A 101,950-nucleotide genomic window follows, 5' to 3' on the forward strand; every position below is an offset into this window, starting at 1 on the left:
CTGACATCTCCCCCCAACCTCTTTCAACAGAAATTTGACCAAGGTCTCCCTCATCTGCTGAGTCTTCCATGTCCATGGACAGTTCGTCCTCCATTTCTTCATGTTCTCCTGCACCTTCCTCAACATTTAGCCTGCTACCATGCGCCCTTGTCGATCCCTGTCCCCCATGGTCCCATGCCTGCCGCGTTGGTGATGATGAACGTCTGGACCTTGGTGATGTTGTTGTGTCTTGCGCATATGAATCCTCCTGTAGCTCCTCCCCTTCCTGTTGCCCCACCCCCTGACTCCGAATAGTGTTTAGCGTGTGCTCCAGCATGTAAATGACTGGAATTGTCATGCTGATAATGGCATTGTCAGCGCTAAACATATTCGTCGCCATGTCGAAACTGTGCAGAAGGGTGCATAGGTCCTTGATCTGAGACCACTCCATCAGGGTGATCTGCCCCACCTCTGCATCTCGTTGGCCCAGGCTATATGTCATGACGTATTGCACCAGGGCTCGGCGGTGATGCCACAATCGCTGTAACATGTGGAGAGTTGAATTCCAGCGTGTCGCCACATCGCATTTTAGGCGATGAACCGGCAGGCCGAAAGACTTCTGGAGCGATGCAAGTCGCTCAGCTACGGCGCTTGAACGGCGGAAGTGAACAGACAGTTTTCGTGCCCTGTTCAGAAGGCCATCTAGGCCGGGATAGTGTGTTAAAAATTGCTGGACGACAAGGTTCAACACGTGAGCCATACAAGGTACGTGTGTCACCTTGCCCAGGCGAAGGGCCGCACCCAGGTTTGCAGCATTGTCGCACACGGCCTTACCAGGCTGCAGGTTGAGTGGAGACAACCATTTATTAAACTCGGACCGCAGAGCTGACCACAACTCCTCAGCTGTGTGACTCTTATTCCCAAGACATGTCAAGCTAAAGACCGCCTGATGCCGTTGCGCTCTGCTGCCAGCATAGTAATGAGGGGTGTGTGATTCCTTCTGCGCAGTGAGAACGCTGGTGGCCTGACCAGGCAGGCTTGGGGCAGAGGTGGAGGACCCAGATGAAGTGGAGGAGGCAGAAGCAGTGGCGGAACTTGGACAGACAGAGGATTGACACACAAGTCGTGGGGATGGCAAGACTTGTGCAGCAGACCCTTCACCATCTATCACCATAGTTACCCAGTGCCCAGTCAGCGACATGTAACGTCCCTGTCCATGCTTACTGGTCCAAGTATCGGTGGTGAAATGCACCCGTTCACACATAGAGTTTCTCAAGGAAGCGGTGATGTTGTGTGCGACATGCTGGTGTAGCGCGGGCACACCTTTCTTAGAGAAGTATGGGTGACTAGGCATCTGGTACTGGGGCACAGCGACAGACATAAGGTCTCTAGAATCCTGTGTGTCCACTAGGCGGAAAGGCAGCATTTCGGTAGCCAAGAGCTTACAGAGGGATAGAGTCAACCTCTTAGCTTTGTCATGGGTCGCAGGAAGTGGCCTTTTATTTGACCACATCTGAGGGACAGAGATCTGGCTGCTGTGTGTAGACGGTGTTGAGTAGGGTGTCCCTGGAAAAATGCAGGTTTGTGAGGAAAGTGCAGGCGGAGACATGATGTTGCCTTCATCCAACGTTGGTGCTATCGATGTCTGAGAGAGCTGTACACACTCACTTGTTTCCCCTTCCAAACCAACTGACGACCTACCAAGCAAACTGCCTGTTGCGGTTACAGTGGTGGAAGTTGTGCGTGGAAAAACAGGTGTGACAGCTGTCCCCACAGTCCTAGAAGATGAAGAGCGCGCGGATGCACTGGAAGGGGCAGGCGGTGGATGGTTCGCTCTGCTAGGCCGCATTGCAGCACGGTGAGCGTCCCACCGGGACATATGATATTTATTCATGTGACGATTCATAGAAGAAGTTGTCAAACTGCTGAGGTTTTGACCTCTACTAATAGAACCATGACAAATTTTACAGATCACATAATTTGGGCGATCTTTTGCTATGTCAAAAAAGGACCAGGCTAGCCAAGGCTTAGAGGGCATGCGACCTGTTGATCCACCCCGACTAGTGCTCAGAGCCAGAGTGGTGGCTGAGGTTGCAGTTGTAGACGTGCTACCAGTACTCCGACTCTGTCCAGGAAGGCGCAAGGTAACTTCGTCATCAGTTGCATCCTCCTCCACCACCTCTGTTGACCTCCTCGAGTGCCTGACTGTGGGTTGACAGTAGGTGGGATCTAGAACTTCATCATCAATTGTTGTGTTTGCACTCCCCTCCCCCTCAGATCGAGCCTCTTCTTGCCCTGACCGAATATTTAAGTTGTCATCCCAATCGGGTATCTGGGTCTCATCTTCATCAGTATGTTCCTCATTGTCTATAACCACAGGTGTTACAGTTTGTGACAAAGGGTCAACATTATGCTCAGAAACTTGGTCCTCACGGCCTGAATCAAAGTCACAAAGGTTCTGGGCATCACTGCAGACCATTTCCTGTTCTGTACTCACTGTAGCTTGGGAGCAGACCTCTGATTCCCAGGCTATAGTGTGACTGAACAGCTCTGCAGACTCAGCCATCTCAGTTCCACCATACTGTGCAAGGCTGATGGAGACTTCAGAGCTGGGAGAAAGCAAGTTTGATTGGGATGACAACTCAGAGGACTGGTGTTTTTTGGATGTGGTACTTGAAGTGGCTGAGAGGGCACTTGTTGGACCACTTGAGATCCATTCAAGCATTTTCCTTTTTTGGCCATCATCTACCTTTGTTCCTGTTGTTCGTGTCCGTAAAAAAGGGAGCACATCGGATTGTCTACGGTAAGTAGTAGATATCTTACTTTTGCTGGTAGATGGTCTATCTTCAGCAGATGATAATGGAGCTTTGCCACCTTCCCCACGGACAAACCCTTTTTTTCCTTTTCCACCACGCCTCTTCCCCTTTCCACCAGCATCTGTCATTTTGCCACTCATGTTGATTGCGACAAGATTGTGCACTGAAAATGTGGTAGTAAAAATTGAGAGGTGGTGTAGATTGCAGCGGTGGTATAGCTTTATTAACAGCAGAATAATAAAGAATAAATATCCCTGACAATGCAACTACGGCCCTTAAACTGGCAGCATAAATTGCTAGTATAATGGATTAGTAACTATGAGTTGGAGTGTGCAAGGCAGGCAGACGTGCTGCAAATATGTGTGCACTACTGGGACTAAACAGAAGTCCAACAGCCACGTTTAGGATGCCACTAGGTACACTCAGTGTTTGCTAGTATAATGGCTTAGTTATAATGAGTTTGAGTGTGCAATGCAGGCAGACGTGCTGCAAATATCTTTGCACTAGTGGGACTATACAGAAGTCCAACAGCCACGTTTAGGATGCCACTAGGTACACTCAGTGTTTGCTAGTATAATGGCTTAGTAAATATCAGTTTGAGTGTGCAATGCAGGCAGAGGTGCTGCAAATATCTGTGCACTACTGGGACTATACAGAAGTCCAATAGCCACGTTTAGGATGCCACTAGGTTCAATCAGTGTTTGCTAGTATAATGGCTTAGTTACAATGAGTTTGAGTGTGCAATGCAGGCAGACGTGCTGCAAATATCTTTGCACTAGTGGGACTATACAAAAGTCCAATAGCCACGTTTTGCATGCCACTAGGTACACTGAGTGTTTGCTAGTATAATGGCTTAGTTATAATGAGTTGGAGTGTGCAGAGGACAGGAGGGTACAGTGCCAGGATTGTGGGGCTCTGGGTAGAGGAATGGAAGCCTGCCTTTCTATTCCCTCCTAATGGGGAAATGCAGCGAGGAAATCCCTGACCTTAGCTACACAGACGCTGTCTCTGTTTTCAGGACCTGTCACCTATGGCTCTGACCCTGCCGGTACGAGCCCTTAAAAGGACTGATAGAAAGTGCTATCCCTAAGCTGTCCAGCGCTGTGTATGGAGCGCATACAGCTGTATCGGCGATAGGACTCAGGACGGAGCTGCGCCAGTGATGTCTGACACCAAGGACGCAGAAGGCAGATAATGGCGTGCTGGAGGAAAATGTCCGTTTTTTTAATGCAGGGACATGTGACATGGACATCCTATCACACATGCTGTTGCTTCTCTGGCTAAAAGTCCACTTAGCTGTGTGTGTGTCTGGGATTGGCTGACATGCTGGCCCGCCCCACAAGACGCGCGCGCTTACACTATTACAGCGGAAAGCCAGCTAGGAATCAGCTGTTTTTTGCTGCTAGAACCGTTCTCGAACGTTTCTAGAACTATCGAGCTTTTGCAAAAAGCTCGAGTTCTAGTTCGATCTAGAACAGGCCCCAAAATCACTCGAGCCTAGAACTGGAGAACCTCGAACCGCGAACCGCGCTCAACTCTAATAAGGATAAGGCTGCACATCAAACTTAGATAATGGTATAATGCCTCAAGCATATGGAAAAATACTTTTTCATTGTATATTCCAATATTTTTCCATATGCTTGAGGCATTATACCATTATCTAAGTTTGATGTGCAGCCTTATCCTTATATATAGTATGTATTTTTTGGCTTGCACTCATAATATATATATATATTAGTGCTCACTTCAGTTATCCTATTTAGTTATATGTAGTTTTTTTCTGAATGTGAACACAGCTCCGCCCCTTTCGGCCATGTTTTTTCCATCTCCTATATAAGAAAGTCCTTAGTTACCCCTCTCCACCCACAGCAGTTTTTAATTGCAATGAGATGACACACAGTTAGGGTCACAGAGCTAGGGACCCCAATATAGAGATATGCCTTGACGAGGTCTTGGGGCTCAGTTACATTGATCAATGCGATTGCTAAATATCTCCTTTTTCCTTATATTCATGGCAGGTATGCAATTCATTATTCACATGTTCAAATTAGCAAGTAGCATTTTTCATTGTATATTCCAATATTTTTCCATATGCTTGAGGCATTATACCATTATCTAAGTTTGATGTGCAGCCTTATCCTTATATATTGTAAGTATGATGATCCTGGGAAGGGGGATCTGCATTTTTTGGGGGTTAAACTTACCCCCAACCATGTCTCCCTGAGAATAAACTCTCCCCTGAAAATAAGGAAAATAAGACCTAGTGCTTTTTTTGGGGCTAAAAAATGTATAGGACAGTGTCTAATTTTCGGGGATACAGGGTATGAGTTGGACCTCATATAGTTACATTGCAGAATGAATGCAAGTGTGTATCAGAACCTTCTTCAACAACACATCGTTCCTTACTTGCGTTCATCACTCACTCAGCCAGCAATTTTCATGCAGGACAATACCCCCTGTCACACAGCAAAACGGGTAAAGCAGTTGCTTGAAACAGAAAACATTGGAACGATGAAATGGCCACAGCCCAGAATTCTGGTCTAAACCCAACAGAAAACCTCTGGAAAAGACTTGGTGACAAAGTTATGGCCAAGAAAACCACAACAGTCAAAGAACTGTGGAAAGACCAGAAGAGTGGACCAAAATCCCACCAAAGCAGTGTCCGAGACTAGTGATGTCCTGTGGCTGCAGATGCGCTGTAGTCATTCACTGCAATGGCCGGTACACGTCCTACTGATTGGTGACTCTTGTTACCTGCAGAACATTTACTTATACTCTCTCTCTCTGTGCTACAGTCAATGTTGTTCTCTAATTATCATCATCATCACGTTTTGGGCAAAATAAAGGTTTTATAGTGATAAAGTTTGGATCTTTTGTAAAACACTGTTCTAGTGGTATGGTGCACCCCTTACAAAAAACCTTCAAATGTTGATCAATGTAGATTACATTAATTCGGAAAAAAGCAAGTGATCATACATTGTTCTCTAATTTTGATATCCAGTGTACATAACGCCATTAATTCCACAGCGGTTTACAGACATCATCATCACTGTCCCAAATGGGGCTCACAATCTACATTACCTATCAATATGTCTTTTGAGTATCATAGATCAATTACATATATGAAACATCTAATATATAAAGCTGAGTGTATGTATGTGTGTATGTCAACTAAAGGAATCTGTACCGTCTCATTCACAATCCCGAAATTTTGCACAGAGACCTCATTTCACTCAGAGAACGTCATAGACTATGTTTTGAGGGGAAAATTTAACCCCGCGCTTTACAGTTATTCACAGAAAAACCTGCTTACATTAAAGTCAATGGAGCTGAGAGCTACAGGTCATTAATAGGAGCTGTGATTGGTTGTTATAGGTAACAAAGGACATTCTCAGTATAAGAACCTTATGTGTGAGGTAACATGGTTTCGGTAGAGACACTCAAAGGCAGAGACACAGGCACACAGAGACCAAGACAGAGACACACACAGAAAGACACACAGAGACAGAGACACAGAGACAGACACACAGAGACAGACACAGAGACAGACAGACATAGAGACAGACAGAGACACACAGAGACAGAGACACAGGTACACAGACAGAGACAGACACACAAAGTCAAAAACAGAGACACACAAAGACACACAAAGACAGAGACACACAGAGATACAGACACACAGAAACAGAGACACACAGATACAGATGTGTCACCCAGGGTTATGGGGTGCTCGGTCCCGGGCGGTGTATAACTGGGGAATGTCACTTGGTGGCCGTTGCCCGGTTCTGTGCCCTGGTGCTTTTTAAAAGGGGTATATTTACAGGGGAATTAAATGAAAGTTTATCACGTGACACCACTTGCGGTTTGCGGCTATGTAGATGGAGCCGCCGCACAGTTCTCACTACTGGGGCTGGTGTTAGTGGCGGCCTGGATGTTAGGCCCTCCGCAAGCAGGGATGGGGCCCCAGAGGACAGGTGATGCAGATGGGTGTTGAAAGAAGGTCGGCCACACAAGGGGTTGCAGTGTAACTGATTTCTTTACTCACAGTAAGCTGGAAACTGGTCACCCGAGGCCCGCTGGTCTCAACCACAGGTCCTCTTAGTCCCAGTGCCGGTATAGTGACCAGGTGGCTTTTTTCCTCTGCACCTGTCTTTGGTTGGTGGGTACCCATGGCTTGGAGCGGCTGGGGGTCCCCTCCTGGTAGTCTTTTAACGGTAGTCCGTATGACAGTAGCATGAACCATGTGGGGTCAGAGTCTCTGGTCCTGGTCCCCGGTTCTCCCGTTGCTACTGCGTCTCGAACTTCAAGGTCAGTGAGGTCCCTGAAGGTCCCCTCACTGTGCAGATTTTATCAGGTCTGACTGGAGCGTTTGCTTGACCTAGGATTCTGTACCCCGTTGGTGCGTGGTTCGGGAGCACTCCACCGTACTCCACCTGGGCCCTCAGGTCACTGTCACTCTCAGCAGTCCTTCCTCTCTCACTGTCACCGACTCAATACCTGACTGTCCACTGTCTGCCCCTGCCACCTGGTTGTCTAGTGGACTGGATTGGCTCCACCTCTAGGTGGACATCCATTGGTCCAACCCTAGCCTGGTACCAGTCTATGGGGGCATTGGGGAAAAACAGGGATTAACTGGAGTGTTGGGTTGTTACCGGCACTGGTCTTCTGGGTCCCTAGGGGTAGGCCCTGCATCCTGGTGGGGATGGAGTACCTTGTAGCCCCCTGATGGCTTCAGGGGCGCTACATAGACATAGAGACAGAGACACACAGAGAAACACACACAGGCTTCCCCAGAAGAAGGCACAGCGCCGAAACGCGCGTAGGGAATATCTGTGGTTCCACGTGGATACAGGTAACACATGGGTGGGATACCCTCGGTTACACCATGCTATAATGTTTTTGCATTAATTCATGTCTCTTGATGCTTTGCACTAGCACTTTCATGGCTGTGGATTATAATGTTGATGACATGATCCAGTTTAATGTATTGTGAGGTTTGCAATTGGTGTATATTTACTCCTGTCTACTTTTTATATAATTGATAAATAAATTTGTCTTCACAAGGAGGTTTTTCTTCCTGTTGTGATTAAATTATTAAATTCATAATACAACTTTGATTCGGTTATTTATAAGTACAGATTTATGAATTAATTTATGGATAATTTTTTGGATTTCGGTGTTTTTATACCTTTTTACGAGTAATTTATATATATATTTCTGGATTTGATAATCAGTCAATTTATGTAATTTATTCATGGTTATCCTTGGGCAGGGTGCATAATAATTTTGCATTCAATTTTTTGCTACTAGTTAACATCTTATAATTTTATATTTATATAATTTATTATTGTTATTGGGCAAATTGAGTGAAAACTATTTAAACAGTACATCATATTAAATTTTGTATCCATTAGTATTGAGCCATTATGTGTTTTTTTGCGATTATTATTATTATATTGATATTGTACATTTTAAAAAATTCAAAAACTATTTTAAATAATTTTTAATAAAATATGTTTTATTATTATTTATGGTCTTGAGTGCACTTTTTTCTTTTTATGGTTATCCTGGTGGGGAAGAAGTACCTTATAACCCCCTGATGGCTTCAGGGGCGCTACACAGACATTGAGACAGAGACACACAGAGACACACACACACAGATAGTCACACAGAAACAGACACAAAGAGAAAGACACACAGAGACACACATACAGACACACAGACACATAGAGAGAGATGGAGACAGACAGAGAGGGAGAGGGAGAGATAGTTACTATCCTAGGCACCACAGGGTACTACAGCTAGTCTAATATATAAAGCTGAGTGTGTGTGTGTGTGTGTGTGTGTGTGTGTGTGTCCACTAAAGGAATCCGCACCGTCGCATTTACAATCACGAAATTTTGCACAGACGCCTCATGTGACTCAGGAAATGTCATAGACTACGTTTTGACAGGAAAACTTAACCCAGCGCTTTACAGTTACTCTCCAAAAATCATGCCTGCATTAGAGTCAATGGAGCTGGAAGCCACAGGTTATTATTAGCAGCTCTGATTGGTTGCTATAGGAACGAAAGACATTCATAGTATAACAAGCTTATGTGTGAGGTAATATGATGTCAGTGGGGAGACGGATAGAGAGAGACAGACAGACAGAGAGAGAGTCAGACAGTCAAAGAGACAGAGGCAGGCAGACACAGACAGGGTCTAGAGACAGGCACAGACAGACAGGGAAAGAGAGAGAGAGAGAGACAGACAGACAGACGGGGAAAGAGACAAACGGGAGAATGAGACACACCTGGAAAAGAGACAGACCTGGAAAAGAGACACACTAGAAATATAAAAAAACTGACCCGCCCATCCAACAAATGTGAACAGGTGCTAACTAAAAAAAACATAGTAACTATAAATCCAAACAGTTGCACACTGAAAAAGCCAAAAATATACAAGGGAAAATATGGCACTGCATTACTGCAAAAGAGAGATATTTAGTTTATGTATTGGCCAATGCATGTAAGCCCGGAAACCAACGGCAAGGTAATCTCTGTAATCCGGGAACCTAACTTAAATGCCACTATCTAGGTTAAAAACATCCGTATCTGGGCAAAATGCCACTATTTGGACTACAAACCTCCATGTATGGGCAGCTAGGCTCCTGCTATAATGGTTATGAACAGCCAGGTCTTAGGGCGGAGTGCCCAGTCAGAAAAAGACTCACTAGAAATATCAAAAAACTGACCCGCACATCCAACAAATGTGAACAGGTGCTAACTGAAAAAAACAAAGAGAAAAGAGACAGACCTGGAAAAGAGACAGACCTGGGAAAGAGACAGACCTGGAAAAGAGACAGACCTGGGAAAGAGACAGACCTGGGAAAGAGACAGACCTGGGAAAGAGACAGACCGGGGAAAGAGACAGACGGGCAAAGAGACAGATGGGGAAAAAGACAGATGGGGAAAAAGACAGGGAAAGAGACAGACAGACAGGCAGACAGGGAAAGAGACAGACAGCAAAAGAGACAGGCAGAGAGACAGACAAAGACAGACGGGGAAAGAGACATACCTGTCAAAGACACAACCTGGAAAAGATACACAACCTGGAAAAGAGACAGACCTGGAAAAGAGACAGACCAAGAAAAGAGACAAACCTGGGAAAGAGACAGACCTGGGAAAGAGACAGACCGGGGAAAGAGACAGACGGGCAAAGAGACAGATGGGGAAAAAGACAGATGAGGAAAGAGACAGACAGACAGGCAGACAGGGAAAGAGACAGCAAAAGAGACAGGCAGAGAGACAGACAAAGACAGACGGGCAAAGAGACATACCTGTCAAAGACACAACCTGGAAAAGATACACAACCTGGAAAAGAGACAGACCTGGAAAAGAGACAGACCTGGGAAAGAGACAGACCTGGGAAAGAGACAGACCTGGGAAAGAGACAGACCTGGAAAAGAGACAGACCTGGAAAAGAGACAGACCTGGAAAAAAGACAGACCTGGGAAAGAGACAGACCTGGAAAAGAGACAGACCTGGAAAAGAGACAGACCTGGAAAGAGACAGACCTGGAAAGAGACAGACCTGGAAAGAGACAGATGGGCAAAGAGACAGAGAGGGAAAGAGAAAGACAGGGAAAGAGACAGACGGGGAAAGAGACAGACAGGTAGATAGAATCCCTCACCAATTTCAAGTCCACACTCACTGCTGCAAAACAAACCTACTTCTCATCCCTCATATCTTCTTTCTCTCACAACCCTAAACAGCTATTCAACACTTTCAATTCTCTCCTCCGTCCTCCGGCACCACCTCCCTCTCCTCTCCTCTCAGCTGAAGACTTTGCCTCTTTCTTCAAGCAGAAGATTGACAATATCAGAGCAAGCTTTGGCCCACAATCCCCACAGCCCCTCATCATAGCTACTCATCCCTCTTCCTCCAAATCCAGCTTCTCCACCATGACAGAAAACAATCTCTCCACTCTACTCTCAAGATCACATCTAACCACCTGTGCACTGGACCCGCTCCCATCGCACCTCATCCCCAACATCACCGCAGTCCTCATCCCAGCACTAACCCATCTCTTCAACCTATCACTAGCAAGTGAGAAGAGTTCTGCCCAGCGCAAGAAGGAGAGATATGCCAGTAAATTTCCAGATGCTTTATTCTGCTTGGTTTCCAGTAAAAACGATCATATAAACATATGAACAGTTAAGACAATGTCCTCCATGGATAGTGACACAACAGCGACGCGTTTCGGCTACAGGAGTGTAGCCTTTGTCAAGTGGCTTTACTATGTGAACTGAGTCCTCTTTATACCCATACATGAAAAAGTCCTCCAAACAAACAGGTGTAGATTCTTGCTGAGATCCTCAGAATTAACTCTTGATCCACTGGCTTCGAATATATCACAGCACATTGCAGGTACATGGATTAAAATACAATGCGAAGAAAACAAACGATATGCACATTATATGACATTACTTCCATATCAAAACACATTGCTTGTAAATTACATGATAATATTCATACAATAAAAATTACATGAAAAGTACATGAATGTATGACAAACATAGTGATATGAATCTTTGCCCAGAGGAGTGCATCACCGTACAGATGCATTGTTATAATTGCCCTATTTCTTAGGAGTGATGCAATAGCTTATGTAGCAATTACCCAACGATCAGTGCACAAATACAATTTAATCCAGAGAAAGAGGAGAAAAAAAAAAAAAAAAAAAAAAGGTTTTGGTGGGTTTATATACCTTATCTGTATCACCAGAGCAGGAACTATAATTGCATAAAATTTATTTCGTATCAACAAACACTACTTGAGTGCTACATTATAATGCTCCCATGATGGAAGTGACCTAGAAAATACATATGCAAATGCATAACAATCAGAGTGATGTGAACTGTTACCAAAGGGAGTATGCCACAATAAGCATAAGTTGTATTTAATTGCCCTGTCAACAGATATGATTGGATGACATATATAGTAAATATCTCACACCCAACAGTCAATGCAAAAAAAAAAAAAAAAAAAAAAAAAAAGAGAAGAGAGGTTCTGGTGGGTATATATACCTTTTCTGTATCTCCAAAGCAAGAACTGCAATTGCATAACAAATCTCTCGTATCAAAAAACACTACTTGAATGCTATATCATAAAGCTCCCATAATGGAAGTGACCTAAAAAATATATGCAAATGCATAACAATCAGAGTGATGTGAACTGTTACCAAAGGGAGTGTGCCACAATAAGCATACGTTGTGTTAATTGCCCTGTCAACAGATATGATTGGATGACATATATAGTAAATATCTCATACCCCACATTCAATGCACTAGTGAGGAAAAAAAAAAAAAAAAGGGGGGGGGTAGGAGGTTCTGGTGGGTATATATACCTTTTCTGTATCTCCAAAGCAAGAACTACAATTGCATAACAATTCTCTCGTATCAAAAAACACTACTTGAATGCTATATCATAAAGCTCCCATAATGGAAGTGACCTAAAAAATATATGCAAATGCATAACAATCAGAGTAATGTGAACTATTATCAAAGAGAGTGTATCACAAAATGCATACGTTATGTTGATTGCCCTGTTAACAGATATGACATGATAACATATATAGTGAATATCTCAAACCCAACAGTCAATGCAGGGAAAAAAAAAAAAAAAAAAAAAAATTCTAGATGTCAATCAGTTGTATTGCAAAATCAGATCTTTGCGTATATTCAAACCATTTGGCTGCCTAGTTCCTAATTTAAAAATCCAAAAAGACTCACGATTTAAGATTTTACGTCTATAGCATCCCCCTCTGATAGGTTTCTGAACCCTTTCTATGCCACAAAAGCTAAAACTACTGTTATCACCTCCGTGTACTTCAGAAAAGTGTTTTGATACCATTGACGTACCAATTTTATTCGTTCCCGAGGCATCAGATAAGTGTCTCCTTATTCGTTTCTTGAGGGGACCAATGGTGCACCCAACATATTGAATTCGACATAGGGTGCATGTTATTAAATAAATTACTCCAGTGGTATTACAGTTGATGAATCTATTAATGTCATAAGTATGACCATTAGCTATAGATGTAAATGTATTCGTCCTATCAGCATGGGAACAAGAAATACAAATATTGTGATGACATTTAAAAAAACCCTTAAGGTCCAACCACGTAGAGCCCTTTTGCGGGGGAGATTTTAAAAAACTAGGGGATACTATATTACCAATTGTGGGAGCTCTTTTTGGAATGAATCTAATATCACATTTGGTCAGTATTTCTCTGGTTGTCAAATCACTATTCAGAATGGGAATATATTTTCTCACAATTCTAACAATGTCATTAAAATCCTCACTATAAGTAGTGACAAAGTTTATAACATTGCTATCATTACTACTTGATGTTTTTACCCTATCTATTAGCAGTGACTCACGTTTCATCTGAGAGACCTCCTCATATGTCCTAGCTAACAGGTTTTTGGGGTAGCCCCTATCTCTTAGATCCTTACACTTGTCTCTTAACGCTTCTTCCACATATCTACTATCTGAGCAATTACGTTTAATTCGGATTAACTCCCCTTTAGGAATGTTAGAAGTCACATGTCTAGGATGACATGAGCCATATCTCAAGATGGTATTCTCGCTTGTAAATTTTTTTTTTCCTCTTTCTCTGGATTAAATTGTATTTGTGCACTGATCGTTGGGTAATTGCTACATAAGCTATTGCATCACTCCTAAGAAATAGGGCAATTATAACAATGCATCTGTACGGTGATACACTCCTCTGGGCAAAGATTCATATCACTATGTTTGTCATACATTCATGTACTTTTCATGTAATTTTTATTGTATGAATATTATCATGTAATTTACAAGCAATGTGTTTTGATATGGAAGTAATGTCATATAATGTGCATATCGTTTGTTTTCTTCGCATTGTATTTTAATCCATGTACCTGCAATGTGCTGTGATATATTCGAAGCCAGTGGATCAAGAGTTAATTCTGAGGATCTCAGCAAGAATCTACACCTGTTTGTTTGGAGGACTTTTTCATGTATGGGTATAAAGAGGACTCAGTTCACATAGTAAAGCCACTTGACAAAGGCTACACTCCTGTAGCCGAAACGCATCGCTGTTGTGTCACTATCCATGGAGGACATTGTCTTAACTGTTCATATGTTTATATGATCGTTTTTACTGGAAACCAAGCAGAATAAAGCATCTGGAAATTTACTGGCATATCTCTCCTTCTTGCGCTGGGCAGAACTCTTCTCTCTTCATTACACACAGGTAGCAGCACCTGCAGCCCGAGCAGCAGAAGGAAATTCGAGCACATGGGTGAGCTGAAAGTTTTTCTCTTTGTCTTTATCACTAGCAAGTGGTGTATTCCCTTCATGCTTTAAACATGCCTCTATTACACCCATCCTCAAAAAGCCCTCCCTTGACCCATCCTCTGTGTCAAGCTATCGCCCCATATCCCTTCTCCCCTATGCCTCAAAACTACTGGAACAGCTTGTCCATCTTGAATTGTCCTCATACCTCTCCTCCTGCTCCCTCTTTGACCAGCTTCAATCTGGCTTCCGACCACATCATTCTACCGAAACTGCCCTAACCAAAGTCACCAATGATCTACTAACCGCCAAAGCCAAGCGACACTACTCTATCCTCCTCCTCCTGGACCTGTCCTCTGCCTTCGACACAGTAGACTATTCCCTCCTAGTACAGATTCTCTCATCTCTCGGCATCACAGACTTGGCCCTATCTTGGATCTCCTCATACCTAACCGACCGAACTTTCAGCGTCTCCCATTCTCACACCACTTCCTCATCTCACCCCCTATCTGTCGGTGTCCCTCAAGGCTCAGTTCTTGGACCCCTGCTGTTCTCCATCTACACCTTCGGCCTGGGACAGCTCATAGAGTCCCACGGCTTCCAGTATCATCTCTATGCCGATGACACACAGATCTACCTCTCTGGACCTGACATTACCTCTCTACTAACCAAAATACCACAATGTCTCTCTGCTATTTCATCCTTCTTCTCTGCACGATTCCTAAAACTTAACATGGACAAAACAGAGTTTATTGTCTTTCCTCCTCCTCACTCACCTCCTCCAACAAGCCTTTCCATCAAACTCGATGGTTGCTCACTCACCCCAGTCTCACAAGCTCGTTGCCTTGGAGTGACCCTCGACTCTGCTCTATCCTTCAAGCCACACATCCAAGCCCTCTTCAACTCATGCCGATTACAACTCAAAAATATCTCCCGGATCCGTGCTTTCCTTAACCAAGAATCTGCAAAAACATTAGTGCATGCCCTCATCATCTCCCGCCTCGACTACTGCAACCTCCTGCTCTCTGGCCTACCTTCCAACACTCTTGCACCCCTCCAATCTATCCTAAACTCTGCAGCCCGCTTAATCCACCTCTCCCCTCGCTACTCCCCAGCCTTGCCACTCTGCCAATCCCTTCACTGGCTTCCCATCGCCCAACGACTCCAGTTCAAAACATTAACCATGACATACAAAGCCATGCACAACCTGTCTCCTCCCTACATCTGTGACCTAGTCTCCCGGTACCTACCTGCACGCAACCTTAGATCCTCACAAGATCTCCTTCTCTGCTCCTCTCTTATCTCCTCTTCCCACAATCGTGTACAAGATTTCTCCCGCGCATCCCCCATACTCTGGAACGCTCTACCTCAGCACATCAGACTCTCCACTACCATGGAAAGCTTCAAGAGGAACCTCAAGACCCACCTCTTCCAACAAGCCTACAACCTACAATAGCCCTCAGTCCAGTAGACCACTGCACCACCAGCTCTGTCCTCACCTATTGTACCATCACCCATTCCCTGTAGACTGTGAGCCCTCGCGGGCAGGGTCCTCTCTCCTCCTATACCAGTCTGTCTTGTACTGTTAATGATTGTTGTACGTATACCCTCTTTCACTTGTAAAGCGCCATGGAATAAATGGCGCTATAATAATAAATAATAATAATAATAGGGAAAGAGACAGACGGGGAAAGAGATAGAGACAAACAGACAATAGAGACAGACACGCGCACACACACACACACACACACACACACACACACACACACACACACACACACACACACACACACACACACACACACACACACACACACAGATAGAGAGAGACAGAGAGACTGATATAGAGACAGACAGAGTGATAGGCACAGACAGATACACAGAGACAGACAGGGAAAGAGACAGAGAGAGACACAGAGAGACACACAGACAGAGACTGGGAGATAGACAGAGACAGTTACTATCCCGGGCACCACAGAATACTACAGCTAGTATAAAATATTGTTAATATTTTTATAACCCAAATTAATAAGGTTATTCAATGTGCAATGAAAATTGTATAAAAAATGCAAAAAAAATATGTATATATTTTTTATTTTATTCTTTTCCTATATTTGTGCTGGCGAAATAAAAAAAAATGTTATTTACAGGGTTAAGCATTTAAGCAACCATCCTGTGAATAATAACAAGACACCGTTACTTATATATTAGGTCCGGGTGCTCAAGGCAACCAATGAGGTGTCAGCTCTCATCTTTCAAAGGCTAGTTGGAAAATAAGAGCAGTAGCCTGATTGGTTGCTGTAGACAACTCCTCCCTAGTCCCCTGGTGTTACTATGTGACTGATCACACGTCCCGGCGCACTGTACAGTCAGGCCCCCCTGTATCACGTGACCCGATCGTTGTTGCTAGGGAGAGGTTGTCCTCCGCCAGCTTCCGTAGTAACAAGGTGCGGGCGGAGCGGGCAGTATCGGTGGGCGGGACAGAGAGCGCTGTTTACTTCCGGGGGTCTCTCAGGAGAGGGGGGGATTTGAGTTCCGGGGCAGTATCCGGCCCGGTCCCTGCGCTGGGGTTGGTGGTTTACACGGAGGGATCGCCCCCTCCGTCTGAGAGGGGAGCGGGCACCGGGAGGCCCGGCGGCGGCGGGGGGGAAAGATATGGATAAACTGACCATCATTTCAGGATGTCTGTTTCTGGCTGCGGATATCTTTGCCATCGCCAGCATCGCCAACCCGGACTGGATAAACACCGGGGAGTCCGCGGGTGAGTGTGCGGAGCACGGGCGATGGAAGGCGCTGCAGTCAGTGTGTACAGCGGAGGAGCGGCGGTACCCTGCCGGATAGAGAGAGAGCTGGGGGAAGAGACAGCCTGGGGGACCCTGCCAGAGAGAGGCGAGGGGAGAGAGAGCCTGGGGGAAGAGAGAGCCTGGGGGACCCTGCCAGAGAGAGGCGAGGGGAGAGAGAGCCTGGGGGAAGAGAGCCTGGGGGACCCTGCCAGAGAGAGGCCAGGGGAGAGAGAGCTGGGGGACCCTGCCAGAGAGAGGCGAGGGGAGAGAGAGCCTGGGGGAAGAGAGAGCCTGGGGGACCCTGCCAGAGAGAGGCGAGGGGAGAGAGCCTGGGGGACCCTGCCAGAGAGAGGCCAGGGGAGAGAGAGCTGGGGGACCCTGCCAGAGAGAGGCGAGGGGAGAGAGAGCCTGGGGGACCCTGCCAGAGAGAGGCCAGGGGAGAGAGAGCTGGGGGACCCTGCCAGAGAGAGGCCAGGGGAGAGAGAGCTGGGGGACCCTGCCAGAGAGAGGCCAGGGGAGAGAGAGCTGGGGGACCCTGCCAGAGAGAGGCCAGGGGAGAGAGAGCCTAGGGGACCCTGCCAGAGAGAGGCCAGGGGAGAGAGAGCCTAGGGGACACTGCCAGAGAGAGAGGCCAGGGGAGAGAGAGCCTGGGGGACCCTGCCAGAGAGAGAGGCCAGGGGAGAGAGAGCCTGGGGGACCCTGCCAGAGAGAGAGGCCAGGGGAGAGAGAGCCTGGGGGACCCTGCCAGAGAGAGAGGCCAGGGGAGAGAGAGCCTGGGGGACCCTACCAGAGAGAGAGGGGAGAGAGAGCCTGGGGGACCCTGCCAGAGAGAGAGGGGAGAGAGAGCCTGGGGGACCCTGCCAGAGAGAGAGGGGAGAGAGAGCCTGGGGGACCCTGCCAGAGAGAGGGGAGAGAGAGCATGGGGGACCCTGCCAGAGAGAGGGGAGAGAGAGCATGGGGGACCCTGCCAGAGAGAGGGGAGAGAGAGCATGGGGGACCCTGCCAGAGAGAGGGGAGAGAGAGCATGGGGGACCCTGCCAGAGAGAGGGGAGAGAGAGCATGGGGGACCCTGCCAGAGAGAGGGGAGAGAGAGCATGGGGGACCCTGCCAGAGAGAGGCGAGGGGAGAGAGAGCTGGGGGACCCTGCCAGAGAGAGGCGAGGGGAGAGAGAGCTGGGGGACCCTGCCAGAGAGAGGCCAGGGGAGAGAGAGCCTAGGGGACCCTGCCAGAGAGAGGCCAGGGGAGAGAGAGCCTAGGGGACCCTGCCAGAGAGAGGCCAGGGGAGAGAGAGCCTAGGGGACCCTGCCAGAGAGAGGCCAGGGGAGAGAGAGCCTAGGGGACCCTGCCAGAGAGAGGCCAGGGGAGAGAGAGCCTAGGGGACCCTGCCAGAGAGAGGCCAGGGGAGAGAGAGCCTAGGGGACACTGCCAGAGAGAGAGGCCAGGGGAGAGAGAGCCTAGGGGACACTGCCAGAGAGAGAGGCCAGGGGAGAGAGAGCCTAGGGGACACTGCCAGAGAGAGAGGCCAGGGGAGAGAGAGCCTGGGGGACCCTGCCAGAGAGAGAGGCCAGGGGAGAGAGAGCCTGGGGGACCCTGCCAGAGAGAGAGGCCAGGGGAGAGAGAGCCTGGGGGACCCTGCCAGAGAGAGAGGCCAGGGGAGAGAGAGCCTGGGGGACCCTGCCAGAGAGAGAGGCCAGGGGAGAGAGAGCCTGGGGGACCCTGCCAGAGAGAGAGGCCAGGGGAGAGAGAGCCTGGGGGACCCTGCCAGAGAGAGAGGCCAGGGGAGAGAGAGCCTGGGGGACCCTGCCAGAGAGAGAGGCCAGGGGAGAGAGAGCCTGGGGGACCCTGCCAGAGAGAGAGGCCAGGGGAGAGAGAGCCTGGGGGACCCTGCCAGAGAGAGAGGGGAGAGAGAGCCTGGGGGACCCTGCCAGAGAGAGAGGGGAGAGAGAGCCTGGGGGACCCTGCCAGAGAGAGAGGGGAGAGAGAGCCTGGGGGACCCTGCCAGAGAGAGAGGGGAGAGAGAGCCTGGGGGACCCTGCCAGAGAGAGAGGGGAGAGAGAGCCTGGGGGACCCTGCCAGAGAGAGAGGGGAGAGAGAGCCTGGGGGACCCTGCCAGAGAGAGAGGGGAGAGAGAGCCTGGGGGACCCTGCCAGAGAGAGAGGGGAGAGAGAGCCTGGGGGACCCTGCCAGAGAGAGAGGGGAGAGAGAGCCTGGGGGACCCTGCCAGAGAGAGAGGGGAGAGAGAGCCTGGGGGACCCTGCCAGAGAGAGAGGGGAGAGAGAGCCTGGGGGACCCTGCCAGAGAGAGAGGGGAGAGAGAGCCTGGGGGACCCTGCCAGAGAGAGAGGGGAGAGAGAGCCTGGGGGACCCTGCCAGAGAGAGAGGGGAGAGAGAGCCTGGGGGACCCTGCCAGAGAGAGAGGGGAGAGAGAGCCTGGGGGACCCTGCCAGAGAGAGAGGGGAGAGAGAGCCTGGGGGACCCTGCCAGAGAGAGAGGGGAGAGAGAGCCTGGGGGACCCTGCCAGAGAGAGAGGGGAGAGAGAGCCTGGGGGACCCTGCCAGAGAGAGAGGGGAGAGAGAGCCTGGGGGACCCTGCCAGAGAGAGAGGGGAGAGAGAGCCTGGGGGACCCTGCCAGAGAGAGAGGGGAGAGAGAGCCTGGGGGACCCTGCCAGAGAGAGAGGGGAGAGAGAGCCTGGGGGACCCTGCCAGAGAGAGGGGAGAGAGAGCATGGGGGACCCTGCCAGAGAGAGGGGAGAGAGAGCATGGGGGACCCTGCCAGAGAGGCGAGGGGAGAGAGAGCCTGGGGGACCCTGCCAGAGAGAGGCGAGGGGAGAGAGAGCCTGGGGGACCCTGCCAGAGAGAGGCGAGGGGAGAGAGAGCCTGGGGGACCCTGCCAAAGAGAGGCGAGGGGAGAGAGAGCCTGGGGGACCCTGCCAGAGAGAGGCCAGGGGAGAGAGAGCCTGGGGGACCCTGCCAGAGAGAGAGGCCAGGGGAGAGAGAGCCTGGGGGACCCTGCCAGAGAGAGAGGCGAGGGGAGAGAGAGCCTGGGGGACCCTGCCAGAGAGAGGCGAGGGGAGAGAGAGCCTGGGGGACCCTGCCAGAGAGAGGCGAGGGGAGAGAGAGCCTGGGGGACCCTGCCAGAGAGGCGAGGGGAGAGAGAGCCTGGGGGACCCTGCCAGAGAGAGGCGAGGGGAGAGAGAGCCTGGGGGACCCTGCCAGAGAGAGGCGAGGGGAGAAAGAGCTTGTTGGGCCCTGCCAGAGAGAGGCGAGGGGAGAAAGAGCTTGGGGGACCCTGCCAGAGAGAGGCGAGGGGAGAGAGCCGGGGGGGTGGAGGACCCTGCCAGAGAGAGGTGAGGGGAGAGAGAGCCGGGGGGGTGGGGGACCCTGCCGAAGGAAAAGAGAGCTGGTGCAGGGGATCATGCTGGAGGGAGAGAGAGTCGAGGAGGAGGGGACCCTGCCAGGGGGAGAGAGAACCTGAGGGACTCTGCCAGAGAAAGAGAGCTGGGGGGACCCTGCCAGAGGGAGAGAGCTGCGGAAGAGAGAGCCTGGGGTACCCTGCTGCTGGAGTAAGCCAGAGGAAGGGACAGGGGGGACCATGAATGGGGAAGAAATAGAGAGCTCGGGGGGGGGACCCTGCTGGAGGAAGAGCGAGTGCTGGGGGTGGATCGGGGACTCTGCTGAAGGAAGAGAGAGCTTGGGGGAGGGGACCCTGTAGGAGGGAGAGGAAAACTGGGGGGGGACCCTGCCGCCGGAGGAAGGGAGAGCCAGGGAGGGAGAGAGCTGGGGGACCCCTGCTGGGGAGAGAGAGAGAGAGCACGAGAGAGCTGGGTGCAGAGGGGGGTGGACCCGGGACCTTGCTGGAGGAAGAGAGAGCTGGGGGGAACGGTCCCTGCCAGAGGAAGAGAGAGCTGGGGGAATGGGACCCTGCTGGAGGGAGAGAGTCGGGGGGGGGGGGGGGGTACCCTGGAGAGAGCCGGGGGAGGGGACTCTCCCGGAGGGAGAGGAAAGCTGTGGGGGATCCTGCTGCTGGTGGAAGAGAGAGCCAAGGAGGGAGAGAGCTGGGGGGAGACAGCTTGGATGACCCTGCCTGGGGGGAGAGAGAGTCGGGGGGACCCTGCCGAGGGAGAGAGCCAGAAGGACCCTGTCAAGGTGAAGGAGAGAGAGTCGGAAGGGGGGTGGGGCAACATGCCGGAGGAAGAGAGGTGTGGGAAGGGGGGGACCCTGCCAGGGGGAGCTGAAGTTACAGGGGTCAGCAGCTGTGGATGTCTCACTCCTCCATCCTTGCTGTGGATAATGGGGTCCCTCGCAGCAGGGGACTCTGGGTGAAGCCACTAATATCTGGAGAAAATGGAGAAGGTAGAAAACTTCTTGTAATTGGGCCTAATTCTTAAATATGATTTGACTTCAGCAAGGATCAAAAATCTGAGCAGGTCACATCTGGCAGGATCCTACTGAGGAGACTGTAGGGGGCGACACGGTGGGATAGTAGGGGATGGTGGTAGGTGACGACATAGCGGAGATATGTGGTTATGGCGGTAGAGAACGTCTGGTTTCACAAACTCCCATCCATTCAACAGTGGATCTTGGGCTCCCCCTTGTCACGATTAGTGGGGGATCCAGCGGTAAAACCTGCAGTGATCATACACCTATCATTTCATGGATAATAATGGTGTGCGTGTACAAAATACAATGTTATGACTTGGTAACTTACGTTACACAAAAAAGTAACGTAATTACCAAGTAATAACATTGTATTTTGTATTTAATTTCTATTGTTGGAAAATCAAACTGTGTTGAAATCTATTGAGAATAGTTCAATGTACAATATACATTCACTCATTTTGTGCCTGCCTTCAAAGAACAGTCTGTAGCCATTATTAACTCAGTTTTTTGGCTTGTGAATGTAACGTAAGTTACCATGGAATGACCCAATACTGGAATCATGCCCTGTCGTCTGATGAGACCAAGAAATGTATTTGGTTCATAAAGTGTCGAGTGTGTGTGGCAGCAACCAGGTGAGAACAAAGACAAGTGTGTCCTGCCTACAGTCAGGCATGGTGGTGGGAGTGTCATGGTTGGGGGTTGCATGAGAGTTGCCAGATGTGGGGAGCTACAGTCCATTGAGGGATCCATGAATGCCAACATGTACTGGGCCATACTGGAGCAGAGCACGATCCCCCTCCTTTGGATTCCAACATAACAACTACCCCAAACACACCTCCAAGACGATCACTGCCTTGCTAAAGAAACTAAGGGTAAAGGTGCTGAACTGGCCAAAGGTCTCCAGCCCTAAACCCTATTGAGCATTTTTAGGGCCTCCTCAAACGGCAGGAGGAGGAGGGCAAGGTCTCTAACATCCAGCAGCTTTGTGATGTTGTCATGGAGGATGGAAGAGGATCCAGCGGCTCCTGTGAAGCTCTAGTGACCTCCATACCCAAGAGAGTTAAGGCAGTGCCTGAAAATAATGGTGGCCACAGAAAATCTTGACACTTTATGCACAATTTGGCCATTTTCCCTTAGGGGTGTACTCACTTTTCTAGCCAGCGGTTTAGACATTAATGGCTGTGTTGAGTTATTTGGAGGACACCAAATCTGCTGGCTGTAGATTGCAGGAAGGCTGTCAGCATTGTGTACTCTATGGTGAGTTGTTTTTTTTTTCTCTCCCAAGCAGCCATAATTAGAAATATGATGGTCCTCGCAGGGCTGGGAGCGGACCACCGCCTGCACCCGCATCTTTCATGGCTGCAGTCTACGTGCTTTGCTTTTCCAGAGCAGCTTTTTTTTTTTCTTTCTTGTAACCAAAGAATTAAAATTGATTTTGTATAGGAACTGAGTTATTTTGTTTGTTTCTTGGGCTCGGTATCGACCGGCCGCTGCACCATTAGTGGATTATTTAGACTTTGCCTTTGTAAATGGAGATGGGAACGGCACGTGACTGCACAACGTGGTTGATTTCCCAGTAAATGTCCTTACTTGATTTTCCCCCATGGTCCTATGTAACCTGCTGGTTATATTGTGTGCAGGGGGCCTTTGCCCCCTTTTGCTGAGTCAATAGGGGTCCGACAAATACACTATAATGTTCAGAGATTGGAATATATTATTGTGCAAAACTGCTGGCGTGGGTTCAGTGTTCTGGTGAAATATGGGCTTAATTAACAAGCATTCGTAACCGTTTTATTTTTTGGGTCAAAACTGCTGAGGCCAGATGTTACTCCAGTGAGATTAATAAAAACCCGTTTCTGCTTTATCCCATGGTATTATAGCTCATTTCCATTACAATATTGGTACGGTTTTTATTATTTTAGGAGGGGCGAGGGGTAGACCCTTTGTCACTGTGTATCCTATGCAAACGTAAAAGACCTAATAAAGGCACTTTCCTGATCACAATCCAATGGCAAATTTCTCTATGTATTTTTGGTGCTATATATTTCTGTAGAGTCTGCTTGGAAAAGGAGAGAATTAAAAAAGTTACCAGGTTTTTGCTATGTAATCTAAGAGCCGCTTGATGTCAGTACTGAACCCCTGATTCTGGTGATGTCACTTGCTTGGCTGCTTGTTGTCACTGATATAATCCCTGTTTTCTCAGTTGTAGATTTAACAGAGCTCTAAACCTTGACCCCGGGTAACCCCTCTAACACTGATTGGCAGATTTCTGTCAGTATACACAGAAAGCTGCCGATCATTGGTGGGGGCGTGGATACACAGCATTTGACTACAAGGAATGAGACAATTAGTCCTGTAGTGATAATCTCCTGCTGATAAAACACTGATTGTATTGAAATAGCAACACACACAGCTCATTAAAGGGAACCTGTCAGGTGCAATATGCACTCAGAACCACTTGCTAATCACTGCCTAACTGTCCCTGTATATAGTAGCATACATAAGGAGATCTTTAGGAAAAGTATTTCTAATGATCCTTTATGATATGCTAATGAGTGCAGGGACTAGTCACAAGGGTGTTACTTCCTGCACTCATTCCGCCCTCTTAGCAGGTGCTAACATGCTATTCAATGACCAGTATAATCAGCGGTGACGTACATACTTGTGTCCGTTGTCACCGCTTCAGACGCCGGGCAGTGCGCATGATCAAATGTCCCAGCACTTCCGGTCATGCGCAGTATCAATCTGGGTGTACGCGTCCTGGCTTCAGAGAGGTCTAGTCCGCATGACTGGAAGTGCCAGGACTTCCAATCATGCGCACTACCCAGCGTCTGAGCTGTGACAACGGACACAGGTACGTGCGTCACCGCTGATGACACTGGGCAATGGGCATTGAATAGCATGTTAGCACACCCCTGCGAGCGTGCTAACATGCTAAGAGGGCGGAATGAGTGCAAGAACTATGGCCCTTGTGACTAGTCCCTCTCCTCATTAGCATATCGTAAAGGATCTTTAGAAATACTTCTTCTAAAGATCTCTTTATGTATATTACTATAGCCTGGGACAGCTAGGCAGTGATTAGCAATATGCACCCAGAACCGCTCGTGGTTCTGGGTGCATATTGCACCTGACAGGTTCACTTTAAATCCTGAGCCCTGTATAACCCCGCCCACACCACCTAATTGTAAAGTGCTGCGAATATGTTGGCACTATATAAACTTTATTATTATTATTGCCAGATTTCGGTCAGTCTGCACAGAAAGCTGCCAATCAGTTGGTGGGGGAGGCGTTACACAGCAGTTGACTAGAAGCCATGAGACTACTAAAGGTACCGTCACACTAAAGGTACCGTCACACTAAGCAACATCGCTAGCAACATCGCTGCTGAGGCACAACTTGCTAGTGATGTCGCTGTGTGTGACATCCAGCAACAACCTGGCCCCTGCTGTGAGGTCGTTGGTTGGTGCTGAATGTCTTGGGCCATTTTTTAGTTGTTGCTGTCCCGCTGTGAAGCACACATCGCTGTGTGTGACAGCGACATAGCAACAACTGAATGTGCAGTGAGCAGGGAGCCGGCTTCTGCGGAGGCTGGTAACCAATGTAAATATCGGGTAACCAAGAAGCCCTTCCCTTGGTTACCCGATATTTACCTTTGATACCAGCGTCCGCCGCTCTCAGCTGTCAGTGCCGGCTCCCTGCTCTCTGCACACGTAGCCGGAGTACACATCGGGTAATTAACCTGATGTGTACTGTGGCTAGGAGTGCAGGGAGCAGGGAGCCGGCATTGACAGCTAAGAGCGGCAGACGCTGGTAACAAAGTTAAATATCGGGTAACCAAGGGAAGGGCTTCTTGATTACCCGATGTTTACCGTGGTTACCAGCGTCCGCAGAAGCCGGCTCCCTGCTGCCTGCACACGTAGCAGAGTACACATCGGGTAATTAACCCGATGTGTACTGTGGCTAGGTGTGCAGGGAGCCAGCGCTAAGCAGTGTGCGCTGGTAACCAAGGTAAATATCGGGTTGGTTACCCGATATATACCTTAGTTACCAAGCGCAGCATGCTTCCACGTGTAGCGACGCTCCAGCGATCCCTGCCAGGTCAGGTTGCTGGTGGGATCGCTGGAGTGTCGCTTAGTGTGACATCTCACCAGCGACCTCCTAGCAACTTACCAGCGATCCCTATCAGGTTGTATCGTTGTTGGGATCGCTGGTAAGTTGTTTAGTGTGACTGGGCCTTAAGCCTGTAGTGGTAATCACCTGCTGATAAAACACTTATTGTATTGAAATAACAACACACAGCCCAGTAAGTGACACATTGCTGGAATCAGAGGCTCAGCCCCTACATTATGCTGCTCTCCAATTACATAGCAAAAACCTGCTGATAAATTCTCTTTAAGACGCCTATACACCTTGGATAGCTGTTTGTTATTCCCCATACAAATGAAAGCTCAGTTTTGCTTAGCTAATGTCTTGAAGACGGAGCAGAGAAAGTTCTGCACATGAGGATTGGGTTCACTTTGCCCGACTCTTGTCTCCTCCATCATCAATTGTTGGAGGTCTGGTAATATCTTTCTCCCCACTGAATTATCTATTATTATTATTACTGAATGACCGTATTGGATATATGATCGTAGCCTTATAGTGGAATTATATAGTAGCACCTGATGGGTTTGTTACCGCCTGACTCCAGTGCTACCTTTATAATCTCGTAAAAATAAGAATTTTTTAGGACTTTCCATTAGATGTATAATTTAATTAGCAAAATCACTTTCCATTTATTCCTCTGTTAACTGATCTTGGTGCATTGAAAATAATGTAATAAATCAGGAGTGTAGAGTGCGGTGGCATCAGCCGGCCTGCAGGAGCCTGTGCCCCCTGACGAAGGTTGAGAAGCCGAAACACGTGTCGGGAGTCCCCTATACAGCGGTAAATATACAATCTACATTGTCTTCTATAATTCTATAACCCTGTGGCCTGTTGTCCTAGTATGCCGCAATATGTGGTAGTCACTGTTAACCTATGCCGCAATATGTGGCAGTGATGATCGGCTTTCTTATGTCTACGATTATAAGATTCTTGGCATACATTACAGAGCCTCTTTTGGCTACACATTGACTCTGTGAAGATATATGACATAGTGACATCTACTGGCCACTTGTGGTAACTACATCCATGTGATAGGATCTATTTGGTTTTTGACTTTTTGATCCCAGTACATATATTATGTATTGTTGCCCTTTATGTTGTGTGATATATGATATCTAACTATATGTGATGAGCTAATAAAGTATATACATGCCTGCCAGCTATCCATTTGTAGATATATGTGCTGGATATCATTGAGAGATCTCTTATTATGCTGGCATAGACACAATGGTATATACATAGTCTCTGTTAAAACTATGGATCATACAATGAGTAGCATATATTATGTGCTGATATGGGCATGTATATGTGGCTAATGGTGTTTTTTGTGTGGGAGATTGGATGTATTACTAGAGTTTGTGGCCTTAATAAGTTATATAATTAACAATTATAAATCGTAAAATCCCGCTGTATATATAGGATGTATATGTTGTGTCCACACATTCACTTGTGATAATCATGAAAAATAAAGAAATCATTGCTTTTGTACAACTTTGATTCTCTATCTTATTGGGCTTTGATCGTTTCTCTCTCTCTTTGTTTCTTAGTGGAATTATATAGTAGCACCTGATGGGTTTGTTACCGCCTGACTCCAGTGCTACCTTTATAATCTCGTAAAAATAAGAATTTTTTAGGACTTTCCATTAGATGTATAATTTAATTAGCAAAATCACTTTCCATTTATTCCTCTGTTAACTGATCTTGGTGCATTGAAAATAATGTAATAAATCAGGAGTGTAGAGTGCGGTGGCATCAGCCGGCCTGCAGGAGCCTGTGCACCATTAATTGGATAAAGCAGGTCCGCCTGGCACCTCCAACCTGAGCCGAGTACATCAAGAGATTGATCAGCAGACTGGAGCTCGGCCAGCTCTCGGACTTTACGGATTGATCGTATAGATGTCTGGCCCTTCTTAATTAATAGTCGCTTTGTGGGCGATGTATCTTGTCTTAATCACTGAGATTACACTCGCTTTTTAGAGGTGCCGGGTGGGAGTCGGGTGCATCAACCCATCTGTGTGCGGACAGATGAATGTTTCCATGTCAATAAACCACAGATACACATTTTTCAAAGATCAAAACTCTTGTTCTTTTGACAATCTTGTCATGTATATTTTCTCGGCATTTTAGAACTTAACATGAGTTGGGGTCCTCGAGTGGATGGCCTTTGTTCTGCAGATTAATGTAGTGGCTGTGGCTTTTAACCCCTTAGGCTACATTCACACGACCGTTCCGTTTTTGCGGTCTGCAAAGATGCATCTGTGTGACAACCGCATCTATCCCGTTCCATTCAGTATATGGTCCTTGTGACATCCGTGTGACTTCCGTCACGGAAGGAGAGTTGCATACAGTCCAGGGTATCTGGCCAGATGCTCGTCCCCACATACTCACCGATCACCGGCGCGGCTGTCACACTGCTACTGCGGCAGCTCATTGTTTTTCCCAAGCCTGCCGCTCATTAGGCTCATACATATTCACTCCTCCCCCCCGTCTGTGATTGGTTACAGTCAATACACTACAAAAAAATACAGTTTGCACTCTGATAATGCTAAAGTATGGAAACCATGAATGTGTGAACATGGACCTGCATTACTGCTAAGGAAAATCTAAGAATAATGAGCTGTTTAGCATATATAAATGGCCATTTGTATATCTGGCCAGTTGCCACGTCACGGCATATCTCGTAACTGGGTACCTACACTATGCTGAAGCCTCTCTGAGTTAAAAATCGGTTACAGTCAGACGGGCCCCCACGCTGAGTGCCAGCTGTCTGACTGCAACCAATCACAGCTGCCGGTGGGCGGGGCTATATCGTACAATAAATAATTTAAAAAAAAAAAGTGTGGTCCCCCCAATTTTGATACGGGCGTCTGGTTTTGTTTTGTTTTTTTTGTTTGTTTTTTTTCTTCTCCCCTTATTTCACAAGCCATAACTTTTTTTTTTTTTTTTCTTTTCTTTTCAGTTTATATAGTTGTGTGAGGGTTTGTTTTTGTTTTTTTTGTTTTTTTTTTGGCAGCATGAGTTGTACTTTTGAATGACACCATCCAAGTTGGTAAGGCGGGAAAAAAATTCCAAATGTGGTGCAATAACAAAAAAAAAGTTTAAAATCTGCAATTGTTTTTTGTTGTTTTATTCCCAGAGATCATTTTACCAGAAAACAGATCTCTCTAGAGGGGGGGCCCAGATACTCAATGCAGCGTTGCTCTGTGTGGGGGCCGGTGACGCGGCTGTGCTCTGTGCGGGGGGCCGGTGACGCGGCTGTGCTCTGTGCGGGGGGCCGGTGACGCGGCTGTGCTCTGTGCGGGGGGCCGGTGACGCGGCTGTGCTCTGTGCGGGGGGCCGGTGACGCGGCTGTGCTCTGTGCGGGGGGCCGGTGACGCGGCTGTGCTCTGTGCGGGGGGCCGGTGACGCGGCTGTGCTCTGTGCGGGGGGCCGGTGACGCGGCTGTGCTCTGTGCGGGGGGCCGGTGACGCCGCTCTGCTCTGTGCGGGGGGCCGGTGACGCCGCTCTGCTCTGTGCGGTCACCAGCCATTTTGAAGATATCAGCGGTGAGCGCTTCAAATAATGGCGGCCAGAGTCTGCACGTGCGCAGTTGAGAGCTTGAGCTGAGCGCTCTATCTGCGCATGCGCTGACCCTAGGCGCCATTATTTGAAACCCTGACTGCCGACATCTTCAGAATGACTGCCCGCCGTACAGGGCAGGCGCCCGCTCAGCAGAACGGAGCAGCCGAGCACATAGCACCCCCACACAGAGCAGAGCGGCACCGCCTGATGCACAGACCAGCGCTGGCAGCACACCACATAGTATTACCCCTGCCTTCTTTGACCCCTCTGCACAACCCCCCCCCCCCCCCCCCCGGTAAGCTACATTCGGATTTTAAGACGCACCCCTCATTATTTTCCTCCCAAAGCTTTTGGAGGAAAAGTGCGTCTTATAATCCAAAAAATACGGTATATACCGCCGATCAGAGACTAATTAGGCCTCCGTCCAGTGGGTGCGGGTCCACAGTGTGCTCATTGTATATACTGTGAGCTTTCCCGGCATATATAGTAATTGGCGGGAGTGGGGACTATTGCTTTGTGATGAGCCCTTTACTAAAGGACGTACTGCCGTGTTTTGGCTGGTGCTGTTTTTCTAGCACGCCTTGTTTGTTTGTTCTCCGTTATTTGCCATTTCGATGTTTTGGGGGGTTTTTTTTGCACATATATTCTTAAAGAAGCGGCAGATATCGCAACCGCTCTGGAAAAAAAATCCTTTAAAAGGCTTCCCCGGAGGATCCCGCAGGCAGGAGTAACAGTTTGTCTTTCTAGTGTTATAACTGTTAGATTTATCATCGGGGAATCTAATTAAGCTTCACAGAAAAGGAGGCCAGAGGTAATTTCTAGCCCGGCTTCCTGTAAACAGCCAGAATATGGATCGTGGAGAACGTCTCCGCTCCTCTGTCGCAGGCTTCCTAATACACGGGATAATGGGAGCTTTAATGAAAGACCCCATACCTCTCTGTATTCACTGCCCACCTCCCAGCTATCTGTGGGAAATGGTGTAAACCGGCGTCCGAATACAGTAATTGGCAGCGAAGCGTGCGCCAGAGAAGTAAAATATTAATGCGGGGAACACATTGATAAAACCTGAATTATTAATACCTAGGAATTAAGCATTTATTGCAATCTGTTTTGGCTGCTAAAGTGGTTTTTTTTGTGTTATTAAAACAAACACAAAAAGGGAAATTGGGCTTCAAAATAGCAAATTATAAGCCTTAATGGAATATCCCATTTTAAGCATATACCTATCACTGCAAACTGTGCACACAATGCTTGCAAAAGTAACATTTGTATGCAGATGAGACGGCTTCAGTGTATTGTTAGGGCCCCCCTCAATCAGCATTTTGGGTACTTCCCTCATTTCCGATTGGCAATGCTAACTTGCCAAGAGTGAGCGCTGTCTGAATTGAGCATAACATATGTGTTTGCGCACTGACACTGCCTAAGCTTGGCTGGACCCACATAGTCAATGCTGGTGCGTACATAGTATAGGAGAGCATGTTCTCCTGCCCAACTGCACCTACAACATCAATGCCAGTGCGCACACCATGTAGGAGAACATGTTCTCCTGTCCGGCTGCACCCGCAACGTCTATATCGGTGCGCACAATGTATAGGAGAGCATGTTCTCCTGCCCAACTGCACCTACAACGTCAATGCTGGTGCGCACAATGTATAGGAGAGCATGTTCTCCTGCCCAACTGCACCCACAACGTCAATGCTGGTGCGTACATAGTGTAGGAGAGGATGTTCTCCCGCCCAACTGCACCTACAACGTCAATGCTGGTGCGCACAATGTATAGGAGAGCATGTTCTCCCGCCCAACTGCACCCACAATGTCCTTGCTGGTGCGCACAATGTATAGGAGGGCATGGTCTCCTGCCCAGCTGCACCCACAACGTCAATGCTAGTGCGCACATGGTGTGGGAGAGGATGTTCTCCTGCCCAACTGCACCCACAACGTCAATGCTGGTGCGCACACAGTGTAGTTTCTTTTCTGCAGCTGTCGCTCACTACAATAATACACCTGGAAATATAGGGAAGCAAGGAGTTTCGGGGAAAACACAGGGAGGAGACTGTGCCCGCTCTCACTGTGCCACACACCATCACTGACGCTGTGTGCACACGGCAGGGCTTAGACCAGACCTGGGCAAGGGGCGGCCTGCGGGCCACATCCGGCCCGCCTGCTCTCTGTGACCGGCCCACCCGTCTTCAGCCGGTGCAGTGGAGCCGGGCTGCAGCGTGCCGAGCAGGGAGAGATCCTGTGCAGGTCCGCACAGTCAGTGCAGGCAGCGGAACGCAGGAGTCTTTCCTCTGTTCCCTGCCGGCACTAATTGTCAGTGACACGCGCGCGCTCTGACGTTGTCAGTACTGCGCTGCGTGTGTCATTTCAAAAGTTCCCGCCCGCCCTGCAGGAGAAGGAGCAGCACAGCAGACGGAATAATTCATCTTGCAGGACCTGCGATGATGTCACGCCCATGTGACTGTGTGGGAGGAGACACAGGATGCCGGGCAGAAAGCAAAGATACTGAATCCTGAAGGAGATGTGGACACATGATGACTGGTAATGAGAAAAGAGGGGACATGAGGGGGCTGCAGGGTGAGTGCATATGAGGGAAGATGGGGCTGCAGGGTGAGTGCATATGAGGGAAGATGGAGCTGCAGGGTGAGTGGCATATGAGGGAAGATGGAGCTGCAGGGTGAGTGGCATATGTGGGAAGATGGAGCTGCAGGGTGAGTGGCATATGAGGGAAGATGGAGCTGCAGGGTGAGTGGCATATGAGGGAAGATGGAGCTGCAGGGTGAGTGGCATATGAGGGAAGATGGAGCTGCAGGGTGAGTGGCATATGTGGGAAGATGGAGCTGCAGGGTGAGTGGCATATGTGGGAAGATGGAGTTGCAGGGTGAGTGGCATATGAGGGAAGATGGAGGTGCAGGGTGAGTGGCATATGTGGGAAGATGGAGTTGCAGGGTGAGTGGCATATGAGGGAAGATGGAGTTGCAGGGTGAGTGGCATATGAGGGAAGATGGAGTTGCAGGGTGAGTGGCATATGTGGGAAGATGGAGTTGCAGGGTGAGTGGCATATGAGGGCTGCAGACTGACAGAAGGATGTGAAGGGGTGCAGAGTGTTTGAGAGGGGTAAGTTGGGGTACAGGCAGGGTGAGATATGTGGGCAGGGTGTGTGACATATGGGGGTGTAGTGTGTGTGTGATATGGGGGTGCAGGCTGTATGGGGTGTAGTGTGTGTGATATGGGGGTGCAGGCTGTATGGGGAGCAGGGTGTGTGACATATGGGGGTGTAGTATATTACAGGTGTGCTATATGGAGGTGTATATAGTGGTGTAGTATATGAGGGTATAGTGATGTAGTATATTACAGGTGTGCTATATGGAGGTGTAGTATATTACAGGTGTACTATATGGAGGTGTAGTATATTACAGGTGTACTATATGGAGGTGTAGTATATTACAGGTGTACTATATGGAGGTGTAGTATATTACAGGTGTACTATATGGAGGTGTAGTATATTACAGGTGTACTATATGGAGGCGTAGTATATTACAGGTGTGCTATATGGAGGTGTATATTACAGGTGTGCTCTATGGAGGTGTAGTATATTACAGGTGTGCTATATGGAGGTGTAGTATATTACAGGTGTGCTATATAGGGGTGTAGTGATGTAGTATATTACTGGTGTGCTATATGGAGGTGTAGTATATTACAGGTGTGCTATATAGGGGTGTAGTGATGTAGTATATTACAGGTGTGCTATATGGAGGTGTAGTATATTACAGGTGTGCTATATGGAGGTGTAGTATATTACAGGTGTAGTATATGGGGTGTAGTGATGTAGTATATTACAGGTGTATATAGGGGTGTAGTGATGTAGTATATTACAGGTGTATATAGGGGTGTAGTGATGTAGTATATTACAGGTGTACTATATGGAGGTGTAGTATATTACAGGTGTGCTATATGGAGGTGTAGTATATTACAGGTGTACTATATGGAGGTGTAGTATATTACAGGTGTGCTATATGGAGGTGTAGTATATTACAGGTGTACTATATTACAGGTGTAGTATATGGGGTGTAGTGATGTAGTATATTACAGGTGTAGTATATAGGGGTGTAATGATGTAGTATATCGGAGGTGTATTATATAGTGGTGTAGTATAATACAGGTGTATATGGGGGTGTAGTATATTACAGGTGTAGTATATAGGGGTGTAGTGGTGTAGTATATTACAGGTGTAGTATATGGAGGGGGTGTAGTGATGTAGTATATTGGGTAGAACTGAGGTAATTATATTAGTCCGGCCCTCTAAACCAATCCCAATTTCTCATGCGGCCCCATGGGAAAATTAATTGCCCACCCCTGGCTTAGACTGTATTGGTGCAGACACTCTGGGTGAGTTCAGACAGCGCTTACTCATGGCAAGTGAGCATTGTCCATCAAAAGTTATGGAAGTCTCCAAAATACTGAGCCCTAAGCAGGCAAAAGTAGCTTTCTTACACACCGTACCACTAAAATGTACAGTGATAGTTCCCTATATCACTGTACTGCTAGTCAATTTTGCATTTTGGGATGTGACGCTCTCCCCCTGATTGCTGGTGGTCTGTCCTCTGGGAACCCCATTTATTTTAAGAGAGGGGGGCTATCTAGTGCTTTGTGGGTCTGCCCCCCCTACACAATTGAATGAGTCCAGGTGAAATTCCCTGCATGAAACCCATACCCCCCCCCCCAAAAAACATTGAATGCTGGTCACGCGTATGGCGCTAATTTAACTTTGATGCTCAAAGTGGCCGCCATCAGCTGCAATGCACATCTGGACTCTGGACAGCATACTGTATCTTGCTGCACGTTGTGCAATATGGTAGGTGACACGTTTACACAAGTATCTGTGATACGTCGTCGTAGGTCCTGCAATGCTGGTGGAGGGGTCGCATACACCTGCTGTTTGATGTGACCTCACAGAAAGAAGTCCAATGGGGTCAGGGCAGGTGAGCGTGGAGGCCACTCCACACAGCCACCATACCCAATGACTTGTAGGAAGGTCTCCATGAGGTATCGCTTCACGTCCGCAGCCTTGAGTTTTACATGTTCTAATCATAGCATTTCTGTATGCAAGGTGTCGATTCGTATTGAATTGATGATGCCCTACAACTTTGTAATTCACTTTTTATCTCTATCTCGTTCCGTTTTCCAGATAAAAATGCTAACTCCGTTGTTTTCCACCAGGTGGCACTATAGGTGGTTTCATTGCGTAGCACATGGCTACTTTACTATACCTAGACACCACTTCTATGCCTATAGCTGCCGCCGTTCTCAAGTTAATGGCGGTGGACAGGATATGGGTGGACACGCTGTATAACAAGCTGGAATAATCCCACACTTGTTCTGCTAATAAACATTCAAAAGTTTGCAAGAAATAGGGGTCAGGTTGCGACAACAGTCATATACTTATCCGTCCACTCTGGGTTTGTTTACAGTCTGGTACCATGGAGATGCATCATAGGAGCTGTAGAATCAAAACAAGCACAATCGACTAAGATGAGTTCTAGCAATTTAAGAAAAATATAATTTACTAAGGTTGTTTTTCGTATACAAAATGACAAATGACTCCTCAACCCACTCCCCAGGAATAGGCTTGAAACAAGAGTCCTATGAGAAAATGTTGTGGTGCCAAATAGCATAGGTTTACCTTAAGGGAATGCTTTGAATGCATATGTATGAGTCCCATTTCCATACAGCCGTGTTACTAGCACACAATTAATCTGTGCACGCTCAGCTCTAATAGAAAGGAAATGTCATTTGTATCCCTTTAGGGCTCGAACAAGAAGACCAAGAAAATTGCAAATGCAGTTAGTGTGTTTCTGATTTTTGTCTGCAGAGCCAAGTGTAATGACTTCACTTCAGGCTATTAATTCCGGGAATCTGTTTCCTGCGCTGCTCTGTTTTAATCTAATATGTGCAGACACCCGAAATATTGGACAGATTCATACAAGAGTATGACGGGCAGCCGAAACTATAGAAGTCCCAGCCTGACGTGAATTTACTGACCCAAACTGACAGCGTCTTGGAGATAATGGCTCATTTCCTTCAGTGATGTTAACCTGTATGTTCATAAAGCAGGCCATACACAATATCTTGCAAACTCCTGACCAGCTATATAATTTGACAAAATAAACGATCCAGAATATTGAGTTTCACCTCCTGATCTTTTTGTTTTTAGTGCAGGTAACACTGTTCTATATATTTTGAGAAGTTGTCGGATTTAGTTATTTCTTAATGATGATGTGTCATGGTTGACAGACAACCCTGTGGTGTCCGGCTGCAGACGATCGCTGCGTTTGGCTGCACAAATTGCTCCTTGATGTTTCATCCTTTCTTCTCCAGTGTGTATTTGGTTCCATGGATCTTTTCTGTGAGGGTTAACTTTCCCCTTTAGGACCCTGAGGAAATCTTGGCAATTCAGCTGCTAATTGTTATCCACACTCCTTGTGTCCATATATACCTGCATTTCCCCTTGGTTTGTTGCCGGCAACAAAGTTAAGCCCGCTTTACACGCTGCAATGTATCTTACAATGTGTCGGCGGGGTTACGTCGTAAGTGACGCACATCCGGCATTGTAAGTTACATTGCAGTGTGTGACAGGTACGTGCGATTGCGATGGAATGTTAAAACGTTCATCACATGCACATCGTACCTTTCTCTAGAATTGCACGTCAGATTGTTCATCTTACCCGGGGTAGCAGACATCGCAGTGTGTGACACCCCGTGAACGATGAACAGATCTTACCTACGTCCTGCGGCTCCCGGCCCACAATACGGAAGGAAAGAGGTGGACGGGATGTTTACGTCCTGCTCAGCTCCGCCCCTCCGCTTCTATTGGCTGGCTGCCGCGTGACGTCGATGTGACGCTGAACGTCCCTCCCACTCCAGGAAGTGGACGTTCGCCGCCCATATCAAGGTCGTATGGACGGGTAAGTACGTGTGACGGGGGTTAATCGTTTGTGCGGCACGTTCAACAAATTGAACATGCCGCACATACGATGGGGGTGGTTACGATCGCATACGATTATCGTATGCGAAATTGCAACGTGTAAAGCAGGATTTACTACTATGCTTTCCAGATTGCCAGCAGTCGGCTTGGAATCACCTTGTTGCATGTGGTTGTACATCTCCCAAAGTCATCCGTTTGTATCCCCCTGTTTGTTTTCCCTATGTGTCCTTTAGCACTTAGTGGGGTTGACTAGTGCTCATCCCGTCCAGTCACTGTCTAGGGTCCATTTCCGGGTCAGCTAGGGCCTAGGTACCCTGCTCGGTGCATAGGTTCCGCACCTATCTAGAGATAAACAATACAATTCTCAAACTAAGAGCCATATAAGTAAATACTGACTCAGCCTTGGTACAGCTAAGTGTATCAGCACTTACTCATAATAATGTCAAAACAAGAGGAGCCAGAGTATTAGTGCAAAAAGACAGTACATTTGTATTGAAAATTCACAAACCGTGATTGAAACATTAAAAACTACTTGGAGACATGGGGATGTCACAAGGTGAGAGGGGGAATGGCAGTGTCCCCTGTTAGAATTACATGATGGGAGTCCAACCTCTACTAAGCACAGTATTACACACAAATTTATAAATAAAGACGAGAAAATAATGTTCCACATGTGAGCCATCATATGGAAAGGACTGTAGGTAGACAGATATCAAAATGAAGTGCCAAAAATAGCCGTAGTTACCTCCCTGAAGAAGAAGAGTATCCTCACGAAACGCGCGTCGGTGGTTCGTAGATCCCTATATGGGGGTTCAGTCACGCTGTGGGAATAGGCCTTTTACCTTGGCCCCTTTGCACTAGCACTTTAGGTAACTATGGCTATTTTTTACTGTGCTTAGGAGAGGTTGGACTCCCATCTTGTAATTCTAACAGGGGACCTTGCCATTCCCCCTCTCACCTTGTGACATCCCCCATGTCTCCAAGTAGTTGTTTTTAATGTTTTAATCACGTTTGTGAATTTTCAACAAAATTGCACCGTCTTTTTGCACTAATACTCTGGCTCCTCTTGTTTTGACCTATCTAGAGATGTCAGGGGCCACCGGAAGCTTTTATCAGGGGGTCACCATCTCCCCCTTCCCTAGAGACAGGGTTCCCCTCTTTCCTCCCTTTGTCGTTTGCCTGGTATTCCCCCATACCTAGCGTGACATTTTGACCGCTTTTCTTCATAGCCACAATATCTTGGTGTCTCACCATGTTGTCACTGCTCCAGCTTGGTGGCAAAAAAGTCTAGATGCAATCGTAAGAAAGGAATCTTTAAGAACATGTTACAGCCAAGATCCTTATGTTTTGAGGAGATTTTCCATCATTTCTTCATAGTTAACTGCTCCTCAGTTTCCCCAAAAATTAATTACCACTAATATGAATGCTCCCATGCAGCCTTCTCCTGGCTCTGCAACAAGTGGAGAAACCTCTCACTACCTAAGGTCTAGACTCCTTCCTTTTATCTTTGCTTCACCCAACCTTGGAAGTTTATCAATGACATACATGAATGGTGAATGGTTTTGCGTTTTTATCCATTGCCTTTTACAAAGTTCCTCATTAGGCCCAACTTGATATGCAGTGGTGGTAACACAATCTTATGTGGGTCAACAAGTGCTGGACGCAGGACATTTCACTCCCTGGTTGAATTGAATGTCAGAGAGGCCGGTCTCTTGCATGACTATCCTACTCACACAGAAAGCAGCAGTACTTTGTGTATCCACCCTTAAGTCACCACTGAGGCGCCACAAATCCGTTTTTTTTGTTTTGTTTTCTTTTTTACTCTTTTTCTTCCCAGAGCCATACCTTTTTTTTTTTTTTTTCTTTTTTTTTTCTTTCTTTCATTGAAGGCTTGATTTTATTGTAGGACAAGTTGTATTTTTGAATGAAACCTGAACAGCAGAAATGATCATCTATGAATGCCACAGCCAGCATTCACTGGAAGATCTTCACGTCAGACACAGAGATCCTCAGATGACCCCCGGCTGTCATAACCCATTAGGCTTCTGTACGATCACATGACCGGTGCGCTGATCGGAGTGGGGAATGACCCACTCTCCGCCAACGCTTGTTAAATCCCGCTGTCGGAGATTGACAGCAGGAATTAACTGGTTAACATCCAAGGGGTGGATCTCTGATCTGCGCTCCGCTGTAAAAGGGGCTTTACACGCAACGACATCCCTAGCAAAAGCACCGTTCTCCCCCCCCCCCCCCCCCCCGTTTTTTTTGTGTCACGGGCAAATCGATGCCCGTGGTGCACAAAATCGTTAGGAGCCGTCACACGGACTTACCTGCCTAGCGACGTCGCTGTTGCCGGCTCCTTTCTAAGGGGGCGGTTTGTGCGGCGTCACTAAGCGGCCGCCCAATAGAAGCGGAGGGTCGGAGATGAGCGGGATGTAACGTCCCACCCACCTCCTTCCTTCCGCATTGCCGGCGGCCGCAGGTAAGCTGTAGTTCCTCGTTCCTGCGGTGTCACACATAGCGATGCGTGCTGCGTCGGGAACGTGTTAACGATGCACGATTAGGTGAGTATTTTCCATCGTTAACGGTCGCTCGTTGGTGTCACATGCAACGACGTCGCTAACTATGCCAGATGTGCGTCACGGAATCCGTGACCCCGGCAATATATCGTTAGCTACGTCGTTGCGTGTAACGAGGCCTTTAGAGGCACATGTTGGCTATTCAGATCAGCCGACACGTGCAAGGAAAGAAGCGGGCTCAGCATGTGAGCCTGCATCAAAGGCGGGGACAGCCTTTGACGTAAATATACGAAAAGATCGTGAAGGGGTTAAAGGTGTTGTCCAACAAAAGTACATTTTGATCAATAATCTTGTAATAATAAGTGTTACTGTGTAATGGTTGTGTGTGCCTGTGCATGAACATAGGCTGAACATATCACATTTCCTGCACCGAAGCAAAATAAATTATACAGACATTACATCATGGGGTCATAGCTGTTTATTTTTTTATATTTTCTTTCTGTGAGGTAAAACCTTACCTTTCCTGCTTTTTTTAAACATGTTTTACCTCCAAAGAAAGCATCAGCTGTGATCCTTTGCTGTCCCATCTGTGTTTTATATATATATATATATATATATCAGTATGGTCAGACACGGTCATTACACAGTACACAGCAGGGACACATTTATAACATTATCTCAGCACAGGAACACTTTCATGTAAAGGCCCCTTTACACACTGAGACTTTCAGCGATCCCACCAGCGATTCCAACCTGGCCGGGATCGCTACAAAGTCTCTGGTGAGTCTCTGGTGAGCTGTCAAACAGGCAAAACTGGCCAACGACGCAACAGCGATCCGGACCTGCAGAACGACCTAGCTAGTCAAACACTGGAAACGAGTGATGTGTCACAATATCTGTCAATCACTATTCTCTGTCAGTCGGTCTCTCCCTCTCGGTCTCTATTCTTTCTCTGTCAGTCCGTCACTATCTCTGTCCCTCTCTCACAGTCTGTCGGTCATTTTCCCCTCCTCTCTCTACTCACCGATCCCCGGCGCGGCGTTGCACGGCATTCACACTGCTGCGGCGGCTTTTACTATTTTGAAAAAGCCGGCCGCTCATTAAACAATTTCGTATTCCCTACTTTCCCCGCCCACAGGCGCCTATGATTGGTTGCAGTTACACGCCTCCACGCTGAGTGACAGGTGTCTCACTGCACCCAATCACAGCAGCCGGTGGGCGTGTCTATACTGTGCAGTGAAATAAATAATTAAATAATTAAAAAAAACGGCGTGCGGTCCCCCCCCCCCAATTTTAATACCAGCCAGATAAAGCCATACGGCTGAAGGCTGGTATTCTCAGGATGGGGAGCTCCACGTTATGGGGAGCCCCCCAGCCTAACAATATCAGTCAGCAGCCGCCCAGAATTGCCGCATACATTAGATGCGACAGTTCTGGGACTGTACCCGGCTCTTCCCGATTTGCCCTGGTGCGTTGGCAAATCGGGGTAATAAGGAGTTATTGGCAGCCCATAGCTGCCAATAAGTCCTAGATTAATCATGTCAGGCGTCTCCCCGAGAATCCTTCCATGATTAATCTGTAAATTACAGTAAATAAACACACACACCCGAAAAAATCCTTTATTAGAAATAAAAAACACAAACACATTCCCTCATCACCAATTTAATAAGCCCCAAAAAGCCCTCCTTGTCCGGCGTAATCCAAGGACCTCCAGCGTCGCTTCCAGCTCAGCTGCATGCAGGTGACAGGAGCAGCAGAATACACCGCCGCTCCTGTCACCTCCACGCAGCTAATGAAGGCAATAGCGCGATCAGCTGAGCTGTCACTGAGGTTACCTGGATCCAGCGGTGGATGCAGCGGTGGCCGCGGGTAACCTCAGTGACAGCTCAGCTGATCGCGCTACTCACCTCAGTTGCTGCGTGGAGCTGACCGGAGCCGCAGTGAGTAGCGCGATCAGCTGAGCTGTCACTGAGGTTACCCGCGGCCACCGCTGCATCCACCGCTGGATCCAGTGACAGCGGGTAACCTCAGTAACAGCTCAGCCGATCGCGCGGCTGTATTCATTTGCTGCGTGGAGGTGACAGGAGCGGCGGTGTATTCTCCTGCTCCTGTCACCTGCATGCAGCTGAGCTGGAAGCGACGCTGGAGGTCCGTGGATTACGCCGGACAAGGAGGGCTTTTTGGGGCTTATTAAATTGGTGATGAGGGAATGTGTTTGTGTTTTTTATTTCTAATAAAGGATTTTTTCGGGTGTGTGTGTTTATTTACTGTAATTTACAGATTAATCATGGAAGGAATCTCGGGGAGACGCCTGACATGATTAATCTAGGACTTATTGGCAGCTATGGGCTGCCATTAACTCCTTATTACCCCGATTTGCCAATGCACCAGGGCAAATCGGGAAGAGCCGGGTACAGTCCCAGAACTGTCGCATCTTTTGTATGCGGCAATTCTGGGCGGCTGCTGACTGATATTGTTAGGCTGGGGGGCTCCCCATAACGTGGAGCTCCCCATCCTGAGAATACCAGCCTTCAGCCGTATGGCTTTTTCTGGCTGGTATTAAAATTGGGGGGGACCGCACGCCGTTTTTTTAATTATTTAATTATTTATTTCACTGCACAGTATAGACACGCCCACTGGCTGCTGTGATTGGGTGCAGTGAGACACCTGTCACTCAGCGTGAGGGCGTGTCTCACTGCAACCAATCATAGGCACCTGTGGGCGGGGAAAGTAGGGAATACGAAATTGTTTAATGAGCGGCCGACTTTTTCAAAAGAGTAAAAGCCGCCGCAGCAGTGTGAACGCCGTGCAGCGCCGCGCCGGGGAACGGTGAGTATGAGAGGAGGGGAAAATGACCGACAGACTGTGAGAGAGGGACAGAGATAGTGACGGACCGACAGAGAGAGAATAGAGACCGAGAGGGAGAGACCGACTGACAGATATTGTGACACATCACTCGTTTCCAGTGTTTTAAGTCCCCTTTACACACTGAGACTTTGTGCACAGCGGGAAACAAAGGACCAAAGAATGGTCCTGAACGATTTGTAGCGATCAGCAACTTCACAGCAGGGGCCAGGTTGCTGATATGTTTCACACACTGCAATGTCGCTGGGGAGGTTGCTATTACGTCACAAAACCAGTGACATTACAGCAATGTCGTTTGCGATGTTGCAGTGTGTAAAGCCACCTTAACACATCCATTCGTGGAACTTATTATTATTCCAAGATCAATTGATTAAAATATACTTTGTTCATGATAAAACCCCTTTAATATTTATGATAAGCCTTAAGGAATAGGCATTTTTTTTTCTGTTGGATTTTAGCCACATGAGGACTTGTTGCGGGATAAGTTGGAGTCTTGAATTATTCCATTTCACCATAAAATGTACTGAAAAATGGAGAAAAAAAAGATCCAAGTGGGAAAGAAATGTTGCAGGAGGAACAAAACAAACAATGCTGCTATTGTTCATTGTCCAGTAAGCACTTGCGTAGCTCGCTGACATTTTCATTGATGCCACTTTTAGGGCTGGTTCACACTAAGCGACAACGAGGTCGCTGTTACGTCACCATTTTCTGTGACGTAACAGCGACCTTGTAAGTCGCTGTTATGATCGCTGCTTAGCTGTCAAACACAGCAGCCGAAGCAGCGATCATAACCGCGAGAGCAGGGAGCCGCGCACACTGCTTAGCACTGGCTCCTTGCTCTCCTAGCTACAGTACGCATCGGGTTAATTAACCCGATGTGTACTGCAGCTACATGTGCAGAGAGCCGGAGCCGGCAGCACTGGCAGCATGTGACCTGCGGAGGCTGGTAACTAAGGTAAATATCGGGTAACCACCTTGGTTACCCGATGTTTACCCTGGTTACAGCTTACCACAGCTGCCAGATGCCGGCTCCTGCTCCCTGCTCGCTTCATTTGTCGCTCTCTCGCTGTCACACACAGCGATCTGTGTGTCACAGCGGGAGAGCGCCTTTGAAGAAAACGAACCAGGGCTGTGTGTAACGAGCAGCGATCTCACAGCAGGGGCCAGATCACTGCTCAGTGTCACACACAGCGAGATCGCTAATGAGGTCACTGTTGCGTCACCAAAACCGTGCCGTAACAGCGATTTCGGTAGCGATCTCGCTATGTGTGAAGCACCCCTTAGAGTACATACAATCTTTTGATCACTTTTTGTTGTATTTTAAGGAGGGGTGATGATAAAAAAAAACCCCAAACCTGAATGTAATATGGTGGGCAGGGCAATGGGATTTAAATGTTGATGTCAGAAATTGCTCCTCCTGTTAGAGACAGATGCCGTCCATGTAACACAGCCGGCATCTACCACGTTTTGATCTGCTCCTGACCCCCTCCATGCAAGTGGACATAGTCACGTAGTTCTGCACAAAGTGGTTAAGTAAAGACGTCGCAAATAAATACTAACTTCTGAAATTGGTGACCAACACCCCTAACTTGTGTCACTTGAAGTCAGACTCTAGCCTAGGGTTACTACCACCCCTCTTTTGAGATTATTGGAGGCTCACTTGCGCTTCCAAATCAGGATGCCATTGTCTTCTCAATGGCATCATGTCACCACTGTTTGGACCAGTTTTCCTCTAGGAAAAGGGGTATAGATCATTGCCAAGATCACTCCTATTACAAGACAAAGCTGCCATGTTACTCATGGTTATCGAACGTTAAACCTCTAGAGAATAAAACTAATTAAACATTTTCCAGCTGATAAAGCTTTGCTTGCAGCCATTAGTTATGTTTGGAGGAACATAATGATTAATGTTCCAGTAGCTCCTGGATGGTCGGATGTGCCAAAGTTTTGATATGTTGGTGGCAATATTTGCACAGGTTTCAGATTATTTCTATTTTCAGTGGAGATTTTTTCTTTCCTCACTTCTTTCCCCTCATCTCCCCTTTTTGCTTATTTCGGGTGTGACCAGCTCTTGGTTTGGAGGCATTTTGTGCTCCTCAAGCATCCTCTACCTTTTTAAAGGTGTCGTCCTGTCTGCGTCACATGCTGTAAATATCCAATAGATGTGGATAAAGGATCACGCACTGCAGTCGACGGAGAGTTTGCCACACGTGCATCTCGGCACAGTAGCCACTGCACAGTTACTCTTACGTATCCAGGACTTAACATGGACCGCGAATTAACTTGGACTTATCCAGGACTTTTTATTTTTATTTCTATTTTTACTATGGGCTTAAAACTTGTGTGGAGCGAGCACTACCATGCTCGGGTGCTTGGTAATCATAACCAGCACTTGGATGCTCGGATGCGTGTGACTAGAGCACCCAAGTATGATGGAAGTCAATGGGGGACTCTCTAGCATTTTTCCAGAAGATTTACTGAAAAAATGCTACAGCATGGTAGTGCTCGCTCATCACTAGCTACGAGTACCGAGCACCTGAGCATGGTAGTGCTCACTCATCACTAGTTACGAATACCAAGCACACGAGCATGGTAGAGCCCGCTCATCACTAGTTATGAGTACCGAGCATGATAGAGCTCGCTCATTACTAGTTACGAATACTGAGCATGATGGTGCTCGCTCATTACTAGTTAAGAGCACCTGAGCATGGTAGTACCCACTCATCACTAGTACCGAGAATGGTAGTGCTTGCTACTTCAAACCTAGCTACCTGCCTGTTCTACCCGGGGTCAGCTCAGAGTGGTCACTGACGACCCGTCCCCCCCCCCCCCCCCACCACCACCACCGGTGAGTCAGTTGCTCCACGTCAACAGAGCAGCTCATTGTTTTCCCCTCTGCTCTGTTGTTAGGGCATGATTGCCAACGTCATGCTAATTGACAGCTGGCTCCCCGCAGTTAGGCAGCAGGGATCTGGCTGTCAATCATCATGTCGTGGACAGTCATGCCCCATCCACAGAGTAGAGCAGAAGATAACTCGCTACTCCAATGACGTGACGTCAGCGGAAGCCGCTTAATCACCCGAGAGGTGCTCTCTGTGCTGACAGAAATGTTGCGCCATGTAGGTAATTATCAGCCATCTGCGTGCTAGAGCTTGGGCCCATTGTAAACTAAAATAAAATGACATTTGTGGATTTATATTGATTGCCCTTTACTCTATAAAGGCGCCCATACTCATTAGTATTAGGTTGATGATTGAATAACTGTTGGATGAACAATCTCCTATTGTCCATTATGAAATGTCATCCAACGAAGATTCGTTATGGTTGAGATTGCCCAATAGTGTGTGGTCTATAGAGTTCAATTAAAGACTATCAGAGGATGCAATTCATTTCCTAAAATGCATCCCAACTCAGAAATTCACTTGGCAATTATCATTGGTAACCCTTCCAAAGTTTTGGTTTTTCTCTCTACTTCTAGCAGGGCCATGTCACATTCCGGCGTTGTATCTCTCGTTGCGGTTAGGACTGAAGACGTATAATGAATTTCTTTGTGTCTGTGAATTAATAGGAAGCTCTTTATTCTGCCGACTGAGGAAAGATTACAGGCAGCCAGCTCCATGCAAAATCCAGATCTCCTAATATTTTATATTCTGCACAGTGTCGTCTTTGTCTTTTCGTTTTTCTCTTAATAGTGTCTGGGGATTTGGGGAAAAATTTGGCACGATTCATCAAAACAGCAGTGATTCTGAACTGTGGCGCTGTGGGCATTACTGCAGGGCAGATGCTGGGATGTGCTGCCTGTGACGGGGGGGCAGACGGTGGGTAATGGCTTTGTATGAGCCGAGAGGTAAACAATGCAATGTACGCATCCGATACATCAGCGTCCACAGAAGCCGCTAAATATACAGTGGGAATCTGTCAAGCCTTTACAACTTAACATTTCTGCAGAAATTTCACCTAAATCTACATCAGATTTTCATAAAAGTTAGAAAAAAAAAAAAAAAAGTCGAAAATAATAAACATATTTTTTTTTTTTTTTTTTAGGAAAAAGATGCAATATCACGTCCGACTGACAAAAACTGGAAACCTTAGGCTAGGGCTACACATCAGCATTTTGTACAACATTGAAATCACAGTGTCCGATTGGAATATGCATCTAATGATTCGCTATTGTGGTGTGTTGCGATATACTCCAGCAGAGTTGCAAATTTTTCCAAATGAGTTGATTTTCAGTTGCAAGTGACTCATGTGCCATCGGCCATGTTCACACGGCGGGTTTATGCTAATAAAACGCTGCCTTCACAGTCCCAGCAATGCCTATGAGATTCCAAAAATCACACACACCACCTATGTGGGGGTTTTTTTGTTTGTTTTTTTTTTCTTGACTGTTTTGTTAACCTCCTTAGTTTTTGCTCAGTTTTTGAAAGAATGAGCGTGTCAATTCTTTTTTCACCATTTTTGCAAAACCTCGGCAAAAAAAACCATGGCAAAACTACAGGTTATTTCCTGATAAAAAAAATGAGATCTAGTTCAGAAAAAACCTGACCAAAGACGCCCTATATGCACATAGTCTAATTGGCCAGTATTTTACCTGTGTGTTTAGTCGGTATTTGACCTCTGCCTTTGTTCAGTATTTTACCTCCGCGTTTGGTCAGTATTTTACCTCGGCGTTTGGTCAGTATTTTACCTCATTATTTGGTCAGTATTTTACCTCAGCATTTGGTCAGTATTTTACCTCAGCGTTTGGTCAGTATTTTACCTCAGCGTTTGGTCAGTATTTTACCTCGGCGTTTGGTCAGTATTTTACCTCATTATTTGTTCAGTATTTTACCTCAGCGTTTGTTCAGTATTTTACCTCAGCGTTTGTTCAGTATTTTACCTCAGCGTTTGGTCAGTATTTTACCTCATTATTTGGTCAGTATTTTACCTCAGCGTTTGGTCAGTATTTTACCTCAGCGTTTGGTCAGTATTTTACCTCAGCGTTTGGTCAGTATTTTACCTCATCATTTGGTCAGTATTTTACCTCAGCGTTTGTTCAGTATTTTACCTCAGCGTTTGTTCAGTATTTTACCTCAGCGTTTGGTCAGTATTTTACCTCATTATTTGGTCAGTATTTTACCTCAGCGTTTGGTCAGTATTTTACCTCAGCGTTTGGTCAGTATTTTACCTCAGCGTTTGGTCAGTATTTTACCTCATCATTTGGTCAGTATTTTACCTCATCATTTGGTCAGTATTTTACCTCGGCGTTTGTTCAGTATTTTACCTCAGCGTTTGGTCAGTATTTTACCTCAGCATTTGTTCTGTATTTTACCTCAGCGTTTGTTCTGTATTTTACCTCATTATTTGTTCTGTATTTTACCTCAGCGTTTGTTCTGTATTTTACCTCATTATTTGTTCAGTATTTTACCTCAGCGTTTGTTCTGTATTTTACCTCAGCGTTTGTTCAGTATTTTACCTCAGCGTTTGTTCAGTATTTTACCTCAGCGTTTGGTCAGTATTTTACCTCAGCGTTTGGTCAGTATTTTACCTCATTATTTGTTCAGTATTTTACCTCAGCGTTTGTTCAGTATTTTACCTCAGCGTTTGGTCAGTATTTTACCTCAGCGTTTGTTCAGTATTTTACCTCAGTGTTTGGTCAGTATTTTACCTCAGCGTTTGTTCAGTATTTTACTTCAGCGTTTGTTCAGTATTTTACCTCATTATTTGTTCAGTATTTTACCTCAGCGTTTGTTCTGTATTTTACCTCAGCGTTTGTTCAGTATTTTACTTCAGCGTTTGTTCAGTATTTTACCTCATTATTTGTTCAGTATTTTACCTCAGCGTTTGTTCTGTATTTTACCTCAGCGTTTGTTCAGTATTTTACCTCAGTGTTTGGTCAGTATTTTACCTCAGTGTTTGTTCAGTATTTTACCTCAGCGTTTGTTCAGTATTTTACTTCAGCGTTTGTTCAGTATTTTACCTCATTATTTGGTCAGTATTTTACCTCAGCGTTTGTTCAGTATTTTACCTCAGCGTTTGTTCTGTATTTTACCTCAGCGTTTGTTCAGTATTTTACCTCAGTGTTTGGTCAGTATTTTACCTCAGTGTTTGTTCAGTATTTTACCTCAGCGTTTGGTCAGTATTTTACCTCAGCGTTTGTTCAGTATTTTACCTCAGCGTTTGTTCAATATGTTACCTCATCATTTGGTCAGTATTTTACCTCAGCGTTTGGTCAGTATTTTACCTCAGCGTTTGTTCTGTATTTTACCTTAGTGTTTGTTCAGTATTTTACCTTAGCGTTTGTTCAATATGTTACCTCATTATTTGGTCAGTATTTTACTTCAGTGTTTGGTCAGTATTTTACCTTTGTTATTTGGTCAGTGTATGGCCGGCTTCACACTTGCTATTAACTCACACAAGTGCAATGCGAGAAAATCTCGCATTGCACTCGGACCCATGTTAATCAATGAGGCAGCTCCCATCTGCTATTTTTCCAAATCGTATTGAGAAAAAAAAAAACGCAGCATGCTGTTTTGGTGAGTTTCTCGCATGCGTCTTTTCAATGCAAGTCTATGAGTGCGTGAAAAAAAAAGGATGTCGCACGGACTGCACATGGACCATCCTAGTGACATGCATTTTCTCAATACATTTCACGCATGTAGCAGTGAACACTGTAAGGCTATGTTCACACTAGAAAAATGATTTTTCTTAAGAAATTTCTTAAGAGTGAAGGATTAGTGCACCTGCGTTAAAAAACGCACCAAAAACGCACCTGCGTTTTTGCCGCGTTTTTGGTGCGTTTTTACAGCTGGTTGCTCTCTGCGTTATTGTGCCAATTATCTATGGCAAAAAACGCAGTTAGCTGCAGAAAAGAAGTGACTGCTCATTCTTTTTCTTAAGAAAATCTACTGAAAGAATTTTCTTAAGAAAAAAACGCAGTGTGTGCACAGCTAATTTTTTTTGCCATAGGTTTTGCTGGGGAATGTCTGCAGAAAGGTTACAAGAATTTCTCAAGAAATTTCTGCAGCAAAAACGGACCCAAAACGCAGGTAAAAAACGCAGTGTGTGAACATAGCCTAAATGCTCCTGTACATAACAGTACATGAATAGCAGCTGCTGAGGATAAAAACTGATTGCACACTGATGAAATGTGAGAAGAAATCGTCCCACTTTCTAGCATGAGAATCGGACCGATTTTACACTCGCAAGTGTGATTCCAGCCTATTTTTCAGTGTTGGTCGGTATTTTACCTCGGCATTTGGCCAGTATTTTATTTCAGTATTTGTAAGCCAAGATCAGAGGAAAAGTATAGACTTCATACAAGTCTGTTTACAGTCAAATCTGAGCTCTAAAATGTCGACCAACAGCAGAGTGCAACTGTTCTGAGATTTGCTGTCGCTCAACGAATGTAAAATTAGAAGCTGTCATACCATTGATTTAAAACTCCAGTCAGTCGGTGGCCTGTTTTATTTAAAGAACGGGTATCTATCAGAGTCTGATCCTCACAACCCATGTTGGTAGAAGTACATTATGGCACAAACAGGAGAAGAGTTGTTGATTCTCATCATCAGGAAAGAGAAGGTTACGGTATAACTAGTGATGAGCGAGTACTACGATGCTCAAGTGCACGGTCCTTGTATACAGTAGTTGCATGTTTGGACAGGCTCGACTTTTGTACCGAGAATAATGGAAGTCAATGGGGAACTCAAGCGTTTTTCCAGAAAATTGGTCCCATTGGCTTCCATTATACTTGGTAAACAAGTCGAGTCCGTCTACATGTCCGACTGCTCTTTAGGAGTACCGAGCATGGTAGTGCTTACTCATCACTAGTTATAACTCAAGAGATTGCACTTCTTTACTCCACAGTCAGACAGACAGTGTACAATTGGAGGCAATTTAACACCATTATTGCCAACAAAGATCATTCCAAGAGCTAGACATATAATGGTCTGCAAGGTCACAAAGGAGCCCAAGGTAACTTCTAAGCAACTAAAGGTCTCTCACAATAGCTAAAGTTAAAGGAATCCTTCCACATTGTGCATGCAGAGTGTTCTATGGACACCATGGTATAGAGCAGAAGTCGAGCAGAATGATGTATAGGTTTGGGGGAAAAGATTCTGTATGACTTATATTTTTCCACTAGGATTTTTAGAAATCTGTGATCAAAAACTCTAAACGTAAGTTCTTCTTTGGCTGTGTACCCACGATGAGTTTTTAAGGCTGCGTATTTTCACTGTGTCAAAAACGCTACCTCTTAAAGTTCCATAAAAGTGGCTTGAATTGTACAGGGTGGGCCATAAGTATGGATACGCCCTGGGTGGGCCATAAGTATGGATGCGCCCTGGGTGGGCCATAAGTATGGATGCGCCCTGGGTGGGCCATAAGTATGGCTACACCCTGACAAAAAAGAGTAAAGTTGAATTAAAAATGGCAGCTTTGCAGGTAGCTGCCATGGGAGTCACTCGGTAAGGTGATATTAGCAACCATTTCCATTTTATCAGAGTGTATCCATACTTATGGCCCACAATGTAGAAAGCTCCTGCCCACGGTGCTACTATGTTATTCTGTGTAAACTGACCTGCGGTGCTGGTTTCAATTCCACAACATGTCATTCTCTTGTGGGTACACTGAGTTTTAGGCCTTGTTCACACTTCATTATTTTTGCATCAGTGTTTGTACACCAAAGCCAGGAGTGGAATATTAACCCCGACCTGTGTTTGTGACGCTCCTGGTTTTAGCAAATACTGATAAAATACTGACCAAAAATACTAATGTTTGTATGCATTAGTGCAGATTTTCCCCATACCATTGTGGAAATTGCAGAGGTTACAAATAAATCATGTGCATTATTTTATTTTTTTAAATCCAACACAGAGCAGCTATATTTAAAAACAGACATATCAAAAAGAGACAAAGATCATGATGTAAATGCACTCAAAAACACAATAAAAAAACCCTAAAGTTTATTTAATAGGTGCAACATCAAACACTCGGCAAAAAATCATCATGCAAACGTAGCTTTACAACTTTCGTTGTACCAAACCTGCGTGCTTTATTATGTATGTTAGGCTAGTTTCACACTTGCGTTGAACGGTATCCGTTGCATTGTGTTGTGTGACGGATGCAACGGATGTGTTGCATATAGTGGCACAACGGATGCAATGGATGCTGTAAAACAACGGAATCCGTTTTGATTTTTTTTTTTTTTACAGTTTACCGGCAGCAGACTATTGTGAACGATCAGCTGATCGCTCCCAGTAGCCGGCCGCCGGGTGATCAGCTGATCGCTCCCAGTAGCCGGCCGCCGGGTGATCAGCTGATCGCTCCCAGTAGCCGGCCGCCGGGTGATCAGCTGATCGCTCCCAGTAGCCGGCCGCCGGGTGATCAGCTGATCGCTCGGCCGCCGAGAATATGTGCGGGGGCGGAGTGCGGGGTGGGTTGAGCCGAGCGGGGCCAAGGCGCTGAGGACAGGTGTGTGTGTGTGTGTGTGTGTGTATATACATGCGGTGTGGAGTGCAGGAGGGGGCGCAGCCGAGCGGGGAAGTGTCGGGCTCTCTGCACACGTACCCAGGGTAAATATCTCGTATAACTAGGCAAAGCACTTTGCTTGGTTACCCAATATTTACCTTGGTTACAGGTGCAGGGAGCCAGAGAGAGCATGCGCAGTGAAATCCTGAGGATTCCGCTGCTCAAAAAAAGTTACATGCTGCGTTCCTCCCGCTGGGTGGAAGCAACGGAACGTCGCCCAGCGGAAGCAACGCAGATCCTTTTGGCACAATCCGTCATCCATACAAGTCTATGGGAAAAAGCAGAATCTGTTAACGGATTCCGCTGTTTTCCAAAAGGGCGGATTGTGACGGAAGGAAAAAAACGCAAGTGTGAAAGTACCCTTAACTGCATGGCACACCTTATGGCGAAGTTCACACAGGGCATCTTTTGATGCGTTTTTAGTGCGTTTTTTTTGACATCACAAAAATGCACCAATGTACATGCATTTCCTTCCCCCAGCAAAGTCTGAGATTTCTATTTTGCTGTCCACACAGGGCATCTTTTGTTGGCTGCGTTTTTGAAGATGCACCCAAGATGCAGCAGGTCAATTTATTTCTGCAGTTTTGCAGCGTTTTTGCGCCCTTCCAGTCAATAGATTTGACTTAAAAACGCGGCAAGAACGCAATGCGTTTTTGGGGCTCTTTTAGTGCATTTTTGATTACACTCAAGATGCACTGGCAAAAAAGTACCACGTGTGAACATAGCCTATCACAAATATACTGGGTTTGTGTGAGCGTGCACACGCAAATAAATATTTAACATGTCACCAGTTTTTTTAAGTACTGTAAATGTATTTCTAAAGGTGCGATTGACATGAATTTCTCACTGGAAATCAGTAACAACCCATCCAATCTACACAAGGAAAGAAATCAAACCACACATGTCTATGTATTTAGTTGTATAATGATGAGAAATGATACAAGGAAAACAATTTTGAACACACAAAGAAAGAGGTGCAAGAAAGCTATAGAGAGACCAACTAAAATCTATCAGTAATTAGTATTTTACACTAATGCCGGTATCACACGGTGCGATATATCGGGCGATATGACGTCGGGGTCACGTCGTAAGTGACGCACATCCGGCATCGTTTGACATATCGTGCCGTGTGACACCTCCGAACGACTGTGAACGAGCAAAAATACTCACCTTATCATTGCTCGTTGACATGTCGTTCATTTTCTAAACGTCGTTCCTCCTTCTGTGCGCAGGTTGTTCATCGTTCCCGGGGCAGCACACATCGCTCCGTGTGACACCCCGGGAACGACGAACACGGCTTACCTGCTTCCGCCGGCAATGCGGAAGGAAGGAGATGGGCGGGATGTTACGTCCCGCTCATCTCCGCCCCTCCTCTTCTATTGGCCGGCCGCTGTGTGACGTCGCTGTGACGCCGAACGTCCCTCCCCCTTCAGGAAGAGGATGTTCGCCGCCCACAGCGAGGTCGTCCGGGAGGTAAGTACGTGTGACGAGGGTTAACGACTTTGTGCGCCACGGGTAACGAATTGCCCGTGACGCACAAACGACGGGGGCGGGTGCGATCGCACGATAGATCGTCCCGTGTGACGCCGGCATAAGGCCCCTTTCACACGCCAGTTTTTTGCCATCAGTCACAATCAGTTTTCTCGACAGATCCGTTGCGGATTGTGGCTAAACTGATGCGACGGATCCGTTTTTCAACGTATCCAACTAGTTGGGGCCAAATAATTGGAGCATGCTCAGTTAAAAAAAAAAAAAAAACTGAATCAGTCGCCGGATTCTATCATTTGACGGATTATGACGAATTCTGCGCCCATAGGCTTCCATTCTACCAAACAACGGATGGCGACGGATCCGTCGCTGTCAGTTTTTTCGACGTACACAAAAAAATCCTTACTTTGGCCGTCGTCTGACAAATATTTTTCGATGGAAGAAACGTGAGGCCATGTGTCGCCAATACACATCAATGAGAAAAAACGGATCCAGCGGCATCAGTCGCCAGATCCGTTTTTTTCAAAATTCAACGGATTGTGACTGATGGCAAAAAACTGTGTGAAAGGGGCCTAAGTGGCAGGATTGCGTTTGTCACAAACCACCGGGGGGGTCACTCAGAAATCCCCCGCGCTGGCTACCAGTACGTCACAATCGGGGGGTAACAAGTGGGGTCACCCCTCCTTTATACCTCCCGACCGACAGACAGAGCACGTGACGCGCTCTCTAGCGCCCCTCTTATAGTCAGGCCAATTATGGAATTGCCCGACCATAAGCAAGGAGGCCGCTATACTACTTATGCCGATTATTGAAGGGTCCCCGGTGAGAGTAAGGTATATATTCCCCCGACCTCCGCGGGCGGAATATATAAAATCTCCCCGAATCTCACTGGCCTCCCCACAATAATCCTTGGCACAATTCGCTGCCACCAACCGATTTACGGTAACTATTAGCCGAACACACAGACGTGGGATTCAAGATCGAGATAACAGAACAGCCCAAGATTAATTATATAATTTAATCAGCCTAAAGCACACTAGAAACTACAATATATACAATAGGGAATCTACAGAATATACATATGTCAGAGTACAGTTACAGATAAAGCATGGTTTACAACAGGTATGCAATTCAATCAGTTACCTTGTGCGTCTGGCCACAGGGGGGCGCTGTAGGCCAGGTTTCCAGGAACTCCCACAGATGTTTCCTACACGTGCCCCCAGCGAAAGAACACTGGAAAATGGCCGAAGTAGGGTTATCAACCTGGGCACATCCAGGTCCCCTCCTACCTTAGTGACCTCACAGGGAAGCACTGCTCCACCCCTGGCTTGAGTTATGGACAATCCACAACATGGAATATGGGCCATAACTTTGCCTGGGAGCGTCGTAGGCGGACGCCAATGCTCTCATTGTGACAGTTATGAATTTAGCTACAGAACGAGGGGACTCATGACCTGTCTGCCAGTTCCCCATTGGCTGATATCACGCCTGGGGCATTTCCCAATGTCCGGCTCCCATAAAAAGGGTGTGCCGGCATCGTCCGCATGCGGAGACACCATTTCTATGGTTGCCATATTTATCGGAAATATGGCTTGCGAGATATGAACCATTTTTTACTGGAGTCGTTCTGTCTGGCTATTTCCATAGCCTTGCTAATGAGATACAACTCTTGTTACAGGGTGACGGCAGGGAGTCATCCTGTGTCCATTGTTCCCACACCACCTCATTTCCATATCACAGGACATGGCCATGGAGGTGTAAGTGGAACACTGAGAACAAGAAGGGAGGGGGCACTGCCAGGGAGTGATGAGGGATCATGACTGGAGTCATAATTCATCTTCATATCCCGGGATTTGCCTCACACCTCCCCCCTTTTGAGGGCGCTAGGGGGCAGCACACTCCGGTGTTCCCCCGTGCGCCCGTCCGCGACCTCTCCTTGTCGGGACAGCCCGTCTGCGTTACCGTGGTCACGGCCCCTTTTGTGGCGAATGGTGAAGTTGTATTGCTGGAGCGCAAGGCTCCATCGCAACAATCGCCCATTCGTCCCAGAGACGGTGTGCAACCAGCTGAGGGGATTGTGGTCCGTCTCCACGATGAAGTGGCGCCCGTATAGATAGGGTTGCAGACGCTGCAGGGCCCACACTATGGCCAGGCACTCCTTCTCCATCGTGGAATAGGCAACTTCCCTTGGTAACAGCTTCCTGCTCAGGTACAAGACTGGGTGCTCTTGGCTCGCAGAGTCCACCTGGCTGAGCACCGCACCGAGGCCGAAGTCACTGGCGTCGGTCTGTACTACAAACGGCCGCGTGAAGTCGGCTGCCTGTAGCACGGGCGGGCTGGACAGGGCGTCCTTTAGGGCCCGGAAGGCTGTCTCGCAGTCCATTGTCCAATCGACTGCAGAGGGCAGCTTCTTCTTGGTGAGGTCCGTCAAGGGCTTTGCCAGGCTACTATAGCATGGAACAAACCTCCTATAGTACCCAGCGGTCCCCAAGAAGGACATCACCTGCTTCTTGGTCCTGGGGGTGGGCCAGGATGCGATGGCTTCCACTTTCTCAGGCTCGGGCTTCAGTGTTCTCCCACCTACCCGGTGACCGAGGTACTGGACCTCGCTCATGGCCAGCTGACACTTTCCCGGCTTGATGGTCAAACCTGCCCGGTGGATCCGCCTGAGCACCTGTGCTAGATGCTCTAGGTGGTCCTCCCAGGTGGGACTGAAGACGGCAATGTCATCCAGGTACGCGGCCGCGTACCCTTCAAGTCCCTTGAGCAGGGTGTTGACCATCCGCTGGAAAGTGGCAGGGGCATTCCTCATCCCGAATGGCATCACCGTGGACTCGTACAGTCCAAATGGGGTAATAAAGGCAGAGCGTTCCCTGGCCTTGCGAGTCAGGGGGATCTGCCAATATCCCCGGCTCAGATCCATGATGGTCAGGTACTGAGCCCCGGCCAACTGATCGAGCAGGTCATCGATGCGTGGCATTGGGTACGCATCGGCGACCGTGACCGCATTGAGCCCCCTGTAGTCCACGCAGAACCGAGTGGTTCGGTCCTTCTTAGGGACGAGGACTACAGGCGAGGCCCAAGCGCTGTTGGATGCCTGGATCACCCCCAGCTTCAGCATCTCGTCAATCTCCTGGCGCATGTGTTGCTGCACCTCCAGGGAGACCCGATATGCTGAACGCCGGATCGGGGGATGATCCCCAGTGTCCACGTGATGGACAGCCAAGTCAGTCCTTCCGGGCTGGTTGGTAAACAACCCCCGGAAGGGGAGGAGGGTGGCCCACAGCTGGGACCGTTGGTCTTCCAAGAGCTGGTGGCCAACCTCCACATCCTCAATGGATCCGCCTGCCCTAACCTGGGCTAGCATATCCAAGAGGGTTTCCGCTTCTCCCTCCTCGGGCAGGTTGCACACGGGGAGCGCACATGCCTCCCGCTCATGATGTGCCTTCATCATGTTCACATGGAAGGGCTTCCGCCTTCCACGGGCAGGGTCCAGGGTGACCAGGTACGTTACAGGGTTGAGCTGCTGGTACACGAGGTATGGGCCTTCCCAGGCTGCCTGAAGCTTGTCCTGTGGTACGGGGACCAGTACCCACACCTTTTGACCCACTTGGTAGGTCCTCTCACAAGCGTTCTGGTCGTACCAACGCTTCTGACCGGCCTGGGCTTGAGCCATATTGTCGTATACCAGTTGCGTCAAGGCCTGCATTTTGTCCCGGAAGCGCATGACATACTCGATAACCGACACTCCAGGGGTGGCCAAATCCCCTTCCCAAGCCTCTTTCACCAGAGCCAGGGGGCCCCGCACACGTCGCCCGTACAGGAGCTCAAACGGTGAGAATCCTGTTGAGGCCTGTGGAACCTCCCGGTAAGCAAATAACAGGTGTGGGAGATACCGCTCCCAGTCACGCCCATGGGAGTCGACCAACATCTTAAGCATCTGCTTTAAGGTGCCATTGAACCGCTCGCACAGGCCATTAGTCTGTGGATGGTACGGGCTGGCCACCAGATGTCGCACCTGGACTTGCTTACAGAGGGCCTCCATCAGCTGGGACATGAATTGGGTCCCCCGGTCAGTGAGCATTTCCTGGGGAAAACCCACTCGGGAGAAAATCTCCAGCAATGCGGTGGCCACCTTGTCAGCCCGAATGGACGACAAGGCCACTGCTTCTGGGTACCGGGTGGCATAGTCCACTACCGTCAGTATGAAGCGTTTCCCGGAGCTGCTGGGGATGGCCAGCGGGCCGACCAGATCCACAGCCACCCTCCTGAAAGGCTCATCGATGATTGGCAGAGATACCAGTGGGGCTTTGGGGCGTGGCCCCGCCTTCCCCACTCTCTGACAGGTTTCACACGAACGGCAGTAGGCAGCCACATCGGCCCCCATTTTTGGCCAGTAGAAATGCTGGTTTAACCTGGCCTTGGTCTTAGCGATCCCTAGGTGTCCGGCCATCGGAATCTCATGTGCGATCCGCAACAACTCCGTCCGGAACGGATAGGGTACCACCAACTGTCGGTCCCTGGGCCACGCCTCCGGTGAACCCTGCTGGACCGTGGCCCGGTACAGCCGTCCTTGGTCCCAGACCACTCGCTCCGGGTCCGAGTCCGAGGGAGGCTGTGCCGCCTGCTCCTTAAGAGCTTTCAGGCTGTCGTCAGCTTCTAACGCTGCCTGAAACCCCTGACTAGATGTGGCCAGAATCGACGAGACTGTCACATCTTCAGTCAGTACCCCGGGACCTGTGTCCTGGCCTCCACCTGACTCGGCTGCCACTTGGTCAGAAGGGGAAGAGCTATCGGACCTCCGGGAGGCCCCTTGGCTTCCAGCACTCCCACTGCGGGTGACAGCGGCCACAGCCGCTGCGACCGTGGGTCGTGCCTGCTCCTCCGTTCCTGACCAAGTCGCCGGTTCAGGCAGACCTACCTGGCTTCCTGACACCCCGGTTGTGGGGGAACCATGCACCGAGATCTTACCTGGGAGCACTTCCGCTCCTGGACCGGCCCCAATCTCACCTGCCTGTTCCCCTCCTGCAGCAACAGAACCCCGCTGTGAAATCTCTGGGGACCCCACATTTGCTGTGGTAGCCCCCACCCCACACACTGGTCCTCCTCCTGCAGCACCTTGCTCTCTGCTTATCCCTGCAGAGGGCAACAGATCCCAGCTCACAGGCTGGTTACTTGTAGAGGCATTGTCACACCTTTCTCTGACCCCCTCCCCTGTCACAGCTGCAGCTGTGTGTGTGTCTAGGGTGTCTATGCAAGCAGAAATATCAGAGTTCACTCCCTCCTCCCTTACATCATTCATAGATAACACATTAACATTGTCCGGAGGCATGTCAGTACTGGCTGAAGGTTCAGCCCTTGGTTGGGGCCCAAACTGGGAGGTTATCTGCCCCAAATCTGTCCCAAGTAGCACGTTTGCGGGGATCCGATCAGTTACCCCCACCTCCCTCACCCCTCGCCCTGCGCCCCAGTCCACATAAATGTCAGCAACAGGCAGCGCCGGGTCAGTGCCTCCAATCCCGGAGACAGCGAGGGTTTTTCCAGGGATCAAGTCTTGGGGGGACACCATCTCAGGCCGCACCAGAGTCACCTCCGAGGCGCTGTCTCGCAGTCCTATGGTCACAGACCGGCCGACGGTGACAGGTTGGAAGCTGTCCAGGGACCTACCACCACCCCCACCCACACAATACACCTTGGGCGGCCCTTGGGACGGGGACGGAGCCGGGGCCTTGGGACGCTGAGGGCACATGGCCTTGAAGTGTCCAGGTAGGTTGCACTGGTGGCACCGTCTTGGTTCCGCCACGGGCCTGGAGAGGGGAGTTGAGGGGGACACCCCCTGCAGTCTAGGGGCAGGTGGGGCAGTCGCAGAATTCATCTTACCCCCTCTCCAGGTGCTGCTGGTGGCCGCTCTCCTGGCCTCAGGGGCCCGGTTGTTGGTGTAGTCATCGGCAAGGGCAGCTGTAGCCGTGGACCCCTTTGGCTTCTGGTCTCGGATGAACTGGCGGAGATCCTCAGGGCAGTTCCACAAGAGTTGCTCCGTGATGAACAAGTCCAGGATCTCCGGTCCGGTGGAAAGCTGCAGGCCTTGGGTCCAGTGGTCGGCAGCTCGGGCAAGTGCCCGCCTGTGGTCAGCCCAGGAGTCCTTTGGTCCCTTCTGTAGGCTCCGGAACTTCTTGCGGTAGGACTCTGGAGTGAGGTTGTACTGTTGGATCAGGGCCCGCTTGATGGTGTCGTAGCCCTGATCTGCCTCAGCAGGCAAGTCCCCAAGGACATCTAGGGCCTTACCCCTTAAACGGGGGGTCAGGTATTTGGCCCACTGGTCCTTGTCCAGATGGTGCTGCAAGCAAGTCCGTTCAAAAGCAGTCAAGAAAGAGTCCAAGTCTCCATCCTTCTCCAGCACTGGGAAGTCCTCAACACGGACCTTTGGAAGTTTGGTGTCTTGAAGGTCACGTGGGGCTGATGAGGGCCGGAGCTGAGCTAGCTGCAGCTGGTAGTCACGCTCTGCCTGGCGCTCTTCACGCGCTGCCTGCCGCTCCGCAGCCTCAGCCTCACGCGCTGCTTGCCGCTCTGCCCTGCGCTCTGCCAGGAGTCCCTTGTAGCCCTCCTGGTCTCCAGCCTGGAGAAGGGCCATAGCCATTTGAAGAAGGCTATCCGAGCCTCCCAGGCTCGGTGGAATGGCACGTGGTGATCTGCGGCCCGCTGCGGAGCCTGGTGATTCACTGTCCCTTGCAGAGCGGAGGGCTGGCATCTGGCTCGTTGAGGACCCTTGGGTGAGCTGCTCCTCATCTTGTCCATAATTGCCAGCTTGTGCGCTGTCCTCTGCAGAACGGTTTTCTGGCGTCGAGCTCCTGGAGGACTCGTGGGCAACCTCCTCATTACTGCCCACAGCACCGTCCTCCCTCTCTTCGGCTCCTGCTTTAGCATTGGCCAGTTGCATAGCTCTGCTCCTGGTGCCATCAGCCATTCTTGCAGACTTTTGGTCACTGACACAGAACTGACACCTGATGCCTCCACACACCTTACAGTATCTGCACTCTGACACTCTAGTGTTGAGCTAGTCTGAAGACCCCAGCAGCCACAGCTGCTGCAGGCAGTCTTTAGTGTCTGGGAGTATGGGTCTCACACTCACACACACTATTATCTCGATCCCACCGCTATGCCACCAATATGTCACAAACCACCGGGGGGGTCACTCAGAAATCCCCCGCGCTGGCTACCAGTACGTCACAATCGGGGGGTAACAAGTGGGGTCACCCCTCCTTTATACCTCCCGACCGACAGACAGAGCACGTGACGCGCTCTCTAGCGCCCCTCTTATAGTCAGGCCAATTATGGAATTGCCCGACCATAAGCAAGGAGGCCGCTATACTACTTATGCCGATTATTGAAGGGTCCCCGGTGAGAGTAAGGTATATATTCCCCCGACCTCCGCGGGCGGAATATATAAAATCTCCCCGAATCTCACTGGCCTCCCCACAATAATCCTTGGCACAATTCGCTGCCACCAACCGATTTACGGTAACTATTAGCCGAACACACAGACGTGGGATTCAAGATCGAGATAACAGAACAGCCCAAGATTAATTATATAATTTAATCAGCCTAAAGCACACTAGAAACTACAATATATACAATAGGGAATCTACAGAATATACATATGTCAGAGTACAGTTACAGATAAAGCATGGTTTACAACAGGTATGCAATTCAATCAGTTACCTTGTGCGTCTGGCCACAGGGGGGCGCTGTAGGCCAGGTTTCCAGGAACTCCCACAGATGTTTCCTACACGTGCCCCCAGCGAAAGAACACTGGAAAATGGCCGAAGTAGGGTTATCAACCTGGGCACATCCAGGTCCCCTCCTACCTTAGTGACCTCACAGGGAAGCACTGCTCCACCCCTGGCTTGAGTTATGGACAATCCACAACATGGAATATGGGCCATAACTTTGCCTGGGAGCGTCGTAGGCGGACGCCAATGCTCTCATTGTGACAGTTATGAATTTAGCTACAGAACGAGGGGACTCATGACCTGTCTGCCAGTTCCCCATTGGCTGATATCACGCCTGGGGCATTTCCCAATGTCCGGCTCCCATAAAAAGGGTGTGCCGGCATCGTCCGCATGCGGAGACACCATTTCTATGGTTGCCATATTTATCGGAAATATGGCTTGCGAGATATGAACCATTTTTTACTGGAATCGTTCTGTCTGGCTATTTCCATAGCCTTGCTAATGAGATACAACTCTTGTTACAGGGTGACGGCAGGGAGTCATCCTGTGTCCATTGTTCCCACACCACCTCATTTCCATATCACAGGACATGGCCATGGAGGTGTAAGTGGAACACTGAGAACAAGAAGGGAGGGGGCACTGCCAGGGAGTGATGAGGGATCATGACTGGAGTCATAATTCATCTTCATATCCCGGGATTTGCCTCACAGCGTTCTATCAGCTAGTTCACCTGATGGCCTATAAAAAGGTGTCTCATGATGGGTAAACTGCCAAATTCATCTAATGGAAGGAAGGATGAATAGACAAAGGTACACAGACATTCTTGATAGAAATCTGCTGCCATCTACCAGAAGATGAAACGATGGTGGACATCTCAGCAAGACAAGGATCACAAACACACAGCCAAGGAAACTCATTTGGTTTCAGAGAGAGAAAATAAAGCTGCTAGAATGGCCAAGCCAATCACCAGAGCTGAATCCAATAGAAAATATATGGAATGTACTAAAGTTCAGATTACATAGAAGAAGCTTAAGGAACCTTCAAGATTTCAAGAGTGTTTGTGTGGAAGAATGGACCAAAATCACATCTGAGCAATGCATGTGACTAGTTTCTCCATACAGGAGGCGTCTTGATGCGGTCATCGCCAACAAAGGCTTTTGTATGAAATATTAAATGCATTTCAGTAAGCGTGTTCAATACCCTTTCCCTGTATCATGTCTTATTATTTCACATCTCTAAATTTGTGAACATTTATGGTCTGATTTCTTTGCCTGTGTCGATCGGATGGGTTGTTACCGACATCTGGTGAGAATTCCATGTCAATAGCACCTTAAGAAATATATTAAGTTAGAAAATTGGTGACTTGTTCAATACTTATTTCACCTGTTTGTATATCTGCAATTTGGAAAAAAGGTTAAAACTTGTTAAAAACGAACAGCTGTAACCTTCCTTCCTCCAACGTTTGCTATAAGGGGGAAACTGGACACCCTGGTGCATGCTGGATCGTGATTACATCCTGCTGATGTTACTCGGTGTGTGGCTACTGTAGGAGTGAAATGCCTTCATCTGATCATCAGTGGATCGAAAAGGCCAAAGTGTGACACTGAAATGTGACCGTTATGCAGAGGATTTACGAAGCTAAATACACCAGCATTCAGGCTCAATTTACACCAAAAACCGGCCTACCTGCCTTGCACCTAATGTATGTGTATGACTCTGCACCTCACTAGACAGGTTAGAAAAATCAAAAAACCTGCCAAAATTTTGGTGTAAAAATGTACAGGTCAAAGAAATGCCTAACATTTCTATTACCCCTTCATGACACGTGACGTAAGAGTTCCCTGCCTCTGATGCGGGCTCACACACCGAGTCTGCATCTTTCCCTGCACATGACTGCTGATTATTCAGCCATCATGTGCCTCTTACAGCCGAGGGTAGTGAGGAAATCCGCCCGCGGCTGTTTACCAGTTACGGTAAATCCCGCTGTCAATCCAACCCATCGATACTCCCGTGATGTGATTGCGGGGCGCCGATGGGTTGTCATAACAATCGAGGGTTTGCTGGTGACCCCAGTTCCTCCGGTGGCGACCCGTACAGGGCTCCTCAGCTAACATTACCTGCACCCTGGGATTCATTAGACATGTTTCTTGTATTTGGGCTTGTTACTCAGCAGAGGTGTAAGGACTCTGCTGTCTGTTTCAGATTGATCTGCTTCTTGGCTTGTCTGCTTATGTAGCACTTAAGAATCAGAATAATGTGATTTATTATAAGGGCTGTGACACCTCCGCGTGCGATCACACAGTGGGCCGCGGGCCAGGGCTTTTAGATGATTAAACCCCACCATTGTGTCCGGGGCTGATGTCATGGCGCACAGTCGTGTGGCTCTTGTTTGTGCACTAGAAATACACAAGTTTGTCCAGTAATGGAATCTGCAATTTTTAGAGAAATTTATTTTTTTGAAAGTTCAACAGTATTACTTTTTTTTTTTTTTTTTTTTAATCTGAAACTTTAAAGGGGTTGTCCACTACTAGGACCCCCCCCCCTCTGATTCCACTTTGTGTCTTAGTTAAAATACAAGGTAAGACCAAAATTGAGAAGAGTTACAGCCGATCTACCCTTTCCCCAAAAATTTAATCGGGAACTGTTCTAATTCTGCAGCTTTGTAACTTGGTTGATTCCTATTTAGTGGGAGGTCCCTCTTCATCAACATTCTTTCGGCACGTTAGGAGCTGGAACACTCTTTCCCTCAATTTCCCGCGTGCATTGTGCCAGCTGTTGTCCAATGCCATGCTGACGCAAACTAAAAGTGTGTTATGGCTGTGTCCGTTTGACAGGACAGGAGGAGGTGAGGGACAAAGACACTTTCCAACTACTTTGCAATTCATTTTGACATCTCAGCTGCTAGGGAAGGTTTACACTGGACAACAGTATCTCCTATGGAAGGATTACACTGGACAACAGGCATCCTTTAGGGAAGGGTTACACTGGACAACAGTCATCCGCTAGAAAAGGATTATACTGGACAACAGTCATCTGCTAGGGAAGGATTATACTGGACAACGGGCATCCGCTAGGGAAGGATTATACTGGACAACGGGCATCCGCTAGGGAAGGATTATATTGGACAACAGGCATGGGCAGCAAATTAGAAGAGAGACACTTAGTGCCCAATACATCAAGACCGGTGATATTCATGCCAGTCTTCATGAGGAGCTGGGCTAAAGTCAGATGTATCTGATTCATGAAGAGGTGTGCACCTCCTCATGACTCAGGAGTGACGGGTGCCTCTGTGTGCCCCTCACCACAAATCGTATATTTGCCCCTGCTGAACCCTCCGCAAAACAAAAATTTGGATATGTGCGCTGATAGGGCCTTTGACTATAATGGTGCAGACTGTCACCATGCGTCCACCGTTTTCGGGCGTAGATGCCTAATAGAGGCAGACACCTAAAGGCAGTGTACTACATCGATATGCCCGAACATGGTGCATGACGGGGCACACTGTGACGCCGTCTATACCATTATAGTCATGGGCCCCTTTGGCCCACACGTCCAAATTCCATTTTGCGGAGGCTTCGGGAGTAAGCCCAGATGGGTCCACTGAATGAGGGGATCAACACAATGTGAAAGCAGCCTTAAAAAGCCTCTTTATATGGGGGGGGGGGGTTTAGAGTCTGCATGGAAGTAAAATCCCAATGTGATAAAGCCAGATTTGGTTTGCAAAGGGAGAAACCTACGACAGACCGATCTGTGACACCTATGAATTTTGCAAGAGATCCACTGTAGTCAAATATTCGGCCCGCGTGGCCTCTCCTCAGTGGACTTGACTCTTTAATATCTAATCAGTGATGAGATGTTGCCATAAAACCCTGAAAGTCTACTGAACCTTCCGACACTTGTGCCTATTCGACTGCTGTCGCTCAGAGCTAGCAGTGGGCACTGACCACCTGCGGGGATTCTTTTTTGCTCCTCCATGGTATACAAATATTCTTTAGTCCTTCTTCCCGTGCGGTGTGCATGCTTTTTAGATTCCATTAGTTATTATGAGAATGTCAGGCTCCATAATGAAAGCTATTGAGCAGACTATTATGTAATTGCAGGCGCTCTCGGGTGATTGACACTGCAGTTAAGTAGCGCTCGTGTTTTACTCCTCGCTGCTGCGACGCCTCGTGTATTCTAATTGGCCTGTGACCATTTCTATGCAAATAACTTCCACATGAAAGAGAACTGTGTTAGTAAAAATCCCAACAATAGAAGGTACTGAACACCCACCGCCACTTATGCCGCCCTGCAGCAGACAGGCTGTAATTTAATGTGGCTTATTGTATGGCGCTAAATAAATGACAGCCGTCTATTACTGGCCTACGTATGTGCTGATATAACTTTTTATACTTAAAGGAGTTATCCCAGCTTATATCTTTCTTCTCTTTTAGGATAGGTCATCAATATCTCATCGGTGAGTGTCCGAAATCCGGCACCTCCACTGATCTGCCGTCTGCAGCTTCTACAATGACTGGATTCACTCAATGTACAAAGCAAGAATAGCGCAGCTGCATACAACCATGTAATCGCTGTCCTTGGGTGTGTGAGTGCAGGTTGACCTGCGGTATCCAAGAACGGCCAGTAGACCGGGCACAAGGCTGTGGTGACCTGGCTCCAATCACTGTGTACTTGCAGCCAAATAGCAGATCGGTGGGGGTGTCTGACCTCCACCAGTCTTTATATCCAGGACTTAGGCCGCGCTCACATCAGCGGTATTTTGCCAGGAAAGCTAGATCCGGCACAAATGCGTTTCAGCTCCATTCATTTCCTATGGAATGGCGGCAAGATGTGGTAATGTACGACGCACGTGGCCGCATCTTGACGCAATTCCATTGTAAATGAATGGAACTGAAACGCATTTGTGCCAGTTCTGGCTTTCCGGCAAAATACCGCTGATGTGAGTGGCGCCTCAAAGGGGTTGTCCACTACTAAAACACCCCCTTCTGATTCCATGTGCCCCCCAGGTAAAATAAAATAATAAAGCCTGTACTCCCTTCCAAGGCTGGTGCGGTTCCAGCGATGTCGGGGCTCACATGGGCTTGTGATATCACGCGAGCCCCGCGTCCGATCACTGCCTTCGGACAAACGAGTTAATTAACAGGAAGTCAGCGCTGTCGCTGTTACTCACTTCCTGTTGATTGCTCCCGTGTCCCATGGTGGGGAGAGAGAGGCCGGCGGTGACTGGATGCAGGGCTCGCGTGACGTCCCAACCACACGTGAGACCCGACATCGCTGGAACTGCGCAAGCCACGGAGGGGAGTATAGGCTTTTTTTCTTTTACCTGGGGGTGTCCTAGTAGTGGACAACCCCCTTAAATCTTTGACACTCCCTTTATCTGTACTTGCATTTTATTTTTTTCACTTGATTGAAAAGCAGTTGTCTAGTATAAGATAAATTTAGATAAAAGGGTTGGCCACTTTTTTTATTTATGGCCTAACCTTCGGGTTATATCAATATCTGATCAATAGATGTGCAAAATCTACATCTCCGCCAACTGGTGTTAGCTAGAAGTTCTCAGATGCTAACGTCAAACTAGCGGTCTCGTACTACAGGTCCACCACCTGTTCATTTAAATAGGTGGAGGGGGTCTGTAATACACTATAGAAATAACAAGGCTGTTGTATTCTGGCAGTACCAGAGAACTTGTGGCCAGCGCCGTTAGCAGATGATGGGCAAGAGTGCCGGGTATCTTACTACCACTGGTCAGATATTTATGCCTATCTTGAGGAAAAGCCATCAATAACAAAGTAGTGGCCAACCCCTTTAATAACTGTCTCAATATACTGAGGGTTAGAGGTCTTAGCCATTGGGCCCCTTTACATTACTTGTGCTTGGTGATTACATACATAGGTGTCTTGGCTGTACCATCCATTATTTTCCAACATGCCTAGGCTGCAGGTACTCAGCAGCAAATAAGTGAGCGCTAATCCTAGTAATGTACATGAGGGTGAGCTCACTGATTGTTTTCAGCTCGTAAAATAAGACTTTTACTGACCGGACCACAATTACATCCATTAGGACACTTGCAGCAAGAGATGGCTGTAAAAGAAGTGCAGCTTTGCAAATAGCTTTAAAGGTTATTAATAGTGATGAGAAGCACTACTATACTCTGATGCTCAGTACTAGTAACCAGCAGTTGGCTGCTCGGACGGGCGTGACTCGAGTACCCAAGTACAATGGAATTCAATGGGGAATTCGAGCATTTTTCTGGAAAATCTTTTAGCAGCAGCTAGTCTTCGAGAGCACAAATTCTTCATCGGAAATCTAACCCACCAGATCCTTTGTTTTCTTGACCTAGTCTGTCAAGAGAGAGCCGGGAGGATCCCATACAGATCCAAAGTTCCCCAACTCCACTCCTCAAGGCCCACCAACAGGTTATGTTTTCAGGATTTCCTTGGTATTGCACAGGTGATGAGTCCAACACTTGTGCAATGCTAAGGAAATCCTGTAAACATGGACTGTTGTTGGACCTTGAGGACTGTCGTGGGGAACTCTTGATTAGACGGTCAGCCAATGTTGAAGGGTTCGGCTGACTGAAGTCTGAGGTGCAGGGTCCTTTTAGACTATGCGCTCACATTTGCAGAATTTTTTTTAATAATTCGGCACCCATCAAAGTGCATAGATCCTTTTCTGACCATTTGTAGCACTCCTTGGTATACAACCAAGAATCTGCCATGGTACCCGATCAGAGGTTACTCATTGGTTGTATTTGCTCAATCTTCTAAGACTCCATCTTCGAGTTTTGTCTTGGAGTTCTAGAAGTGGTGGCTTTTTTAATATGAGATATGTGGACATGTGCAGCATATCTAGCCCTTGTCCTCCTTTTAATGTTTGGTAACTGCATCGGGCCAAGGCTGCATTCGTCCTGCCCTTCTAGGAACTTGTCTGAATCTGTTCCTCGAGTCTGGAGCAATCAATTATTGATGAATGCCTGACTTGGCCTACGCTGCTGTGAAATGAAAACGTACAGTGGATGGATCCATGCTTACAAAAAAGGGTGTTGTTTTTTGTTGTTTTTTTGTTTGATGTTTTTTTTTTCTTTTCTAAAAAACAAACAATTTGGTTGCTCCACCACATTTCAGAACACCAATACTTAGGGCTTGTCCTTGTTCAGCAGCGGTTTAGGGCGACTGTTTTGTTTTTTTTTAAATTTTCTGGTGCCTCAAATTTTCATTTCTGCAAAAAAAAAAAAGTTTCCCGTCTTCCATAAGCCATAACTTTTTTAACTTTCTCCCGTGATGTCTGGCTTTTGCGTTTGACGCGCTGCACCCACAAATTATGAGCTTTTTTAAGCAACAAAGACAGCCAGGTGTGATGTACACGGAGGACCCTTTAAATGAGCGTAGAGGAAAACTACCACCAGTCTGCGTAAAAATATGACCAATTGGACTTCATAAAAAATGTTACAGTATGTCTTTATGGCAGTACCATTATGCCAAATTGGAATTTGAATCCTATTTGCTTTAAAGGGGTTGTCCACTACTAGGACAACCCCTTCTGATTCCACATTTCCTCCAGGAAAAATAACTTTATAAATCCCTCCCATGTCGGTGACCTTTCATCAGTGCCGCGGTTCGCATTCCCGGGCCTCATGTGACGAAGTCACGCAAGCACCGCATCCAATCAGTGCCGGCTTCCTTTTCCCTGTCTTTGGACCAAACGAATAATCAACAGGATGTGAGCGTAGCCACAGCACTCACTTCCTGTTGATGAACTCATTTGGCCCAAAGGCGGGGAGACAGAAGCCGATGCTGATTGGACGTTTTGCTCGCGTGACGTCACAATTCCACATGAACTTTGGCACCACAAGCACGAACACTGCCCAAACCTATAGGCTTTATTATTTTACCTGGGGAAAACGTGGAGTCAGAAGGAATTGTCCTAGTATGCACTGAGTGATCTTTTTAATGCTCATTTACATAGGCAGACGAAAGGAAACAATGCGCACTGAGAAATCTTTTAAAGGTAACTTGTCAGGTGCAATATGCACCCAGAACCACGAGCAGTTCTGGGTGCATATTGCTATTCCCTGCCCAACTGTCCCTGTATACACTAGCATAGATAAAGAGATGTTTACAAAAAGTATTTCTAAAGATCTTTTACCATATGCTAATGAGCGAGGGGCCTAGTCCCCTGGGCGTTTAGTTCCCCGGTCAGTTGCCCCCATTAGCATGTTGGTACACCCCTGTGGGTGTGCTAACATGCTAATGAATACGCAGCGTCACAGGATGATCTCACTCATCTCTCCGTTGCCACCGCGTCCAACGGGAGGATTTCAGCTCAGTGCACATGACCCCGGAGTTTTGGTCATGCGCACTACTTAAGTTTGAAGCAAGGACGTGTACACCCGGCTTCATAGTGCGCATAGTTTACACAGGCAGACGAAAGGAAACAATACGCACTGAGCAGTCTTTAATACTTGTTTGCACAGGCAAATGAAAGGAAACAATGCACACTGGGCGGTCTTTTAATGCTCGTTTTCACAGGCACCTGAAAGGAAACGATGCGCACTGAGCGATCTTCTAATCTTTGTTTACACAGGCAGACGAAAGGAAACAATGCGCACTGATCATTCTTTACTAGATTGCTCAGTGCGCATAGGCCGCCATGGTTTTTGGCAGTGCGAGTGCTATTTACACAGTATGATGTGCTGCCGAGAAATATAAGATCATTTCACCTGATGAAGGAACATGTTGCTCATGCATCTGGGGATCTGCTGCCTGTTTAAACAGCAAAATGATCGTGAAACGTGCGTTTTTAGCTCTTTTTCACATTATTTTGCAGTGTAAATGCCCCTAAAAGTAAAATGCCTGCTGCTTTGTGTTGGGTAAGGAATTCTCCATTTCATACATCAAACATATGGACCTGATGGAGGCTTACAGGGTATTTTTGCATCTGTCACACCAATATATGCCATATACTTTTTAAAAACAATTATATTATTCTGTATAGAATAGTGCGGGACCGCTCTATTATACTTGGTTTGCGGTGGGAGTCTTCATTTTTTAATTACTTTTTTGGTTTTATAGAGTTTTGTCTAATGTTCCTCTCGAAGCGATCTTGACGTCTGTTCCTTGTAAAATGAGCCTTTTGTTTCCTATAAGAAACGTGGAAGCCAAGAATGGCTGCTTTTAATTTAGATGAGCCGCAAGTTCAGCTGAGGACTGTACCTTGTATTAAATATGAATGCTGCTTTAAAAGGAAAAGGTTAATTAGAATAATTGTGACTCCGCTCATGGCTGCGACGTGACCTTCCTTCCAAGGGGTTTTTATGTGTTTAATTAAACATTCATTAAGTAGCGTAGTCATCGGCTCGTCTGTAGGTTACACTGCTCCAACTGCAACGAAGCGTGCCGCTTCAATCTACGCAAACCGTGTCCCCTGCTTCCTTTTTTCTTTTTTGATTTGTATGGATATTTTTCCAGTTCTACTTCTGATTCGTTCTTCCTCAGCGTTCATACCTGATTTTTGGAGGTGTAGGTTACACCAGAGAAATATTCGCCAGCATATTAACTTAGTAGTTGGCATGTTAGAAAACATATAAGAACAGTATAGCGCACACCTGACACATACCAGCCGGAGGCCAAAAGGGAAGCTCCGTTCAATGCAGGTGCCGCGATCGGGGCGGACGAGGTTGTGGGATTTCCGGTGAAACTGAGCCAGAACCTATACCTACCATGTGCCATATATGTAGCACTCTGCAAATGTTTTAGGCAGGTGTTGTGTTGCTCAAAGTGCGAGTACACAGGAACGCAATAGAGGCCTCTATGTGGATGATGTAGGACTTGCCATCTACACTGGGCTGGGAAGGAGGACGGCGACTGCACAAGATGGACGAGGCTCCAGACCCGAGAGCAGCGGCGCCCATTGGACCCAACCGCCCCCTAGGTGAGTATAATAAAGGTCTTATTTACATTCTACAGAGCAGCCTGGGGTCTTGTATACAGCAATGGTTTTGGAAGAAAGTGATCCTGTTTTTCTAATCCCCGTCAAGCCCTCTAAAGAATACCTATTGCCAATCTAGGGCTGACCTTTTATATTAAGGGAATCTGTCAACAGGTTTTTGCTTTGTAAGCTGAAGACAGCATGCTGAAAGGGGTAAAACGTAGAATTCAAGGATGCCTGTCTTGTCAAGGTCCGATCTGATGTTTTTCCTATGTGTTGATTTGAGGGTTTTTTAAGCATTTAAGCAGCAGGACTTCTCATTGCTCGAAACTACAATGTTAGGTGCATGGCCACTCCTGTGATTTGAGATATCACTGTCAATGCACAACCTCAATGACATAGAATGGGGCAGTAAATAAAACAAGTTATGTGAAGCAGAACTATCACTATGGCAAGAGGACAAACTGTTGTGGTCCTAAATATTGCTGCAGTTCAGTGTGAAAGTTTTATTGACCTCTGTGGTCTGGTCCAGGGCTGTGATGCCCCCCGGATGGTCTGAGGAGCACATCTCTTAATTGATGTAAAAGACATGAATCCATGAGACACATTCATTCCTGCTCTGAAAACAAGTGATTTACCTATCCACGTGATAGGTGCTAACTTGTTGATCGGTGGGTGTCTGTCGGCTGGGACATGAACCGACCGGCAAGAGGTGAAACTTTTATTCCGGTTAGTATAGAGTGGTTATGCACCTGCCCCATTGTCCTCCAATCATTTGCTATGGGGCTGCCGGGCGCTGCGCTTCGCTTTTTTCGGCAGACTTGTTAGTGAATAACGCGACAATCGGCATCCGACTCCCCCCCCCCCCCCCCCTCCACCCCCAACCCCCCACATTTCGTTACTGGAATTAAAGTGGTGATCGGTGTGGATCTCAGCGGCCAAACACCCAATGATCAGAAAGTTATCACTCTCGTGGGGTCTTTTAAGGATCATTGGGCAGTCACTTTTTTGTTAGACTTGTCTGACTTAGGCCCTCAGTACGGTCACCATCCCTACCTTTTTGTTGATCACTTACAGATTTTTTTTTTTACATATCCTCACCATATAACCAAACTCTGGGCTCCGTGTGAACTCGGAAAGTAGCTGATTTCGTCTCTGTTGTCACAAAGTGCAGGGTCTCTTTAAGAGCTCGTCAAAGGCCAATTGTCTTAACATTTTTTTCTATTTCCAGACAGTGAAAAGTTTTATTCATCCAAGACTCTTTCATCTCATTTGGACAAGTCTAGGCTTGCTGCTTCTTCTAACTATGTAAATTGAAAAAGAAACAAAAGCGCATCCAAGCCATTAACTGCCCGTCTTGAGCTCATTTTTTTTGGCTTTTGTTCACGAACTGTTAATAATCATTCATCATTCCATAAATGATTTGTGTCTATGACCATGTAGTACGAGACATAATATATTGATGACTATAAGGCTGCTTTCACACATCCGGCTTTTGCAATGCGGCACAATCCGGCACTTTGCAGGAAAACCGCAACCGTTTTTTTTTGCTGCCGCTTGCGTTTTTCCTGCATAGACTTTAATTAGTGCCGTATTGTGCCGCATTGGCTTGCGTTCGGTCCGGTTTTTGCCGCATGCGGCAGATTTAGCCGATGCGGCGGCCGGATGGAACGTTCCCTGGCACGTTTTTTGCTCCGGCAAAAAACACCACATCGCGCCGCATCCAGCCGATGCGGCGCTTTTCCCAATGCATCCCTATAGATGCCGGATGCGGCGCGATGCGGAAAAAAACGCATCCGGCCGCTGCATGCGGTTTTTGCCACTGCGCATGCTCAGTAGCATGCCGCAAGCGGCAAAAACCGGACCGGCCGCATGTAAAAAACTTATGCAAAGGATGCGGTGTTTTCACCGCATCCGTTGCATAGGCTTCACAGCCGGATTGAGCCGCAGTGCTCAAACCGGATGTGTGAAAGTAGCCTTAGAGACGTTTATGAGATTAGAAAAACATGGAGCTCTTCTTTCAAACACCATCCCGTTCTTGTCGTTTTGGCTTTGTGTGATTACGTCACGGATATATACACCTGAAATACCAGCCGCAGCCTACAAACAAGGGTGGCGCTGTTTCTGGCTGTCATTTTTCTAATCTCATGCAAATCATTAATATGGGTTATCTACACTAAATATCTACTAATGAACTCGCAGGCAGTTGGAAATGCTCAGTCCCGGAGCAGCTGAGTCTACTGAGAGCAACCATGGCCCTGTACGTCACATCTGCCTCCTGTTGATTTGAATGGGAGGTGGAGGTGCAGTATTTGGCCGCGGCCACTATCAGTAGTTGGGGGCAGCTCTGGAACTTGAGCATTTCCGGCCACCAGTAACAGTTAATGGGCGGGAGTGCAGGGTGTCGGACCCCGGCAAATCAGACATTGAGGACCTATCATAAGGATAGACCATCAATGTAAAAGTAGTGGACAACCTCTTTTAAGGCTACATGTTGGAGCCTGATATTTAATATGCAGAAGCCCATCCTATGGAATCAAGAAATCTTTCCCAAATCTTGTTCTGATGGTCATGGCACAGAATTTACACCTCTATCATGGAGCCATAAAAAGGGCCCTGACCTCTAATTTATATACCCAAGCTATAAAAATGTCATCTACAGTAGAGCCCATCATGGTGGGTGTATGGTAAGCGGTTTTAGTCTTCTTCTTTTTTCTTCTTTTTTTTTTTTTTCTTTTTTCTTTCTAGGAGCATTTTTACGATTACAGAAAAAAGTGTAATATATTCCTTAGTTTTATTGCAACATTTTCAGTTTTTCTATTTTTGTATGATGCCTACTTGTCTGGTAGTTATTGTTTTATAAAGTTTTCTTTCCCAAACTTTCCCTCAGATTCTAGATCTTCTCAAAGACTATTCGGGGCTTGTCCATTTTGTGCCTGTAAGAATTAGGCAGTGGGTGGAAAATGACAAATGGCTCCTCTAATGACTTCTTCTAGCTCCTTGTGAGAGGGCACCGCAATCAGAAGCCAGATGAGGGTAAAATTGAGGCACATACTACAACCAACCGCTAAGTTTACACCATATTCTCCACTGAGCACGATATTGTGTTGTCCGTCGAAATCCCCCCAAAAAACAAGATTGTGACCGAGCTCTTTCAATGTTATAAAGCCGACAGAGTCACTCCAGGCATTTTTTGGCCTCCATCATGGCAGTGTTTATTTTTTTTCGGAAATGCACAAAATCATGGCACTGTTTTTGTACACGTCTGAAAAAGAACATCGCTACTGACTAGGAGGCCAGCCAGTGTCCAAAGCACCATTGATAGTGAATTACTCAATCAGGGCTCTGTTGGTGCTTCCATCATAAATAAATGTGAGTGAACCTAGCCCTAAAAGGACTAATACCAGTTCATGAATCGATAACATACTGTTAAGATAGCCTTTTTTTTTCCAATGATCATGTAGTTCCAACTTGTGGACCCTCACTAATTCTGAGACTCAGAACCGCAGCGTTGTTTTAAATCTTCATTAAATTAATTTCCGCTAAGCAAAACCTGTTTACACATCCTTTTAATATACCACTACTTTGATATGGGAATACCCCTTTTAAAGGGAATCGGTCAGCAGGTTTTTGCTACCTCATCTGAGAGGAGCATGATGTTGGCAAGGAGATTCTGAATCCAATGATGTATCACTTAATTACTGGGTGCAGCCGTTCTGACACGATGTGCATTTTTATATTTAGTCATGTGGCAGAGTCCACAGAGCTGTCCCCGCCCACACCAGGCTCTCTATAGAAATTGTACATTGACTGTGAGATGTCAGAAGAGGGGGCGTGCCGGACAATATGACAGGAGCCAGCTAGCCACAGCAATGATAAGGGACCGACTTCTAAAAAAAAAAAAAAACAGCATTGCAAATAAAGAAAAGATTGGACTGTAACAACACAGGCATGCCTGAACTTTCTGTCTTAACCCTTACAGCATGTTGGCTTCAGCTTACATAGCAAAATCCTGCTGACAGATTCCCTTTAGGAGTGTTATCCTTTCCGGACAACCACTTTAGAACCTCCTCTTCTATTTTAACCAGAGTGGCTCCCTATAATAAACACATGACTGCCGTCCCATTTTGAGAAGACCTTTTCCAGTTTTTGAGTCTATTTCATGATCAACAATGGAGGATGGAATTTATTTGTTTTGACTATCTGCTTTCTAACGTGGTCATACTAATAAAATAATTATGAACTGCACCAAAAATGTGCCCGTTCGGTTAACTCTGTAAGTTTATTTCAATGGGGAAAAGAGCACAAACTATTTTCGGACATTGGCAACAGCTTAATAAATGGTGGGGCATATTGATGGGCAGCATGTCCGATCCTTTTGTTGAGCAACAGTCAGGACGCCTCCTTACACCTTAGATACTCAACTGGTCGCAGTGAACATTGACTTCCAGAAAGTAATGGTCACCATACATATACTAGATGGGAAAGCGCTTTATCGAGATCCCACTGACGTCTCCAAAACCTGGAAAATAAATCTGTGACTGTTGCTTTTCAGCATTGGATGTTTCATGGTTTCTCTGTACTTCCGAAATAGAAGAATACCAAAATAAGAATACCGTAATATAAACATATACCCTACTAAATAAAATAAATAAATAAAATTATATAATATATAATAATAAATATATATAATATATATAAAATAAAATATAAATAAAAGAATAGTGCATATAAATAAAAAATATATATATTTTTTTCATTATTATTTTTTTCCGAAATATAAGTATCTACATTCAGAAAGATGTCACATGGCGGAATTTTTTTTTTTTTTGTTTGTTCTTTTTTTCATGTTTTATATAATCCCTTTTTCCAGTTTTATTATTATTGTGTTGTCTTGCTGAGTTTATCATTGATTTTCTGTACTCTTCAGTGTTAATGCCAACTCTGTTTTCCGCAGGTGCTCTCACAGTCGGCCTTGTCAGGCAATGTCAGACTATCCATGGACGTGACAGGACCTGCATTCCTCCTCGGCTCCCTCCGGAGTGGGTTACTACACTGTTTTTCATCATTATGGGAATTATATCATTGACTGTTACGTGCGGTTTGCTAGTGGCTTCCCACTGGAGAAGAGAAGCTACAAAATATGCCCGCTGGATAGCATTCACTGGCAGTAAGTGTTCAAGGATTGGGGGGGGATACTTGCTGTAGATCCTTATTTTAATGGTTGAAGCCGCTTCTTTAGGTGCTTATGAAAACATTGTTCATCATCGACTTAGTATACACTAGAGAAAACCGCCAACCGGTAATCTAATAACGCGGAAGCAAATGTATTCAAGTCTAGAATCTGGAGTTAGAGTCATAAATATTTAATTAGTTGAGGGGGGGGGTTAATATTTTTCAACACTGATGATATCTGTGTGTTATGGCTGGGTTGGTTTAATATAATGTATGTGAAACTACCAGCCTAAAGGTAACAGAAATTTCCAAAAACTTACCGCTTTAGGGACCTCAGGGGTAAAGGACATCAGGTTTATTCTTAAGCGGGGTTTACAGGCAACGACATCGCTAACGAGATGTCGTTGGGGTCACGGAATTCGTGACGCACATCCGGCCTCGTTAGCGACGTCGTTGCGTGTGACACCGCAGGAACGACCGGTAGCAATCAAAAATACTCACCATATCGTTGATCGTTGTCCAGTCGTTGTAATCCCGATTATCGTTGCAGGACGTTACTGCGGCAGCACACAGCTATGTGTGACACCGCAGGAACGAGGAAAAACCTCGTACCTGCGGCCGCCCGCAATGAGGAAGGAATGAGGTGGGCGGGATGATCTTCCCGCTCATCTCCACCCCTCCACTTCTATTGGGCGGCCACTTACTGACGTTGAACGAACCGCCCCCTTAGAAAGGAGGCAGGTAAGTAGTGTGACGGGTGTAAGCGATGTTGTGCGCCACGGGCAGCGATTTGCCTGTGACGCACAGCCGACGGGGGCGGGTACGCTCGCTAGCGATATCGATTACCGATATCGCAGCATGTAAAGTGGCCTTTAGAGTGTGTTGCTAAATACGTTTTAACTCCAAGTAGGGGCCTTCATCAGGTCAATAAGACAGTACTCTTCACTGTGTGTGGTGTAGCCCTTAGGGCTGTGATTTACCTACATTTCTTCATTTTGAGATCTTTTACATCTATTAATAGGTGAGAAATGTTTGCATTTATATGATTTGTGTGTAATTTCAGGCTGAGACTAACCATGACGTCCCCGGGTTACTAAGCTATGGAGAGCCTCACACACCATGCTGTATGCATGTGCTGTGATATAATCCACTATAGTGATGAAATATCGCAAGGGATTCTAGAAACACAGAAAAAAAAGCACAAACAATTGAAATGCTTCTTTTTTCAGCAACAAAATTTGCAAGGAAAAAAAAGAAGCAGCGTGTGCACAGCAAGTCAGGATTCTCATAGACTTTGCTGGGATGCTTTTTCCTTTTAATTGATTAAAATAAGCAAGGAAAAACGCAGATAAAAAGCCACGTATGCATATAGCCTTAGTTTGGCTTTTAGTTCACGTTGACCGGTCAACAGAATATTTTAGTAGCTCTAGACATACTTTATATGGCCTACTTCCACAGTAGACTGTTTGGGGGTTTTGTTTTGTTTTTTTATTGGTTAACCTAGAAAAAACAGGAACAATCTATACCGTGACATTACCCATAGTCTCCTATGTAAATAAAGTGAAGAAATATCTACCGTTCAATATAAATTTAATTTATGGATACCTTTTTATTGGGGATCATCGCATGGTACTAGGCTACTAACAAAGTGCGCCGAAGAAGAAAAGCCCACCTGAGGTCTATAAGACACTTGTTTGGTCTGTCAGGGGAATCTGTCCGTATGGATGCATTTTACTTGGACATAGTTAGGTTGAAAACTACCTCAATCCATCTAGTTCAAACTTCCTCCACTAATTTTATTTACTTTTATCACTAAATCATTTATAACCGACAATGTTGTGTGTACTGAGGAATCATCCAGCCCTTTTTTTAACAGCTGTTATAGTATCTGCCATTACTACCTCTTGTGGTCGGCATTCCACAGTCTGACTGCTCTAACTGTAAAGAACACTTTCCTGTTTAGCTGTCGGAATCGCTTTTCTTCCACTCGCAGTGAGTGCCCCCTGGTCCTTAGTACTGTCTTTGAAAGGAATAAGTCATGTGCCAGTCTTTTGTATGGACCACACATGTATTTATACATAAGTTAGATCTCCTTGGAGACGTCTCTTATTTCTAAACTAAGCAAATCCAACTTTTCCAACCTCTCATCATAGAGGCCTCCATGCCTTGTAATAATCTAGTTACCTGCCTTTGAACTGACTCTGTGGAGCCCAAAACTGGATCCCATATTCCAGATGTGGCCTTACAAGTGATTTATAGAGGGGTAACAATACGTTGGGATCACAGGATCTAATCTCTCTTTTTATACACCCTAAAATCTTGTTTGCTTTTGCAGCTGCTCTTGACATTGAGCACTGCTGCTCAGCTTACTTGTAACCAGCATCCCCAAGTCTTTCTCTGTAGTCCTGTGTTCACTTCCTTTTAATGTACCATATTTTTCATTTTATAAGACGCATCTGATTTATAAGACGCACCTCAAATTTAGAGTTAAAAAAAAAAAGGTGGAAAAAAAAAAATTGGGTCTGTCTTATAATCTGGTGGTGTCTTACAATGGAAGGGGGGAATCAGCAGTGGTAGAGCGGGGTCACAGGAGGCAAGTGTGGTGGTGGAGCAGGGAGATGCTGCGGGCGGTGCGGCGGGAGTCCCAGATGCTATCCCAGAAACTGTCGGCGGTGCCGGCTTCAAAGAGATGGCACCTGGAGTCTGCGTGTGCGCAGATTAAGCTATTGGCTCAATGACAAGCCGAGATCTCATCTGCACATGTGCCACCTCCATGTGCCATATTCCAGAAATCCGCTGCTGGGAGATCAATGGGCCGGAGGTGGCATGTGCACAGATGAGATCTTGAGCCAAGAGCTCTATCTGCGCACGCACCGTCTCCGCGCGCCATTATTTGAAGCCCACAGCACAGCCACCACAGCACAGTGCCCACAGCCACAGCACAGCGTACACAGCATTGCCCCTCTCCACCCCCCGGGAAGCTACATTCAGATTATAAGATGCACACCTTGTTTTCCTCACATTTTTTTGGGAGGAAAAGTGCGTCTTATAATCCGAAAAATACGGTATATTTATCAACATTAAACCACATTTGCCAAGTATCTGCCCGTTCCGACATCTTATCCAGATCATTTTGTAATATTGTACTAGTTGATACATATATGTATGTAAAATACACTCATTCTTTTTTCTTTCTTTTTTCTTGCAGTGATCCTTTTCTGTATGGCAGCATTAATATTCCCCATAGGATTTTACATCAATGAAGTTGGTGGACAACCCTACAAATTGCCCAACAATACTGTCGTTGGGTCATCCTATGTACTTTTTGTCTTATCCATTTTCTTTACTATAGTGGGACTATTATTTGCAGGCAAAGTATGTTTACCTGGCTGATATAAGGAGAGACGGGCAAGACTTTCTTTCTTTTCTTTTTTTCGCTTTTCTCCTGGAATGGATAATATAAATTCATTGGGAAGGGTGGTGGGTAACAGGGGTTCGTTGTACACCTCTGAGGACCTTGCCTTCTAAGGAGAATACCTGAAAGGGACAAAAGAACCGAGAAGCTAAAAGACTTTTTGACTTGTTCTCACTATGCACTTTGGATCAAATGGAGAGCCTTTCTTTCCACAACCAAATACAAATATCATTGACTGATCTCCTGAGCATATGTATGCCGTCAGGTCTGCACTGTGACGTGGACTCGTGAAGAACGATGCTTTACACTGACAAGCAAAACTGACCTTCATTACTGTACCCAATTCCCATTTCATTGTCTGCTAACATAGGAACTGAAGAGGAAGACAAATCTCCAAGAGTATTTATGAACTTTGCCTATGACCTAGGATCCTTTCAAGGCCAAGTGAGGCTGGCCTCACTTAGGAGAAGAAAGAAAAGTGGAGAAATCGCGGATTAGAGCCTCCACGCGAAGGAGCAAAGAGATCAACCCCCTACGACGTCCTCTGGCTCAAAGCTTGGTTTTACCTGTTCTGTGCGCTCCTGGCAGCTTAATATATTTGTGGGTTCATTCACGGTGGAAATTTTACTATAAAGGGGAATATTGGTACTAAGCAGGAGGGGCATATTTACAAAAAAAAAATATTTAAAAGAAAAAAACTTAATCTGAATGGTGCTTTGCTGATCTAAAGGGAATATTTGATTCCTTTTTTTCGAAGCACACGGCATACTGGAAACACTACGTTTTTCTCCTCCTGTCCCCTCTTTACTGGGCCATTAGAAGAACACAACTTAGGACGGGGTTATCTTTTTCATTTATATTTATATAAATATATATATATTTTTTGCTGACACAGTATACAGTGTTATATACAGGCAGTTCTGGAAAAAAAAAAGGCTACAAATGCTTTGCTAGCGAAATCACTGTGGCACGCAAACTGGAACTGGTAGATAACTAAAGCCATTTCCCTGAAGACTGCGTAATGAATGGTCTTCAGTTTACCTCATACGTTGTAGCAGCCCTACGTTTTTGTTTTTACTGGTACCAACATTTCATTGGGGTTTTTTTTGGTAACTTAATTCATCTTGAGGTTGACTTCTGTCATCCTTTTAGAATCCTCAGTAATTAAAAGGCATTGTCCCTACAATGGACCCCCTTTAAATTATGCTGTCTCGAAGATCCAATAGTAGCGGTGAGATAGTTGAAGTGGGGTTTTTTTTCCCTTCCTAATATGTGGCCTCTCAAATTGCATAATCTATTTTCTTGTATGACCCACCCTACCAATCCCTAAAGGTAGCCATACACATTAGATGGTAATCGAAATCGGCTGTGAATGATGTTCTGTCGATACACCTTTTAGTCCGCGTAGGCCTGAGATCTTTCTGGGAAAATTCATTCATGGACTAGTGACCAATGAACTGAAATTTTAAAGAGGACCACTCACCAGGATTTTCCAATACAAACTAAAGTCAATGCTTTACAGACACTATCATGCTGATTCTATACATACCTTTAGTTGTGAGATCGGATGTATAGTTTCTGAAATACAGGCAAGTAAAGTTTGTGAAATGCACTGTTACTTAATTGATAGCAGCTACAGAATATCTATTAGGTGGGATGGGTTTTTCTGGTTATTCCCGCCACTGTCTGCTTCCCGTCCTTTCTCCCCCCTCTGTCTTTCCTCCTGCCCTCCTCTCCCTCTAGAGACGGGAGGAAGGACAGGCAGGCAGACAGGGGTGGGAATAACTAGCAAGATCTTACTCACCTATATTCCGTTGCACCTATCAATCAAATAACAGTGCTTTTCATAAACTTTACTTGCCTGTATTTCAGAAACTATACATCCGATCTCACAACTAAAGTTATGTTTAGTATTAAAATATAAAAATGAACACTAGCGCTTCACAAAAGGGGGAGGAAGGGAGCAGGGCGAGATTCCGAGCCAACCTCAGAGGCATATGGGTGATGGCTAGGAAGGGACAGAGACAGGCGACCTAAATTGGAACCAGACGAACAACCTGTAAGAAATTATTACACAAACTACACTAGAAAGATACTCTTAATACCTGTGAAGGTGAAAAGGAGGGGGAAGGAAAGGGGAAATGAGATTGAGAGCTGCAGGTAGTTGGTAGGGTCTGCGTATACCTGTCCACCACTCAATCCTTACCCTATCAATTTAGCGTGGTAGTTTACTATTACCACTATGTATAGAATCTGCATGATAGTGCCAGTATAGCTTTAGTTTATATAGGAAAATCCTAATGGTTGGTCCTCTTTAAATCAGACCAACTTTTTTCCAGGTGATGACAGTCGCTCATCTGCCAGCTAAAATTGATGTTTTAATATTGGTTCTTTTGGTTTTCTTTAGTTTTAATGGCGTCTAAATAGGCATACAATAGAAAGTTGAATAAAATAATATCTTGATATTGTCTTTTTCCAGAGATATCCATGGGGGTTTTTTTTAATACGTAAATGAGCTGTTAAGATCTATGGGCTGGACATAGATCTCTGTGAACCACATTCAGAGCTTATATAAATTGATAGGAGGCATTACTAGTGTGAGACATGTAATGATTGACAGTCTACTTTCCTGATCTCACTGCAGAGCTGTGTATGATTGCAGTTACCACAGTACAGCAGAGCTGAACATTCTCTAATTAAAAACCACCTTTGCTCCTGCAAATTTTTTTTTCTTCTTTCAGCTCCGTTGCTGAGCTGTGCCTGACTACAACTAGCCCTTCTTTTGTTTGTATCGCGCCTAATGTGAGGGGAGGGCGATATAGCAGATCTGACTGCAATGTGAGAGGAGAACTACAACTGAAGATGAGACAAAGATCAGTTCTACCTGATGTGATCATAACTGTCGGTCATTACATGTCTCACACTGGCAATTCCTCTTTTCATTTAAAATAAGCTCTGGAGCAGATTCAAAGGGAGATCTCTGTCCAACCATAGATCTACATATTAAGAAAAACTTGGATTTCTCTAGAATAAGACATCAGATCACAGATCTAAGGGCACCATATTTCCCCGAAAATAAGACAGTCTAATATTTTTTTTGCCCTAAAAAATGTGCTAGGCTTATTTTTGGGGAAATATGGATTAGGGATAAGTTTACTCCTCAAAAAAGGCAGACACCCACCCCTTTCCAGCAGAATTGTACTTTTCAGAACCAGGACATCTGCGTTGCTTCCAGGTCCTCCTGCGATCCATAGTGGGCGCTCCCATTACATCCTTGTGTGCCCCACAGTGGTCCTCCCCTGCTTCCAGCTGACACACACGCGCACACACACAAACGTCGTCGATGCATTCTACCACAGGTCCTTGCGTTCCACAGCGTCCCGTTCAGAGTCTGTGGTCTGTTTAGTATGATTGGGTTTGTCTTCTCTCTTTTGGGGCTGTCTTCTCTTTTGGGGCTGTCTTGTCTCTCTCTTTTGGGGCTGTCTTGTCTCTCTCTTTTGGGGCTGTCTTGTCTCTCTCTTTTGGGGCTGTCTTGTCGCTCTCTTTCTTTTGGGGCTGTCTTGTCTCTCTCTTTTGGGGCTGTCTTGTCTCTCTCTTTTGGGGCTGTCTTGTCTCTCTCTTTTGGGGCTGTCTTGTCTCTCTCTTTTGGGGCTGTCTTGTCTCTCTCTTTTGGGGATGTCTTGTCTCTCTCCTTTGGGGCTGTCTTGTCTCTTTCTTTTGGGGCTGTCTTGTCGCTCTCTTTCTTTTGGGGCTGTCTTGTCTCTCTCTTTTGGGGCTGTCTTGTCTCTCTCTTTTGGGGCTATCTTGTCTCTCTCTTTTGGGGCTGTCTTGTCTCTTTCTTTTGGGGCTGTCTGCTTTCTTTAACTTTTATTTAGCTGCCTGGACACTTCATTATTGAACCACAACTAGGGCTTAATTTTCGGGGTAGGGCTTATATTTAAGCCTTACTCCGTAAATTCTTGCTAGTGCTTATTTTCGGGGAAACGTATCATTTTATTCAACTTTCTATGACCTGCATCCCTATATAAATTGCTTAGGAGGGTTGATCCTGCTTATAGATTCCCTTTAATGTGTATGGTCTCTCGGATAGTTAAATATGGAGAGAAAAAACTCATACTCTTTACTGCTCCACAAAATACTTTAAGGGTATGTGCACATGACGGCTTATTTCCAAGTCTTCCCAGGCAAAGCCAGTATAAGTGGCTTCTCTGGTGCTTTTTGCTGGGTTTATTGCAACTGGCATCTTTTTCCTATACTGTCAATTATAAAGACAGGAAGAATGAGCATGTTACTGCTTTTAACCGCTTCAGTTTCCAACCCCTAAAGTAACAAAAGACGGAGCATGTGTACATCGCTGGGCGTTATTTTATAGACAGATTATGTGCGGAATCCGACTGGAAAAGATGCTGCATGAGCATAGCCTAAAATACAGGATTGATATTGGAAAAGTCCCATGTCCGCTCGCCCTATGGCCCATATTGTGCAGTGAAATCCATATCCGAATCCACCAGACTGAAAATGTCTGCCGCAATACGTTTGCGCGAGTTTGCGCTTTCTGTCCCTCCTTTATTAGCCAATATTAGAGATGCCCTAATTTAAAGGGGAAGTCCATATTTGATCCCATGTATTAAAACCAGCCCCTCATATTTTTTTACTGCCACTTAATTGTGTTTTCCCCCATATTTGATTTGTTTCTCTATTACTTTTTCTTTTGTCTTCATTTGCGTTCTCTGAGCTCATCTGCTACATGTAGCTGCATTTTTACCAGCGATTACTCCAAGCACAGCTATAGACTTTAAAACAGAAGTATGCTACAGGAGACGTCACTACTAGGTCAACATGATGTAAATACCTTTGTTCTGTAATGTGTGTTACTTGTTATGACTAATTTATTATCAGTCAGATGGACATTCTTAAATTATTTTGTGAGATTTTTTTTTTTTTTACTTTACCCTCCATCATCCCTTGCACCATTTTTGTTTTTTTTTTTGTCATGACATTTGCATTCTGTAGATAACTATTTCATTGTCACATGATTATATGGAAATATTTGCAGAAAAAATACATATAAATGGGGATACAAAAAACAAACTTGATATTGGTTTGATTTTTTGGGGAGGAGCAAGAGGGGGGGTTTATATCATGTGTGCATTATAAAGAAAGCAGAGTCCGAAAGCTTCAATCATCAGTAACATTTTTGGTCATTAAATAGGAGTCACTCCTGTGTTTTGCTACCAGTACATTTTAAAAAAAATAAATACCAATAAAGTGTAATGTGCCCCATCCTTCTCCTCTGTAGTAGTGTGCCACATCCTTGTCCTGTTGCAGTAATCTGCTCCATCCTTGTCCCCTTGCAGTAATGTGCCCCATGCTTATCTCCTGTAGTAATGTGCCCCATGCTTTTCTCCTGTAGTAATGTGCCCCATCCTTATCCCCTTGTAGTAATTTGCTCATCTTTGTCCCTTTGTAGTAACGTGCTCATCCTTGTCCCCTGTAGTAATTTGCCCCATCCTTGTCCTCTTGTAGTAATGTGCCCCATCCTTGTCCTCTTGTAGAAATGTGCCCCATCCTTGTGCCCTGTAGTATTGTGCCCCTTGCTTGTCTCCTGTAATAATGTACTCATAATTGTCCCCTTGTAGTAATGTGCCCCATCTTCATCTCCATCATGTAGTAATGTACCCATACTTTAGGAATGTCCTCATACTGGTCCCCTTCTTGTCCCCTATTATGCCATTGTTCACATACAAAAAAAATTATTCTCATCTCACCCGTCCTCCGTTCCCTTGTGCCGCAAATCATTCACTTGAAGTGCAGCAGTGGCCCCGTTTACCGGCCACGATCGAGGGGTCTATGTGTCTGCGGTCTGAATGTTTAAGACCACTGGGCTAGAGACCTGGATCATGGCAGAGGGGCGGCAGCGATCAGTGCGCACAGTAACTAACCTGACTCGCTGTTGCCCCCACTGCAGTCTGGTGGTCAGCGCCCTGAGTGATTGCACATAGCTAAAGCCGCCCATGAGTGGGACCCTCACTCAAGTTTAAATTGACGGGGGCTTTTTCAGAATAAAAAAATGTGTTGAAAATGTCGGCTTATACACACGTATATACGGTGTGTGTGTGTGTGTGTGTGTGTGTGTGTGTGTGTGTGTGTGTATATATATATATGTACGTATGTAATATAATATATATATATATTATACAGTTGTGCTCCAAAGTTTTTATACCCCTGCAGATTTTTTGCTTTCTTGACTTTTTTTTCAGAGAATGTGAATGTTAACACAAAAACTGTTTTTCCAGTCATGGTTAGTGGTTGGGTGAGGCCATTTATTGTCAAACTACTGTGTTTTCTCTTTTTAAATCATAATGACAACAAAAACATTCAAATGACCCTGATAAAAAGTTCATATACCCTGGTGATTTTGACCTGATAACATGCACAGAAGTTGGTACAAATGGGTTTGAATGGCTAATAAAGGAACATCCTCACCTGTGACCTGTTTGCTTTTAATCAGTGTGTGTGCATAAAAGCTGAGGGAGTTTCTTGGATCCAGATGGACTCTTGCATCTTTCATCCAGCCACTGACGTTTCTTGATTGTGAGTATTGGGGAAAGCAAAATAATTGTCAACAGATAAACGGGAAAAGATAGTTGAACTGTATAAACAGGAAACGGATACAAAAAGATATCCAAGGAATTTATAATGCAGCAATGTTCAAACTGTGATTAACAAATGGAAAATCAGGGGATCTATAAAAACCAAACCACGATCAGGTGGAGCAACAAAAATTTCAGCCACAGCTGCCAGTAAAATTGTTTGGGATGCAAAGAAAAATACACAAATAACATCAGCTGAAATTCAGGACTCACTGAAACCTAGCAGTGTGGCTGTTTCAAGATACAAAATAAGGAGGCACTTGAACAAAAGTGGGCTGCATTGTCGAGTCGCCAGAAGAAAGCCATTACTGTGCAAATGCCACAAACTCTTGCCTACAATACGCCAAACAGCACAGAGACAAGCCTCCAAATTTCTGGAACAAGGTAATGCAATGATAAGACCAAAATCAAACTTTTTGGCCACATCCATAAATGTTACATTTGGAGAGGTGTCAACAAGGCCTATGATGAAAGAAACACCATTCCTACTGTAAAGCACGGCGGTGGATTGCTGATGATGTGGAGATCTGTGAGCTACAAAGGCACAGGAGGAAACTTGGTCAAAGTTGAAGGAAAGGTGAATGTAGCACGTTATGAGCAAATACTGGAGGCAAATTTGCAGTCATCAGCCTGGAAGATGCGCGTGGGACATACTTGGATGTTCCAACATGACACCGATCCAAAACACAAGGCTTAAGTCGACCTGTCATTGGCTACAACAGAACAAAGTGAAGGTTCTGGAGTGGCCATCTCAGTCTCCTGACCTCAATATCATTGAGCCACTCTGGGGAGAACTCAAGCACGCGGTTCATGTAAGTAAGCCCAGGAATTTACAGGAACTGGAGGCTTTTTGCCTAGAAGAATGGGCAGCTTTACCATCTGAGAAAATAAAGAGCCTCATCCATAACTACCACAAAAGACTTCAAGCTGTCGTTGATGTTAGAGGGGGCAATACACGGTATTCAGAACTGGGGAATGTGAACTTTTGATCAGGGTCATTTGGATGTTTTTGGTTGTCATTATGATTTAAAAAGAGAAAATACAATAAATGACAATAAATGGCTTCATCCAACCACTAACCATGAGTGGAAAAAAGATTTTGTGTTATTATTCATATTCTCTGAAAAAAGTCCCAATATATATATATTTTTTTTATTATTAAAACTAGATATGCAATTAGTTGTGTGTTTTTTTTTTTTTTTTTTTTTTATACCGGATTTTAAGGCTATGTGCTCACGCTGAGTAGTTGGTTGCAGAAGTTTCTGCCCCAAATCTGCATCTCCCACCAGAAAAAAAGCACACAGAGGTGGGGAGTAGAACATTAAGGCTGTGTTCACACAGTCTCTTTCCTGAGTTTTCGGAAAGGAAACTCTCCCAACTTTTCGAAGAGGATTTTGGAGTTTCTGCTCCAACAACTCAGCTCAACAGAAGGACTATGTGAACATACCCTTATGGTGAGACTATATATTTCTTTTTTACTTCCTGATCTAGTACCATTAATTCCACTGAGCTTTCCAGACATCATCATCGCTGTGTCTAATCTGCCTCACAATCCAGTTTCCTATCAGTATATCTTTGGCGTAAAGGAAGAGATTGGAGAACCCGGTGGAAACCCATGCAAATAAGGGGAGAACATACAAGCTCCTAACAGATGTCCTTGGGATTTGAACACCGGATCCCTGTGCTGTGAAGCAAAAGTGCAAACCACTGAGCTACCATACAGTACTAAACATTAAGCCACCATAAAGTAGTAACCACTAAGCCGCCATGCTCACAATTTGGTCTATTTCCTTATTGGTAGCACATGGTCAAACTCAACGTGCAAGGCCCCCTTCACTCATCCGTGATAAAAATGCATGTTTTGCACGGTCCATGGTGTGGGTGCACGTGTGTGTGCGTGCGTGTTCCGTGTGCTAGCACACAGACTACAGGAGCTTCTATACTCGCCTGTACCCGACGCTGCTGCTGCTTCTAAGTCCATCGTGCAGTGAATATTCATGAGCATAGTAAGCGGGTCTGGAAGCAAGTGACAGCGCCGAAGACAGCAGGGCTGGAGGTGAGTATAGAAAATAATTTTATTTCAAAGATGTGTTTTTTCCGGTACTTGTCACACGGATCCCATCAGTGTGTGGTCTGTGTGACATCAGTGCTGCCGGAGAAAAACTGACTTGTCTACATGATTAACATACAGACATGCATGTGCGGCAGACGGACACACGTCCGTGAAAAAACACGAATGTGTGCACAGGCCTATTGATTTTAATGGGTCTGCGTATATCCGTGTCTCTGGTACGTATTAAAACAGACCTCATGCATACCGCAACTATGGACGTGTGAAAGGAGCCTAAAATTATTTAGTCCAAATTCTCACTTAAAGGGGTTGGGCCCCACATTGTTACTGATGGGCCATCTTCAGGACCAGGGATGTGCAACCTGTGTAGTTACACTGGGGCGCAAGACATAAGGGGCTATCTTTCACCTCCAAAAAAAGCAAGCTGCCTCTGTCACAAACACATAAAGGATGCAATATATGGACTGTTGCTGTTTTTATACAGGGGCCTCTTCTGTCCCGGACATTTGATTGTCGTGGAGTTAAGGTCCAATATCTCCAATGTCAGATTGCTGATCCTTTTGTTCCTTTGGAGACAACCCACCCCCAGAGACGTCTGCCCATGGCTTTCTTGGGGCATGGCCATCTAAGGCTAGGTTCACATTTCCGTTGTTTTGCATCAGTCACATGCGTTGCTTGACGCTTGTGACTGATGCGTTGTACAACGGGTGACAAGAATTTTAATTCATTGTCATGAGAGAGAGGATTCCGTTGTAAAACGAGACAGAGCGATCAGCTGATCATTCACAATAGCCGGCCGCCGGCTTTTGAAAGCGTTCAGATGATCTCCTGGCCGCCGGCTAATGAGTGATCAGCTGATCTCCCGGCGGACGGCTAATGAGAGCGATCAGCTCATCTCCCAGCGGACGGCTAATGAGAGCGATCAGCTGATCTCCCGGCGGACGTCTAATGAGAGCGATCAGCTGATCACCCGGCGGACGTCTAATGAGAGCGATCAGCTGATCACCCGGCGGACGGCTAATGAGAGTGATCAGCTGATCTCCCGGCCACCAGCTTTTGAGAGTGATCAGATGATCTCCCGGCTGCCGGCTATTGTGAACGATAAGCTAATCGCTCTCAAAAGCCGGCCGCCGGGAGATCAGCTGATCGCTCGCAGAAGTCGGCCCCTGGGTGATCAGCTGATTGCTCACAGAAGGCGGCTGCCGGGTGATCAGCTGATCGCTCACAGAAGGCAGCTGCCGGGTGATCAGCTGATCGCTCACAGAAGGCAGCTGCCGGGTGATCAGCTGATCGCTCACAGAAGGCGGCCGCCGGGTGATCAGCTGATCGCTCACAGAAGGCGGCCGCCGGGTGATCAGCTGATCGCTCACAGAAGGCGGCCACCGGGTGATCAGCTGATCGTTCACAGAAGGCGGCTGCCGGGTGATCAGCTGATCGTTCACAGAAGGCGGCTGCCGGGTGATCAGCTGATCGTTCACAGAAGACGGCTGCCGGGTGATCAGCTGATCGTTCGGCCGCCGAGAGAGAGCATGCGCATCGAAATCAAAAGGATTCCGCTGCTCAAAAAACGTTACAAGCTGCGTTCCTGCCGCCCGACGGGCAGTCGTTCCACGACTGATCAGTCGGGCGGCGGATGCAACGCAGCGTCATCTGTCACAATCCGCCGCTCATACAAGTCTATGGGAAACAACGGAATCCGCCAAAGGGATTGCGTTGTTTATCAGAGCCGCAGATTGTGACTGATCATAAACAACGGAAATGTGAACCAAGCCTAATATTTATGGTGTGCTTTAGGCTAAAATTTGGGGTTTTGCTGTTTTGTTTTATTTTTTTACGCTACATATACATGCCTATACCACGAAAAGAATGTTACCACACACAAAGCATAAAATCTTGGGAAGTGGAGGATTGCATTTTCCCGTCAAGCTTCATTGCTTATAAGTGTCCTGTAGCCATATCCAGCGCATGTAACTAATGAAAGCGCTCTGCATTGTGCTGTCTCAGGAGTGCTGAATAATGGGATTATGTTCCCGAGTCCACAATGGTGTGAATGCAATTTAGCTGGAGAAGATAAATTGACGTCGCATCGCTCTGTTATACGAGGGCCTTTTTTTTTCTCCTATCCTCCTCCATTTACTTTGAAACCTCTCCACAAAGCTGTCATGGGACTATTTCTGCTTATCAGGATTGAAATATGCCTATTACATCTTATGTTAAATTAGCGTCTTAGAAACATCCAGCTTTCTGGGAAGCAAGGTCAGTATTCCCTATTAGCAATTAATGAGATTTGTGTTAGATGGGAGATAATCTATTTACCGAACAGTAACGGTTTATATATTGATGTTATATAAAGCGTATCAATCTGACAAACGCAGTTGTGAATCCATGTTGTGTTTTACATCTGGATTAGAAAATCATGACCTCATCGTATTGATGGCAATAGCATTTACTAACTGAAAGCACCTGCCGCTGTGGTCATGTTTTTTCGGCATCACACTGGTCCCTCAGGGTCATCTTATACTCAATACAAGTCTATGAGATCAAGAATGAGGCTCTCATAGACTTGTATTTAAAAAATGACCTTCGACGCACTCCATGAAACACAGGGGCTGCCGGCAGGCCACAGGAGCCTTCCTAGCACTGCAGTGGTGCTTTAAATCTAAGCTCCCTGCCCCCCAGTATTATACTCACCTGCTGCTGTCGTCATGCTTTTTCGGCATCACACTGGTCCCTCAGGGTCATCTTATACTCAATACAAGTCTATGAGATCAAGAATGAGGCTCTCATAGACTTGTATTAAAAAGTGACTTTCAACGCGCTCCATGAAACACAGGGGCTGCCAGCAGGCCACGCGGGCCTTCCTAGCACTGCAGTAGTGCTTTAAATCTAAGCTCCCTGCCCCCCAGTATTTTACTCACCTGCTGCTGTCTTCATGCTTTTTCGGCATCACACTGGTCCCTCAGTGGCATCTTGTACTCAATGCAAGTCTATGAAACCAAGAACGAGGCTCACAGACCGACTAGTCCACTAATGGAAAAAGATGAAGGCAGCAGAAGGTAAGTATAACACTTGAGGCAGGGGAGTTATATTTAAAGCACCAATACAGCCAGAGGTGTGGGGGGTTTCCTAGCGCTGTAGTGTGGCTTTAAATATAAGCCCCCTGTCTCCAGTATTATACTCATCTGCCACTGTCTTTATGCTTTTTCAGAATTGCACTGCTCCCTCAGGGCTGGAAGTCAGGGGTTACATCACAAGCGTTCAATGCAAGTCTTTGAGAGCCAGAACGAGGCTCTCATAGACTTGTATTAAAACGTGACCTCCAATGCGCTCCATGAATCACTTGCCCTGCCTGCAGGTTACTTTTCGCCGCAGATCTACCGGAGAGCAGTTGATAAGGATGAAGGTAGCAGAAGGTGAGTTAGAAGACAGAGCATGGTGGACTTACGTTTAAAGCACCACTCCAGTGATGAAATAAAAAAAAAACCGCTGAAGTGGTGCTTTAACATAATGGTTGTGACATACACTTAAAACTGACCTCCTTTTTTTTTTTTTTTTTTTTTTAAATATACCACTTAACTCCTTCACGACATCTGTGGTACATGTACAGAGCAAGTCAGGAGCAGGTGTATGGCGGGGAGTATGGGGTGAGCCCGCCCTATAATCAGCAGGAAGGGCTGTGCATTACAACCAGGACCTGCCTCTAACAATCGTGGGTGGTGTGAAGTGCCACTAGCTATTGTTAACCTATTAAATGCTGCTGTCAAGCTCTGACAGCGCCATTTAACACATGCCCGGCATGGGGATGCGCCATTCTAAGCACCTATCAATGCATTCTCGGGACACCAACGAAGCAGCCGGGGTATACTGAAGACCCATTAATGCAGCCGGGGTCTACTGAAGAAGACCTCCGTGCTTGTCATTACAGAGCTCCCTTGAAACAAAGTCTGTGGTCAAGCTTCAAAGGAGACCAACGATGCAGCCAGGGTCTACTGAAGACCCCTTGATGCAGCCGGAGTCTACAGAAGACCTCTGTGCTTGTCATTACGGAGCTCCCTTGAAACAAAGCCTGTGGCCCAGCTTCAAAAGAGACCAACGACACAGCATTGGTCTACTGAAGACTCATTGACGCAGCCTTGGTCTACTGAAGACTCATTGACGCAGCCTTGGTCTACTGAAGACTCATTGACGCAGCCGGGGTCTACTGAAGACTCATTGACGCAGCCGGGGTCTACTGAAGACTCATTGACGCAGCCAGGGTCTACTGAGGACCTCCGTGCTTGTCATTACGGAGCTCCCTGAAACAAACAAAGCCTGTGACCGAGCTTCAAAGTAAACCATAATTTTTACTATATGCAGATATGCTATGGCATTACTGTACTTAGCACAAGTGATCAGATGGACGCAGTTTTGTTACTAACAAAGTGAGACTTCCTTAAAAAAGTATGAAAAAAAATAAAATCACTCCCTTTTTCCCTATTAAAAAATAAATAAAAAAATAAGAAAATGACACATGTGGTATTGCCGCATTCATAAAAATCCGACCTGTCAAGATATAAAAATAATTAACATGATCAGTAAAAACTGTTAACTGAAAAAATGCAAGAACAATAGAAATTATTTTTTTTTTGCTGCTGTAATACCACAAATAACGCTGTCAATACATCACAAATTGTATAAATAAAAATGTCTTGTCCAAAAACTAAGCCAACTACTGAAATATAAAAATGTTATGGGTCTAGGAAAACTGCGACACAACCCAAAAAAAAAAATCTATATACAGTGTGTATATATATATATATATATATATATATATATATAATATAATATAATTTCATATGAAAAATTTTGGGCACCCCTATTAATGTTAACCTTTTTTCTTTATAACCATTTGGATTTTTGCAACAGCTATTTCAGTTTCATATATCTAATAACTGATGGACTGAGTAATATTTCTGGATTGAAATGAGGTTTATTGTACTAACAGAAAATGTGCAATCCGCATTTCAACAAAATTTGACCGGTGCAAAAGTATGGGCACCTCAACATAAAAGTGACATTAATATTTTGTAGATCCTCCTTTTGCAAAAATAACAGCCTCTATTCACTTCCTGTAGCATTTAATGAGTTCCTGGATCCTGGATGACGGTATATTTGACCATTCCTGTTTACAAAACAATTCCAGTTCAGTTAAGTTTGATGGTCGCCGAGCATGGACAGCCGCTTCAAATCATCCCACAGATTTTCAATGATATTCAGGTCTGGGGACTGCGATGGCCATTCCAGAACATTGTAATTGTTCCTCTGCATGAATGCCTGAGTAGATTTGGAGCGGTGTTTTGGATCATTGTCTTGCTGAAATATCCATCCCCTGCATAACTTCAACTCGTCACTGATTCTTGCACATTATTGTCAAGAATCTGCTGATACTGAGTTGAATCCATGCGACCCTCAACCTTAACAAGATTCCCGGTGCCGGCATTGGCCACACAGCCCCAAAGCATGATGGAACCTCCACCAAATTTTACTGTGGGTAGCAAGTGCTTTTCTTGGAATGCCGTGTTTTTTTTGCCTCCATGCATAATGCCTTTTTGTATGACCAAACAACTCAATCTTTGTTTCATCAGTCCACAGGACCTTCTTCCAAAATGTAACTGGCTTGTCCAAATGTGCTTTTGCATACCTCAGGCGACTCTGTTTGTGGCGTGCTTGCAGAAACTGCTTCTTTCGCATCACTCTCCCATACAATTTCTCCTTGTGCAAAGTGCGCTGTATTGTTGACCGATGCTCATTGACACCATCTGCAGCAAGATGAAGCTGCAGGTCTTTGGAGGTGGTCTGTGGATTGTCCTTGACTGTTCTCACCATTCTTCTCTGCCTTTCTGATATTTTTCTTGTCCTGCCACTTCTGGGCTTAACAAGAACTGTACCTGTGTTCTTCCATTTCCTTACTATGTTCCTAACACTGGAAACTGACAGTTTAAATCTCTGAGACAACTTTTTGTATCCTTCCCCTGACAACTATGTTGAATAATCTTTGTTTTCAGATCATTTGAGAGTTGTTTTGAGGAGCCCATGATGCCACTCTTCATAGGAGATTCAAATAGGAGAACAACTTGCAAGTGGCCACCTTAAATACCTTTTCTCATGATTGGATACACCTGCCTATGAAGTTCAAAGCTCAATGAGGTTACAAAACCAATTTAGTGCTTCAATAAGTCAGTAAAAAGCAGTTAGGAGTGTTCAAATCAAGAAATTGATAAGGGTGCCCATACTTTTGCACCGGTCAAATTTTGTTGAAATGCGGATTGCACATTTTCTGTTAGTACAATAAACCTCATTTCAATTCAGAAATATTACTCAGTCCATCAGTTATTAGATATATGAAACTGAAATAGCTGTTGCAAAAATCCCAATTGTTATAATTTTTTTTCACCACTTAAATAATAAAAAAAATTGGATATGTTTAGTATTGCCGTAATTATACTGATGAAGGAAATCATATTGCCAGGTCATTTTTACCACATATTGCATGCCATATAAACAATTCTTCAAAAAGCAATATCAGAATTTGGGGGGGGGGGGGTGTTCCACAATTTCACCGCCCATGGAATTTTTATTTCCCATTTTCTAGCACGTGTTAAAATCAATAGTGCCTTTTCTACAATACAATTTGTTCTGCAAAAAAAAACAAAAAACCCTCATTCCGCTAAATGGACAGAAAAATAAGAAAAGTTATGGCTTTTGGAGAAATGTCCATGTTGTGAAGGGGTTAAATAACAAAAAAAAATGTTTTTACAAAATTTGGTATTGCTATAATCGTACTGACCTGAACAATTATGTTTCCAGTTCATTTTTACCGCACAATGAACACTGTAAAAAACAAAACAATGTTGGAGTTGCTGAATTTTATTTGTAATTTTCCAGTAGGTTGCATTAAATTAATAGCTTCATACAAAACTATTATCTCATCCTGCAGAAAATAAGCCCTTATTGGACTGTCAACAGACAAGAAAAAAAAGTGGCTCTTAGAGGGGGAGGGGAAAAATGACTATGCAAAAAAAACAACTACATTTTGCAAATAGGAAGGGGTTAAACCTACCAACATTTTATGTTACAGAACATGCTTGTAATATTTTGTTTGTTTTTTTTTTCTTAGTGAAATCATTGGAGTCCAATGTTTTACACGCACCTATAGACTTGTATGGGTGCATGTGAGCCGAGATATGCTACTAGTCGAAGTATGTTTTTTTGTTTTCTTTTTCTCGTTCCAAATGAGATAAAAAAAAAAAAAAAACACAGATCTGCTCTGCCTCATTGAATAACATTGGTCCCAGTGTAATGTGAGATTTTCTCGCATTGTACTTGTTCGATTTATACGCTCATGTGACCCCGGCCTTAGATAAGGCCTGTATGAGGCATCTGTCCCACAGATACAGGTAATGCACCGTGGCAGCAAATAGCTTATTGGTCATGCCTAGTGATGGGCGAACCCCATGAACTGTAAAGTTCAGGGACCGTACCGGATACCTAGTGTCTGTGCACGTGTGGTAGAGGGCACGGGGCAGACAATAGTAGGAGTAGTGGTGGTTGCAGGGGTCAACAGGCCGCAGCACAGCCGTCCGTTAACCCCACGCCTCCCCGTCGCCGCACCACACTCAAGACAAATCCGCAACCATTCAGGCGACACCATTTTTTCTCAGTAAATAAAGTCCAGGCATATTTTCTTCTTCCAAACAGATGAAATTTATTATTCTTCCACTCTGGTATTATGTCGGTCCGCGTTTCGCCAACAACGTAACACATTCTATGGGGGTTCCTTCCACACCTCCGTTTAATATACCATTTAGTAGCTGTCCATACTTCAGGCACCTGGATTCTGTCTGACACCTCTAGGCCTCTCATTCTTCCACCCCACTTCACGCTGGCACTGACTGGTCATTAAGTCTGTTGGGCCACCTCACCCCAACCACAGGGGACGCTAACGCATACAAAGACCGCAACCGACAGTGCTCTCCGATCCGTCCACAGTCCATTGTTCAGCCATACCCTAATCCTTGAGGGTGCACCGACCTTCAGTTGGGTAAAGAAATCTTTGAGTATTCCAAGCCAGACTAAACCCATCTTCTTGGGTACGTAGTTAATCAATCCGAAACGGATCCCACGCATCATGGCCGCAAGGGTGACCCTTAGGTTCAGAATCTTCAAATGGGCTATTGTCACTACTTCTCCACAGGGACTCTCCTGATCGCTCCTTCCTGTCTTTCACTTTTGTATCCACTACTCTCCTCCCTGCCCACCCAGATGTCACCACAGCTGTGCCATTACATTGCTACCTGGTGGCTATTGACACAAAATACTATGCAACACATTACATTACACAGCATTATATATAATCTTGGGTGTGTCAGATACTTCTTCAGGTGTGGACGTAGCCCTGACCCCCTACACACAGACTGCGAACAAGAACTTCTCAGGGAAATCTGTGTAACTGTTTGGCTTTGGCCACCCGGATAATGATAGAATTTTTTTAAAAAGAGAAAGAAAATAAGGCATAAAGCAGGACTGTTATACTTACCAAGTCTTTTGCGAGGTGTTAACACTACTTCCGGGGCCGCTCATTATCTCTCATACATCTTCACTGCTTTCCCCACTCACCACCAGTCTCAGTGTCTGTGATTGGTTGGAAGCACACATGCTGTTTGCATCCCTATAGTGGTGTAAAAATAATAAATAAAAAAATTGGCAAGTGAAACACTACCATGTTATCTATACGAATATACAACCATATTTCAGCTTTGCTCTCCCACCACAAGGCTGGAGTCACACTTGCGAGTGACTCGCGCAAGTCTCACATCGGTATCACCCGGCACGGCCGCACACTCTCCTGACAGGAGCGTCTCAGCTGCATAGAAATACATGCAGCCGACCCGCTCCTAGCAGGAGAGTGTGCGGCCGAGCCAGGTGATGCCGATGCGAGACTCACGTAAGTCACTTGCCAGCGTGACTCCGGCCTAAATCAGATGCAGTCTCTTCCTCACCAGTGCCCTGGACGCCGGCCCTGATTCATCAATCCATGGAGCCCATAATTGCTCAAATTCATTACAAGTACCTCTCTACCTGTATTTACACTTTTTCCAAGTTAATAAACCAATTCATTTTGTTAATATACCCCATTTTAGTCTGATCTTTAGAATCCAGTTAATGTTGTGGTATTCATTTTTGCAGCAGATATAACGTGCAATCTATGGCTGCTTCACCAGACTCTTATCTGAGTTTCCTCCACATAACCCAATACGCAAACTAATGGAGCTATCTCCAGGACTATCTTAGACTCCCGGCAACCAATTCTGTTACTTTTCTCCAGTCTCTTTCGAGTTCGGTACAGAAACCCATCATCAGTAGTAAAGTTCCGCGTCTGCACTATATCGAGGATCTCGCGTCCGCTGTGCCCCCAATTTTAAATATAATCTTAGGCATTCTATAGACTTTGTGTATCCAAGAAAGGTGAGAAAGTCTATGGGCTTCACTGAGAGAATCCTCTCCAATATTTCCAACCATTGAGCCCCTTCTATAGGTCCAATCTACGCTCCCGCATCGTTCCCTACTGCATATAGGACATTTACTCAGCGCCAATGATAATGAAGATCTGTACATCAATATTATCCCGGATGACCCAACCGATTGAACAATTACCTGTATAACAGTGTTTTGGGGAAAAAAAACATTTTGAACTTCTCTCGTGAAGTCCATAATACATGAGGAATTTAGTACATATTGGCCAAAATACGCAAGGTTGTAACCCCTGTCTTGCAAGTCTCTACACAAACATTAAAAACAACTGAAAAGCATATCAAATTAAAAAAAAAATGGGAAAAAAAATGAAGCCCAGTGTTCTATCCATGGGTATTGAAGTGAATAGATTATACTAAGAAAACATTCCCCACAAAATTGACTCCAGCTGATGGGGAAGGATTTATAGTTTTTCTTTTTGTTGCTTGTGGCATCCACGTCCTCACCCTCCCATCAGCACGGCACAACAGAAATCTAAGGCCTTGTTCACACACTGCGTTTTTACCTGCGGTTTTTTTTGCATCTTTGCTGCAGAATTTTTTTGAGAAAATGGTTGTAACCTTTCTGCAGACATTCCCCAGCCAAACCTATGGAAAAAAAAATAGCTGTGCACAAACTGCGGTTTTTTTTTCTCAAGAACATTCTTTCTGCAGAATTTCTTGAGTAAAAGAATGTGCATGTCACTTCTTTTCTGCAGGTGCCTGTGTTTTTTTGCCATAGATAATGGTCAAAAAACGCAGAGACCAACCTGCGGAAAAAACGTGGTAAAAATGCATGCTATTTTTGGTGCGTTACTGGTGCGTTTTTTGACCGCAAGTGCGCTAATCTTTCTTACACAAGAAATTTCTTGAGAAAAATCCTTTTTCTGGTGTGAAAAGAGCCTAAAGGCCGCTTTACACGCTGCGACCCATGTCGCTGGCAATTGCACCCGCCCCCGTCGTATGTGCGTCACGGGCAAATCGCTGCCAGTGGCGAACAATATCGGTAGTACGCGTCACACGCACATACCTTCCTAACGACATCGCTGTGGCCGGCGCACAAACTCTTTTTTTAAGGGGGCAGTTCGTGAGGCGTCACAGCGGCCCACCAATAGAAGCGGAGGGGCGGAGAGCTGCCGCATTAACGTCACTCCCACCTCATTGCTGGAGGACGCAGGAACGCTGTTGTTCGTCGTTCCCGGGGTGTCACACGTAGCGATGTGTGCTGCCTCAGGAACGACGAACAACCTGAGTCCACAAAGATCAACGATATTTGGGAAATTAACGACGTGTCAACGATCAACGATATTTGCGGTTCCTCGGATCGTTCACTTACGACGCCGGATGTGCGTCACGAATTCCGTGACCCCAGCGATATCTCGTTAGCGATGTCGTTGCGTGTAACGGGGCCTTTAGAATGTTTTCCTCTTCTTAGTTATCGAATGATTACAGGTTTTTGCCTACTGGAATTTTGCCTTTCATTTTCTTTTGGAGTCCGTGCAGACAGAGTTTTTTAAGAGAATCAAAAACGATGAGTTGAGATCGTTTCAGGAAACACTCCTGTGAAAAACTGAGGGCGTTTTTTGTTTTTAAAGAGTTTTCTGATGTGGTTTTGGAAGAGGTTTCTTCCATCATGCAGCTGTTGGGGGGTTTCTTCTTACAGCCATTTGATTGGACAATGCCAAGTTTGGAGTGGAGTAACATAAACTTTCTTTTCTCCCACCGGGCTTTTTTTTTTTTTTTTTTAAAGCCTGAAGCAGAAAAAAAACCTCTCTAAAGCCTGAAACTTATAAAATAAAGAAGTAATATTACAATAAAAATGTATGTGCGTTTTTAAAGTAATTTTTTTGGGGGGGTTTGTTTGCGGAGCCGCTAAATAAAAACCTAAAACAAAAACCTGTATACATACCTTTGGACATCAATTATGCCTAGGATGTTACGGACACAATATCTGGCCGGGCTATAATGCAGGCAAGAAAATGCACTATACAGTTATTAATTTGTCCACATACTTGAGTAAAACGTTGCTACTTTCCCTTGATTCCCACAGAAGCCTCTTTGCGTGCTTTCGAACGTCTTAATTTAATGCCATGGTCTTTTTTTTGTCTAAATCAAAAGCAGCAAAAATACTAAAGAGATACTGAAGGAATTATTAGTACATAGGAAATTTTTACTTCTTTTTCAAAATGTCACACTAAAGCACCCTGTTGCAGTGTAATCCAATCGTCAGCCCCCGGTGATGATGGTGCAGACCATAATGCTGAATTTAAATAGCCCACCAAGACTTGTACAAGTAAGTAATTATGTTCTTACATGGTTTATCCACAGGAAGCAGATTGAATAAACTAATTACTACTATTAAGCATTAATTAGTATAGCCACAGGGTGCAAAAAAATAAAATTCCCTTAATACTTTCTTTTTTTTTTTAAATATACAGTATATCAGTGTTTGAATGGGGTACTTATCAATAATAACACTTTGAGTACTGATAATGTAGCATTATAAAATAATTTCACAAGATTACACTATTTACACAAATTATTCAGCACACCGAGGTAAGACTCCCATATTTCTTCCCTCCCCTCAAAATACAAAAGTGTAAAGCTTCTAACATAAAGACAGATGTAGAAATCTTTAACTTGTCAGATAGATGGCACAATATTAAATAGAGATTCAGCAACTCATCTGACACATTAATGATTACTATACATTACTACAGGATCAAAACCACCATCAGTACATGAATATATCACCAGATCCACCATTAATACATGAATACAGCATCAGAACCACTGTCAATAAATTAATATATCCCCAGAACCACCATGCCTATATGAAAACAGCACCAGAATCACCATGTACATGAACTACATGAATACAGCACCAAAACCATCAGGATACTAATGCAGCACAATAAGGGCGACTTGGTGGTTCAGTGGTTAGCACTGTTGCTTTGCAGCACCAGGATCCTGGGTGCAAATCCCACTAAGGAAATCTTTTGTTTCCTTCCACATGCCAAAGACTTAATGATGGGAAATTTAGATTGTGAATCCCAATGAGGACAGTGTGGCTGATCTATGTAAAGTGCTGCGAAATTAATGGCGCTATATAAGTGAATAAAAATTATTATAAGAACAAGAACATGTATACAGCACCAGAACCATTGGGATACTATTGCAGCACCATAAGGGTGGCATGGTGGTTCAGTGGTTAGCACTGTTGCTTTGCAGCACCCAGTCTTGGGTTCAAATCCCACTAAGGACATCTTTGGTTTCCTCCCACATGCCAAAGACTTAATGATGGGGAATTTAGATTGTGAGTCCCAATGAGGATAGTGTGGCTGATGTATGTAAGTGCTGAGAGACGGGGGTTAGTGGGTGCTCTCGTCCCCTGGCCCGGCCGCCTTTAGAAAGACAGCATGGCCCAGGGCTCATCCCAACTGAACGCCCGACCTCCTTAACCGTGGGCGGAACACTACTCAGACAACACAGGGTGAGGGAATCACAATATTATATTAATATTAAGACTTTATTGGATCCCCAAACAATTAACGGCACAAAACACATAACCAGCAAAACACACAAATGTAATAGGCAACAGAGAGTCTCACCCTTCCGCTGGCTCACAAGGGATTTAGGATGTCCATGCCTCAGAGCTTCCAGGGCTACTTACTCCAATGCAGCAGCACCCCGCTTTCGGCGGGCACCCGCCGAGAATGGAATGATGCTAGATTTAGGAAGCTGTCTGAGGACCGCAAAGCCTGTAGTCAGATGACTGGATTGTCCCAAGCTGGATTCCTTCCTTAGGTAGTCCTTGGTATCACAGCCGAATCCTTGCACTCGATGCTGAAGTCCATATAGTGTTATAATTCAGGTTTGGTTATGGCTTACCAATCGGATCCGCAGGTCCTAGATTGGTAGCATGTAGCAAGAGTCTCTCTGGGCAATGGACAGTCCTCCTTCTTATACCCCTGAGCTCTCCATTCAGACCATTGGGATCTTCACGATTGGTGGAAAAGACTGGGCTCTTATTGGCTAGATTTCAAGCCATATTCAAATATCCAAAGACAAGGGAGAGACAGGTAAGTTACATCACATCTAGCAATCCACTTAGTAATACAATGGGAAGTTCGCATAATTGATTTATCTGTGTGTCTGGCCTTCATTAGCCAAGGCAATTACATGAGTCATCAAGAGTCTTGTAAAAACAATGAGGGCTTATCCCCCGTCTATAAACAAACTATCTTTATGCCTGGCTGAATTTTAAGAAATTTAACCCCTGCTAAGCACTAACAGAGTCCAGGTCATCACATTGCGGAATTAATGGTGCTATGTAAGTGAATAAAAATTATTATAAGAAGAAGAACATGGATACAGCACCAGAACCAACAACAGTTCATGAATACATCACTAAGCTTAAAAAAGGAATCCATTGCAATGTCTGGTCAGCTTCCACCATATACATTTGTATCATATAAACTTACAACTCCTAGTATGACCTTGACAATGGTAAGAAAATACTGGAAGTTGTTACCAGCCATCATCAAACTGCGAACCATACAGGAACCATAGTACTGATTATATTAAATCAGTAGGAATATTAAACATTGACAGAGTAAATAAACTTTTTGGGAAAATGGTATATGTTTTATATGTTTTATCCAACACTGAGACCCCCACTAAGCACTCCGAAGACCTTTTAGGAGTGTTCAACTCATACGACAGGAGCGCACACAAAGCCTAGATATTTCACCTACATCCGTACTCCGCTGTGAGTGAATACTCAAGTAGATGCTGTGAACTTCTGTTTCCAGAGCTGCACTACTTCTTCAAGTAGCTGTTCGGGGTGTTAGGACCCAGAACCCCACCAATCAATTTAGAATTAAAAGTCCTAAAATATCAACAAAAGTTTACTTACTCTTTGAGGTGTATTTATCTTAATTTTTAACGGCGAAAAAGAGGGGCGATTTTACCTTTTATGGATGGGGGGCTTTTTTCATATTTTTTAAAACATTTCACTATTTTTGTTTCAATCCATAGGAGACTATATCTTGTGATTGTCTACACGCTTGTGCTATAT

General features: G+C 46.0%; 1 protein-coding gene across 1 annotated transcript; it reads left to right on the forward strand.

Annotated features, from left to right (window-relative positions):
• The first annotated feature begins 16,661 nt into the window (after window positions 1–16,661).
• Window positions 16,662–80,421, forward strand: MOSMO (modulator of smoothened). Its single transcript, XM_075318001.1, has 3 exons — window positions 16,662–16,879; window positions 74,966–75,178; window positions 78,392–80,421. Exons 1-3 carry the CDS (start codon window positions 16,774–16,776, stop codon window positions 78,574–78,576), a joined length of 504 nt encoding a protein of 167 aa, XP_075174116.1. The 5' UTR covers window positions 16,662–16,773; the 3' UTR covers window positions 78,577–80,421.
• Window positions 80,422–101,950: the final 21,529 nt, after the last annotated feature.

This window comes from Anomaloglossus baeobatrachus, chromosome 7 (assembly GCF_048569485.1).
Source record: "Anomaloglossus baeobatrachus isolate aAnoBae1 chromosome 7, aAnoBae1.hap1, whole genome shotgun sequence".
Classification (NCBI taxonomy): Eukaryota; Metazoa; Chordata; class Amphibia; order Anura; family Aromobatidae; genus Anomaloglossus; species Anomaloglossus baeobatrachus.

Coding starts and splice junctions, on each gene's coding strand:
- MOSMO (XM_075318001.1), top strand. CDS start 16,774: ATGGATAAACTGACCATCATTTCAGGATGTCTGTTTCTGGCTGCGGAT. Junction 16,880..74,965: donor AAACACCGGGGAGTCCGCGG/GTGAGTGTGCGG, acceptor TGTTTTCCGCAG/GTGCTCTCACAGTCGGCCTT. Junction 75,179..78,391: donor CTGGATAGCATTCACTGGCA/GTAAGTGTTCAA, acceptor TTTTTCTTGCAG/TGATCCTTTTCTGTATGGCA.